The 118338-nt window shown below is 41.9% G+C and overlaps 3 protein-coding genes, 1 long non-coding RNA gene and 1 pseudogene across 6 annotated transcripts; 2 read left to right on the top strand and 3 right to left on the bottom strand.

Annotated features, from left to right (window-relative positions):
• The first annotated feature begins 2282 nt into the window (after positions 1-2282).
• On the top strand, positions 2283-13293 carry LOC114224812 (uncharacterized). Its single transcript, XR_015767762.1, has 3 exons — positions 2283-2546; positions 2854-3363; positions 13030-13293. It is a non-coding gene; the product is annotated as an uncharacterized LOC114224812 (long non-coding RNA).
• HGSNAT (heparan-alpha-glucosaminide N-acetyltransferase) lies at positions 3920-46000 on the bottom strand. Of its 2 annotated transcripts, XM_088020979.1 has the most exons (19): positions 45772-45913; positions 30264-30379; positions 25196-25339; positions 24401-24537; positions 23834-23955; positions 21340-21409; positions 19008-19077; positions 18198-18307; positions 15614-15690; positions 14852-14882; positions 13129-13289; positions 11848-11963; positions 9605-9726; positions 9090-9216; positions 7656-7742; positions 5838-5915; positions 5181-5251; positions 4971-5083; positions 3920-4197 (listed from the first exon to the last, which is right to left on the bottom strand). In XM_088020979.1, exons 1-19 carry the CDS (start codon positions 45896-45898, stop codon positions 4016-4018), a joined length of 2061 nt encoding a protein of 686 aa, XP_087877105.1. In that variant the 5' UTR covers positions 45899-45913; the 3' UTR covers positions 3920-4015. The 2 variants fall into 2 exon arrangements, with proteins under 2 accessions (XP_087877105.1, XP_027979870.1); XM_028124069.2 differs by lacking the exon at positions 25196-25339 and having other exon boundaries at positions 45772-46000.
• Positions 46001-56258: 10258 nt separating this feature from the next.
• Positions 56259-56460, top strand: LOC114224860 (uncharacterized protein C9orf85 homolog pseudogene; annotated as a pseudogene).
• A 5366-nt stretch (positions 56461-61826) lies between these two features.
• Positions 61827-85907, bottom strand: POMK (protein O-mannose kinase). 2 transcript variants are annotated; one of them, XM_028124126.2, is made up of 6 exons: positions 85880-85907; positions 82882-82970; positions 78323-78421; positions 77513-77593; positions 77045-77347; positions 61827-64549 (listed from the first exon to the last, which is right to left on the bottom strand). In XM_028124126.2, exons 4-6 carry the CDS (start codon positions 77519-77521, stop codon positions 63779-63781), a joined length of 1083 nt encoding a protein of 360 aa, XP_027979927.1. In that variant the 5' UTR covers positions 77522-77593; positions 78323-78421; positions 82882-82970; positions 85880-85907; the 3' UTR covers positions 61827-63778. The 2 variants fall into 2 exon arrangements, with proteins under 2 accessions (XP_027979927.1, XP_027979926.1); XM_028124125.2 differs by lacking the exon at positions 85880-85907 and adding an exon at positions 84050-85591.
• Positions 85908-93828: 7921 nt separating this feature from the next.
• FNTA (farnesyltransferase, CAAX box, subunit alpha) lies at positions 93829-117904 on the bottom strand. Its single transcript, XM_028124080.2, has 9 exons — positions 117669-117904; positions 114858-114943; positions 109311-109425; positions 104931-105035; positions 102612-102738; positions 100528-100676; positions 95825-95887; positions 94741-94912; positions 93829-94463 (listed from the first exon to the last, which is right to left on the bottom strand). Exons 1-9 carry the CDS (start codon positions 117866-117868, stop codon positions 94341-94343), a joined length of 1140 nt encoding a protein of 379 aa, XP_027979881.1. The 5' UTR covers positions 117869-117904; the 3' UTR covers positions 93829-94340.
• Positions 117905-118338: the final 434 nt, after the last annotated feature.

Below are 118338 nucleotides of genomic sequence, written 5' to 3'. Positions count from 1 at the left end.
TTACGATATAAGGCAAACATCTAGCATTTCTATCAACTTTGAATTGGAAATGCATGTAGCCTAAAAAAAACAAAAAACACCCATGTTTTCAAAACTAATGCCCAACAAATACTGATTACCAAGAGAAAAATGTTGGCTACACTACACTCTGGTGAAAACAGATTACACAGATATGCAACTAAAGACAAACACTAGCAGTGTGTTTTCCCACCTCATTTCAAAGCTCCAACAAAAGGAGTGTTAAAAATCTCAAAAGCTGAAATTATGCCAGAAGCTGCATTGTTAATAGGGTCATGGATCCTACCGTGTATTGCCTAGTGTTTTTAAAGACCTACCCTTAATTTTTTACAATTGATAGAGATCTCTTCCTGAAAAGCAGTTTGATATGTTGAGAAGCTTTCTCAAAAGTCCATTTTTCTCCCCCATTTATTTGCGAAACAGTTATATTGAAGGAAAAATAAAAACTATTATGTTGGAATTTCATTTAAGCTGACACCCTTTAATACATCCTGGATTATCGCACATTTATAAAAGATGCCCTTTATTGGCCAGAGTGAAAAGACAAAAAGTATAAGAGCAACAATTTATTCACTTAATTATAAATATAAACATATAAATAAATGGAAGTACAAAAAAATGAATAAACGACATCCAAGTACTACATCCCTACTCTAGAACAGTATTTTGGGCTTTATTACTTGATTACTTTAAGAACTCGACCCAGGGGCGCCTGGGTGGCTCAGTTGTTAATTGTAGCATCTGCCTTGGGCTCAGGTCATGGTCCCAGGGTCCTGGGATCGAGTCCCACATCGGGCTCCCTGCTCAGCAGGAAGCCTGCTTCTCCCTCTCCCACTCCCCCTGCTTGTGTTCCTGCTCTCGCTATCTCTGTCTCTGTCAAATAAATAAATAAAATCTTTAAAAAAAAAAAACAAAACAAAACTCGACCCCGACTTCCCTGTAAGACACTCTCCTGACTGTGCCACTCACTCAGGCACACTCGTCCCCTGCCAAAGCAGGTCGTCCATGTAGCCATGCTGTGGGCTCATCAGTCCACAGTCCCTTGTCACAGCTGGTTTCACGAGTCAGATGAGAGGCTCGTAGCCAGTGAGACACAAGGAGGTGGCTACTGAGAGGCTTCTGGGGAGGGTTTTCAGTCTAACGAAGTGATGAGATGCACAAAAGGAGATGCCCTGTCCTTTGGGTGGGTGTCATGGTCCCTGAGTATGTGTGGCTGTCATGGTGCGCTGGCCTCACAGGCAAGTGAGCTGGAGCCAGCCCACCTCAGGCCTTCTTGTATGAGCCAAGTTTTCCTTAAAACCCAGCTGAATCAGGATTTCCTTGTCCCTACCGTTCAATACACCCTGATATATATTCCCCCATTCAAGAAATGCTTCTGGAGGGGCCCCTGGGTGGCTCAGTAGGTTAGGCTTCCGCCTTCGGCTCAGGTCATGATCTCAGGGTCCTGTTATTGAGCCCCAAATTGGGCTCCCTGCTCAATGGGGAGCCTGCTGCTCCCCCTGCTTGCGCTCTCTTGCGCTCTCTGTCATAAAAAAGAAAAAGAGAGAAATGCTTCTGGATAACTCATCCAGAGAGACCCAACTCAGCCTGACTTGCCAGGACTTGGGATGACACAGTGTGACCATCCACGATGACTCACTGCAAGAGAAGGGGGCAGCAGGTTTCCTCACCAACTGTCCCCTTACACATTAACAAAAGGAACATTTTCATGGGGCACTCAGGACACAGTAATTTTATCAGCACTTAAATATTAAAAACAAAAACCACCATTGCTTTGCTTTGATAAATGTTTATTTAGCGCCTAAGTACGAGGCACTGTGTGCGCACCATGAGTCATATACAGATGAACAAGACATAATTCTTGCCCTTAACAAGCTGACCGTCTAGTGCGGGAAATGAGACAGGTACACAAGTGTAACTATGATACCAGGTAGAAAGCGGTAAAACGCCATGAGTAAGGTACTTTGAGAGGAAGAAAATACTACTTTTGGATGAGAATACGAGATTAGAGAAGGTGTTTCAGAAGTAGTGGGTCTAAAGGTCAAGTGTACCCAGGGGAAAATTAAGGGGAAAAAGCAAAGCAGGAAGACTCCAAAGTCAGAAGCAGGAGGTGCTAAGTGCTGGGCGGGGAGGAGCCTGGCTGGCTGGCGGAGGCGGGGCCCGGGGTGCGGGGTGCGGGCTTGGGGGCGGGGCGCGGGCGGGGCGCGGGCGGGGCGCGGGCGGGGCGCGGGCGGGTCAGGCAGCCGGAAGACGTGTCCCGCGTCCCCGAGGGTGGTTGTATATACTATACACACGTCCGGCAAAGCGGTCCCAACTTCGAGGGAAGATTTTGTATGGAGGGGGTCTTACCCGAGCTCTTGCTGCATAAAGCTTAACCTGGAGGCGACGGATAGTGACTTGACAGAGGAAGGACTGAGGGACGGAGGCCCGGACTAGAGCGACAAGGCAGCGGCAGCGAGAAGACAGGAGTTTCAGGTGGAAGACCCGGGAATGGCGGAGCATGGAAAAGGGGGCATAGAGGAGGTAAGGTGAGTGAAAAGTGACGGAGTTTCACAGTTAGAGCCAGAGGAAGAGCCATTCACGGAGCTAGGAAAATGCAGAGGGAAAGTGTGAATTTGGGCAGAGAGGCGGAAAGACGGGGTGCTGGCGTGCCGGCGGGCGTCCGGGCGGAGGGTCCCGCGGGCAGTGACGAGTGGGGCTGAGGGTTCGGGGCAGAGGTCCACACAGGCCAGAGAGTCGTCCGTGCTGTGGTGACGGCTGAAGCCACGTGGAGGTGGCCCCGTCTCACCGCGGAAGGGTGGGCTGACAACCTATTCCGCCTGTTCCTCCGGACAGAATTCTCACAGAAAATTCGTTAAGCATGATGATGCATCATATGAAAAGTGCTGTTTCTCTCTGCGTGGTCTCCTGTCTTCACTCCTGAGAAACTATTTCTTCAGTTTTGTGATGCCCACAGGAAAGTGCCTCCACCGTGGAGGGCCACTCTGAAAAGATTCACTCCAATGAGAGGTGGGGTTTTTTAACCTTTTCATTATCATTTATCTTGAAGAGTTTTCTGTAATAAAATTATTTTCCTAAGGATTTCAGAAAAGCTCTTGATGTATCCCACCTCAATGAGCTTAAGAGCTGGAAGGCACCAGAGAGACATCACTATCTCCCTCATTTCACAGATGAGGGAACAGAGGCCCAGTGAGGCCACGGGACTGGCAGACATCTCACACGGCAAGGATAGCAAAGCTGGCGCCACAAGCAAGACTGTGCTCTTCTCTGCCACACTATAGCCCCGGGTGCCAGCCACCATCTAGACACACAGTGAGAAAGACGAGTGGGGACACAGCCGAACAGGTACGTGAGTATTGTAACTATAAGCAAGAGTGGCTGGGAATAACACATCTATATTTTAACATCTTTTCCAAGTGGGGAAAAGGAGAGAATGCCTGCCAATAGAAAGGCATTTTTGGACCCACCAACGCTTTGCAGATCTGAAAAGGAAATTACTCTTTCTTGAAATATTATACTGCACTTAGCCACAAAAAATATTAGGCTGCATCGCTACACATCCCATTTGATCAGCCACAACAGAAATGATGGTCTTCTTGGTTGGCATGTGTGCACTTGGAAAGGCAGTCTACAGGAAAACAAGATCAATAAAAATTAGACTTTAGGTTGTTTTACCCGTCACACAAGGAAAATGCCCATGGCAGTTTCCTTTTGAAGAATTAAATGAGAAATCCTTAAAATGAAGTTCTAAATATATCCATTTACAGATGGAGAAAAAAGACAATTATATTCCAAACATCTAAGTCTCAAATACACAGAGTTCTGATGAACAGCCGCGTCATAGTACACCAGCCAGAGCGCATCAGCATGTTCCCCAATCATCAGGAAATACACATCCTACTGATTTTATAATTCACGGTTCCCTTTAATAAAGGCTGCTTCAACATTCCCCCCAGGCCCACTAGAGTCTGCCAGCAACACATTTCAGCTGGAGCTGTCAGATTTTCCAAAAAACCTTCTTTTTATAGAGAATGTAGGCAATGAGCACCCAAACAGCAGTGGCAACTATGTTCTGAGTTAGATGTTCTTTGTGTGACTGGTTGTCCTGCAGCTTCCACTGAAAGGGGAAGTAGTTCTCAAACACCTCGTGGCCAACGTACACCAGAATAGAGTTCATTCCTGGAGGAGAGATACAGAAAATAATATTTTCCTGAGTCACATCTGATCTATTTAATTCTTGAAATTTGACTTTAGTCCAATGAAAAATAACAAAAAGCACACACATTATTGGCTACTGCCCAAAATAAGTAATGCATATCTTAAATACTTAAGTATAAGCTAGATCAAAAATCAGAAAATAGGGCGCCTGGGTGGCTCAGTTGGTTAAGCGACTGCCTTCGGCTCAGGTCATGATCCTGGAGTCCGGGGATCGAGTCCCGCATCGGGCTCCCTGCTCGGCGGGGAGTCTGCTTCTCCCTCTGACCCTCTTCCCTCTCGTGCTCTCTATCTCTCATTCTCTCTCTCTCAAATAAAAAAAAAAAAAAAAATCAGAAAATATTTATAATGATGTAATTCTTGATTAGTAAATCTACAAGGAGAGCCAAAATCATGAACTTATCTTTTCTAGACCAGAAATTTGAGGTCAGAAAAATGTAACTGTCACTAGAACTGGAGGGCTGAAGTGAGTCACTGAAATGACTGGGTCTAGGGCGCCTAAGTGGCTCAGTCGGTTAAGCATCCGACTCTTGGTTTTGGCTCAGGTCATGATCACAAGGTCCTGGGATCTGGCCCCGAGGTGGGATCTATGCTCAGTGTGGAGTCTGCTTGAGATTTCCTCTCTCAGTCTCTCTCTCTCTCCTTCTGCCCCTCCCCACCCTGCATGTACATGCTCTCTCTCTCTCTCTTAAATAAATAATCTTTCAAATCAACTCTGAGCTTAGAGGTTTGTTTACCTGGGTAGAAGAATGGGGTTCCCGTCCACAGTCCCTTCACATCTACGATGGGGTACAGGATAAGCAGGATGAAGAAGGCAAAGGAGCTCAGTGTGGTGACATACGAAATGGACCTACAAGGCGAATGAGGTGTTTCAGGGCTCCTGAGGAGTATATCCAGCATCAGCAACATCGACCCAACATTAAAATTACTCTGTTTTCTGTACCTACCACAGATTTTTGTTTATTGGAATAAAGCCTTCATTTTCGGAAATTTTCGTCAAAGCAACAGAAATAAGCCCCTACAAAAGGGGGAGAAGGATATTAGTTTTTTTTATATTATCTCAAAAAACAACTGTGTTTCAAAACTGGAAAATATGTTATTTAATTACTTAGGAAGGGCTGAAAATTGTGTCTTATATTTTATTCTTTTAACTGGAAAACTATTTTCAAGATGCATAACTAAAAATATTCTCCAAAATAAAACTCTCCAAAGCATTCTCTTGAGTCGAAGGTAAACTAGTAAATAAATTAGAGAGGAAACGTGAGGGATAAAATGAACAGCCCAACTTTCAACTCTCCGTCACCGAGAAATCTGGAAGCGGACTTCCGAAAGCTGTTACCCTGCTCTTCCTGGCCTGGCTCCCCACCGGGACCCACACTATTTCGTCACATTCCGGCTGGCCGTTAGGCGGCAAACACTCTTACTTATAAAGACATTTGCCTAAGAAAATAAACCTGAGAGTTCAGGTGTGAAGATGTGTTCCTCTCCTCCGCTGTTCTGGTGGAGAATGTAACTCCTGTGCTGTGGTCACAGCTGCTGTCCAGTGCTGCTGAGCGTTTTCTTTCTTTGAAACATGTATGGACGGAATTTTACCAGTTACTTACTAGAAAACAACACCAGGCAGTGAATCTGATCAGAATGTCTTTGGTCTGATCCTTGTAATACAAGAGTATTTTTCCTGCCTGGAGAAGAAAACACAGATTGACCAAGAGAACTGCTTAAAGTATATTCGCGTTTCGTGTTCATCCACTGTCCTAATCACTCAACAGACAGACTCATCTGCCAGGCAAGCTGCTAGATGCGGGGATTACCGAGAGGAATGGAACGTCACCCCTGCCCTTGACGGCTGGCCATCCTAGGGAGGATGGGAGGAGACGCCAGGGAGGAAGTGCCGTCCGGCTGAGGCTACGGGCAGGAAGGGCATCCTGGGCAGAATGGAACAGCATGCACAGAAACAGGTCAAATGGCTAAAAGACCATGCGTCCCTGAGCTGCAGGTCAGTGAGACAGGCTAAAGGGTTGGGAAGGGCAGGAAGGTGGGAGGCAGGTAGGTTTGTGGGTCTCACTGGTGAGGCATGGGCTTTCTCCCGTGCGTGAGAAGGAGCTGAGGAAAGTCACTTCTCCCCCACCCCAAAAAAACAGTAAGAAGGGACCAGCTCAGACTGGCCTGCTGGACGGCCCGGTCTGGCAGCAGTACAGAAGAGGGACCGGGACAGTACAGAAGAGGGACCGGGACAGAAACAGAAACAGTACAATCTGGACTTTGCCTAAAATCCCTTGAAATTAGGAATTAATTTCTGAAAAACATCAAAGAATAAGAAAATGTTCATAATAATTTCTAACTAAAGCTAAAATTTATGAATGTTTTCTATGTGCCAGTTCTTAGAATTTTACATGAATTAACTCATTCAATCCTCTCCACACCTTCCTGAAGTAGTTGCTATCAGAGCACAGAGGGATAAACATGCCCGAGGCTACCCAGCTGGAAAGTGGTAGAGCAGGGTTCAAGCCCATCCCGTGTGGCCTCAGGTCTGCACTCCTAACCCTACCCCAGGCTGCTCTTGTGGCGCAGATTCACCCCTGCAGATCTGCAGATGCAGGGATTAAATGAATATATGTGAAAGCACCCACTGTGAACTATAAAGTGCTACAGAGGTGAGTATAGAACAGTATTTCTAAATCTGAATCGCCAAAACTTACATGCCTTAGACCTGCACTACCCAATATGGCAGCCACTAGCCACCAGAGACTATTTGAAATTAAATTTAAAATTTCATTCCTTGGTCATACTAGCCACATTTCAGGTACTCAAAAGCCACATGGACATGAATATTTTCATCAGAGCCTTCCATCAGCTGCTTTACATGCTTTTCCCTCCCCCCAATTAGCTCTGCTCAAATAGTAGTTTCAAACACCAATAAGGAGAACTTTAGGGGGGAAAAAAATCTAGACTGCTCAGAATTTTAACAAATTTGCATGTGAGATAAACCAAGAACAACCTGTATTGACTTTGGCATACAATATGCATAACCTGAAACCATACAGAGTGTGCACAAAGAAATAAATGTGACAAGAGGGGACACAGGGACTTCCCAACACCACCAGTACGCAAACATCCTGCACACTCCAGCAGGGAGACCTTTTACCCAGAAACTACTCTGTCTCCATTGCTAAAATAAGCCATATAAACAAGGAGAATTGGGGGGGGCGGGGGGGAGATATAGGAATTATACCTAATTATTTCCATGTGCTGAATTTTAGCAATTTCTAGTTCTGACAATCTGTCACATGTAACAGAATTTATTAGACCATAGAAGGTATGTTTCCAATTACTTGTTTTAATGAAATAGTTTTTGAATTAGTGATGAATGAATAATCATGAACTGTCAGAAAAATGTACACCCTAATGAAATGAACAAATACCTGAATTCCTAAAAATGCCATCACAATGGAGTTGATGGTCCCTAAAATTCCCTCTGGATCATAGGCCACCTCAGTGTGATAAAGCACCTTAACAAAACAGAAAAAGAAGGCAGAACTCACCATGAAATGCATGCAAACAATTTGGAGATCAAATACAAACCTGAATACACTCCAGAATTCAATGTTTTTCATTTTTACTGCAGAAATTCATGGACAACTTGTGGGGATTATAGGCAGAATACTTCTAATCAACAAAGTGTGGGGTGTGTGATACCAGAAGGGAACACAGAGCCCAGGGATGAGCCATGACCCAGAGCAGTCACTTCAACTTCAGGGGCCAGTGACTTGAGGCATCCCTAACCGGTTCCAACACTGCGCATAATACCTTCCTAACTGTCAGGTTTATTCCCTTTGGTCAACCCTACTGTAACATCAAAAAGCTGTTCCTGGGATGCCTGGGTGGCTCAGTTGGTTAAGTGTCTGCTTTCAGCTCAGGTCATGATATCAGGGTCCTGGGATCGAGCCCTATGTTAGGCTCCCTGCTCAGCAGGAGCCTACTTCTCCCTCTCCCTCTGCCCCTCCTCCTGCTTGTGCTCTCTTGATTGCTCTCTCTCTCTTAAATAAATAAAATCTTAAAAACAAAAACAAGAAAAAAGCTGTTCCTTTCTAACTTTCTTTATGGCAAATAACATTTAAAAATATATCTGTATTATTTTGTTATAAAACAAACATTCATGTAGAAACTGCAGACATTTGGCAATGGACAGTGGTGGATCCCACAGTGCATTACTCAGATATCCCCCTGCCCACCCCTCTCAGGACAAAAGTATTCATTCCCTGAGCTGGTAGAAATATTAATGGCCAAAAGCTCTCAGCCAAGTCCCTTTTCTGGATCTGTCCTTGACTAAAGAGAGCTGCCTCTCCAGGAGTCACACTCCCCTGCTGAGGGCAGTCCGCATCCAATGGCCGGATGCCTCACTCCAATTCAGAACAACTCTAAAGCACCAGTCTACCCCCCAGGAGATGAGCTAAGGCCTTGTGTGACTACCAGCCAGTCCAGCTACCCTTTCTGCCCATTCCTGCTTCCTCTGATCCCCAGCAGGGGCTGATCCCAAAAGGACGGCCTGATAAGCTTCCTGCACACGAATCTCGGCCTCAGAGTCTGCGGCCAGGAAGTCTGACCTGAGCCACAGGGAAAAGCACGCCGCCACATGCTTGATCCACTGCATTTGCACTCTCAAATCCAAAGTAATGGATACACACGGCCCCATAATAAACATTACATTTCCTAACTCAGCGAACTTTTCAAATAGAAATTAGTTCCCATCATAGTTTGTTAAATGGACAAAGTCTCCAGTTGGCCAGCCCTTTCTGTTTTCCTTCACTTCAGAGGTCCCACGGGTCTAGCTCAAAGTGCAAGTGAGGCTCACTCACAGCCGAAGAAGGATGCTGGTAAATGTGGTCATCACCCAGAAGCAGGCGGTCAATGTAGCCAGCAGCTCCTCCGGTACAATTTGGATACTTCCCCAAATCTCCAATGCCACCAGGGCCGAGATAACCACTGGGAAAGTGAAAACACGTACTTAATTGACAAGACTTCAGCGGGAATAAGGCTTATCCTGGCAACTGTTGCAGCCCAACAAGGAGCCTCAAACACGGAGACCCCTCGGTGCCATGCACTCCTCACCGATGCTCTTCTGACTTGACTACTCCCCACAAGCTAAGGTGGGCAGCCCAACTTCCCTTCAAACAGACCCGGAAAAAGCCTCACAGAGACATTCCTCTGGACATACACCAAACTCCTCACCCATACACACAATGCCTCAAAGGAGAAGAAAGAGTGAAACCGAGTTCCTCTCCCTCGGGAAATCTGCAAGCTCTCACCCCAGAAGCTCTGACTTGACAGAAAAGGACATGCAAAAAGGGATTACCTCCGTGGGCTCACTTACGTAGGACATCCAGGAACAGGCAAGAAGAATGTCAAGCCCAGCCAAATGCTTTCCAGCATCAGAATGAAGAGCCACTGGGGCCAGCTGAAGATGATGTCTCGAAGGGAAAAGCAGCTTCTCTCCTGAGTGAGGGGTTATAAAAAAAAAAAACATAATATGAACTACATGTAAGTAGAAGAGGAAAAAATATGCAGTAAATGTATTCAGGAAATTCCTGGTGATTCTTCTGTTGGCCTTTATGGGAGTAATACAAAAATAGATGCATGTTTATTTCATATATATTATGTGGTCTACCTGCCCCTCTCCATGAAATATCATAGTAAAACATTAGTTAAAAATATATCACTGGATGGGATGCCTGGATGGCTCAGTCAGTTAAGTGTCCAACTCTTGATTTTGGCTCAGGCGAGATCAAGCCCTGCACCTGGCTCTGTGCTCAGCATGGAGTCTGCTTGGGATTCTCTCTCCCCCCTCCCTCTGCCCCTCCCTCCACTCATGCTCGCCCTCTAAATAAATAAAGAAATAAAATCTTAGGGGAAAAAAAAAAGAAAAAAGAAATCACTGGACAATTCTACTCCTATACCCAAGAGAACTGAAAACAGATGTTCACACAAAAACTTGTACACAAATATACATGGAATCTTTATTCATACTAGCCAAAGAATGGAAATAAGTCAAATGCTCATCAACTGATGAATATATCTAAAAAGTGGTACATTCATAAAATAGAGTATTATTCAGCAGTAAAAGGAATAAAGCACCAATACATGGCCCTTGAAAAATATGCTACGTGAAAGAAACCAAACAGAAAGGCACATATTGTATAATTCCATGTATATGAAACGTCAAAATAGGTAAATCTACAGAGACAGAAAGTAGATGAGGGGTTGCCTGGGGCTGGGGGGGTCGTAGAGAACAGTGAGTGACTGGCAGTGAGTACAGGGTTTCTTGTGGGGTAATGAAAATGTTCTAGAATTGGGTAGTGGTGATGACTGCACAACTCTGTGAATATACTAAATATCATTGAATTGCATGCTTCAAACTTGTGAGTTTTTTGGTATGTGCAATATATCTCAATACAGGTGTCATTAAAAAAGCTAAAATACATTTTAAAACATTGGGGAGGGTATGTACTATGGTGAGCGCTGTGAATTGTGTAAGACTGATGAATCACAGACCTGTACCCCTGAATCGAACAATACGTTATATGTTAATTAAAAAAATACATTTTAAGAAAGGAAAATGAAATTTAAACTTTTGGAGCTGTCGTGACTGAAGGAAGGAGGAGTACAGCCCACCTATTCTTGGTGGCCCACCCAAACCCTCACTCCATTGTGGGGGCGGCAGACGAGTTCTCCACAGATCTTAGGTCCCATGTGACTAACCAAGCCTGCATTCATGTCTAGTCTCACTTCACCTCAAGAACACCCACAGCAGAGGGTACACATACAATGACACAGCGGACAGAGCAGGTAAATGAATAATCCAATGCACTCCAAGGACATATAACCAAGCCATCATTACAGGAAGAGCCAAGAAAATCTGGGGTTCAGTGATGAATCTGCTAGTTACATATACAGAAAGGAGCTAGAAAATAAATTCAGCAATATTAATTTATTAAGGACCCCAAGTGGAAGAATTTAAACATTTCTTCCTGAGTTTTTCTCTCTACTAGGGGGAAAAAGCTCCACCTGCGTTAATTCAACAGAGCAATTTATAGTAAGATAGAAAGCAATTGTGAAAGAAGTGAGGCTCTCACATACTTCCCACAAATAAGAAATATGAAATAGCCAAGGACAGCCACAGACGATACTGTCATTTTCCTCTACCCTACCTTGGCGTTTTTCCTCCAAGTTGAATCTTCACAGCATCTATACAGATACTGAAATGTTTTGTGAGTTTTCTATATATCTTGTACTATAATGCCCCCAAAGACTGAACTAGCAATCTAGATGATTCTGATATTATTTAATGCCATCAAAAAGCATTTGATTACTGGACATTTAAAAATTTATTAAGAGGGGAGATCTCATGTTATGTGTTTTTTTCCCCATAACAGAGAAAAGGATTGGTGTAAAGACTAAAGGAAAATAACTAACTGAAGGAAAAAAGAATGTACTTGACTAACAGAGTTAAGGAGTCTACTGAGATAAAGTACTGTGCTCAGAACTAAAGAGGGTTCTGAAAATCATACAGTGATTCCCACCCACCCTCAACCCTGTGTTTAAAAGCAGATTTCTCACCGAGGCACAACTTTCAGGGACAGGTTTAGCAAAGATGAGCTCTAACACAGCAACCACAAAATAGGTCACCCCCAGCCTCTGGAGCACGCCAGGAATTCGCACCTTATCCCAAGACACTGCAGAAGGCACAAATTAGGTGAAGTGTTAGCCAGCTTTCCTCCTCCTGCCCAAGACAACATTATTGTTTTCTAAGGGGGAAAACATACCTCCATTGCACTTAAGTTGCTTTCTAGGCTCTTGGAGATAGGCATAGGGGACTTGGCTCAAACTCCCAGCAGGAAGTGGCCAGCTGGGACACGGGGCTAAGAACACATGTGTTCCTTGGGTGTGAGGTAAAGCAAGGACTGCCTGGGCCCTGAAGTTCCTCTCCTGGCCCTTTGTTGTTCTGCGTACGGATTCAAGCAACTCTCACATCCACCTGCAACTTGCCTGGCCACCCAGCACAGGCCACCAACGGGACTCTCCCTATCTTACAGGCTACATGGCTACATCACCGGAAGAGTGTGACCATGTAATGAATCCTACAATGTATTCTCCTGGGAGCAGTGGCCCACTTTTTGGAGAGGCATCAAATCAACTATTATGTGACACCTTTCCTTCTGACCCCAACTGGAAGTGACCTCTACCTCCTCCCAATGCCTACTCTTAGTGCTTCTTGTCCAAGGGGACCATCTGGCTATTGTCCAGACAATTGTGTCCTGTTTTGCTAATGCCACTGGAAGCCCCTTGAGTACAGCCAACTACTGCCTTCCCTGACCCTGATGTGGGTTCCAAGCAAGGGGTGTGTGTCCTTCCCTCAGCCTTCCTAGCTCACTCACACTGCTAAAACAATAACAAAGATATTCCTTCCCAGCAACCCAGCAGCATACAGGCGATGACAAAGGTGGATTCTTGAACTACCACACAATCGCCTGATTATGAAAGTCGATGAATCCAAAGTGGCAGGAGGGCAGGGTCTAGAACCAGGTGACCTGATCTGGCTCTACTACTCTGTTGCTGCACTTAGAAGAACCACAGAAAACACTTCAATCTCTCCGGGACTCAGAGTCTTCCTTTGTACAGCAGAAGGGTCTGAATGGTCTTAGACGCTCTTCCCAGGTCTGAAGTCCCAAGACAGTAACAATAATGCCCGAAGTTATACAAGCAGGTATACATTTTTCTAATAACTGTTCTTTTTTGCAGGTACCTGAGATGGAGGAATTATATTTCTTTTAAATTACGACATGTAGCTTCCATATTTCAACCGGAATGTATACTAATAGGGGGGGGAAAAATACTTACATGGACCAAGGCAATAATTGGGGTTCACAATGACCACTCCTATACAGATTAACAGGAAACTCCTCCATGCAATTTTCCTCAGCAATCTGAATTTTGAACATCCTCGCTGCAGTATGGAAGTCATTGATAGAAAAATTGAAGACCCCATAATAAAGACAAACCTAGAAAAAAAGACAGCTATTAAGAGGTGGTCATTTCTAGGGTGGGTTTTTTGGTCTATATATCATTAATATTTTATAATCTACTACATAAAAGAAGCAATACATGATTTTTCTAAAGTAGCCAATTATTGAAATAACACTGAAGGAAGAATCAGAACATAACCCTGTTGGACTATAAGGTTTGTGCACCTTCAAGTCATATCCTAGAAGGAAAATTCTTCAGGGCTGACTGCAATTTCCAAGGACAAGTCTCTCATTTATTATTAAAGAGAAACAATGATAAAGATGCTAGAATCGAAACAACTGGACATTCTGAAGCATGCCCTCAAAGTCCCCGAGAAACAAACAACACATGTCAATCATTTCTAAATTCACTCTTTCTCCTGAAAGAAAAACGAAAGCTAGATTACTTTTTCTAATTTTGTCTGAGCCGCATACCTCTTTTCTTCCCTTTTACTATACTAAATTAACTCTTTTTTAAAAAAAGACAGAATAGCAATCTTTCTGATGATTAAGCGTGGGGTTAATAGAGGTGAGAGTTTGCTCTTGCTACATTCCTTGATGTCCTCTGGCTTCCTTTCTTGGGGTCACCTAATTGGATAAAAGTGTCTAGTAACAGGAACGGGAACACATTTCCCATAGGGAACCTCGTAAAGAATATACATAAATGGGGAGCCTGGGTGGCTCAATCGGTTAAGCGTCTGCCTTCGGCTCAGGTCATGATCCCAGAGTCCTGGGATCAAGCCCCGCGTCGGGCTCCCTGCTCAGCAGGGATTCTGCTTCTCCCTCTGCCTTTGCCCCTTGTTCATGCACGCTCTCACTTCCTAATAAATAAAATCTTTTTAAAAAAAGAATGTACATAATTACCAGGTCTTCAGGCATGTAAAACTTCCTCCTACCCAAAAACCATCTCAAACTAGAACCCCAGCTCCCCAACAAGAAACCCTGAGTTCCTATTAGTGATGAAACACAAGGAACTAAAGACATTAACCAATAGCTAGTACTACCTCCTAAAGATGGACAAAGTCACTCAAAGCATCACAGGCAAAGACACAAATCCCACATTGTACAGGAATCAGGGTCCCTTAACAAGGTGAACAAGCCACAGATGATCAGAGACAGAGCGCATCGCTCCTGTATTACTTTAAATTTTAATTTAATATTATCATTGCCCTGTTACATACTTATCAGAATCTCCTGATGCCAATATACTACACTTCTTTTAGGAAATATGATTTTTATACTTATTTTCAGGATTAGTGGGATTTAACTACATATTCAGAATTTATGGTTTCCTACAAGATCCAGGATCTTGTATAGCATATCTACAATAACAAAATGTTCCCTGTGAAATCACTCATCTTTTATATGCAGGTTTTAGAAAAGCCCTATACCAAGTATAAGAACTATCCAGTAACACAACTTTTGGAAGGACCTGTGAGCAACATAGGCCGCACATAGTTCTGCGGCCCAGAACTCAAGGATGGTTTCAGAGAAAGGCTCCAGCATCAGCTGGACACTTGGATGACCTATGGAAGAGCTGGTGGTAGACTGCAACTCACCATGGGAATACGAGGTCAGCCACTGTCAGTCCTGGAGAATAACACAAGCACAAGAATAAGGAAAACGACTCTAGAATGTAAATACTTCCTAAATCTAGAATGGCTCCATTATATACTAATATATATGGAAAGTAAACTCACATAGAGAGTTCACAGGAAAACACTGTGAAAACACACAGACGCTCCCTGGGGACTCTGGAACCAGTCACCAGGCCTGAGGTATTTCCTAAGAACATGACTGGGCATGGGAGAGCCAGAGTAGAAGTCTGGACAAGTCTCTTATCTTCAAGCTGTGGTATTCAAAATCCATTCTTAAACCAACTACTGAGTCAGATTCACAGCCGTTACTCAGCACCACTCAGACCAACCTGAGTTCAATGGCACCCTGAGGAGGACCATGAGTCTTAGAAGGCAGAACTCCCATGTGGCTGTAATAAAAGGCATATCTAGAATATGACAAGAATCATTTACAACTAAATTCTTAACGGCTCTGCAGAGTCCCACAGCCCTGCAACAGAGACTTGGGCAACCATGTGTTATCACAGTGAAGCATTACAAGGCTACAGCACATGAAAGCAAGAACTAAACAAAAGGGTGAACAGTATCATCTAAAGGTCATTCTGTGGGGGCAGGAGATCAGCACTCAAAGGACGCTGGTGGGGCCTCGTCTCTGAGCTCCTGAGGGGATGCTGAGAGATGCTCTTGTCCACACTTCTCTGAGGGGTCCTACGTAAGCAATACTACTTTTAGGAAATATCTTACCATTCCAACTTGAGTGTTTGAAGTACCAATATTTTCCTCCTCCATAATTAACGAAGACCATGAGGATGAGAGCTATCCTGTAAAGCAGCAAAAAAGCACACTTTCAGGGCTTGCCCATGTGACAGGGAATGGCCCAACGATAAGAGACACACATACTGACGGCAGTCACAACACAGATACACTTAAAGAGCAGGAAACTATCATGTCTAATCACTACAATTAGGGCCCTACACAAAGACCTTCTGTTGCCAACATTTCCAACATGATTTCTTTTTTTTTTTTTTTAACTAGGCTCCACATGGGGCTCGAACTCACCACCATGAGATCAAGACCTGAGCTGAGATCAAGAGTCAGACGTTCAACCGACTGAGCCACCCAGGTGCCCTCCAACATGATTTCTTAAGAGAAATTTACTGACACTGAACTGTGTAACTTGAAAACAAAGCAAAACATTTCCAATCACTCAATTCTGTGCTAATTACTTAGATATTGCAAGTTAAAGAACCGCAGTAGAAGGCATACAGTCATTAGAGCTAAGGGCTCAAATCATGCACCCTCAACTCTTTATTAGGGCAACACTCTCATCAGTTACCTCAGTGTGCTTCTCTGTAAGAGAGGGAACACGCCCACAGGGACCCCCGGGACCAGTGAGGAAAATAATCTATATCATGGCGCCTAACCAGTGCTTGGCACATTTTAGGCACTTAATAAATGTTAGTTCCCATCTATCTGCAAACATCTCATCTCCAAAAGCGGCAATGGGAATAAAAAAAAAAAGAGGAGCAGGGACACCTGGGTGGCTCAGTCGGTTAAGCTTCTGACTCCTGGTTTCGGCTCGGGTCATGATCTCAGGGTTGTGGGATCGAGCCCCGCATCAGGCTCCACAGAGGGTGTGGAGCCTAAGATTCTCTCTCACCCTTTGCCCCTCTCCCCATCACTCTCCTAAAAAAAAAGAAAAAGGAATACGATAAAAAAGACTCTGAATATGCTACTATTTGATGCTAATTCTGTAGGATACTGAAGAATGAAGCCTTGAGTGTGTCATTGTGGTTATCTGTGGGGACTCTGGAGCCCAACTCCTGGAGTCAGATCCCAGCCGTCCCACATAGTCCCCGAGTGACCTCGGGCACATTACTTAACTCTATGGCCCAGTCTCTTCACCTGTACAACAGGCATATTAAAAGTATATGCCTCACAGGATTGTGAAGAGATTGAATAAACTACAACAAGTAAGAACAGTGCCTGGCACAGGGTGAGAATTCAAAAATTCTTAGCAATGGTTATCATTATTGCCTGGTTTCCAATATGCACCCCAGGAGCACTCAGTGTCTGGGAGGCTGGGATAGAATTATAATTATTACTGGAGTTTTAAAGCCCTCCATGAGGGGTGCCTGGGTGGCTCAATCAGTTAAGTGTCTGCCTTCAGCTCAGGTCATGATCCCGGAGTCCTGGGATCAAGCCCCACATGGGGTTCCTCACTCAGTGAGGAGTCTGCTTCTCCTACTCTCTCTCCCCCGTCTGGTACTCTCTCTCTTTCTCAAATAAATAAATAAATAAATAAACTTCATAAAAAAATAAAAAATAAAAGCCCTCCATGGGCAGAAATGGAAGGCCTAACACCAACATGTTTATTTTCAGCTATATGGTTTTATACTTTATTTTCAGAGTTGGTTCCTGGCCCTCACTCTTCTACCTGAACTCTAAAATAACAACTTGCGGGGCGCCTGGGTGGCTCAGTTGGCTAAGCTTCTGCCTCTGGCTCAGATCATGATCCCAGGGTCCTGGGATTGAGCCCCACATTAGGCTCCCTGCTCAGCAGGAAGCCTGCTTCTCCCTCTCCCACTCCCCCTGCTTGTGCTTTCTCTCTCACTGTGTCTCTCTCTGTCAAATAAATAAAATAAAATGTTTTAAAAAATAATAATAAAATAAAATAACAACTTGCTGGAGACGCCTGTATGGCTCAGTCGTTAAGCATCTGCCTTCGGCTCAGGTCATGATCCCAGGGTGCTGGGATCGAGCCCCGAATCGGGCTTCCTGCTCCACAGGAAGCCTGCTTCTCCCTCTCCCACTCCCCCTGCTTGTGTTCCCTCTCCCGCTGTCTCTCTCTATCAAATAAATAAATAGAATCTTTAAAAAAATAAATAAAATAAAATACAACTTGCTGTAGGACTCTGGATTTGCTTCCCAGAGGGCCTGATATTCAAGCTGTTTTGCTAGCAATGGGGAAGGGCCAGGCCTGACGCACGCTGGTGTTTCATTTGTCCGATGGGGGAGCCGGTTTGCAGATGGATGGGGAGGCCCCACCCGTGTGCTGCTGCCTGCCCACATGACCTTAATTCGGCAGAATCTACCTATCAGTGGAAACTGGTTCTGGCCTCAACCCTTGATTCCTCTCTAGCAACTTTATATTTGCTATCATGACAGTTTTCAAGTAAAAAGAGGCCACTGATTTATTTTTTACAGCAAGAAGTCCTGCCTACCCTACAAAATAAAAGATATGTAAAATACCAAAAAATGTGTTTATGTGTAAACATGTAATCCTAGACTACCTGTGCCCACAATGTCCCAAGGGAGCCCCACATACCCCCTGAATGTGTCTACACAGCGGAGGCGCGGCGTTGCAGTGGGCGGACACCATGCTTCCAGTTGAGCATCACCACCGATGGAGCCTGCCCTGCTTGGAGACCCCAGCTCCTTCAGAAAAATGGGGAGAGAAACATGCCAGTTAATAATACTACTGAGTTAATTTCAGTTTTCTGTTTTTTAGGGAAGAAATTAATAGACAGAAGAGCTAAAAATCATTGTCCTGAACAATCTTTTAATTTACTTTTGTAAAGATCCCACCCAGAGGTTTAGTTTTTCACATTTGATTTTTGAGATGTCTGCTGAGCCACGCTGATGAACGACCACAAAGAACTGGTCGATAAGTGCGTCTGGTACAAGAGTATAAGCAAATATGTCCATAAGTGGACATATATATGTCCATAATGAATTTACTAACAGAAGTAGTATGTTTAATCACCATAGGAGGCCATCGATTTGTAGATTTCATACTGATGGCTCTATTCTTTTGTTTTTATCTTGACACTCTCTACTTAACTGGATCGATTCAACAGTGCTGCCTGCAGAGAGAAAAATGTCTCCACACTGTGCATATAATGCAACCCAAAGTTCCAACCTCACCAAGAAAGAGAAGCGGGACGGTACCCTTCACCAGAGCTGAAGAGAATGCTGCCTGCTCTTTACTAAGGATACAGAACACACGACAGACCTGGCCTTCCACAATATAAATAAGATTAATTAAACCAGATAATAAAGATTATTAAATAGGGAATTACAAATTCCAAATCTAGAAAACCACCCAGAGCACACATGATGCATTCTAATAACTCACAGAATTGATAAGACGATCAGTTTCCCGGGAATTAATTGCTTTAGAAATCCAATTATGAAAGTCATCCAAACTGTAAATAAATAAAAAGTTCAGTTAATTTATTTTCTTTGGCAGAATTTTCAAAACGACTGGATACTGTATTGAAAGAAGATTCATTTGAAGTTCATACTCTATACAAGTCAAAGAATTAAACATTTTAAAGTGTCTTTAAGTGTGGTAGATCTTACTTCATCCACACTCCCACCCCGTCCCCTTGCCTGCCCTTAGATTGACTATTTTAAAGAATCCCAAGCATGATATTATTTAATCCATAAATACTGAAGTTTGTAGCTCTAAAAGATAAACAGCCTCCCTTTTTTTTAACACAACTGCAGTTCCATTATTACATTTTAAAATATTATCAATAATTCCTTAGTATCACCAAATAGCCAGTTCAATCTCTGTCTTGTAAGTTTTTTCGCCAGTTTAATTGTTCAAAGCAGTCTCTAAACATCACCCACGTATCTAATGCATATATTCTTATTTCTTCTCTTTATTCCCCACAACTCACTCCTATTTCTACTTTATTCAGCACTGGTAACATCACCATCACATGAAAAATATTAAAATTGAGACATCTAAGGAAGGGCGAAAGGAGAAAATAAGATATTTAAAAATTGAAATTTTAGAAACGCACATAATTTTCTTGAACATGCTTGTCCTCCCAGCAAAAGGAGAGAGATCCTGTATTCTTACTACCGCCTCAGATTTTGTTCCAGTTCCGACATACCCGAACATCCCTGGACTTCTGGAGGCATGCTGGAAAGTGCTGGGGCAAGGGACAAGGGCTCCTGCTTTGCCAGCAGAGCATCCCGCCTGCAAGGCTGCAGAGGCAGAACCTCACACTACAAGGAGTTTCAACTCCACAGTGGAATGAGGTGGGATTTCTTCCCTTTGCAAGAGCTCGAGATCAGCTACCAATTACTTTAGAAAGCAATGCCATAGATCCACTGATATTAAAAGGAGCAAATGAAAACACTGTAATAAACTGGAATAGTATTTGCATCCTATCAAAAGATTGACAAGATAATCTTGATTCAAACAAACTCTTCTGCTGAAATTATACTCTGCCCCTAAAAAGCAGTTCAGTTAAAAATGTGCTTCTGAAGAAGATAACAGGAGAGGAAGAAAAGGGGAGTATGTCAGAGGGGGAGACGAACCATGAGAGATGATGGACTCTGAAAAACAAACTGAGGGTTCTAGAGGGGAGGGGGGTAGGGGGATGGGTTAGCCTGGTGATGGGTATTGAGGAGGGCACGTTCTGCATGGAGCACTGGGTGTTATGAACAAACAATGAATCATGGAACACTGCACCAAAAACTAATGATGTAATATATGGTGATTAACATAACAATAAAAAATTTAAAAAAAAACAAAAAAAACAATGTGCTTCTGAGCAAGAAGTAGTCCTTTTATCCTTACAGACCCTTGTATTTCTAGGATGCACAAAGGGAGAGAGTCAGAGTGCGTGAACTCCCCAAAGCTGCTAGGTTCCTTCAAGGCGGCACACTTAAAAGACTAGGTTTTCTTCCTCCCAGTTTGGAGACGGCTCACCCATAAAATCTTGTGATCCTTCCAGACCCTAACAGGTTGTACATGTAAAAATTCCGTCAATTTTACTTCTTTAAAAACATGAAAGAACTTTCCTTTGAAAGGTGATCTGCCAGGCCTGGATCTATGTGACTTTCTTTTTCTTTCCCCATCTATTCATTCACTTGCTCCAGACTCGTTGTTAACCAGGCAGAGAGACAAGAAAGAATCCCCTCGCCAAGCTGCCAGTCCCAACCAGGGAAAAGCAAGTGCACGCCAAGGTCCAGAGGTCCAGCACCCCATCCTCCATCTCTGCTGCCCGATGCCTGGCTGGCAGGAGCTGGGAAGCTGGGCCAGAGGGGTGGCCTCAGAGCTCAGAGCCGGACAGGAGGAGAGGTAGACAGCAATGCACAGATGCCTCCTGAGATCAGTCCAGGCCACTCCCACTCAACTGCAAAAGCAGGCTGTGAGATCCTTCAGGAAATAAGGACTTCTCAAGCATTTTCTTCTCTGTTTTCAGCCACTGGGGAAGATTGAAGGCAAAGATCCATTCGAACTAGGTGATCATTTCCCTGAAGTCAGGGACCATCTCTTATTCAACATCAATCCCTGATACCCCGGGCTGGAACCAGGCATGGTGGACCCAATAAGTATTTACTTAATCAAAGAATAACAGTCACTGAAAGGATCAAACCAGCCTTCCTGGATATATTTTTTCTATATTCTACTTCCCCCAATTGTGCCCCCCCTAACATCTGCTTACCTCAACAACAACCTCAGAAAGGATACTGCAATGATGAGCGCCACACCAACAAGGAACGCAATACACACAGCTATAAAAATCAAAAGAAAACACCCTATCACCAAAATGTCATCCTAAGCATCAAAGCTGTCACATCACTACATTTAATCTGTAAATGAAAAACGCAAACAAAACAAGTGAGGGAAAACCTTGTATTCTTCTGCTAACTTTCCTATAAACACTTGAGAACATTCATCATTAGGGGAGTGCTCATTTTCATCATGAAAAATATCAAACATGCATAAAAGAACAGAGATTTGCATAATAAGCCCACGTATACCCATCACCCAGATTCTAGAATTATCAAGATATTGTCACTCTTGCTTCTTCTGTTGCTACTCTGCCTCTGTGTCTTTGCCCGAGGTATTTTTAAGCAAATCACAGACGTGTCATTTCCTCCATCCATCTTCAGTATATATCTCTAAAACACAGGCCTCACAGAAGATGTGTTGGCATCGTGCAACCCGTGACATGGCCCACTGAGGAGGCTTCTGGAGTCTTCTACCAAAAATGCATGCCCTCTACCTAGGTGTGAGGAAATAGCGAGCAAGTGCCAATGACAAAATAACTGGCCGGTCCTCTTCAAAAGTGTCAAAGTCACGAAAGACAATGAAAGGCTGCAGGAACCTGACAATTAATTGGGCTGTGGGATCCTGGACTGCATCCTGGACCAAACAACTGGACTTAGAAGGGATAACGGGAGAAATCTGAAAAGCCTATACATCAGTTAATAGCACTATGTCCTGGTTTTGATCATTATATATGGGTAACTGCACTATGATTATATAGTTTAGGGGTTTAGGGGAAACTGGAAGCTCCTTTTTTGCAATGTTTCTTGTAAGTCTAAAATTATTTCAAAATTAAAAGTTTCTTTAAAATGGGTTTTATTATATAATCACCATGTCAGTAATAACTCCTCTCTGGCTAACAGAGTCCATATTCCAATTTTTCTAATTATTTCAAAAATGTTTTTTGTAGTTAGTGTGTTCAGATCAGGATACAAACAAGGTTCACATTTTCTATTTGCTCATTATGTCTCTTTAGTTGCATTCAGACATAGCAGCCACTGACTTGTTTGAAGCAAGTCGTCTATGAGGACGTCTCATGTTCTAGATCTGTCAGTCAGCTTCCTCATGGTGTCACTGAACTTGTTCTATCCTCCAAATGTTCTGCAAATGGGCAATTAGCTGTAGAGGCTTGACTAACAAAGTTCAACTTTTTTGGGCAAGAATGCTTCACAGATGGTGCCGTGTCTTTCCCACTCCCCACATCAGGCTGGGGAAAGTGTGGCCCTCCCATGCCAGGTCTTCTTTCATGTGATGGTTTCATCCACTCATGACTTTTGCCTACATCAGTTCCTTCATTAAGAGTTACGAAATAGTCTGCCATTCTGCCACATGTATTAGCTGGAATCATTCCTTAAAGAATTTACCCTCATCATCTCAGACTACTTAGTTATCCTAAAATACAATTAAAACAAGAAAGGCAGGATAAATGCTTAGATCCTTCCTTTCAATTAACAATTTTAAGTCACTCCAGTTATCAGGTGTCCTTGTTACCTCCTAAGGCAACCAAAGTATTGTCTTTCTTTAGGGAAGGGGTTCTTTCTTTTAAGTTTCATAAGAGACTCATTGGTTTTTATAGATTCAATGTGTTTCCATCAATTACATTCATTATTCTTTTTAATGCTTAAACTGGCCCATGTTGGCCCTTTCAGGTTGGCTCTTCCATTCTTTTGACATGACCCTATGGTCTTCAAAAGCTTCACTGTGAACAGTACTTATTAATGTCACTGGGATTTATTATCTTATCGAATGGGGAGGCTCAGACTGACAGATTTTCTTTTTCTTTTTTAAGATTTTATTTATTTATTTGAAAGCAAGAGACAGCACAAGCAGGGAGAGGGGCAGAGGGAGAGGGAGAAGCAGGCTCCCCACTGACCAGGGAGCCTGATGCAGGGCTTGATCCCAGGACCCTGGGATCATGACCTTAGCTGAAGGCAGACGCTTAACTGACTGAGCCACCCTGGCACCCCTCAGACTGACAGATACTCTTCAGTGGAGTTATTGAAGAATGAACAGTCCTTAATCTAAGGGACTTCTGGGCTGTCCCTGTAAGACCCATACAGGGAATACGATCCTAAAACAAGGAAAGATACTTGACAGTCATTTGCCCTATTTCTAGTTTCTTTCTATTGCATTAACTTTTTTTGGCTTATTTATGCTTCATAATTAAACTAAATAACATCTATGAGAATATGTTGATCATACAATTTTCTTATATATCACATAATTTTCTTGGTATACACCAATGACACAATCATTATAAATATACCATAACTAAGTAAGATAGATAATCCAGGTTTTAAAGTACAGAGAGTGTTATAAACAGTACTCAAAAACTAAAACCTTTAAAACACAAATTTAAAAAAAATCAACAAAGAGCATATACGTACGAAGGTTACTGTCAATTGGATTCTTGTTGATAACGATGTCACAAGCAATTTCATTGACTCCGTTATGGGTGTGCTTTACCAAGAGTGAATAGTTTCCAAATTCTCCAAATTTGTATTTCAGCCTATAAAGACATGGTAAAATTAAGAAAAATGGTTAGATTAGGACATAAGGAGTTGGATTACGGTAATGTCATCAAGGCAGAGTGTGACAGGCATTCCTGAGGGCAGACTGGGAAAGATATTAAAAAATGGTTTTTTTTGTTGTTGTTGTTGTTTTTAAGATTTTATTTATTTATTTGACAGAGAGAGACACAGCAAGAGAGGGAACACAAGCAGGGGAAGTGGCAGAGAGAGAAGCAGGCTTCCCGCCGAGCAAGAAGCCCGATGCGGGGCTCGATCCCAGGACCCCGGGACCATGACCTGAGCCGAAGGCAGACGCTTAACGACTGAGCCACCCGGGCGCCCCTAAAAAAATGTTTTGAAGGAATGAAAAGCTAAAAATCAAATAGGGAACAACCAGACCGAAACTGCAGGCATCAGTAGGGTCACATCAAAGCAGGTACAAACCTACAAACTTCTTTCTCTTCCAAGGTGTCATTAAGCTGCAGGAGAGATCCATGCTGGGTGCTCACTGCCCCCGTGGCAATGCTAGGCTTCCCGGGTTTCCCACTCCAGGAAACATTTACCAGAACCTGAAACAAGCACTGTACAACAGAAACACAAGCAACTGTCAGAGGTGTCTGAAAGGCCGCTGCTTGTTGGTGCACATGAGTTTCCCCCTGAACTCCTGAGATAACTTTTCCATCATCCTTATAAAAAAACTTAAATTCCAATAACTTAGGTAAAATTTGCCTATATCACTATATGTAAATTTTTCACATAATTAACAAATACAGCATATACTGTCTTGCATTCCATTGTTTTATATATTACCTACAAGTAAATTTCCATGATTTCTTCAAAAGCTTCCCTGGGAACAGTACTTATTAATGCCACTGGGATTTATTATCTTATCTAATGGGGAGGCTCAGACTGACAGATTTTCTTTATTTGAATTTTTAATGGTTGCATTATAATCCATTAAATACTAAAATTGTGAGTATTTAGGCTGCTTTCAAAGCTGTTTTATCTTTTTGTGTATCATTTATATAAATTATGTTTTTAAAGACATAATATATATAATTATAAATAAATTATATAATTTATATAAATCATATTATATATAATTATATATAATTTATATAAATTATCTTGTTTTCAAAGATCTACACATGATGTTCTTATTCCTTTAAATTCTTTCCCTAGAATACATTTCCAAAAATGAGGTTACTGGGTAAAAAATAATCATTTTATTAGGGGTACCTGGGTGGTATAGTCTGTTAAGCGTCCAACTCTTGGTTTCGGCTCAGGTCGAGATCTCAGGGTCATGGGATCAAGCCCCGTGTTGGGCTCTGCACTCAGTGCAGTCCGCTTGGGTTTCTCTCTCCCTCTCCCTCTATGCTCCCCCTCAAATAAATAAATAAATCTTTTAAAAAAAATCATTTTAATGGTTCTTGTTACATGTGGCTGAAGAGTACTCAATAAGAAAAATTACAGTACATTTGTTTCTCATTAGACTTACCAGGATTTAAAAATCATTCCTCTTTTTGTTCACATACTAAATATTTATGATATCACAGCATTAAGATTACATTTTAAATTATCAGATTAAATAATTCAATATTCTTTTGTTATTTTATATGTCTTATGGTGTGAACCATCTCTTAGATACAAAATCCCCTTGAACATAATCTTAGAAATATGTGTTCACATATTGCAATATTAAACTTTTAACTATCTCAAATATTTCCCCATTCTAGTGCTTTCCTTTTCATCAAGTAGGCTCAGTTGGTTAAGTATCTGACTCTTAATCTCAGCTCAGGTCTTGACCTCAGGGTCATAAATTCAAGCCCCACACTGGGCTCCACCCTGGGCATGGAGCCTACTTAAAAAAAACAAAACAAAACAAAATCATCTCTTGACTCCTTTTAATTTTTCTATCATTTTCACAGGCAGGAAGTGACAGAGGAAGGATTCGGTCAGGCACTCTGCTCTTAACCAGTCCATTCTACCACTTTCTGGACTGGTTCAGTTTACCAGTTTAATCCTTAAACCCTAATGAGCTTGACCTATCACAGTCTGATGATAGTGAATGCTTATTTCTTACCACAGTTTTGTTTTGTAATTTCTACCATCAGTTTTTTTTTAAGATTTATTTATTTTAAAGATTTATTTATTTATTTTAGAGATACAGAGGAAAAGGAGTGAGAGAATCCACAAGCAGACTCCCCAGCTGAGCAGGGAGCCAGATGTGGGGCTCAATCCCAGGACCCTGAAATCATGACCTAAGCCAAAATCAAGAGTCAGCCACTTAACCAACTGAGCCACCCAGGCACCCTTTTTTATTTATTTTAGAGACAGACAGAGAGCACGAGCGAGAAGGGCAGAGGAAGAGGGAGAGAGAATCTCAAGCCGACTCCACGCTGAGTGCAGAGCCCAACGGAGGGCCCTATCTCACTACCCTGAGATGGTGACCTGAGCCGAAACCTAGTCTCTTGCTTAATGGTCTGTACCACCCAGGTGCCCCCTACCATTACTTTCTATGTATTGTAGGGGCCCATCTTAATTCTGAACCTTTTCATTTGGTGTGCTTCTGTTTTAGTATTAACATTTCATTTATTATTTATGCAAATGCTAATGCCTGACTGGCCCCCTCTATTCCCCACATCTACCTCAGGAAAGAACAATGTATGTCTTTTTGTTTTTAATGTATTCTTTTTAAGTACAACAGTCTCATATTTTAGTATTTAATGTTATTAGTCAATGTATTTATGTATAACTTTTTCCCAAAATTTGAAATTAGTCACAATATTTTAATACAAATGAGTCTTATTTTTATGCAAGTTAATCCATTTGTATTTGTTGCAATTTGATGCTCACCCTGAATTCCTTCCTCTACTTTTATTGTCTTCTTTTGTCATTTATATATTTTCCATAATGTATATTCTTTTTTAATAATATTTTAAAGACACAGTAATATTAACTTATGTTTATCATACTTAGAGCAGGTTTTTACTTTAAAAAATGAAATGGCCTTGTTTATTCTAATTTATGTCTGAAAATAATTAACAGTCAAAAGTCACAGATCACCTTCATAGCAATGAAAGCCCAGGATTCCTGTCTCCCACTCCCTGCTTCTCCCTTCTTCTTGCCACCTCCAGATCCCCTGAGGAATACTGTTCGGGAGGCTAAACAGCAATTTTCTTTTTCTTTTTTTTTTTCTCATTTACATCTTACTTTTATTTAGTCAGTTATAATGATTACTCATAGTTAACATTACAATACTAACCTTCCTCCAATTTCTGACATATTATAGGTACCTCTAGCTGTCTTGAAGCTATGAAATCGACACGTTTTCAATGTTTATGTGTTTTTCACGTGTATGTATCTTTTTTTTTAAAGATTTTATTTATTTGAGAAAGAGAGAGAATGAGAGACAGAGAGCACGAGAGGGAAGAGGGTCAGAGGGGGAAGCAGACCTCTGCTCAGCAGGGTGCCCGATGCAGGACTCGATCCTGGGACTCCAGGATCATGACCTGAGCCGAAGGCAGTCGCTTAACCAACTGAGCCACCCAGGCGCCCTCACGTGTATGTATCTTAAGTGTTTCTACTTTAAGGGAAGAGAGATAAAGAGGAAAGGGAATTCTCAATTTAACCAGATAACTGATTTCCTTCACCTGTAAGTCCACTGTTCTCAGATATTTATTCAGTTTACAAAATACAAATTATTATAATTTGCATTCTTTTGAACGTGTGTCTCTATATTTGCTTAAAGATTTTTAAATTATCATTAATGTTCAGAATTATTAAGAGGTTATGTCTCGACAGCATTTTCAGGTTTTTAACCTTTACAGGCTCATAGTGTCTTTCCAGTTTCCGGGCTAAGGTCTTTTTTGCAATTATGGGACATTTTCTACAACTATGTTTTAAGTGCAAACTCTACCACTCCTTTACTCATTTTCCTAAAACATAATTATCTCCATGCTCTTTTATTTTTTTGGTAAAGATTTATTTATTTATTTATTTATTTATTTATTTGAAAGAGGGAGAAAGAGAGAACATGCACGCAGTGGGGAGGGGCAGAGGGAAAGAATCTCAAGCAGACTCCCCGCTGAGCGTGAAGCCCTATACGGAAGTTCTCATAACCCTGAGATCATGACCTGAGCCAAAATCAAGAGTCCGACGCTTAACCGACTGAGCCATTCAGGTGCCCACATGCTCTTTAAATAAATTAGCACTATTTTTCCTGAACTAGTCTCATGTAGCTAACTCTTCTGTTTTTTGATTCTCTGATCTGTCACCAGCATCACTGTTTTGTACCCATGATTTTACTTTTTTTTATTCTAAAGATGCTTTACTTGACCTATGGCTAACACCCTGGCAATGCACTCTTTTTTCCCCCTCAACTTGTTTTTCCATAAATTTTAGGCCATTATTATCTTTTTAGAAGACATTTTGCTCATTCTCTGAATTATCTGCAGCTTTGAAATTCAGTAATGTTTTCAGGTTTCTTTTTAAGTCCTTCTCATAGGCTGATATATCTTTTGTCTTTGCTATTTTTTTAACATTATAGATTTTCTTGGCTTCACATTACTTTATAGAGCTCTCGATGGGCTTAATGAAATAAAGGAGGGATCACGTATTGCTTCATCACCTCTTCAGTTGGTACCCATACTGGGGATTCTTTTGTTTGCTTTGTAAAGCTATTTACAGTAAACAGGTCCCTATACAGACAGTCCCTGACTGACAGGGATTTGACTTATGGTTTTTCAACTTTATAACCATATGAAAGTGATATGCATTCGGTAGAAATGTACTTGGAATTCTGAATTTTCATCTTTTCCTGGGCTAGATATATGCAGCAGGACCCTCTTTCATGATGGTGGATGGTAGCGGCAAGCCAAAGCTCCCAGCCAGCCATGCAGTCATGAGGGTTAACAACTGATATGCCATAGGCTAGTATAAGTATTCTGAGAGCATTTAAGGTAGGCTAGACTAAGCTATGATATTCAGTAGGTTAGGTGTTTTAAATGCATTTTCATCTTACAGTATTTTCAATTTACAGCGGGATGCAACCCATTGAGGGAAAACCTATATATTAAAATTGCTCCCATGGGGAAGCCTGAGTGGCTCAGCTGGTTGGGCATCTGATTTAGGCTCAGGTCATGATCTCAAGGTTGTGAGATCAAGCCCCGCCTCCAGCTCCATACTGGGTGTGGAGCCTGCTTAAGATTCTCTGCCCCTCCCATTAAAAAAAATTACATAAATAAAAATTTTAAAATAAATAAATTAAATAAAAATTCCTCCTCTGAAAGCAGTACATTCTAATGCTCAATTTGGAAATAGAGAATATTTTATTTTACATAGAGGAGTAGTCTTGTACTTAAAAAGCAACAAGGTCTAGGAGTTGTACCTTCAGATAAAATAAATCCTTTATCAATAAGCAAGCAAAGGAGAAAAAAAAGGAGATGCAAAAACCAGAAAAAGACTCTTAACTATAGAAAACAAACCGATGGTTACCAGAGGGCAGATGAGTGGGCGGATGGGGGAAATAGGCGATGGGGATTAAGAGTACACTTCATGAGCACTGAGTAATGTATAGAATTGTTGAATCAGGGGCGCCTGGGTGGCTCACGGTTAAGCACCTGCCTTCGGCTCAAGTCATGATCCCGAGGTCCTGGGATCGAGCCCCACGTCTGGCTCCCTGCTCAGCGGAGAGCCTGCTTCTCCTTCTCCCTCTGCCTGCCATTCTGCCTACTTGTGCTCTCTCTATCTCTCTGTCAAATAAATAGATGGAATCTTTAGAGAAAAAAAAAAGAATTGTTGAATCTCTACATTGTACACTTAAAACTAATATTAGCACTGTATGTTAACTGTATTGGAATTAAAATTTAAAACTTAATAAAAATAAATACATCCTTTATCATCAGGAGGGCAGATCCCTGGAATAAGTGTCATACCTCAACCTGAGCCTGCCAGTTGTCCTCACTACCTTTGTCCTTGGAGAATACCCAGGTGTCTCACTCCTTCTTTCTCTGGTCCAGCAATGGGGTTATGCATCAGGCAGAGAAGTGAAATAAAACATCGCTTTCACTCATCACCAAGAACTGAGTTTTTAAAAGATGGGGAGGGGAAAAGATAAGAGACTGATGTTGCTCACTGCTAGGTATTCTCCCTGATTATCTGTCTTCTGATTCTTTCTACAGTCTATTTGTTTCCTTACCTATAAAACCGAAGTGAACATGTGAAGGGCTTCAGGTATGAGAGCATTAAGTAACATTTCAAACAGCCCCAAAGCAAACAAAATTGTGAGCATGAACATAATACCTACGTGATAACAGTGTTCGGAATTCCAGAAGACAGTCAGGTTTATTCCGCGTAGTTCATTGTGGATGAGCAGCAAAGCCTGGTCCATCTTCAGGTCTACATGCTTTTTTTTATCTAAGTCTGGTAAGAATTAGAAAAAAAAAGTTTTTAAAAAACAGACAAAGCATCTGAAAGACACGTTAGAAACAAAGTGCACCTGTGTGAACAGCGGCTTCACAGGCGTGCTTCTCAAATGCCTGCACTCAGGGGCTCTGCAGTCTCTCGTCCCTTACTACACAACTGCACGACTATGCACACATGTGCACACGCACACACACACACGTGCCCTTTTGCACACATGCCTCTACTACAGACAAGGATTCTGTTAACACCATTCACATCCTGTGTGTAAACGGACCATGTGGGAGTTTATGTTCATCACATGCTAAAGTGTGAGGGGCATTGAATTTACTAGTTTCACATATCTTCTATTTGACAATATGCCAATCTCATGAGCTGGTATTTTCTCCATTTTGCAGATGAAGAAATTAAGGCTCGAAAAGATTTGATCATTGCGCATGGCCAGAGTTCTGTGAAATCACTGTGTGAACCCAGTTTGTGTGGTTCCAAAGCCCGAACTTTCCTGGACCATGTTACTCCACTCTGAGTGCAGCTCGGGAGATGCCAGGATGCCCGGTCAGCAGGGCTCTGCAGGGATCTGCACACCCTTTAAAGTTGAGAAGCTCTGTCTTATATCACTTGGGTTTGACTTCTGAATCTCCTTCTGGTTTCCACAGCAGATTTCAAGTAAGAAGAGAGGATGAGCTTCAGTCTGAAGGGAGAAAGACCTGCTGCTTTGTATTCCCTAGGCTTAGAGCTCACCACTTTACTAGATGCTCTTTGGATGACCTAAAGACCACGACCATGAACATTCTAAATTTCACCTGTCGACTTGGTAGGCAAACAAAGAGAACTACTATTGGGTAAAGTGAAAGCAAAATGTTTCATTTAGACCAACATCCCCATTTATACTATTATATGAAAGAGAAATTAATTTGCCCTCTAGCTTCTAGGACAGAAAAGAGAGAGGGAAAGAAAGAGATACTATTTAATAACACAATGAGACAGGTAATAATCTAGGCTCTTTTTTTTTAAGAGGGAGAAGCAGATTCCCCACTGAGCAGGAAGCCCGACACGGGGCTCGATCCCAGGATGCTGGGATCATGACCTGAGCCGAAGGCAAACATTTAACCGACTCAGCCACCTAGGCGCCCCTAATCTAGCCTCTTTTATTTTGTAATATGAAAGCTTCCTTCAGGGCTCCCTGGAAAATCATGTGAACAGTTAATTGGTTAATTCAGGAAATTCTTCACTGTGGCCAGTCTAAATCCCTCATTTTATTTTATTTAAAGATTTTATTTATTCATTTGAGATAGAGCATGAGCAGGGAGAGAGGAAATTCCAAGGGGTTTAGCAGTCCTGTGCAAGAAACAGGGATGAAGACCAAATATATATTTCTTCATATAAACCACAGTTTCTCAAATTCTAATAGTGTGTACTTCATAGGACTGTTGGGAAGGCTACGGTTGATAATATATGTAATGTGGTTGGCAGAGAATCTGAAACAAAGCAACAGTTCAACACATGATAATTATAACGTCCAGGCCACATCCAACCAACACAGAGCTTCATCGGGGTTAGGGATACATGGTTAAATATTTTCCACCGTTGTTTCTGCTTTTTTCATGTAACTTCATTTCCAATTCCTTCCCATTGTAAGAAGTGATGCTATATACATCTAAAATTAACATGTTCTCCTTTTGACATAGTTCCTTAACTTCCAGGAGTGAAATTTTATAGCCTTTTAAATAGCTTTTGCTATGCATTGCCAAGTTCCTCTCCAATTCAGTTGTGCTGATTTATAAGGACACTGTGGTGACTTTTGCTCCCAGGTGATACAAATTACACACCTGAATGTGCACCAGGCCCCAACAGCCCTGTGAAATAGCTCCTGATGTCTCCATTTTCTGGATGAGGAATCTGAGGCCTGGAGAGGTCAAACAACTTGCCTCAAGTAACCCACCAGCCACCAGGACTTCACGCTGTGGCCAGTCTGACCAGCACCTGACCTCTGTGATCAGTCTCCTGAGGGTAAACCCTAGAAGCTAGGCCAGTGATTTTTAGCCTTTTTCTCCCTCACTTTTGAGCCTGATGTATAGAAAATATAATTTCCTTACTGCGTTAGGTTAGAAATAATGATTGGCAAGCTTGAAAATGTTTTCCAAATGTTTACCATCAGTACTTTCCTTTCATATTAATTGTTGGAATGTTCATTTAACCACTTAACCCCCATTAAAAAGGAGATAGCAGGCCCAGAATGGAGTCACATATGCTAAACCCCACCCAGACCTAAGACCTACCCTAACTGCTTCTTCAGCTTTGGCCAGTAATGGGGTCTTCAACCAGGCAATATGGAACTTCCTGTCAGCATCAGGAGGTAATCTGCTGATAGACCCTTTCTGTTCCCCCCCAGGAAGGTCACCTTGCTTAAAACAATGCAGTTTGGGGGAATAATTTCCTTTTTCCTCTCCCTCTCTGCCTTTAAAAACCTTTCCTTTTCTGCTGCTCAATGAAGTTCCTTTCTACACTATTTGCTAGATAGGAAGCTGCCCCATTCATGAGTTGTTGAATAAAGCCAATTTGATCTTTAAATGTACTCAGTTGTCTTTTTGTTATTTAACAGACTTGGTGGCAGCGGTGGGATTGAAGGAGACTTCCGATGACTCCAGGGAAAATGAGAAACATGGGCATGGTACCCCACAAACACTCTTGAGTTCACGGTCTCGCTCACCATGGCCAAGTGCCATGGGTAAGTTCTCTCTTGGTTCTGTGCTCTGCTCTCTGTATCAAGCCCTCGAACTAATTGCCTCTTCAGTCCACAATTCCAGGCTTTTTAAGTGGAAAACTCCAGCTCCTAATCTCGTCCCAAGTTCAACGTGGAAACTGTTGGAAGCAGTGCACAGTTCCGCACCATGGGGAGCCCCCAGTCTGCAACCCCCATCTGCTGGGGACTGCTGGTTCAACCCTTTCCCCAGCCCAAGACTTCACAGGGACTGCTGGTGGTGCACACAGGGCCTTCTACTGGCCATTCCACAGAAATTTCCAAACCCGGGATTTCGGTTCTGTTCTCAGATTCCACACTGGCAAGTGCCGGCATTTTAGTCTGCCGTTCTCCACTGGGAATCCTTCCCCAGATTCCATGTCTGTCGGGAGCAGGTGCAGTTCTCATTTGTTTGGAATCAGTCTACAGGCCCCATTCTTTGAGGTTTGCTGGTTCAACACTTTCCCCTGCCCCCAGTTCTTCAGTTACGGCTGACGTCCACAGTTTCAGTTCCTCAGATACTACTACTGGTTGCTGCAAATGTGCACATGATGGAAAGGTTAATTGTTCATGGGAATCAGGGAGGCCAAAAAAGCCACAAAAATTGGTAAGCACAAGTCAAGCATTTAAAAGCTGTTAAGAGTGCTCACCACTTAGCCCAAAGACACCTGAGTTAGGACGAGCTAGTCACAGAACCAGTAGGGTTGACACTAGGTCACCTGCCAACCTCAAGAAAAATTCTGTATGATGAAGTATAGCATGAAACACCACATAACCCCAGCCCCACAGCATATCCCTCTTCGGTATTAATCTGGCTCTGAGAAACTCAAAGGCCAAGCTAAAAAATAAATAATAAATAATAATAAAGATAAAGATAGGATCCTTAATTTCTGAAGAGTGAACTGTGCCACCATCTGGCACACTTGCTTATTTTATGCCTAAGAACTGTTGGTCCCAAAAGCTATAAATATCCACAAAAATGGCAAAATCGTACTAACGACAAGCTAGAATTACAGTGGCCATTTTGAGTAATGTTCCAATTAGATCAGCTCATTTAAGAAGTGCAGTTAAAAGTAAGGATTCCCAAATTAAATAAACAGAATGTGACACATAATTTTAATTGGTATGCAGAAGCCTCCAAAAGGTTTCAAAATGGCAAAAGAGCTCCACTAAAATATTTATTGTAAAAGACTAATGAAAAATTAAAAAACAAAAGAGGTACCTAAAACAAAAGGCTACAGAACTGAGTCAATCCCTTGCTGCTCCCCCATCCTCCTTTATCTGAGTGCTCATTCTAGTTAGCCTCTCTCTGAAGTAACTTTACATGACCATGAACAAAGTCAACCAAGTCTATGATCTTACAGGCATCCCCACATGTACCTTCAAAGGAGGGGCCCCCGTATGAGCTCCTCTCAGAGTTGGCAAGACTCAGGGATTTCCTGATAAACTGCTACATTATTCCCTTAAACAGCCAAGGGAAAACTAAAATTAAAAAACAAAACAAGAGGGATGTCTGGGTAGCTCAGCTAGTTGAGCGCTTGCCTCCGGCTCAGGTCATGATCCCAAGGTCCTGGGATGGACCCCGCATCAGGTGTGGAGGTTGCTTAAGATTCTCTCTCTTCCTCTCCCACTGCTTCACCCCCACGCTTGTGCGCACACACACACACTCTCTCTCTCCCTCAAATAAAAGGAAAAAAAAAGACAAGACTAAACAGAAAACCTTCCCAAATTCCAGTAAATTTCAGAGCTACAAACTCTCTGCTTTAAATCCCGTTCACAGCCTACAGATAGGATCCCGGAAAAACGGATAGAAGCTGGCTAAGTCCTTCTCTAAGCTAAATGTGGGAAAGAGAAGCATTCCCACATAGGTGGGTGGATAGGTCAGTCCTTCCACATCCAGACTATAACCTGAATCTTTGAGGAATTAAGAGCAACTGTCCTTTTCTTAAAAATCTTTACAAAACTAGAAATGCACATGGAGAGGCAATTCAGAGTGAACGGATTCCTTTCACTAATCTCCAAGCCTCCCCTTGTTTATCTCAAAAGGCTTGTAAATTATTGTCCTTAGAAAACCAAAGTTCTTCTTGGAGGAACTTGCATTCTTTCGCTGTGACTTTTGAGATGAAAATATCAAAAGTACAAACTCTGTGAGGTAATTCTTATCAGAAGTATAATGAAAGGAGTAATTTAGATAAATGAAATTTAGATAAATGAAAAATCATGTATCTTCTCCATAAATATTAGTAGAAAAAACTTTAGTCATCTGAGCCAGTAACCTTAACTTATTCCATCTGCCAGAAAAAAGTTAGGAACCAACTGTTCTTTTGTAAACTAGTGAGTTCTGCATTATCCTGTCTCATGGTAAAAATTGTGAAATAAAAACTACCAGGTTTCTGCTTGTATGTTAATGTCTGTCTGTCTGTCTAGCTATCTATATGTGTGTATGTGTAGATGGGTGACATTTTCTACCTCTGGAAAATTGCTAAATTGCTAAAATTAATTTGTAAAATTTAACTGGCTTATAAATTAAGTATTTCTAAATCTCAGAAATCTAACAGAAACTAACTCAAATGCTTTTTCAGGTTCATATGATCTAGGAAGACATTTGGTATTAAAGATAGTTTATGTTTGTTGGTTTAAATAGATATGTCTTTAGAGTTTTCAACATTAAATACGACACTTTTATCCTAGCCAGGTTTCCTCATCAAATATGTTCATATTATCTGTTACTACATTTGTCAACAAGAGACAGTGGCTGTCTAATGTCATATTTGAGTTATGATGTTTTGTGGGTATTCTAACCATAATTGTTAAGAACGAGTAAATTGAATAGATAGAAGTAGGTAAAAAGTTTTTATGTGAACTTTTTAAGTCGTTTCCCCAAATCTTTTTGGTAACCCTGAAACCTTAAAGTTTTGCTAAATTAAGTTGAATTCACTGAATATCCAGATCATTTCCAAATAAGATAAAATGCTGTAACATTAGTTACTGAATATAGGCTTGACCACTTTTTGCTTCCTTTTACCGAAGAACTGAAGATATTTGAGTCTATTAGTAAACATGCTTCATGCCACCCCGAGAAATTTTCTACAAAAAAAGCACATTTCTAGAAGTCATGACATTTATAAGTCTGCCTGAAAGAGGACTTCAGCTGCCTCCATTTTGACCTCAAGCTTTCTGTTGGGTTCTTCTTTCCAGCTTGTCCCTTGGCTCAGGGGGAAGACCCTGACAGCAAAGCATCCTCTGCAACATCCTCCTCAAGCAATAAGGACTGCCCAGAGCCAGCAAGATACCACCCTTGATTGACTCGAAGACAGTGGTCGACCAGAACTTCACTGCCCAGCTGCAAGCACCCACCGACCTTTGCCCCATATTTTCCTTCTATAAACCTGGAAGTATTTTCGGCACTTTGGAGACAGTTTTTTTTTTTTTTTAAGCTTTTATTTATTTGACAGTGAGAGAAAGAGCGCAAGTAGGCAGAGCTGCAGGCAGAGGGTGAGGGAGAAGCAGGCTCCCTGCTGAGCAAGGAGCCCGATGCGAGGCTCAATCCCAGGGTCCTGGGATCATGACCTGAGCCAAACGCCGACGCCCAACCAACTGAGCCACTCAGGCGCCCCACGGAGACAGTCTTTGAGACGCTGGTCTGCTATCGTCCCCGTGCTGGTGTCACTGAAATAAGTCCCTTTCTTGTTTCAACACCACTCCTCTCTCTGCCTGTGGATTCTGTCGACAGCGAGTGGCAGAAGCTGGTCTGTCCGGGACTCCCAGTGCCAGGCCCTCTTGCACCCCCTGCCCTGTTATATGCCAACTCAGAAGGCTAATGTAAAAGATAGTTCATGACTATTTACTTCCTAAAGTTCCTAAAGAACTCTAATTAATATGCAGGATCAAAGCTACGAGAAATAATAAGGGAAATATCTCCATATGCAAGAAAAGTAGGATGTGTGCTTTCACGAAAAGAAGGTATAAGGAATGGAAATGTATTTTTGTTGAAGGAAAAAAAAGGAATCCTGTCCTAAAATCAGGGTGGTTTTTTAAAGAGGGAATACATAGGGCAAAATCTGATGATAAGAAAGAAAGTTGTAGAAGATTTGTGGAAAAGGAATCTTTGAAAAGGAATTTTAATGTGTAATCGGTCTAGCTAAGATTAAAATGAATCTTTAAAAATGAGGGTTTTCTTTTTAATTCAATTAGCCAATATATAGTACATCATTAGTTTCAGATGTAGTGAGGTGTTTTTTTTTTTAAAGTAATCTCTACGCCAACGTGAGGCTCCGACTCATGACCCCGAGATCAAAGAGTCACATGCTTCACCTACTAAGCCAGCCAGGCGCCCCTAAAAATGAGTTGAAATATCAAAAGTACACTGGTGCAATATTAGAGTTTGGTTTTTCTCTCCATTAAAAGGACAAAGTTCTTTTAGGTTACTGGTCTGCTCTTAATATATTATAACCAAAAGTTTTCTTCATCTTTAAAGATGTAATCTGCCTAGAAAACAAAAATTCTGTTTTGTGGGGCACCTGGGTGGCTGAGTCGGTTAAGCGTCTGCCTTCGGCTCAGGTCATGATCCCGGGGTCCTGGGATGGAGCCCCTCGTCGGGCTCCCTGCTCAGTGGGGAGCCTGCCTCTCCCTCTCCCTTTGCCTGCCTCTCTGCCTACTTGTGCTCTGTCAGAAAAATAAATAAAATCTTAAAAAAAAAAACTTAAAAAAAATTGTTTTGTTTTTATCAGGTCTCTAGTTAGAAAAAAAAAAAACCAGAGTCTTTTCAATATTAAAATAGCTACGGCTTTGTGCAACTATTTGACTTTCTGTATTTGCCTATGAAGTCTTTGTTACTTGGTGAAATGGAAAACTAAGCATTGTTTCACAGTGATCTATGATCCTATTTAATGAAGTACCCAAATCTTCTGTTACCTTAACAAACTTCCCCAAAATCAAATTTTTTTAAATGAAGTCTTCTTGACCTTGAACTAGCTTTGGGTTTTCCAGACGATTCCTTGGAATATCTCAAAGGATTTGTTCTCCTTGTAAAAGGGAAGATATTTAACTAAATAGGCTTATCTGGTATGTTAAATTACATAGGAAGCATTGTCAAACAAATGATGCTAAACCTTCTTCGATTATACTTGCAGGGATATATGTTATTAATAAAAGTGTTCCAGAAACTGTATGAAATTCCTGAAGATCCAATAGGTATTGATACAATGTTAACACTTGTAATTCTAGTTACTATATGAAAATGTACTCACAAAAATAACCAAATTGCCTTGTCAATTCCATTGTAATGAACTTTTATCAGATCTTTAACAACAGGCATTTTTAAGTCTTTTGCCATTTACAGTTACTGTTCTACTCAGATGCTTTTACAAAAGCTTCCTGCAAATGTGATTCATCTTCAGAGAAATTCATGGAAAAGAATCTGACAAGTACTCTAGACTACGGGTTTCTGATCACTTTCTGATCATGCAACTGAACTGGGTAAAAATTTCCAGAACTATGGGGCGCCTCGGTGGCTCAGTTAAGCATCAGACTCTTGGTTTCAGCCCACTTCAGGTCATGACCTCATGGGTCATGGGACTGAGCCCTTCCTTGGGCTCCTCACACAGGGGGAGTCCGCTTGAGAATCCTTCCCTCTGCCCCTCCCCCAAGTCACACGCACATGCATGCACTCTCTCTCTCTCTCTCTAAAATAAATTTTTTAAACCAAAGGGGGGCACCTGGGTGGCTAAGTCGGTTGAGCATCTGACTCTTGGTTTCAGCTCAAGTCATGATCTCAGGGTCATGAGACTGAGCCCCACATCAGGCTCCCTGCTCAGTGGGGAGTCAGCTTGGAACTCTCTCCCTCTCCCTACTCAAGCACACACTCACTCTCTAAAATAAATAAATCTTAAAAAAAAAAAATGAATTTCCAGAACGAGTGGAAAAACAGTATTCAAGTAGGACAAGATTTAATAACATGGAACTAAATGAGCCAAGGAGGATGATAATGAATCTTTAGGACTTCTTGTTTAAAATGCTGCTGGTTCTCTAACGTTTTACTTTTCCAGATTTTAAGAAACCTTTTTCTCTTTTCTCTTAAGGTATCAACAAATTGGTAAGATATACCTTTGTGAGCAAAGATGAGACATTTACTTTTTCTCCCTACCTAATTCCTCCAGAATTTGAAAGCTCTTGGGTATTCTTCTCATAGCCATATTGTTATTTACAGAGATTCAGTGAGTCTGATCCTTGTAACCAGACACCACTGGAAACCTTGGCTAAAGCTCTGACCAGTATGTCATATTTGAGAGAGAGATGCATAGACTCAGATATGACCAAACAGCTTTAAAGAACTAAGGCTGAAGTGAAATGTTGGGACCCGGGAGCAAACAGTCAAGAAAGAATTCCTGAGACATCTTCAGTGCAAAAAGAATGGTTTTATTAAAGCATGGGAACAGGACCCATGGGCAGAAAGAGCTACACTGGGTAGTGAGGAGTGACTGATTCTATCCTTTCAAGTTGGGAGTTGGTTAGGGAATAGCCCAAGTCCCGAAGGAATTTGGAAGCAAGGCTTCCAGGACCTTGACGGGCTAGCTGTTGTCAGGATAAGGTCATTTACTACTGTCTAGTAAAACCTTAGTCATGAGACTCTTCAGATGGATTATCAGTGGGCCATATGTTTAGAGGATGATTGCTAACACGTATCTTGGCAGGGCAGGTAGAGCTAAAGTAAGTTTCTAAGGGATTATGTTTAAGATTTACAGGATCCTGGAGGTGGGGCTAATGTCAAGCTAAGGTTGCCTTTTGCCTCTAGCAAAGTATTAACATTGAGGCAGTTGAGTTCCTGGAGGAAGGTCACTCTGCCTGTCCCAAGTACTTGTCAATAAGCTATAAGTTATAGGGAAGTTTAATTTTTTTCCTGTATTTCTTTTGCCTTTGTTCTCTACATCAAGGTTGACTTTGCAGAGCTAATAAAGCCTCTTGGAAAAATTGACCTAACACCTTGCTTACAAGGTTCCAGCAAAGTAGCATTAAAAAGAGCTTATATTGGGGCACCTGAGTGGCTCAGTCAGTTTAGCAGGCCACTCTTGATCTCAGTTCAGGTCTTGATCTCAGGGTCGTGAGTTCAAGTCCCACGGTGGGCTCCACACTGGGTGTGAAGCCTACTTAAAATTTAGAATAAAAAATATTAATTTTAATTTTTTTTAAAAAAAGAGCTTATATGGTCCAAAAATAAATAAATATTTTTTTAAAGAGGGAGGGGGTGTCTGGGTGGTACAGTCAGTTGAGCATCCAACTCCTGGTTCTGCCTTGGGGTGTGATCTCAGGGTCATGGGATCGGGCCCCGTGCTGGGCTCCACACTCAGCGTGGAGTCTACTTGGGACTCTCTGCCCCTCCTCCGTTTCTCTCTCTTATAAATAAATAAATCTTTAAAAAAAATTTAAAAATAAAAGAGGAGAGGGCAACTGGCTGGCTGAGTTGGTAAAGCATGTGGACTCTTGATTTTGGGGTCATGAGCTCAAGCCCCACAGCTTACTTAAAAATAAATATTTTTTTAAAAATAGAAAAAAAACTATAACTAGCTTTTAAAAAGAAAGAGCTTATATGGTCAATCACTATTCTTGGTGCACTTAAGAAAATAATCAGGCAAAGTTTAATGCAAACAAATTAGTTTTGTTATTAAAATGAGGGTAATTATAGAGAGAAGAAATGTTTACCCCTTCGTCTGGATTAGATTCTAATCCTGTTAACTGTCTTTGAGGTTCTGTTATAAGTTGGACTGGATCCTGAATTATTCTAGTTTCCTCAAAAATTTGGCTCTGACTCTCCAAACTAATGTTTCTAATTTTCTCCCAGCCTTCTGATTTGAAATCACCAAGAACAAAGACTGCCCTTGAATCTCCTTGGAAGGGACTCCAGGTCCTCCTCACCACCCAGATGGCAGCCAGACCTCAGGGACTTAAGCCCTGGAAACGCATCTCACTGCTGAAGAAGGCTCTACCTGACATGTGGTCCTACACAAGCACCAGAGACTCCAAATTAAATTGAACAGGAAGAGGAGGAGGGCACATCAAAGTAGAGTGCTTCCTCCCAAGGTGCCAGATCAAGAATGCATAATTTTTTTTTTTAATGATTTTGTTTATTTATTTGACAGAGACAGACACAGCGAGAGAGGGAACACAAGCAGGGGGAGTGGGAGAGGGAAAAGCAGGCCTCCCGAGGAGCAGGGAGCCCCATGCGGGGCTCGATCCCAGGACCCTGGGATCATGACCTGAGCCGAAGGCAGACGCTTAACCAACTGAGCCACCCAGGCGCCCCTGTTTTGTTTTAATCTTTGTGAGATTCATAGGCCACAATTTCAAGGTTTACAGTCTTTAAGCTAGTCATTCTCTTCATTCCTTTCTGATGGTTCATGTATTAAGGAAATCATTTGCACGGTGGTTAGTGGCTGCAAACATGTATTGAGACCTTTTGAGAGAATATAACACACCAGGGAGACTACTATGATTATTACAAGCAGCATAATCCCAAGGTCTGGAGTGCATTTCAGAGACACTTGGGTCCCCAAGACCCAAACCAATCAAAATCAAAATCAACAAAGTCAAAGAAAGACCCTGTTGAAGGAGTCACCTCTGTAAGCCAGGTGGCTTGCTCAGTGATCTTATGTCCGAGTTTCAACTTCCCCAGAAGTATTAATTCAGATGCAGCAGGTTGGTTTGGCCATAGTTCAGATATCTCTTTTTTTGGCTAAAATATAACCAAGGGCTATCCTATTATTAAGAACAACTTTGGACAGAGAGTCGAAGGATCTTTATTGGGCAGCTATTGTCTTAACAATGGATTTTGCAATATCTTTAAGAGTTAAGGAGAGGCCCACAGTTAGATAGACTAAGAAGCATTTATAATGATAACCACCATAGACAAAGACAAACTCTTTGGGGGCACAAATTACTTCCTGCTAAGGTGGCGCGGTTAATGGATTCATTCACAGGGATTGTTTGTATTTGCCTGTTCAAGCCAAAGGGTCAGCTAGGTTTCCTCTTAGCCTAAAATAAAAAGTTGTTCTAAATTCCACAAGTTACCCACCTTAGCAGTGGCCTGGGAGATACAGATGATGGTGTTATCTTTCCAGGCCAGTGCCAGAGTAAAGGACAGAAAAGGAGGAAGAAAGAGTTTCATGTTTAGAGTATGAAGTCTTGGGGCGCCTGGGTGGCTCAGTCGTTAAGCACCTGCCTTCAGCTCAGATCATGATCCTGGGGTCCTGGGATCAAGTCCCGTGTCATCCGGCTCCCTGCTCCACGGGGAGCCTGCTTCTCCCTCTCCCTCTGCCACTCCCCCTGCTTGTGCTCTCTGTCAAATAAATAAATAATCTAAAAAAAAAAGCAAAAACAAATAAAAAAACAAGGTGCCTATGGATACCACACAAAGGATCAATAAAATTTCATGTAAAGCTCCAAGAACCACAGGGCTGAGAGCGGTGTTAGAGCCTTATACTTTGATCACACCTCTCGGTTAAGCTGAGAGTCTGATCAAAAGGTAGAAATTGTTAAAAAGGAAACATATGGCCCCAAATGGAATCACTTATGCTACACCCCACCAAGACTTAATACCTACCCTAACTGCACCTTCACCTCTCAGAAAAGTGACCTTTAAGCAGCCAACAGAACTTCCTCGTCAGCACCAGAAGGTAATCCACTGATGGACCCCTTCCATTACCCCCTAGGAGAGCATCCTGGTCTAAAAATGCATTCTTTGCTAATAATTTCCTTTTCTCCTCTCCCTCTCGGCCTTTTAAAACCTTTCCTTCTCTGCAGCTTGAGGGAGCTCCTTTCTATCTGCTAGATGATACTGGCCGATTCATTAATTATTGAATAAAGCCAATTTGATCTTTACATTTACCCAGATGAGTTTTTGTTCTTTAACACCCCTTCCATCTTGAGGCTCTTCTTAGGATTTGTATCATTTCTTTACATAGCACAGATGTTAAGTCCTCTGTCATACCTGTCACGCCATGTTTTCAAATAGTTCTTTTTAGTTCCCCTTGTTCAGTTTTGATAGTTTTCATTTTCAAATTTATAGTCACTATTTACTGACCTTTTTCCTCTGTAATTGTTTTACATATCATCATCCCTTCATAGTTGGAATAAGTAATGCTTTTATTCATATTCCTAAGTCTTTAGTAGTGGGTTGAGTAAAGTTCTTGATTTATGCTTCAACTTTCATACGAATTTCAGACTTTAACAGGCCTTTTTTTTTTTTTTAAGATTTTATTTATTTGACAGAGAAAGACACAGCAAGAGAAGGAACACAAGCGGGGGGAGTGGGAGAGGGAGAAGCAGGCTTCCCGCGGAGCAGGGAGCCCGATGCGGGGCTCGATGCGGAGCTCGATCCCAGCACCCTGGGATCATGAACTGAGCCGAAGGCAGACGCTTAACCACTGAGCCACCCAGGCGACCCTTTAACAGGCCTTAATAATCATCATAAGGATGCAACTCCCAAGCGATCCACTATGACATCTAAATCGAACTTGATGCTCAGTTTCAAGAAAAAGCTGCCAATTTCTGATACTGATGACCTTAGAAATACCAGGGCAACACTCAAGGAGCATTATATTCAAAACAACGATTCTCTCCTCCTCCCCTGTCTACAGTGTCCTGATGAGGACATAACCCAGATAAAGTCACCTTTCAATAATGCCCGAGTAACTGTGCTGTTTGTATATTAGACTTTTATTTTGTTTCCAAATCTTTAATTTCTGGTTCTACCTCTCTGCTCATGAGTATCTTTGTGTAACAAATTTTCAAAGACATTGTCTTTTTTTTTTTTTTCTAAGTAAACTTGGGTCCTCAAATCAAACGAAAATGGAGTTCTTAGCAGGAAGTTGTCCAGCCCAAACCTGGACTCCAGGTGGCACTAAAAGCCTAGCTGTCCTCTCAGCACAGCCTCATGAAGGTTCTGGAGTAGATCACTTAAGAATATTAATATGTTATTCCTCACTCCACAGAATTACTACTTACAAACCACCTTTTTCTAAAATAAATACCGCTATTAATTGGTGCTAAAATACAAAGAAAAAGCATTGCACGAGATCTGTCCCTGACAACTTATGATTGGCCTGATTACGTAACCTCTTAGGGTCCGTTTCCTCCAATACAAAAGGGGAGTAGAGGGGACAGAGTCAGGGGTGGGGGAGGCAGTAATACAAAATGTAATCTGCTAAGATGGTTTTTCAAAATTCATTTTGTCCTTGCCCTACAAGACTCTGTTTGGGAACAGGAGCATTCTGAACTACACGCACTGACGCCCAAACCCCCCTATTCTGATACAGAAAAGGGGATGGGGGCGGGGAGAGAGGCAGGGGATAGGCAGACCTTTCCCCAAACCCTGACCAAATAGTGTTTGGTTTGTTACAGTTGACTGATCCCACAATCCTTGAACAAAGCGTCCCCTGGGGAGGAGCGGGGGACTATCATCTCCTGGGGCCCTGGAATTCCCGTTTCGGGGGCTCTAGGGGAGTATTTTTCACCATTTCCCCCGGGGTGTTGGGGGACCAGGCAAATGAGGAAAACGCCAGAGGAGCTGAGTGCCCACACTCCCAGCCCCGCAGTAGAATCACCCGCAGCAAAGACACCCCGCACCGCCCCTCCCAGGCCAACAACCGTGTGCCGTGGCTTCCCAGCAAACCGCAGGGCGCCAGCAAACCCAGGCCTCAACTGTCCCTCGCATCACCTTAGCCGTAAAACGTGCCGAAGGGCGCTCGAGACTGGGCTTCGAGTTTCGACAACCAGCTCCTGCGATCAACACCCTCCCCGCGCCCCGCTAGCTGAGTTTTTATTCTACGTCGGACGTTTACTCGGGAGTTACGTGCCGGCGCGGCGGGAGCCTTTCCCCCGCGCAGCTGCGGGTCGGGGTTGCGGCGCTGCGTGCCCCGCCACCACGGCCGCCTGGCAGAGCAGCGGCCGGGGCTCCAGCTTCCCAGCTTCCCCCCCCCGCGCACCAGGCCACAAGCCAAGTCCTCTGTCCTCTTCGCGGAACGGACTTCGTTTGCGCACAAGTCCCCGCAAACAGTAAGCTCGGGGAGGACTGGACATCGGATACACCCCTCTCTTGGCCAGCCCGTCTCTTATTTAGCTTTGCATTGGGGGAGTAACAGGTCTCCCCACCGAAGGCATTCTACTGTAAGACAGAAGTCGCCTGGAGACCTAGGTGCCCTGCTCGGGGCGTGCGGGCGGCCGGGGGAAGCGGGGAGGCGCGGGGCGGCCCCTAGGTGCCCTGCTCGGCGGCTCTCCCGGCGGCTCGCGGCCCTCCCGCGTTTCCCGTCGGGGGGGCGCTTTTTGGACGTGGGGGTCGGGCCCCTCCACGGCACCAGTCCCCCAAGGCCGCGAGGCTAACCCGCGCGGTGTCTGCGCCAACACCGAGAGACTCCCGGCCCGGGGGCGCACACTACAACGCAAAGGAAACAGAAACTAGTTCCGGAGACGGGCTTTTTCCCGAGCGCTCGCCCGCGGCACTGCCCCGGCCGGGAGGGGGCGGTGCGTCGCCCCGGGGGAGGGCACAGTCGCGCGGCCCGCAGCTGGCCGCGCCCCCCAGCGGAACCCGCGCGGCGGGAGCGGGGCGCAGCGGCGCGGTGTCCGCCGAGCCGCCCCGGCCGGAGCCGCGGCCCGCACTCACCTCGCGGCGGGGCGGTCTCGGCGTCGCGCTCCGGGGAGCCTCCGGGGGCCAGCAGCGCGGCGCTCAGCACCGACGCCGCCAGCAGCAGCGCGGCCAGCGCCCGGCCCGCGCCCCGCGGCCCGGTCATGCCGCCCGCCGCCGCCTCGGCCGCCGCTCCTCTGCCGCCGCCGCCGCCGCCGTGCTCCCGGGCCCTGCGCTTCTCTGCGGCGCACGGCCGCGCGCCCGTCATCGCCTCCCTCCCGGCCGCCGTCACCGCCGCCGCCTGACTCACCCGCGGGGGCGGGGCCGCCAGCGCTGGAGGGCCGGGGGGCGGGGGGGGGGCTGCCCCGGCGTCGGGCCGGGGGACGCGGGCACGGTGAAGAGCCGGATCCGCTCCCAGCGCGCCGTGTTCTTTGTCCCGCGGGGAGCGGCCGTCTGCGGCCCACGAGCCACGGCTCCCCGGTCTCTGGCCACTGCCCTGAGCCACAGTCTGCTCAGTTCCTGGGTCCAGTCACTCACCGTACAAACGGGCGTTCGTGTCCTCTGCCCCCAGTTCTGGAAATGCCATGGTAAGCAAGACAGGCGGAATCCCAGCCCCCAAGGCGTTCACCCTCCAGAGGGAGAGATGCGCCGCCAAAGCCACCATGGGGTACCACCACTCTGAAGCTCGTCAGTCTCTGATACAAAGTTAGAGGCACTCCTGTATACCCGGGGAAACTGTCGTACGTATGAGACACGTTCAGTAATGCTTGCAGCAGGGTGCTGGGGAATTTCAAAAACCTGTAAACACTCTAAACGTCTATCAGTGGAGAAAATGGGTAAATTGTGGCATAGTATATACAGCTGTAGAAATGATCTAGGGTTACCTGTATCAACATGGATGAGTCACAAAAACAAGGTTGAGGGCAAAATGCAAGTTGGCACAAATAACCTTTGTAATAACTGATATGTAAAGGGTAAAGCCAAGAAAAACAATACTGTATGTTGTTTAGGTATATATGCACACGTAATAAAAGTATAGAGACATACATGGAAAGATAAACACTAAATTCAAGTAATGGTTTGGAGTAGGGAGGGAACAAAATGTCATCACAGTGGACTTCAGGGGGCAATGTTTCATTGCTTAACTGGGGTGATAGGCATATGGGTGATCCCTATATATATATATATATATATATATATATATATATTTTAAAGATTTTATTTATTTGTCAGAGAGAGAGAGCACAAGCAGGGGGAGCGGTAGGCTGAGGGAGAAGGAGAAGGAGGCTCCCAGTGGATGCTTAGCCAACTGAGCCACCCAGGCGCCGGCCCCCCATATTATTTTTTTTTTTAAGATTTTATTTATTTGAGAGATAGAGAGCATGAGAGGGGAGAGGGTCAGAGGGAGAAGCAGACTCCCTGCCGAGCAGGGAGCCCGATGCGGGACTCGATCCCGGGACTCCAGGATCATGACCTGAGCCGACGGCAGTCGCTTAACCAACTGAGCCACCCAGGCGCCCCCCCCATATTATTTTTTTTATACTTCTCTGTATGTCTGAATTACCAATTTTTTAAAGCTACAATACAGTGCTTTGTACAATGAGTGCTATGTTGGTAGAAGAACAATATGCTAAGATAGTGTTTGACAGAAGCACCTAAGCTAGTCTGGGAAGACTCCCAGGAAGACTGACATTTAAAGCAAGTTTGAGGGATGTTAACCAGGACAAAGGAGGAAGTGTTCCCAACAGAAAGAACACCCTTTGCACAGGCTCAGAGAAAGCAGGGCCCAGTGCAGGAACCCAGTGTGACTGAAGCAGAATTCTGTGACAGAGCTAGTCAACAGAATTGAGTTTGGGTGGGCACCTGGGTGGCTCAGTCGTTAAGCGTCTGCCTTCAGCTCAGGTCAGGATCCCAGGGTCCTGGGATCGAGCCCCACATCAGGCTCCCTGCTCAGCGGGGAGCCTGCTTCTCCCTCTGCCCCTTCCCCTTCCCCTGGTTGTTCTCTCTCTTTCTCTCTCTCTTGCAAAAGTAAATAAATAAAATCTAAAAAAAAAAAAAAAAAGAGTTTGGGCTTCTTCCTAAGGACCCTAGCAAGCTGTTGATGAGCTTTAAGGTGGAGAATAACTTTCAGGAAAATAATGGTCATGGACTGTCTCACAAAGGTCAGTCACATTATTTTTCTCAGAGAAAACATGCCTCTATGCCTGAATGTCAGAAAAAAAAATCAGTTACTCCCTCTTTCTTCTTTGCCCCACTGTTCAGAATCTCAAGACTCAAGGGACAGTGCTTTCTAAGCCGTCTGGCAAGACCTTTGCCAACAAGTTGTCTACTGTCCAGCTGCTGCTTATGGTCCCCACAGAACCAGAATGGGCCACAGGGGCCACTGGATATATGTATCCTTCTCTCTCCTCGCCTTGTGGACAGCTTTTTCAGCTTTGTCCCAATCCTCCATGGCCAGGAGAGTCTGGAGTTCCTGTCTTAGAGCAGCACTTGGCTGTCTAACTGGAGCACCCTTCCACCAGATACCTCATGGCTCCCTCCCTCACTTTATTCGGGTCTCAGCTCAACTGTTAGCTTTTCAAGGAGGCCTTCCCTATTACCTTTATCTAAAGCTAAAACTTCCTCTATCCCTGTATCTCATTGTATCTGCTTTGTTTTCTTTGTTGTACTCATCTCTACCTGACATTATAATGTATATTTGTTTATCTGTTTCTCTTGCACTAGAATGAAGTCAAGAAGTTTGTCCTGAAGGCAAGATCTTCTCTGTTAGGCTATGATGCACTAATGAAAAACCCCTAAATCTCTTGGCTTATCTCAACAGAAGTTCATTTCTTGCTCACATTTATGCCCAGTGCTTCATTCCAACAGGAGCTTCTACCAGTCCTGCAAGCAGTGGAAACATAATGTACCAGATCCCACACTGGCTCTTAAAAATCCTTCCCTGTGACTTGCATTCACATTTTACTGTCCAAAGCAAGTCATATGGCCACAGACAATGAACATGTGCAGGAAAAAAAAAAAACAAAAAACAACCCACAGGAGGAAATTCAATACCTATCCAACTCTCAGCAAACTAGGAATAGAAGGGAATTTCTTCAATCTGATAAAGGGCATCTATGAAAAACAGCACTAACATGACACTTGGAGGACTGAATGCCTTCCTCCTATGGTCAGGAACAAGGCAAGATTGTCTGCCCTTACCATTTCTACTCAACATTGTCCTGGAGGTCTTAATCACTGCAAGAAGGCAAGAAAATGAAATTAAAAGCTTACACATTGTATTTATTCAGAGATGGCATGATTGTATATGTGGAAAATCTTAAGGAATCTACAAAAAAAAAAAAGCACTACTAGAAATCCTAAGTGAATTCAGCAAGGTCACAGAACTCAAAGTCAATATACAAAACTCTATTTTTATATTCCAGACATAAACAATTGGAACTTGACATTTTTAAGTAGCATTTACAATAGAGTTTTTTAAATGAATACATAGCAGTAAATTTAATAAAACTTAAGACTTGAACATAGAAAACTATAAAACACTGATGAGGAAAGTTAAAGAAGACCTAACTAGTTGGAGAGAAATACCATCTTCATACATTAAAAGAATCATTGCTGTTAGGATGCCAATTCTCTCCAAATCAATCAGTCCCAATCAAAATTCCAGCAGGTTGTTTTCATTTTTTTTTGTTTTTGCATGTGTGAAGAAACTGACAAATGATTCCAAAATGTATATGGAAATGCAAAGGGCCTAGAATAGCCAGAATTATTCTGAAAAAGAACAAACTTGCAGGAATTGAATGAACTGTTGAGATAAGCCATTTTCTGATTTCAAGATTTATTATAAAGCTATAGTAATCAAGATAGTGTGCTTTTTTGGGGGGGATGCCTGGGTGGCTCAGCTGGTTAAGCGTCTGCCTTGGGCTCAGGTCATGATCCCAGGGTCCTGGGATCAGGCCCCGCATCGGGCTCCCTGCTCCGCGGGAAGCCTGCTTCTCCCTCTCCCACTCCCCCTGCTTGTGTTCCCTCTCTCGCTGTGTCTCTCTGTCAAATAAATAAGTAAAATCTTTTAAAAATAAAAATAAATAAAATAAATAAAAATTTAAAAAAATAAAAAAGATAGTGTGTTTTTGGTGTAAGGATAATACAGATCAGTGGAATGGGATAGAGAGCCTAGAAATAAACACACAACTGGCTTTTCACCAGGTGCCAAAGGAATTTAATAGGGGAAAGGATATTCTTTTCAACAAATGATGCTACAGTTAAATGATTCACCCTGACCCTTACCTCATACCACATACCAAAACAAAACAAACCCCCACAAAACAAACAAACAAATAGATTAAAGACCTAAACATACATGCTGAAACTATAAAACTTCTGGAAGAAAATATAGAGAAAATATTTATGACCATGGATTAGGCAAAGATTTCTTTTTCTTTTCTTTTTAATCCCCTCTGTATAGTGTTTATTAAAAGAAGAACCAGTTAGATATTGGGTGAAAGATTTCTTAAATAGTACATAAACCATTTTTAAAAAATTAAAGACCCTAAAAAACACACAAAAACTAAAGACACTGTCAAGAAAAAGAAAAGGAGGGGCGCCTGGATGGCTCAGTCAGTTAAGCATCTGCCTTCAACTCCGGTCATGATCTCACGATCCTCCGATCGAGCCCAGCATCAGGCCACAGGTCCGGCTCCCTGCTCAGCAGGCAGTCTGCTTCTCCCTTTGCCCCTCTCCCCCACTCCTGATTTCTCTCTCAAGTAAATAAATAAAATCTTAAAATAAAATCTTTTAAAAAAAGGTATATACTATATTGTATGGTTCCATTTATATGAAACTCTGGAAAATAAATTCTAATCTTTCTAGGAAAAAAGCAGAGTTCTATCCTGGAGCCAGCAGAGGGGGAAGGGCTGAACATGATGGGACACATAGGAAATTCCAGGAGATAGAAATGTTTTGTGTTTCATCTGTAGGGGTGGTGACATGAGTACATAAATGTATCAAAACTCATTGAGGTGTGCCTGGGTGGCTCAGTCGGTTATTTGTCTGCCTTTGGCTCAGGTCATGATCCCAGGGTCCTGGGATTGAGCCCCCCGTTGGGCTCCCTGCTCCACAGGGAGCCTGCTTCTCCCTTTCCCTCTGCCTGCTCCTCCCCCTGCTTGTGCTCTCTCTCTCTGTCAAATAAATAAATAAAATCTTTATTTAAAAAAAGTCACTTTTCGGGCACCTGGGTGGCTCAGATGGTTAAGCGTCTGCCTTCGGCTCAGGTCATGATCCCAGGGTCCTGGGATCGAGTCCCACATCAGGCTCCCTGCTCCTCGGGAGCCTGCTTCTCCCTCTGCCTCTCTCTCTCTCTCTGTCTCTCATGAATAAATAAATAAAATCTTTAAAAAAAAAAAAGTCACTTTTCAAGAAAATAAAAAGACAACCAATTAAATGTGAGAAAATATTTGCAAATAATATATCTGATAAGGTACTTGTATACAAAATATATGAAGAACTACAACTCAACAACAAGAACAACAAAACAACCTGAGTTTAAAATGGGCAAAGAAAAAAATGAGGGAAAGGGTCTGAAGAGATATTTCTTTGAGAAAGATACACAAATAGCCAGTGAGCACAGGAAAAATAATGCTCAATATCATTAGTCATCAGGAAAATGCAAATCAAAGCTACAATGAGCCCTGTTCATAGATTGGAAGGCAATATTATTAAGATGTCAATGCTACCCAAAGTCATCTACAGATTCAACACAATATCTATCAAAATCCCAATGGCATTTTTTGCAGAAATAGTAAACGCCATCAAAAATTTAGGTGGAATCATAAGGGACACCAAAGAGCCAAAATAATATTGAAAAAAAGAACAAAGCTGGCGGTTCCACATTTCTGGATGTCAAAACTACAAAGCTATGGTAATCAAAACAGTGTGGTACTGGCAGAAAGAAAAGAGATATAGACCAATGAAATGGAATAGAAATCCCAAAATCAACTTACATATTTGGTCAAATAATTTTCAACATGGGAAAGAGCAACGTTTTCAACAAATGATGTTGGGGAAATTGGATATCTACATGCAAAAAGCCTAGAAATTGGACCCTGTCTTACACTGTCTACAAAATTAACTCAAAATGGATCCAAGACCTAAATGTAAGAGCTAAAACTATAAAATTCTTAGAAGAAAATATAGGGGAATAGCTTCATGACATTAAATTTAGCAGTGAATTCTTAGGGATGACACCAAGAGCAAAGACAACAAAAGAAAAGATAAATTGGTCTTCACCAAAATTAAAACTTGTGCATCAGGGGACATGATCAGTAGTGAAAAGGCAACCATGGAATGGGAGAAAATATTTGCAAATCATATATCTGATAAGGGATTAATATCCAGTGTATATAAAGAACTCCTACAACTCAACAACAACAAAACAAGCAATCCAATTTTAAAATGGGCTAAGAACTTGGATAGGCATTTCTCCAAAGAAGACATACAAATAGCCAATAAATACATGAAAAGATGTTCAACATTACTAATCATTAGGGAAATGCAAATGAAAACCACAAGATACCACTTCATATGCATTATGATGGCTAATAAAACAAACAACAACAACAACAATAAGCCCAGGAAATAACAAGTATTGACAAAGATGTGGAGAAATTGGAATCCTTGTGTATACTGCTTGCAGGAATGTAAGATGGAGTAGCTCTATGGAATATAGTATGGCAGTTCCTAAAAAACTAAACCTAGAATTACCATATGATCCAGAATTCCACTTTTGGGTAAATACCCAAAAGAAATAAAAGCAGGGACTCAAAACAAATATCTGTACACTCATGTTTATAATTGCATTATGTTGGTGCAGGGACTCATGGAGGTGGAGAGGGAGTTGATGAGTTAGTGTTTGTTGAGTACAGAGTTTCAGTTGAGGAAGATGAAAGCAGGTTCTGAAGATGGATGGTGGTGAGGGCTGAACAACAATGTGAATATATTTAATTCTACAAAACTATATATTTAAAAATGGCTAAAATGATAATTTTTTTGTACATTTTACTATAAAAAGGGAGGGGTAAACCATCCTAGAAGAAAGCTATTTCTATTTTACATAGAAGAATTGAAGATCTGGGAGTGCCTGGGTGGCTCAGTCAGTTAAGCAACTGCCTTTGGCTCAGGTCATGATCCCAGGGTCCTGGGACTGAGTCCCACATCCAGCTCCTTGCTCAGCAGAGAGCCTGCTTCTCCCCCTACCCCCCACTCATGCTCTCTCTCTTTCTCTCTCCCTCTCTAAAGTGAATAAAATCTTAAGAAAAAAAAAAAGAAATGAAGATCTGTGAGATAATTTTCACAGTTAAGGACATTCAAATTGCAAGTTTGAGAGACCACCTCTAAAAATATATTAAATTAAACCCACCCCAAAGAAAGACCACAATAAGATGCCCATGTCATACCCATTAGGGATGGCTATAATCAAAAAGTCAGCTAATGTAGAGAACTCTGAATTCCCACATGTTGCTGAAGGGAATGTAAAGTGGTGTAGCTTCTTTGGAAAATAGTCTGTTTAATGGCAGTTCCTCAGATGATTAAACAGAGAATTACTATATGACCCAGTAATTCCACTCCTGGATGTATAGCAAGAGAAATAAAAACAAAAAATTTGAATGCAAATACTTTACCAGCATTATTCATAACAGGCCAAAATGGAAACAACCCTATCTATCAATGGTTTAAGGATAAACAATATGTGGTCTATCCATGCAATAGAATATTACTTGACCATAGAAAAGAATGAAATAATGATACATGCCACAATTTGGATAAACCTTGAAAACATGCTGAGTGAAAAAAGCCAGGCACAAAACTCCACATAGTGTATGAGTCCAATCATATGAAGTCTAGAATAAAGGAACTCATAGACATGGAAAATAGATTAGTGGTCACTTAAGGGTAGAGGTTGGGAGGAATGGGAGGATAGGGGATTATAGCTAACGGGTGTAGGGTTTCTTTTTGAGGTGAGGAAAATGTTCTGATTCTTTTTCAGCTTTATTGAGGTAAACTGACAAATAATTGAAAATAAAAGAGTATATGTTTAAAGTGCACAACATGATGATTGGACATATGTATACTTTGTGAAGTGATATCATAATCAGGTTAATTAATATATCCATCACCTCACATGGGTACTTTTTTCCCCCCCTTTGTAGTGACAACATTTAAGGTCTACTCTCTTATAAAGCTTCAAGTATGGGGCGCCTGGGTGGCTCAGTCGGTTAAGCATCTGCCTTCAGCTCAGGTCGTGATCCCAGGGTCCTGGGACTGAGTCCCACATCGGGCTCGAATCTGCTTCTCCCTCTACCCCTTCCCCTTGCTTGTGATCTCTCAAATAAATAAACAAAATCTTAAAAAAAAAAAAAGCTTCAAGTACAGTATAGTCACCATGCCTTATATCACATCCCCAGGGCTTATTCATCTTGTAACTGAGGCTTGTACCCTTTGACCAGCATCTCCCCATCTCCTCCCCCCCAACCCCCCCAGCTCTTGGTAATCACTACTCTACTCTCTGTGAATTTGATTTCTTTAAAATCAATATTCCACATACAAGTGAGATCATGCAGTATTTGTCTTTCACTGCTGGCTAATTTCACTTGGCATAATGTCCTCTAGATTCATCCCTGTTGTTGCTGATTGTAGGATTTCCTTCTTTCTCATGGTTGAAGATGTTACATTATATGTAATATATATGTTACATGTAGTTTGTTATGGTTACAGTTATAGTTATATATAGTTATTAATGGTTATACACACACACACACACACACACACACACACAATCTTCTTTATCCATTAATCTGTCCATGGATGGACAGCTAGATTGTTTCCATATCTTGGCTATCATGAATAACATTGCAATAAACAGGGGAGTACAAATATCTCTTTTGAGATACTGTTCTTGTTTCCTTCAGCTATATACCCAGAAGTGGGCTCCCTGGGTCATACAGTATTTCTGTTTTGAAAAAAATTTTTTGAGAGATAGAGTTAAGCAGGGGTGGGGGGCAGAGAGAATCTTAAGCAGGCTCTATGCTCAGCGCAGAGACCAATGCAGGGCTCAATCTCATGACCCTGAGATCTGCACCTGAGCAGAAATCAAAAGAGTCTGACACTTAACCTACTGAGCCACCCAGGCGCCCCTCTATTTTTAATTTTCTGAAGAGCCCCCACACTGTTTTCCATAGTGGCTTCACCAATTTACATTCCCACCAACAGTGCACAAGAGTTCTCTTTTCTCCACATCCTCACCAACACATTTTATCTATTTCTATTGTCTGTTTTATAAAAACCATCCTAACAGTATGAAGTGATATCTCACTGTGGTTTTGATTTGCATTTCCCTGATGATGAGTGATGTTGAGCACCTTTTTATGTATCTCTTGGTCATTTGTAGATCTTCTTTGGAGAAATGTCTTTCAAGTCCTTTGCCCATTTAAAAATCTGATTATTTGATTTTTTTATTTATGTATTTTGGATATTAACGCTTTATCAAATACATGGTTTGCAAATATTTTTGTCCATTCTGTAGGTTGCCTTTACATCTTCTCAATGGTTTCCTTTGCTGTGCAGAAACTTTTCAGTTTGTTGTAGTTCCACTTGTTTGTTTTTGCTTTTGCTGCCTGGGCTTTTGACATCATATTAAAAAAATCACTGCCAAGACCAATGTCAAGGAGCTTTTCCCCTGTTTTCTCCTAGGAGTCTTATGATTTCAAGTCTTACATTTAAGTCTTAAATTCATGCTGAGTTCATTTTCATGAGTGATGTAAGACAGGGGGCCATTTCCATTCTTCTGCATGTGCTGGTCCAGTCTTCCCAACACCATTTATTGAAGAGACTCTCCTTTCCCCACTGTGTGTTCTTGGTGCCCTTGTCAAAGCTTAGTTGACCATATATGCCTTGGTTTATATCTGGGCTCTCTATTCTGCTCCACTGGTCTGTATGTCTGTTTTTATGCCTGTTCTGTACTGTTTTATACAAGTTTTACAACATAGTTCGAAATCAGGAGTTGTGATGCCTCCACCTTTATTTCTCAAGATTGCTTTAGCTATTTGGGGTCCTTTGTGATCCCATACAAATTTCAGGATTTTTTTCTATTTCTCTGAAGACTGCCATTGGAATTTTTATAAGAATTGCATTGAATCTGCGGATCACTTTGGACATTTTAACAATATTAATTCTTTTACCCCATGAACACAGGGTATCTTTCATCCACTCATGTCCTCAATTTCTTTCATCAGTGTCTCATTATTTTCAGTGTACAGGCCTTTCACCTCCTTGGTTAAATTTATTTAAGTATCTCATTGGTTTTGATGCTATCGTAAATGGATTGTTTTCTTAATTTTCCCTTCTGAGTTTGTTAGTGTATAGAAATGCAACTGAGAGTAACGGAAGCATCAACTCTGTGAAGGATAGTTGCTGGTGTCTTGGTCTTCCTGGCATCTTTACTGCCCTCTGGTGAGGCTACTGTGGTTTCTGCAATGAGCTCCCATAAAGAGAACATAGTCTGTTCCAGGCCTCAGGCACCAGGACATGCTTAGCTTCAAAAACGACAAGTTGGATAAGAGTGTCCAGACCAAGAAAATTAAGGCAAACCTTCATAATGGAGTATGTCAGCACTGTAAAGAAGTTCTTGAATGATGTGCAAAACACAGCAAATACAAACCATTTTCAAAGCCTTAAAAATGTGTTAAATGTTTACAAAATGAAGTATTCTTATAACGTGCAGACCATGTGTCTGTGAATGTGAAGTTCGCGCAAAATGTGTAAAAAAAGAAGATACCATTATTCTGTTTAATAAAGAAACAGAAAAGGGGCATCTGGCTGGCTCAGTTGGCAGAGCATGCGACTCGATCTCAGGTTCATGTGTTCAAGGCCTATGTTGGGTGTAGAGCTTACAGAAAAGAAAGAGAAAGAGAGAGAGAAAGAAAAAGACAAAACATATTGAAAATAATCTAAATTCCAACCATAGAAGAAACTGCAGAAGAAATGAAGATGATTTACATTTTGAAATGGAGCTATACAGACACAGATGACAATAAACTGATTAATATAACTATATTAAAATTTGAAAAATGAAATTCTGACCAACTTTTGATTTTAAGGGTTTTACAAAAAACAAAAACAGCAAAAAAACACAACACAACACTGCTAAACCCTAATGAGGAAATTGGAATAGCCTATAGAAAATAGGCAAAATTTATACATGGACAGTATAAATTGTGTATGATATTTGAATAATTATAAAACTTTCATCCAGAGTTTACTTATAATAAAGTTCAAAGTAGCATATGTTAGAATGAAATGAACATTGAATGCCAAAACGAATATGAAGCATTGTATTGTAGTTCGTGGGAATTATTTAGAAGAATAGACTACCTAACAGCAAACTAAGCCAGAAAAGCAAAATGGAAAATGTGGGTGTACTTGCAAGAAGGGGTCCTGTTGACTCGGGGGTTTTGGGTGCAGAGCCAGAAATTTCAGTGGGAGGTAAACCTCTTACTTGGGATACAGTTTCTCTAGACAGAAATCTTCCAGTCCCCTAACTGGTGTCACAGTAATACACCTGGCTGTGAGCATGGCAGGGGAGGAGTTTGTGGAGTGGAGTGGAAAATGCCAGTGAGGGGTCTTACCATCCTTTCTGTAGAGTCTCAGGCAGTCCCTCCATTTTCATGATCGAATCTTAGATATGTTACATCTGGGGTTCCCATTTAGCTCTTTAGTGTGCTTTTCCCCTAGAAATTGTCTTTTCTTCCCATGAAGCATAGAGAGGTGGTATCCTGTCTATACGTCAGGTTTGTGAAGGCAGTCTGGAGTCTAACTCTTCTGTATAGGAACTTTCAACCAATTCTTGTGGCTTTCAGCCCACTCCTTACTCTCACCTTCCAAGGAAGTTGGCCTCTCCAATTTTAGAGCCTTTCCAGAATTCTGAGGCACAAATGGTCTTGCTTCATGTTTGGCCTTATGTGGCTTATACCTGTTTATTTCTTTACTATCATTCTGACTTGGTTTCAGAAGGAAGCAGAGATAAATGTGTGTGATCCATCTATAGTTAAACACATGATAAACATGATAAAAACCAATGGTCTCCTTTTTTTTTTTTTAAGATTTTATTTTTAAGTAATCTCAACACCTGACATGGAGCTCAAACTCACAACCCCAAGATCAAGAGTTGCATGCTCTAACAACTGAGCCAGCCAGGCACCTCCCCCAATGGTCTGCTTTTATTTATTTTTTTAAGATTTTATTTAGGGCACCTGGGTGGCTCACTCAGTTAAGCCTCTGCCTTCGGCTCAGGTCATGATCTCAGGGTTCTGGGATTGAGCCCTCGTCAGGCTCCCTGCTTAGTGGGGAGCCTGCTTCTCCCTCTGCTCTTCACTCAGGCTCTCTCTCCCTATCTCTGTCTCTGTCTCTCTCTCTCAAGTAGATGGATAAAATCTTTAAAAAAAATACAGGATTTTGTTTATTTATTTGAGACAGAGAGAAAGGCAGAGCGCAAGCGGGGTTAGGGAGAGGGACAAGCAGACTCTGTGCTGAGCATGGAGCCCAACATAGGGCTCAGTCTCACAACCCTGAGATCATGACCTGAGCCAAAATCAAGAGTCAGATGCTTAACGAAATGAGCCACCCAGGCGCCCCTTAAATTAAGAGAGAACATAGCTGTGCCTACCCCCCTGGAAATTTTAAATGATAATCTGCAAGAAAAAATCAATTTACTTGGTTTTACAGGAATATACCATTATTTAATGTGAACTATACACACATACTATATGCCTGTGTTTTATGATCCATGTAATATATGGTCACTTTACATAATTGAACTATATTAACTAGTAGTGATGGAGTGAATCCTGACATAATTATGCAAATACTAGTCCTTAAATAATCCAAATAGTCCTGGGGAAAAAATTATGAAATCCCTATTGGAGGGACGTGGTGAGAGCCTTATAAAAGCCTAAGCTGCGGGCGCCTGGGTGGCTCAGTCGGTTAAGCGACTGCCTTCGGCTCAGGTCATGATCCTGGAGTCCCGGGATCAAGTCCCGCATCGGGCTCCCTGTTCGGCAGGGAGTCTGCTTCTCCCTCTGACCCTCCCCCCCTCATGTGCTCTCTCTCTCTTTCTCATTCTCTCTCAAATAAATAAATAAAATCTTTAAAAAAAAAAAGCCTAAGCTGCCTAATCTGAAAACAAAATAAGTAAAAATTAACCCTCAAAAATTTACTCATAAGAAAATTCTAGCACCTGGAACAGTTTGAATTGATTTTTGACAATTTATGACTTCCTTCCGTTTCTAAGAACCCATTTAAAAGATTAATAACAATTGTCAGGCTAAAGAAAAAAAAAGAACACAGTCTAGCATAGGCTATAGTTTACATATTACACATATAGTTTACCCTTTATTTTTTTTTTTTTAAGATTTTTTATTTATTTGACAGAGAGAGAGACAGCCAGAGAGGGAACACAGCAGGGGGAGCAGGAGAGGGAGAAGCAGGCTTCCCGCCAAGCAGGGAGCCCGATGCAGGGCTCGATCCCAGGACCCTGGGATCATGACCTGAGCCAAAGGCAGACACTTAACGACTGAGCCACCCAGGTGCCCCAGTTTTTTACCCTTTAAGGAAAAAAATAAACCCAAGGTGAAGGGGGTACTCTGTGAGCTTCAGATTTGAGGTCCAGAGTTCCTGTCCTCTTTAGCTATCTGCCTATTTCCAAATTTCTGAATATAACCTTTGGCAATGATCCTGCTGCCTTTAGCCACCCTGTGGCTACAAGAACTTCTGGTCGTCAGAACTGCCTTTAGGGAGGAAAAAAAAAAAAAAGAACTGCCCTTAGAAACTTCGAGGGTCAGAGGTGATCCTGGAGCCCAAGAACACTCTAAAGGGCTCTCCACAGTCACAAACTAGTCCTGTCCATATATTATACAACAACAACAACAAAACTCCAGAAAAACTGTGCTCTTTTCATAGGCACTAGGTCCTTTGCAGAGGTAAAAATACAGTACTGTGCCTTATCCATGTGAAATACTCCATAACCAATCACTTGGAATTGGGAGTGAATGAATCAGATTTTCTTTCCAGAGGATTTAATTCCAGGTAGTAAAACTCTGATTCGTGCTTAAGGTATAAATAAAACACTACACTTGGATGCAGTGCTCTTGCTGACTTCCTTTCTCAGAGTTCCGATCCCAAACTGCATTGTCGAGCTCCAAAGAATCTAAGTTATTTCCTTCACTTTGTTTATCCTCACAAAACATTACAAAGGGGTAGGAAAGCATGATTCCACATTTTAAATTACCCTTAAATGATCAAAACTCAGGCGAGAATAGTGATTACTGAAATTGAGTGATGTTTATCACTCGGCATCAGGGAAATACAAATCAAAACCTCAATGAGATACCACCTCACACCAGTCAGAATGGCTAAAATTAACAAGTCAGCAAACAACAGATGTTGGCAGGGATGCGAAAGGAGAACCCTCCTAAACTGTTGGTGGGAATGCAAGCTGGTGCAGCCACTCTGGAAAACAGTATGGAAGTTCCTCAAAAAGTTGAAAATAGAGCTACCCTATGACCCAGCAATGGCACTACTGGGTATTTACCCCAAAGATATAAATGTAGTGATCCAAAGGGGCACGTGCACTCCAATGTTTATAGCAGCAATGTCCACAATTGCCAAACCATGGAAAGATCCTGGATGTCCATCAACAGATGAATGGATAAAGAAGATGAGGTGTATATATACAACGGAATATTACGTAGCCATCAAAAAAAAAAAGAAATCTTGCCATTTGCAATGACATGGATGGAACTAGAGGGTATTATGCTAAGTGAAATAAGTCAATCAGAGAAAGACAAGTATCATATGATCTCACTCATATGAGGAATTTGAGAAACAAGACAGAGGATCATAGGGAAGGGAGGGAAAAATGAAACAAGACAAAACCAGAGAGGGAGACAAACCATAAGACTCTTAATCCCAGGAAACAAACCGAGGGTTGCTGGAGTGGTGGGGGGTGGGAGGGATGGGGTGGCTGGGTGATGGACATTGGGGAGGGTATATGCTATGGTGAGCGCTGTGAATTGTGTAAGACTGATGAATCACAGACCTGTACCTCTGAAACAAATAATACATTATATGTTAATTAAAAAAAAAGAAATTGAGTGATGTTTATTTTTAAAATAAATAAAGGCGGGGGGGGGGTACAAAGAGGACCTTTCTGCAGAGAGCTGTGGCAGATGAGCTCTCTACCTCGCTCCCATCTGCACGCGTCTCCTTTGGAAACAGCCCTGTGTTCTGTCTCTGCTGAATCATTAACAATCACTGGATGCCCCCAGAGGCTTGGAGTGTTTGTAGCATCACATGAGATAATGAGAAAGCCCATTATAAACCTATAGGTCGGTGGTTTGTTTTTTTAACATTTGGAATAGGTAAGCAGGGAGAGAGCCCTGAAGACTGGCTATGCTTTGAGAATGGCTCACCTCATTGGTCTCCCCTCCTGATAACGCGTCTGCGGAGTGCCAGGCAGCTAATTGGGCAATGAACTCCCCATCTCGGCTTTAGCTAGGCTATAACTTGCTCTTAGGATTTTGCAGTTCTTTGGGTACTGAATTATGTCTGAGCACAAGCTAATGACTGAACCCTGACAGGCCAGATCCTGGTTGGCATCTGGGACTGGCATGATGAAGCATCGGAGAGAACTTAAGAGAAGCACAGTGGAGGAAATGGCTCCCACTGACGCTCTCATTTTAGAAATCAGTTAGTCTGAGGCCACACAATGAATCAGAGGAGGGGCTGGTATTAGAACTCCAGTCTTCTGGCCCTAACACAGTGCCCCTTCCCCCACACCATGCTGTTTATTTTAGCTCTACTGTCAATATTTCAAAACAAATTTGTTTAGCCTGATGATTTCGCTCCAATGCAAAGTCCAAAAGCAAAGAAAAACCCTCATACAAGATTTACATCATGAATAGGGTAATACGACCAACAACTCCACACAATAACCACCTACACCAAGTGAAGAGTGTCATAAGGGATACACAGCCTTGGCACAGAGGTGGGTTTTTTTCCCTCAGCTTTATTGAGATATAATTCACATACCATAAAATTTGTCCTTTTATACAATTCAGTTACTTAATACATTCAGAGTTCTACATCCATCACTATATAATTTCAAAACATTTTCATCACCCCAAAAAAGAAACTCTGTACTCACTAGCAAGAGTACTCCCCATTCTTCAGCCCTGACCCCCTGCCAGCCACTAATCTACTTTCTATTTGTATGCATTTGTCTGTTCCGGACATTTCATATAAATGGAAGCATATATACAATGTGGGGCCTTTTGTGACTGGCTTCTTTCAATTAGAATGTTTCCAAGGTTCATCTATGTTGGAATATATATCAGTACTTCATTCCTTTTCATGGCTGAGTAATATCTTATTGTATGGATATACCACATTTTCTTTATCCATTTATCTATTTACCGGTTGATGAACATTTGGGTTATTTCCATCTTTTGTCTATTATGAATGTCACTATGACTATTCATGTGCAAGATTTTTCGTAGACAGACAGGTTTTCAATTGTCTTGGGTAAATACTTGGAGCAGAATTGCTGGGTCATGGCAACTCTATTTTTAACTTTTTGGGCAACTGCCAGACTGTTTTCCAAAGCAGCTGCACCATATGACATTTCTACCAGAGCGTTCCAATTGCCCACATCCTCGACAACACTTGTTGTTGCCCACCCTCTTGATCACAGGCATCCTGGCTGGCTGCGGCAGAGTTTTTATAACAAAAAGTGACAGTTAAAATACTCTAGGGAAGCATATTCTCTGATCAACCATATGACCCAATCAGCCCCACAAGTGGTAAAATAGGACATAATACTAGTTATACTGCCCTATCCTACTGCTTGTAGTACCCTCCCTAACAGTTAAGGACGGTGGCTCTCAAAATGTAGTCCCAAGACCAGCAGCACCAGTTAGAAATGCAAAGTCCCAGACTCTGCACCAGACCTACTGAGTCAGAGACTCTGCAGTGGGACCCAGTTCCCTATGGTTCTGGTGATTCTGACACCTGCTCAAGTTCAAGGGAAGGCAACATCTGTTGCAGGGCATCTTTGCCCCCCAATGTCAGCTTTAACCACCTTATTAGTGGTGATTAATACACACCAAATCTACAAATGAGGATGACAGTGACCAAGAAAGAACTTTCTAAAGGATTCCAACATGCAACTCAAGTGGAAGGGTTTGACATTTTCCAGTAATGAGTGATATTGATATAAATTGTTCACAATAATTAATTCTGGACACAGAAAACCTAGCTGGAAGGTAAACAGGAATTTCATAAGCACCATCCAAGGCAGTAACATAGATATAATTTCCCTCATACTTGCTGTCCTAAATATTCCTTGTCCATTCAAAACTTCAAATAGCATGCTCTCATAGTTCTTTAGGTTTTTGGAAAGAGGATGGCATAAGAATTTCACATTCGTTAAAATAAACATTTAAACAATCATTTAAAATACTAAAGATGGCCTCAACAATGCCGTGTGAAACAGATTGCAAATACTCCTGTGGCCCTGGTCATGTTGATTACCACCTTAAAAAATGAGAAAAACAGTTCTTTGGAAAGCTACTGCATGTTTCTTTCATATCCTGCCATTTAGAAACCTTTTCTATATACATATCCTATGAGCTTACAGACTCAGTAATTAGGGCAAGAAAAGCGTCTTTGTCGCTACATTTTTGTTACTTCCTTCAGCTATGGCTAGATTCACTGATTCTCTCCTCTGCAGCCAGGAGTGATCAGCGTGAGAGCGTGAGGCCGGACTTCAGCCAAACCCAGTGTGCCCTCAGCAGCTTCCACCCCAGTCCCCGGGGGGGGGGAACACCACTCACGTGTGCATGTGGATGCAGAGGAAGGACCTCTCCGTCAGAGCAAGAATTGCTATAACTCTTCCATTTGTTCCCTAAAACCTGTCCTTCACTGAGAAGGACACTGGTTTCTATAGCATTTCTCTTGTCTGGGACATCACGGTATCTCTGAGTAAATTCAAAACCTTCTTGTAAGTGTCTAGAATATCCTGTGCCGTGGGTCGCTCTGCAGGAGTCTGGCTCTTACAGGCTTTATGAATATCAAACAAATGAAACCGGACCATATCGCTCCCTTCAACGTGCCCCAAAAGGAAACTAGAGATGTCTGGAATCTTCCAGATGTCAATCTTCTCATCATAGGAGGGCATGAGGTCATCGTCAAAAGGCATGTCTTCCCCATAGGGCCACAGCTGCTCTGGAGCCACAAAGTCCCCGTGCAGCTCCCGGTGGCCACACTTGACCAACGTCCTGGAGCTGCGGTTCACCAGGGGCAAGGCGTCCAGGTCGTTCACCACGAGGCTGAAGTTACTGGTCAGCAGATACTGCGACAGCGTCTTGGGCAGGTCGCTGGAGTCACACATGACCCGCGTGCCCAGGGGGCTGTGGTGCAAGTAGTGGATGATGCTGACATAGTCCACGGCCATCTGCAGCCTGCGCTGCCACGTGTTCACGTTCTGGTACTTGGAAAGGTTTAGCGTTGCTTCCAGATTGCTCAAGGAGCCCAAGGGGTGATACTCGGTCAGGACGGTGTTGTCATCCTCACAGTAGCCGAGCAGGGTGACTACGTGTTTACTCTGCAGACCTTTCAGCATCTGCAGCCCATGCAGGAAGTCGTCTTTCATCTCCAGACTCGTGAGCCGCGAGAGCGCCACTTTGCGCTCCTTCCACTCAGACAGAAAGACCTGAGACAAAGCCACAGAGAACATCAGCCCCGAAACCGTCCCCTGTGTCAGTGAGCCCCAAGCCCCCCAAGTGCCGGGGGTGGGATGGAGAATGCAGAAACGAGGGTGACACAGACCAGTCCCGGAGAGGCGCTCGGTCTGGTTCCAAAGGCTCACTGATGAGCAAACACAGGCACCCAGTGCAGAAGGCAGGGCAGGCCCGGGATGGAGGCAGGTGAGGGTGCCGACGGCCATCGGCAGAGGGTGCTGGAAGGCTCCTGGGAGCTGGTCTAGCGGATGACTAGGGCTGGCAGGGTGAATGTGGAGAATGGGAAGTACATCCCCAGGAGAGGGGCCTGCAGGATAAAGGCATGGACTGGCAAACTGACCAAAAGCTCCAAACACCTGCAGCACAAACGGATGGTGTGGGGGCAGTGGGAGGGGAGATGACTGGGAAAGTGGCGCGTTGAGCCCAGCCAGCCCATCATCATACATCACACTATTACCTCCTCATCTTTCAAGGTAGCACAGTAAACCACAAACAGGAATCATTTTAGGTCACCACAACAGTTTTACGTGGGGTGTGGTTCTGTAAGAGCAGAAGCCAAAGCACCCCGCAGACTCTAGACCCGCCCCTCCTGAGCACCTGAACGGGACTGCCTTGGACTCCCCATTTCTACTAGCTAGGAAAGGCTTGCAGGAAGGACTGTAATTAAGAACATCAGACCTTTTGCTTAAAGCTCCAAAGAGAAGGTGGAAGCCTGCAGAAGAGAAGACAGGATCAGAAGCGGGGGGCTGGCTGCCCAAGCTGCATCTGCCACCCGAGGGCTGTTTTTCTGCGCTTCTACTTACAGTGAGTAATCAAGTGCCTATAACATCAAATCTAAAATCTATCAAGGCAGTAATCTGAAATAGATAAAAAGCTCTAGGAATAAAAATCTGGCACTACTTATAAAAGCATAAACTGGAACTTATCCATCCATCAAAAAATGGGGGCTAGTTCAGGAATGGCAGGATCACTCAAAGAGTAGGATGTGGTCAGCAAAATGCATAACTGACAGTTTTCACAGATAACAGTAATGTCACAAATGAAAAAGGATACACAAAATTCCCTTTATGTTATTGTTCTAACTGCATTAAAACAAGACAAAATTACATGGAAATCAAAGGAAATAGGCTAATGTTTCTCTCCATATGTTTTCTTCATATGATAAGATTCTGGGTGATTATTTTTTTCCTTTATGCCTTTTGGTATTTTCCAACTTTTCCAGAATGAACGTATATGATTTCCACATTTAAAAACACTTTTTAAGGGGCGCCTGGGTGGCTCAGTCACTGGGCATCTGCCTTCGGCTCTGGTCACAATCCCAGGGTCCCAGGATCGAGCCCCACATCGGGCTCCCTGCTCGGCAGGAAGCCTGCTTCTCCCTCTCCCACTCCCCCTGCTTGTGTTCCCGCTCTCGCTGTGTGTGTGTCTCTCTGTCAAATAAATAAATAAAATCTTAAAAAAGTAAATAAATAAAAATACTTTTTAAAAGAACTCAAAAGTATATCAAATGGAGGTAAGTTAAAGACCTGTGAAGATTTCTGAGAGGGGAGGTTCATTAATAGAAAAACCCAGGTACCCACAGCTGATCTTTAATATTTAAAAGAGAAATCTTTCAAGACCTTTTCAAAAACCCAAAATTGAGAAATTTCACTAGGATCATAATTTTTTTTTAATTTTTAAAAATATTTTATTTGAGAGAAAGAGAAAGCGAGAGACAGAGCACGAGCAGAGGGGGCAGGGCACAGGGAGAGGGAGAAGCAGACTCCCCATGAGCAGGGAGCCCGACGTGTGACATGTGATGACCTGCGGCATGTGGCTCAATCCCAGGACCCTGGGATCATGACCTGAGCCAAAGGCAGATGGTTGACCCGCTGAGCCACCCAGGTGCCCCTGGATCATAACTTCTATTAAAAAGTCATTTTGCTTGTATGCCTAAAACTAATATAACACTCTGTGTTAATTATATTTGAAATTTTTTAAAAGCCATTTTGCTCTGGCTACTACATTCACTGAAAGTTTCATGAATATATACATTTATTTTTCTATGGAACACTTGTCCTCATAGACCTGAGTCAACACTGATTTTGACACTTTAACACAAAAATCGTATTTTTTGTTGAGACCCATCACTTCCTTAGACCCACCTCCTCATGGTGCCCACCAGCACTGGCAGGTGGTTTCGGTATCATAGGCCCATTTTTCACATAAAAATAGTGATCACTCTAGGGAAGCAGCTACAATTTATTGATACATACATTAATTCAACAATAAATGGTGGGAGAAACTCAACCACAGGCTTCATGACTTCCTCCTAAACTCCTGTTTATGTCGATTTTTTGTGCCTCAGATAAATGAAAGATTATTAGATACTATTTATTATTAAATAGTATCAGTGTTTGGGATCACTCTCAAATACCTGAAACCTTCAAAGTCAAATATTTGCAAGTCAGGGATTGCCTAAGAATCATTTCTCAGCAATCTCTAATTCAGTTGCTTTATAACACTTTCTGAAACTCTTACTTAGAACAGTTTTACCTTTTTTAAAAAATTATAAAATTAATCAAGAATACTCTTCTTGGCAAAAATTGAAATACGGGAGATTTCCTTCCCCTGCTTTTACCCCCCAACCCAAAGGAAAGCTGTTAAGTGGTGGGTAACCTCCCAGACATTTCTGTGTGCTCCCATACGTGTTCACGTATGCTTTACAAATAGCATTTGAGGTTGGGGTGACATAAAATGAGATTATAACATACATACCATACTGCAACTTGCTTTTGTCATTTAGCTGATACCTCAGGCTTTCCTGTCTGTGTAAATATATAGATCTAAGTCATTCTTTTTAAAGCTGTGCAACATTTCACAGTTTGGGTATACCACCTATGCCAGGGAGGTTTTGCAGATGATCATTTCTTTCTTTAAGACTAAAGTATAATATAATAAAGATTCATTAAATTTGTCATGGATGCAGTCAGATGCATCAGGTTCTTTCTCCCAAGCAGCTCTATAATGTGATCTATTTTTAAAGACCTGACGGACACTTAAATTATTTCCCATTTTTTTTTATTAACAACTATGCTACAATAAATAGCCTTATATTCCCAACTCTGCAGGCCTGCAAGCATTTCTACAAGCTGGATAAGGAGATGAGCGACTGAAGACTAACCACGACCCTCCCAAGTCTGTACTGCATGCACTCGTTCCACTCTTGCATGAGCGGATCTTAGGTTCTACAACCTGAATCACACTAGATGTTATCAGTCTTTCTACTCTGTACCAATCTGACGAGTGAAAAACATTTTACCATTCCAACTAATTTGTATGTCCCTGAGACTGAGCACTTTTCATCTTTGTTGGCATTTCTGTAGGTCTTCTGTGGAAAGTATGTTCATTGCCCTTTATCCAATTTTCTATGGGGTTGTTTTATGCTTATTAATTTCTAGGAGCTCTTTATGTATTATCCATGTGATCCTTTATTACAAATGTAAAGGATACATTTTAGAAAATAGTTTGTGGTCTTCTGTAGTAAAAAAAATTAACTGTTATGTAGTCAAGTCTTCATAAATTTAACAAGTATTTATGATAATAAAAAAAAACTGAAATTGGGGCACCTGGCTGGCTCAGTTGGTGGAGTGTGCAGCTCTTGATCTAGGGGTTGTGGGTTCAAGTCCCATCTTGGGTGTAAAGATTATTTAAATATAAAGTCTTCAAAAAAAAAAACAAAACAGAGGGGCACCTGGGTGGCTCAGTAGGTTAAACGTTTGCCTTTGGCTTGGGTCATGATCCCAGGGTCCTGGGATTGAGTCCCACATTGGGCTCTCTGCTCAGCTGGGAGTCTGTCTCTCCCTCTCCCTCCTCCTCATGGTCTCTCTCACACTCTCTTTCTCAAATAAATAAATAAAATCTTAAAAAAATACAACAAATAAATCCCTGCCACTATGAAATTTACATTCTAGTGCAGGAGGCAGACAATAAAGAAAATAAACAGGGTATGTATAAAGTATACATAAATGTGCTTTGAAGAAAAATTAAGCAGGGAAGGGTTTAAATATTAAATAGGGTTAGAGAAGCTCTCACTGGGGTGACATTTGAGCAAGACCCTGCAGGAGGTAGAGGAATGAGCCACGTGCTACCTGGGAGGAACTACATCCCAGGCAGAAAGAACAGCAAGGGCAAAGGCAAAGGCCCTGGGGCGGCAGCATGCCCACAGACTGCCACATCAGTAAGGCCAGGGTGGCTGGAGTGGAATGAGCAAAGGGGAATGGAGTAGGAATAAGGATGCTATTTGACTTAGAATTTAATAGCAGTATTCTGGCTGTTGTGCTGTGAACAGACTGAAGAGATGGGAGGGGGGCAAGTGCGGAAGCAGAGAGCCCACTTGGGAGGCTACCAAAATAATCCAGGTACAGGATGATGGTGGCTTGGATGGAAGGAGGGGAAATGGGTAGAAGTCTGAGGAGTGGTCAAATTCTAGATTTCTTCTAAGTGCAGAGACAACAGAACTTGCTTATGGATTCAACATGGATGTGAGAAAAAGAGAGAAGTCAGGATGCTTCTTCCCACGTTGGTGGCCTGAGCAACTGGGCCAAGCTGTCATTAACCGCAATGCGGAAGAGAAAAGGAAAAGCAGGCAGAGGGGATGGTCTGGGACTCAGTCAGTGTGAGAAGCCTTTCTGACATCCAAGTGGAGATGTGGGGTAGGCAGCTATATAGAAGAGTCTAGAGAGTTCAGAACAGAGGTCTTAGCTGCAGATAAAGGCAAGAGGCTGAAAACCTCCAGGGAGTGATCATACAAGAATGACCCAAGGTTAAGAGGGATGAGGAGGTGGACCTTGCAAAAGGAACTGAGAAGTGGGCACTGTTATTTCATACTTTAAATATACAATTCAGGGGCGCCTGGGTGGCTCAGTTGGTTGAGGGTCTGACTCTTGATTTTGACTCAGGTTTGCGAGATTGAGCCCCGTGTGGGTCAGTGAGGAGCCTGCTTAAGATTCTCTCTCTCTGCCCTGCCCCCCACCTCGCTTGCGGGCACACCTGCATGTGCTCTTTCTAAAAATAAATAAATAAACAATTCATGTAACATCTGTTTTCCAGACAGCCTGAAGCATTAAAAATAGATCACATGAGGGCGCCTGGGTGGCTCAGTCGTTAAGCGTCTGCCTTCAGCGCAGGTCATGATCCCAGGGTCCTGGGATCGAGCCCCGCATCGGGCTCCCTGCTCAGGGGGAAGCCTGCTTCTCCCTCTCGCACTCCCCCTGCTTGTGTTCCCTCTCTTGCTGTGTCTCTCTCTGTCAAATAAATAAATAAAATCCTTAAAAAAAAAAAAGTTAAAAAAAATAGATCGCATGAGATCCTTCTAAATGTTACATAAAACTAGAGGGCTACAGAGTAATGTAAGATAAACAATCAAATCCATTCTTCTGACAGGATCCAACCCAAATTTTATGGCTTTTTAATGTACTATATTTTAATTTTAGAGGGAAAAACATGCAGTTATAAAAACACTAAAGTTACCTGTGATCTCTTAAAGTCATCACCATAGGCCATGGACATGGAATGACACATGAGGCCACACAGGGCGTGACCTGAACCATGCTTGGGTTGTCCACAGCAATATGGCTGGACCTTCTGCCTTCTGGAAGAATTGGTTCTACTGGAATCTTTCTTCTTCCTCAATAGTACTGTTGTCCCAATCCTCTCAGAAAATGGGCAGCCCCTTGAGATGTGGGTATTTCTGTCTTTGAGATGGCCGACGGAGTATGTACCTGGTTTTTGTTTTTTGTTTTTTTGAGAGAGAGAGAGACTGTGCAAGTGAGGCAGATGGAGAGGGAGAGAGAGAATCTTAAGCAGGCTCCATCTCACAACCCTGAGATCATGACCTGAGCCGAAATCAAGAGTCAGACGCTTAACTGACTGAGCTGCCCAGGCGCCACTGTACCTGATCTTTTTTTTTGAATTTAATTTAATTTATTTATTTGAGAGAGAGAGAATGAGAGATAGAGAACACGAGAGGGAAGAGGGTCAGAGGGAGAAGCAGACTCCCCGCTGAGCAGGGAGCCCGATGCGGGACTCGATCCCAGGACTCCAGGATCATGACCTGAGCCGAAGGCAGTCGCTTAACCAACTGAGCCACCCAGGCACCCACTGTACCTGATCTTTTAATGTAATCTTGGATTTAAAAATCTAAAAGGGGGGGACCTGGGTGGGTCAGTCGGTTAAGCGCCTGCCTTGGCTTAGGTCATGATTCTCAGGCTCCCTCCTCCCCACTGAGGAGCCTGCTTCTCCCTCACCTCGCCCCCCCGCTTGTGCTCGCTCACTCTCTCTCTCTCTCTCAAATAAATAAAATCTTTTAAAAAATAAAATAAAAATCTAAAAGGGATTATATGTTAACAATACTGAAATTAAAATTAAAAACTTAGTAATACCTTAAAGTCTGGCATTATGATGCCCCCAGCTTTAGCTTTCTTTTTCAACATTCCCCTGGCGATTAAGGGGTCTTTTCCAGAGCTGGTTTGTTCCAGCTCTGTGAAAAATGTCAATGGTATTTTGATAGGGATGATTCAGGGTCTTTTCTGGTTCTAAAATTTTAGGACTTTGTTCCAGCTCTGTGAAAAATGTGAATGGTTTCTGATAGGGATTGCACTGAAAGTGTAGACTGCTCTGAGCACCAGAGACATTTTCACAATGTTTATCCTTCCAATCCAGGATGGAATGCTTTTCCATCTTTTTGTGTCTTCCTCAATTTCTTTCATAAGTGTTCTGTAGTTTCTAGAGTATAGATCCTTTACCTCTTTGGTTAGGTTTATTCCTAGGAATCTTATGGTTTTTGGAGCTACTGTAAATAGAATTGATTCCTTAATTTCTCTTTCTTCAGTTACATTGTTAGTATACAGAAATGCAACTGATTTATGTGCATTGATTTTGTATCCTGCTGTGTTGCTGAATTGTTGTATGAGTTCTAATAACTTGGGGGTGGAGTCTTTTGAGTTTTCCACATAAAGTATCATGTCATCTGCGAAGAGAGAGAGTTTGACTTCTTCTTTGCCAATTTGAATACCTTTTATTTCTTTTTGTTAGTTGATTGCTGAGGCTAGGACTTCTAGTACTGTGTTGAATAATAGTGGTGAGAGTGGGCATCCCTGACGTGTTTCTGACCTTAAGGGAAAAGCTCTCAGTTTTTCCCCATTGAGAATGGTATTCACTGTGGGCTTTTGATAGATGGCTTTTATGATATTGAGGTATATTCCCTCTATCCCTGTACTTTGAAGAGTTTTAATCAAGAAAGGATGCTGTATTTTGTCAAATGCTTTCTCTGGATCATATGGCTCTTGTCTTCTCTTTTATTAATGTGCTCTATCACACTGATTGATTTGCGAACGTTCAAGTTATATTACAAAGCCATAGCCACCAAGACAGTATGGTACTGGCACAAAAACAGACACATAGATCAATGGGACAGAATCGAGACCCCAGAAACAGACCCTCAACTCTATGGTCAACTAATCTTCGACAAAGCAGGAAAGAGCATCCAATGGAAAAAAGACAGTCTCTTCAATAAATGGTGCTGGGAAAACTGAACAGCCACATGCAGAAGAATGAAACTAGACCATTATCTAACACCATACACAAAGATAAACTCAAAATGGATGAAAGACCTCAATGTGAGACAGGAATCCATCAAAATTCTAGAGGTTCTCCTAGGCAGGAACCTCTGTGACATCGGCCACAGCAACTTCTTTCAAGACAAGTCTCTAAAGGCAAGGGAAACAAAAACAAAAATGAACTTTTGGGACTTCATCAAGATAAAAAGTTTTTGCAAAGCAAAGGAAACAGTCAAGCAAACTAAGAGGCAATCCACGGAATGGGAGAAGGTATTTGCAAATGACATTTTGGATAAAGGGCTGATATCCAAGCTCTATAAAGAACTTATCAAACTCAACACCCAAAAAACAAATAATCCAGTCAAGAAATGGGCAGAAGATGTGAACAGACATTTCTCCAAAGAAGATATACAAATGTCTAACAGACACATGAAAAAATGTTCAACATCACTAGCCATCAGGGAAATACAAATCAAAACCACAATGAGATACCAACTTACACCAGTTAGAAGAGCCAAAATTAACAAGACAGGAAGTAAGTGTTGGCGGGGTTGTGGAGAAAGGGGAACCCTCTTACACTCTTGGTGGGAATGCAAGCTGGTATAGCCACTCTGGAAAACAGTATGGAGTTTCCTCAAGACGTTAAAAATAGAGCTACCCTATGACCCAGCAACCGAACTACTAGGTATTTACCCCCAAAAATACAGATGTAGTAAAAAGAAGGGGCACATGCACCCCAATGTTCATAGCAGCAATGTCCACAATAGCCAAAATGTGGAAGAGGCTGAGATGCCCTTCAACATGAATGGATAAAGAAGATGTGGTTCATATATACAACGGAGTATCACTCAGCCAGCAGAAAGGATGAAAATGCACCATTTGCATCCACATGGATGGAACTGAAGGGGACTATGCTAAGTGAAATAAGTCAAGCACAGAAAGACAATTATCATATGGTTTCACTCATATGTGGAACATAAGCAATAGCACAGAGGATCACAGGGGAAGGGAGGGAAAACTGAATGGGAAGAAATCAGAGAAGGAGACAAACCATGAAAGACTCTGAACTCCGGGAAACAAACTGAGGGTTACAGAAGAGAGGGGTGGGGGGATGGGGTAACCGGGTGATGGGTATTAAGGAGGGCACGTGTTGGGATGAGCACTGGGTGTTATACGCAACTAATGAATCATTGAACACTACAACAAAAACTTAAGATGTACTATATGCTGGCTAACTGAACATAATTTAAAAAAAAGTAACTGATAGGGGCGCCTGGGTGGCTCAGTTGGTTAAGCGACTGCCTTCGGCTCAGGCCATGATCCCAGGGTCCTGGGATCAAGCCCTGCATCGGGCTCCCTGCTCAGCGGGAAGCCTGCTTCTCCCTTTCCCACTCCCCCTGCTTGTGTTCCCTCTCTCACTGTCTCTCTCTCTCTGTCAATTAAATAAAATCTTTAAAAAAAAGTAACTGATAAAATATTTCAACAATTTAAAAATGAATAAATAAATAAATAATAAAAAGATACACATGAAATAAAATTTACCAAAAAAAAAAAAAATCTGGGGCGCCTGGGTGGCTCAGTTGGTTAAGTGACTGCCTTCAGCTCAGGTCATGATCCCAGGGTCCTGGGATCAAGTCCCGCATCGGGTTCCCTGCTCAGCGGGAAGCCTGCTTCTCCCCTCTCCCACTCCCCCTGCTTGTATTCCCTCTCTTGCTGTGTCTCTCCCTCTCTGTCAATTAAATAAATAAATAAAATCTTTTAGAAAAAAAAATCTAAAAGAGATAAATCTCCCACTGTTATCCTCAGAGAATAAGATCAGAGATGGAGAGTACAAGAGGTAGAAGGGAACTTTTTACTTTGCACTTCACCTCCTTCTGCATATTTGAATTGAATATAGTGCTTTTATAAATAAAGAAAATAAGAAAAAGCAACGGGTCAATCTGCCTTTCAGGGGCAGAGCTGCACACTGCTCCAGGAAATCCCAAACACAAACCAAAAATATACAGTCTGGGGAAAGAAGCGGGTGGCTGCATGCTCCCCTGAGGAGCAAAATCACTTCTGGTTGAGAACCGCTGACTTGAGAACCTGACTGAGGGTACAGGAGAGAGTGGACAGCTTCAGGGAGAGACAGCATGAGAAGTCATGACACCTGAGCTGGAGGGCTTACAGGTCTGATGGCCGAGGATGAAGAAATTCCGTTTGAGCGGCTCCTGTTTCCATAACAGCTTATGCAACAAGACCAATAGCTAAGGCAAGGGGGAAGGAAAAGTCGCGGAGGGACCAGAGTAGGACCACTGGGCTGTGCTAAGGGCACAGCTGAGGTTTGTGGTCCCACATGACACCGCAGGGCTATGGGACTTCTCTCTACCTCCAGGGCAACTGCTCAAACACAGATGCATAGCGGGGGTCAACCGGGTTTGGGGCTCTCCAGCCAGGCACGATGGAGAGAGATGGAAAGGAGCCACTGCATCCGTTTGCACTCTCCATCAAGTAAATAAATAAATCTTTAAAAAAAAAAAAAAAAGCTACCTACCCAAAAATATATCCTTCAAGGTAAAGAGCAATTCTGAAAATGAAATCCAAAAATGATCTGAGCAGTAACACAGAAACAAGTGGGCGGCCAACCCATCAAGGTCATCTCTTTGAAGGAGAAAGAAATCACCTGGGTGTAAGCCCTCTTCTCTATCCACATCCCTCCCTGGTGTTTTCTTCACATCCTAATGCTTTCAACATCATCCCAGATGTGTATTCCCACCCACCGCCCCGGACCCAAATGCTAGACTTGTACATCCAACCATCTGTATCTCCACGTTCATGTTCATTCAAAGCCTTAACATGTTCACCTCACGCACACACAAAATCTGTTCTTCTGGTCTTCCCTGCTCAGGTAATGACAACCCTATTCTTCTTGTTGCCTGGACCAAGAACCTTGTGGTTACCCTCTCCCTCTCTTACACCCCACAATGGATCTATTGGGAAATCCTACTGGCTCTGCCTTTAAAACATGAGCAGAATCCATTGATTTCTCACTAGGTTCACAGCTAACACCCTTGTCAAGCTGTGACCATCTCTCCCCTGCAAGGCCTAGCTAATCTTCCACCCTTACCAACGTCTTGATCTCCTCTCCACACATAAAACACCTTCTCTCTCTACTCAAATTGCTCCAACGGCTCTCCTGGTGTACCAAGCCCTGCGTGCCCTGGCCACCACTTGGCCCTTCTCTGACCTTGTGTGCTACCTCCCTTCTCATCCTGCCGTCTGGTCACACTGGCTCATTCCTGGTCCCCGAACAACCAGGCATGTTCCATCTTGGGGCCTCTGCTGGTACCCATCTTTCTTACTGGAACATATTTTCCCCAAATATCCACAGGGCTCACGTTCAGATCACCCTGACCACCTAGAATAGCAAGCCGTGCCTCTTTCCTTGCCCTGCTGTCTTCCCAGCACATGTCATTAACATATTTTATTGCATATCTATTTCTTTCCTTTTTAGTTAAGATTTTATTTATTTATTTGAGAGAGAGAGAACAGAGGGAGAGTAGGAGGGAGAAGTAGACTCCTGCTGAGCAGGGAGCCCGATGCAGGACTCGATCCCAGGACCCTGAGATCATGACCTGAGCCGAAGGCAGATGCTTAACCGACTGAGCCCCCCAGGCGCCCCTTGCATATCTATTTCTTATTCATTGTCTCATCCCCCAACTAGAAAGCTTCAACAGTCTTTGTTTAATTCACTGCCACAGCTCTAGCCCCTAAAATGAATGAATAAATCTTTAAAAAAAAGTTACCTTGTCCTATGGTTTTACTTTGCATAAAAATTCCTTTCCCTTCTCCCTGACTTCTTCATTTCCAGGGTGCCTGGGTGGCTCAGTCAGTTAAGCGTCTGCCTTCTGGTCAGGTCACGATCCCAGGGTCCTGGGATCGAGTCCTGCATCGGGCTCCTTGCTCAGCAGGGAGCCTGCTTCTCCCTCTCCTCCCCACTCATGATGTCTCTCGCTATCTCTTGTCTCTCTCTTCCAGGTAAATAAATAAAATCTTAAAAAAAAAAAAACATAAATAAGATGTCTTCTTTCCACATTCATGGTACCCTAGTCTCCCAAAACAAAAGCCAGCCGTTCATCAAGCTGCAGGCCCGTGGATGCATTTTCTGCTCCTTCCCTCTTGCCAATCACTGAATACGTCTGCACAAAGGGACTTTGTGCAACAGTCCTTAACTGGCCCCTAGAGGACACTGCTGCATCGGTGGGCCTCAGCTACCACAGAACCGACACTGCACAAAGTGCAGCCAGCAGACACCGGCTGCCTAGAAGACAAGGGCTCGTGAAGCTTCTATCAGAATTCACCCCTTCGGTTTCTCTTTTTAAAATAAAAAGCTTTTAAAAAAGTCAATATAATACCATGATAGGGTTTGAAAAATAAGAATGAAAAAAACTGCCCATTATCTTTCACCATAGCACAATTTCTATTGTTTCTATATTTTTCTACATAAATTGCATTAATTTTGCAGTTGAAAATCGTGTATTGTACAATTTTGCGTTTTGCTTTTTTCACTCATCCTCGTAAAATTTTTTTCATGTTGCTACACAGGGCTCCTAAACACACTTAATGGCTACAGAAGAATATTCTATCAAGTGGCCGGACCATAATTAACCATTCCCTTACAGTAATTATTACTGGCTTTCTATTGCTGTAAATAACAAAGTACTCCTTGATGCACTTAGCTTTTTACCTTCCATTGGATTAGGATAAAGTCCCAGATGTGAGATCACTGGGCTCAAGGGTAGAAATATTTTGAGGAGCCGTAACCCATAATGCCAAGTTGCCACCTTGAAAGGCCACCCCATTAACACTCAGATGTTACCCGGCACTCACTCTCTTCACGGCTCCTTCCCCGACACGCTTCAGCGGCCTCACTTCGGTCCTCAGCTCCTCGCAGGACAGCCACGGTGAACAGTTTTTCATCTGTCCCATTCTGAAGTGTCCGCGGGGACAGTGAGTGGAGGCCGGCGCAGAGGGGGTAGGGGCGATGAAAACCCAGGCCAGGAAGAGGTAGAGGAGCGCGTTCAGGAGGGCCATGGGCAGCAGCAGCCCCAGGGCAGGGGGCAGCACTCTGCGGGGGGCGCCTCGGCTGCCGTCCTGGGCTTTCCTGCCCATGCCGCTGTGCTCAGCAGGTTCCTGCCACGTAACAGCAAACACGAAGTAACCACAGCCAGCTTTCACATCCGTGAAGGGGTTTGGGTGACAAGGGGTTAAAAGAAGGTACAGCCTCTCGGGCCTCTCTTGCCCAAGGATCCTGCATGCATTGGGGTCCTTATGAGGATTAAAGAAGGTATTGCTTACCAGGTTCATTCTAAATGCTCGGGTGTCGGCGTTCCCACAATCGGTGTCTTTTTATTCTCAGCCAGTCTGGGCTCATCCACTCTGGATTTGATCAGAAGGAAGGGGTATGTGTGTGTCTGACTTTGTGTCTCTCCCACAGCAGTTCATCAAAATGACAAATGAAAAATGAAAGCAAGCTGCATCTGTAGTCCCGTGGGGCCAGGACAGATGGGACAAAGGAGAGCAGTGGAGATAGGGTGGGGGGTGGGGGGTCGGGGGTGGGGGCGAGAACATGGACGGCCTCCTGAACCCAGCTAAGGAGTTCGGATATTCCTTGGAAGTACGTTTTTAAGAAGCAAGGCTACTCTTCAGCAGGTGTGAAAGATGTATTGGGGTGGAAGAGACGGGGTGAGGGCTCCGGCAGTAGGGTGGGGTAAGAGCTGAGAAGCACAGGAGCTGGAGAAATGGTGGTGAGAACGAAGAGAGGATGATCCGCAGGTGATCCTCGCAGCCAGGCACCACCGAGAAGGCTGACACAGTTCAGCTCCAGCACTGCAGGGCATGAGGCTCATGGGGGAGGTGGGCATTACTGCCTAGCTGTGGGGTGGCCGAGGGGCCTGGAGGGGAGAGAGGGCTGGAAGGACCCCGGACGTCAGGTGCTTGGCACTCAGGGTGCCTGAGGCAGGAGCTATGTGTGAACCAGAATGGACAAGGGAGATGGGCATACCAGTGTGTTCACTTAGTGTCAGTACTGGGACGGGTTGGGGACACTAGTGACAGAACTGACCCTGTGCTTCCTGTGTCTGAAACGACTGTCACATGAAGGGTTACCTTCCAGGAGCGTCTTCGTTCTCCCAGCTCAGGTCTCCACCCAGACACCTGGGTCACTCACGTGTCCTGGCTGGCCCCGGGCACTGGTTTGAAGATACTCTGCCACAAAGTACCAAAAAGGAGGTTTGCTGAATGAAAATTGCAACTGTGCACATAGACAAATGGCAATAGTTGCAATGGCCTTGCCTAGGGGCCCTGGCAGAGTCTGGGCGTGCCGGCAACCTGGAGCCCCAGGATGGAGCAGAAGCTGCCTGAAGTCCTCCGACTGCCTGGCTGCCATTGTGGAGCCCGGCCCGCTGGTCCGAGCTCAGAGTCCTGCATCCCCCCTCCGCGCTCCCCAGCCTCCCAGCCCCGCTCCCCCAACCTCCATCACTGAATGCCTGCCACTCATTCACTCAACATGCATGAAGTTGTTTCCACATGCTCAACCCTGCTCCAGGTCCTGGGGATCTGTGAGGAAATAAACAGATATGGCTCCTGTCCTCTTGGACCTTAGGGAGAAACCAGTGGAGGAGAGAGACAACAAGTAAACAAAAAAGCTCCTGCTTGTATATTGTGCTGAGCTTTCAAGGACAGAGACTAACAGAGAGGAGATGCCCTGGATGAAGCCAGCCCAGACCTCTCTGAGGATTCACGCTGAGACCAGAGGCCCGAGAGGAGACAGCCACGAAGAGAATCAGAAGACAGCTCTTTCATGCCTTCTCCTGGACACAGTAAACCCACCTGCCATTCATAGCGCTGGGACAACAGAGCGCGATCAAGCCAGCTGCAAAGCTCATAGAAAACAGCGTTTCTCCTAAGTTCACACTGCGGCTATAAAGTATCAGCAACTCCCTTCTCTGAAAGATGACCGCTTTCTTACTCACTGAGAAACTCTGCTCTCTGAAGCCCCAGGCTATCAGAAATTTTGCCACTCTAAGTCCTACCAGAATTAGGGAAGCATCCTGCTCCTGCCGGGGGTGGGGGGTGGGGGGGGGGCTGTCCCTCTGACACAGGGAAGCCACCTCCACTTCCAACTGGGTGCAGAGCTGCAGAGAAGCAGGCTCCAGAGACAACACACATCTACGTGAACTGCATGGTCTCCCGGGAACCAGACCCTGGGGTCCACTTGGCAGTCCAGATCAGATCTTGACCTCTTTCCAGGCCGCCCTGCTTCACTTTGAGCCCATCAAAACATCACTTTCTTTAAATTTTGCCTAAACTCCACCTATCCTGCAAATTCTGTACTCTTTTCCTCTGAGAGGCCACGTCCCACCGCTGTGTGGTCTCACTCACTGCAATGGGTCAATAAACCTGATAGGTTCGTTCCAGTGGCCTAGGCCCCCTTCTCTCCAAACTCATGTCCCATCCTTCCCAAACCTGTCAGCTGATGACCTCGTTTCCTGTTTTCCTGAAAAAAACAGAAGCAATCACAGAGCCACAAGCCCCCAACACCTCACGGCAGGTTCCTGCCCCCCTCCCTTCTCTGCTGCAATGACAAGCTGACCTGAGCTCCCAGCCCTGTGCCCACGCAAACAAGACCCCTCCCTGCCTCCCACCTGCTCAGGATGCTGCCTCCGCCCTGCTCCCCAATCACTACCAGTGCACCCTAACTTCTCCCGCCATGGAAACACCCTTGTCACCCCACTGTCCCCTCCAGTTACTGCCCTATTTCTCTCTTCCCTTTTTGGTCAACTCCTTTAAAGACCATCTATGCTCACTATCTTCATCCTCTTTCTCTAGAACCCGCTGCTACTCCACCCACACTGACCAAATCGCCGTGACCTCGCTATTGCTGAACACAGCAGTCAGTTCAGTCCGCCCGGTGGCATCTGGCATGGCTGATCACTCCCTCCTTCTTGAAACGCCTTTGTTAGGAAGATGCACTCTGGCGGCTCCTCTTGCCTTTGACTCTAAGCTGCTGGAGTGTCCGAGGCTTGGACAGACCTCCGCACTCACACCCTGGACGATCTCGTCCAGGCTCGGGCTCGCTGTCCCCACCGGCTGACAGCTCCCGGCATAAAGCCCCAGTCCCAGCTTCCCCAGAATGCCACGCTTGCTAACTTGACGTCTCTACTTGGATGTCCAATGGACAATTCAAAAATAATATTTCTTCTCAACAGTAAGGGGCACCTGGGTGGCTCAGTTGTTAAGCATCTGCCTTCGGCTCAGGTTATAGTCCCAGGGTCCTGGGATCGAGCCCCGCATCGGGCTCCCTGCTCAGCGGGAAGCCTGCTTCTCCCTCTCCCACTCCCCCTGCTTGTGTTCCCTCTCTTGCTGTCTCTCTCTCTCTGTCAAATAAATAAATATCTTTAAGAAAAAATAATATTTCTTCTCAACAGTAAAACGACAAATAATTCAATCTGGAAATGGGCAAAGGACTTGAACAGACATTTATCCAGAGAAGATATGCAGATAGCCAAAAGGCACATGAAGGGATGCTCCACTTCATTAGTCATCAGGAAAATGCAAATCAAAACCACAACGAGAGCCCACCTCATACCCACTAGGATAGCTGTCATCAAAGAGTCAGGAAAGAATGAGTGGTGACAAAGATGTAAGGAAATAGGAATGCGTATACATTGCTGGTAGAAAACAGTCTGCAAGTTCCTTGAAAAGTTAAACATAAGTTACCCATGCAAATCCATTGCTCGGTACATGCCTAAGGGAACTGAAAACGTACATTCACATGAACCTACACGAATGTTCACAGCAGCATTATCCGTAACAGCCAAATAGTGGAAATAACCCAAAGTCCATCAACTGATACATGGACAAATAAAATCTAATACAGCCATACATGGAATATTAATCACCCATAAAAAGAAATAAAGCACTAGTACATGCCATAACGTGGATGAAACTCGAAAACTTGATGCTAAGTGAAATAAGGCAGACACAAGAGGTCACATATCGTAGGATTCCGTTTGTATGAAACGTCCAGAACATGCACACCCAGAGAGACAGAAAGTGGGTTAGTGATTGCCAGGGGCTGAGTGAAAGGAGGAATGGAGAGTGGCTGCTAATGGGCGCAGGATTTCTTTTTGGATGAAAATGTTCTGGAACTGTTCGTGGTGATGATTGCACAACATTGTGAATATACTAAAAATCACTGCACTGTACACTTTAAAAAGCAAACTTAATGGTATGTGAATTATATCTCAACTTAAACAGATAACAAAAATGCTTCCCAAACGCAACGTCTGCAAACCCTGGCTCTACTGAATCACTCCAGCCTCACCCAAGTCTCCCCCTTTCTTGACGCAGTGGCGTCTGCTCACCTGCCCCTCCGTCTTTCCAGCTACGCCCGTCGGGGTCATGATGGTGTTCGCTCACCTTTCCCACAGACTCCAGGCCCGTGTCTTTCTCTTTGGCCCATTCCCGCCTGTCTTCGGGGACTTCGACTAAAACTATGGTGACTTTTCCCACTCGGCCCTCACAGTCTCGTGGGCTTCCTCCAGCGGTACCTGATTCTTAGAAGGTGCCCTGGAGGAAATGGATAAAACCACTGCCTCTCCTACAACATTCAAAATGGCCAAGTATGTCTCAACTTAGACCTTAGGTCAAGAAACAGCACTTTTTTCTGTAAAGGGCCAGACAGTAAATATTCAGGTTTAGGAGCCAAAAGTTGAAATCCAGTGACGAGTGCATCACGGGACTTGTGGGGCACCAAGCGGCAGTGTAAAGCGATGACAGGCCACAAGCTCTCTGTCACTGTCATTCAACTCTGTCACCAGGGTGTGAAAGCAGCCCCCCACATTACAGAAACCATGAATAAAACTTTACTTATGGACAATGAAATCTGAATTTCATATAGTTTTCATGTGTCACAAAAGATTACTCCTCTTTTGATCTTCCCCCCAGCGTTTATTTATTTCTTTAAAGATTTTACTTATTTATTTGACAGAGAGACACAGTGAGAGAGGGAACACAAGCAGAAGGAGTGGGAGAGGGAGAAGCGGGCTTCCCGCCGAGCAGGGAGCCTGATGCGGGGCTCGATCCCAGGACCCTGGGACCACGACCTGAGCCGAAGGCAGACGCTCCACGACTGAGCCACCCAGGCGCCCCCCCACCACCCGCCACCCCCAGCATTTAAAAAGGTAAAAAGCATTCTTAGCTCACAGGTCATACAAACACAAGTCACGGGCAGAAGCTGGCCGACCCCCGCGCTGGGTGACGCCATCCCTCTGGGCCTGTTGCAGACCATCCTTCCGTCCTGCGCATTCCCTCCACGTGATCTCCCTCATGCACGTGGCGATGGCATCGGTTTCTAAGTCTCCACTGTGGCCCGGATCTTCCTCCCACACTTCACTCAGCTGGCTCACCGAGGCCAGGGATGTCCATAACTGAGCTCTGTCCTGCCACCAGCATACCCCTCCTCCAGCGTTCCCTCACTGTGACAGGCATACAACCTGCCCACTTGCTCAAGTCACAAAACAGGTGACTTGGTTCCGCCCTCCCCCAACCTCTAAACCCACCAATCACCACGTACAGTCAATTCTATCACCCAAACCTCTCTGAAATCTCACTTCTCCCTTTCTCGCTACCACCCTCTGGTCTGAACCTCCAGAATCTCTTACCTGGGCTTCGGCAACAGTTTCCTGCATGGACTCCCACTTCTTTCTCTTTTCCAGTCCATTCTCCACACAGCAAATAGAATTTTTCTTTCCTGAAATGTTTCAAGCATGGAAAAAAACTAAAAAGTAAGATCATGAACACCCCTCCAGCTTTGTCAAGTAACAGCGCATCATAGCTTTTTGAAGATCTTCTTTAAAGAAATAAAATATTACCTATATAGTTGAAGCCCCTGGGGACCCCTCCCAGTCCTATTCTGCTCCCTCCCAAGAAGTAACCACCGCCCACAAGCTGATGTACATCAGCAGTTCTCAAACTGCGGTCCCAGGACCTGCAGCAGCAGCATCTCCTAGGAACTTGTGAGAAATGTGAGTTCCTAAGTCCTCACTCCAGATCTGAATCAGAAACTCTCAGGTGAGGCCCAGAAATCTGTTTTAACAAGTCTTCCAGGGGATTCGGATGCATGCTAAAGCCCAAGAACCACTGGTATACAGAATTTCCACACAAACTTTTTATTTTCACCACCAGTATGTGTCTATAAATAACAGCACATAATACATGGATGTTTACAAGCTGTATACAAGTAGTACTGTATACATCCTTTGCAACTTGCTTTTTTAAAATCCCAACATGAGGTTTATGAGGTTTATCCATGCAGATACATCCAACTGGGTTTGCCATCTTCACATGTTTAGCTTTACCACCACCAGCAAAGTGAGTTTTGTACACACCTCCTTCTGCACATGTGGGAAGTGTCTTGCTGGCATACACAGGGTGATCTTTCTAAAGCACAAATCTGATCACTCCTTGCTTAAAACCAACTAACCGTCCTCCTCTGTCCTCAGGACAAAGTCCAAACTCCTATAAGGCCCCCTGAGCTCCAGCCTCTGTCCACCTCTCCAGACAACTCCCTGCACCCCACCCTCTAGGCCCGGAGCTTCCCTCCGTTCTCGAAGTTGCTCCTCTGACATGCCCAGGCTCTGGCATGTGCGTCCCTTCTTCCTCAACTGTGAGTTCCCAGGGGATTGCCTGCCTGCTTCGAGCACCCCTGTATCCTCAGCAGCTGGCGTACAGCAGGGGCTCAGTAAGAATGCACTGACTGCCTGATCACTCAGGACTCCTCTCTGCTGCTTTCGCACTTCCACTGAATCTGCTCTTTCTCTCTTCACGTACCTGTCCCCTGATACTCTCATCCAGCACCGCCTCCGATCTGAGTTCACCATCTTTTTACTTCTCAAATCCCCTTGCTGTGACCTTCCACAATCCTATCTCGCCACAGGTAGTAGAGTCAGTTTTCTATAGGGCCTGAAGCCTATAAATTTTTTTTTCTTTTGGAGGGATAGCACTTTCTTCATTTCCACACAAAGGCTGCCAACATCAGGTAGGAAATTCTGTAGAACTCTAGAAATTCATTATTTTCTAATCCACATTAGATCATTACTCAGTTACCCAGTTTTGTTTTGTTTTTTTTTGAAGATTTTATTTATTTGACAGAGGGAGAGAGAGCACAAGCAGGGGGAGCAAGAGAGGGAGAAGTAGGCTCCCCGCTGAGCAGGGAGCCCAACACAGGGGTGTGGGAGTAGATCCCAGGATCCCGGGATCACGACCTGAGCCGAAAGCAGACCCTTAACCGACGGGTGCCACCCAGGTGCCCCACACTACTCCAAAGGGTAGTCCTTAGACCCATAACCGACGGAGCCACCCAGGCACACCATTTAATGCCTTTCTTGGGGATCCAGAAGTTATATTCCTCAATAATCTTTCAATTATCCCTAAGCCCTCAGATCTACTTTTGAATCCTCAGAAAAAAAAAACCTCACCCAAAAAGTCAACTAACTTCGACAGTGTCAACCTCACACCAATTCTGTGAGGCATATATAATTGTTATTATTCCCAATTAACACATAAGAGAATGAGGTGAAGTGACTCAGCCAAGGTCACTAAACTGTACATGGAGAAGCCAAGTTTTCTGGCCGTAAACTCACCTTCTTTCTCTAAAGCCCGCAACCCCTCAGGTGTTGGACCGAATTGAACATAGCATGGTCACTGCATGGGGTGGGAGAGAGATCTGAGACTGCCGTTTCTTAAAGAAATCTTTAGCCCACCCCAACACCTTGATGGGCCTTTTTCTTTTAAAGGCGTATTTCTGGAGTAGGCTGCCCAGGGCTCCGGATAGGCTGTATGGCTGAAGGAACTCTGCTGTCCAGAAATAAGAAAATGACACTGACAGTTGCTGGTTTGCAAGGAATAAAGATTGTGGGGCCAGTTGGGTAGGAGAAATTCAGGCACTATTTAGACACAAAGGACTTCTGACATTGATAGTTAAAAGTTGGTAATGGAAAAAACTGGAAACCACTGCTCTACGCTCACAGCTCATTTAGAAGAAAGAAAAGCAATAGCACAAAATTAGTTTTTACCGATTTACAGAATATTCAATTCAACCAGAGAAGAAACGAACTGGTGCCACCCAATATAATTTGGAATAGAATCCCATCTTGCCAACAGAACACAAGGCACATTAAAATAATTATTTTAAATATTTCGGAGGCTTACTTAGCCTTAAGGTGCTACAGTCGAGGTAAAAAGGCCGGAGAAGACAAGACTACTAAGCACACGGCTAGGCCAGCCTTTAAAAAGAGCGGCTCAGGATCACCCCGAGCACCGAGCCCCGCGCCTGGAGGCGGCTGGCAGCCGTGACCCGGCCCGGCACGAAGGATCTCGAGCAGGACAGACGCCGGCAGGAGGGAGCCGAAGCCCGAGCCGGGCCGGGTCGTCCGTCACTTCAAGCTGCAGCTGGGCCGGGGCGGGGGGCGGGGGGGACGCTCGCTGCCGGGGCCGGGGCGGCCGCCCGACAAGGGCAGGCCCCACAGGAAACCCAGTCGCCCTCCCGCCCCGCGGCCCCCTGCTCTCGCGGGTCCGGCTGGGACGCTGCGCTCCCGCCCGCCGCTTCCCCGCGCTCCTCCGCCCGCCAGCCGCCCCCCACCTCCTCCCCCCCGCGCCTACCTGCGGCCCCGGGTCGGGCACGCGGCCTCCTGCGCCTGCGCGGCCGGAAACCAGCCCCCGCAGGGCGAACACTAGGCCGCCCCCTGGCGTCCGCCTCCCGCCGCGCTTCTGGAGGCCGGCGCGGGCGGGATTCCAGCCCAGGTGCGCCCACCGCTCTCCTATTCTGGCTTCTCTCCGAGCCGGTGAGGACAACGAGGTGTTGACCTATTATTGTTTTAGTTCGGACGCCAGCCTGGTGCTGGCTACGGTGGGGAGGAGCTAGAAGATCTAGACCTTTCAAAAATCTCCCGATCGTTGCAAAGCGGTGGTCTCCAAAGGGTAGTCCTCAGACGAGATGCGGATGCTTCACATCTCCAGGGAAATTGTTAGAAGGGCAAATTCTCGGCTCCATCCCAGACCTGGAGGCAGGTGGGGTCCAGCAACTTGTGCTTTAACCAGGCCTCCGGGTGATGCTGAAGCTGCTGAAGCGCCCCAAGGCCCTTGGTTTTTATTCATGATTTTGCATATGTATCCTGTTCTAGCAGAACTTGACTGTACAAGGGCTTTAGGTGGGTTTCGGGTGGAAGAAAACATCATTACCAGAACAGGTAGCATAAGGAGAAGACATTTTGAATTTGAAATGGAATGGTAGTCCAAGCTAATATCCAGTAGGACCTTACATCTCTGGGGAGGGGTGCAATAATAAAGATTCCCCCCATTTGTAGGAATTTCCTGCCTCAGAGGATCCTGTGATGCTTTAGAAGGGATGATCTCTCCAAGACAGAGAACATACAGAGAAAAGAAGAGAGCCAAATCTGAGCTCAAGGAAACTTAGATTTCAGGATTAGAAGAAGTGTAAAGAACAAACAAGCTATGAAAGCCAGTAAGGAGAGATTTCAAGAATAGGAAGGGCTGATTCCTGGTAAGATGGAGAAAACACATGAAAACTTTTCTCTCCCACCAAACACCACTATAAAACCTGAACAGAACTCATGGCACAGGGCACCTGGGTGGCTCAGTCGTTAAGCATCTGCCTTCGGCTAGGGTCATGATCCCAGGGTCCTGGGATCGAGCCCTGCATCAGGCTCTCTGCTCCGTAAGAAGCCTGCTTCTCCCTCTCCCACTCCGCCTGCTTGTGTTCCCTCTCTCACTATGTCTCTGTCAAATAAATAAATAAATAAATAAATAAATAAATAAATATCTTAAAAAAAAAGAACTCATGGCACAACTATCTGGGGTCTCTGAAAAGCAAATATCTCCAGCTAGATCAAAGAAGAATGCCAGAATTGGAAGCCCCACTGACTGGTCATGATGTTATGGTCTTTCCTCTGGTACCCTTGGACCTGGCTCAACACAGCCCCAAACCTGGAAGTGAGCACTGATGGGCAGAGAGAGACCCTGGAGAAACTGTCTGGTCTGGCTCATAAAGCAGAAAAAGAAACTCTAAAAACTCAGAGACAGTGGAGAAAATTCTGGGTTTTTTTCCTTCTCCTTTTACTTCATTCCCTTGCACCCCAGCCTCCGGTCAATCCTGTGTCAGGAGCAGTGGCAGAATTAAAAATGGTGGGCAGCAGAAACCTGTAGGAGCCAAAACTCTGAAGCAGAGTCATCCTTTCCATTCCGTGGAGCTGCAGCTCCAAAAGGGCAGAGACAAACTTCGTTGCTTTTTGTTTGTTTTTCTGCTGCTCTGACACAATTATGAGAGTGGGTAGTTGCGCACCAAAAGTGGAAAGTTTCTGGTCAGAGGACTGAAATGAGAAGCCCCAGAGAACTGGAAAATAAAGGGAAAACAGTGCAAAGGGAGAAATTCAGGAAAGCAATCCCATAAAATTGTTTATGAACTCTAGAGCTCACCCGTGACCTGCACATCATAGATCAGATTCTAACTGGCATACCAAAGACTTTGAGAACTATGCTAACGGATAGCTTTCTGCCCAGGTCCCACACTAGCCACTGGGTGATGCACTCATGAGACAGATCCAAAGAGCACTGCAAAAGATTTGAAAACTGAACTGACTTTGGAACATAGCCACAGAAGGAGTGTTTGGAATGTATGACCCATACCAAACTATAGCAAGGGCTTGTTAAAATAAGAATATTGCCATTCTCCATAGGATTTAAACAAGAATCAGAGTCTCATGACATTCAAAATGCCCAGAAATACAATAGAAAATTACTAGGCATCTATGAAGGATCCAAAAACCTCAACTTGCATGGGAAAAGACCATTGACAGTCACCACTGATGAGATGAAGCAGGTTGGGATTATCTGACAAAGACATTAAAACAGTTATACAAATGCTCAAACAATCATGAACACTCTAGAAACAGAAGTTAGAAGGTACTGGTAAGGAAATAGAACTTAAGAAGAATTAAACATTTTAGAATTGAAAAATATATAACTAAACAAACTGACTTTATAGATCCAAGGGCAGAATGGAGATGACAGAGGAAAGTCATTAAATTTAAAGACAGATTAATAGAAATCATTTAATGTGACTAACAGAGAGAAAAAGAGGGGAAAAAATGAGCAAGACCTCAGGCACCTGTGGGGCAAGAATAAAAGGTCTAACATTCTTGTCATCAGAGTCCTACAGGAAAACAGGAAGTGCTAAAAAATATTTGAAGAAGCCATGGCTGAAAATGTACTGGTGAAAAAGTCAAGATTCAAGAAACTTATTCAAGAAGCTGAACAAGAAAGATAAATCCAGACACCCATACCCAGACACATCAAAATCAAATTGCTGAAAACTAAAGACATTAAAAATTCTGAAAGCAGCCAGAGAGAAACCTATAGGCAAACAACCATTCTAATGACAGATTTCTCATCTGAAATCATGCAGGCCAGAGGAAGTGGCACATTTTTCAAGTGCTGCAAGAATTATACACCCAGAATTCTATATCCAGTGAAAATGTCCTTCAGGAATGAAGATGAAATAAAGATATTCTCAGACTAAGAAAAAAATAACAAAATTGGCAACCAGAAGACTTACTCTAAAAGAATTGCTTAAAGAAGTTTCGTCACACAAAAGGGAAATGATACCAGAAGAAAACTTGGAGCATCAGGAATGAAAGAAGAATAAAAGAAATGGTAAATAGCTGGGTAAATATTTTTAAAGATTTATTTATAAATAATAATTTTAATAATAATTTAATAAAAATTTAAAAATAATTTTAAATAAAAATAATTTTTTTAAGATTTATTTATTTGAGGGGCACCTGGGTGGCTCAGTTGGTTGGGTGTCTGACTCCTAATTTTGGCTCAGGTCATGGTCTTGGGGTGGTGGGATTGAGCCCCATGTGGGGATTCCAACTAGGGGTTGGGGGTGGGGAGAGTCTGCTGGAGATTCTCCCTCTCCCTCTGCCTCTGCCCCTCCCCCCTGCGCGCACTCACTCCAGAGAGAGTGCAAAGGGAGAAATTCAGGAAAGCAATCCCATAAAATTGTTTATGAACTCTAGAGCTCACCCGTGACCTGCACATCATAGATCAGATTCTAACTGGCATACCAAAGACTTTGAGAACTATGCTAACGGATAGCTTTCTGCCCAGCTTTCTGCCCACTCTCTGGAGTGAGTGCGCGCACACAGAGTGGGGGGAGGAGCAGAGGAAAGAATCTTCAAGCAGACTCCCCACTGAGTGAAGAGCCCCATGTGGGGCTTAATGCAGGGCTTGATGTCACCGCCCATAAGATCGTGATCTGTGTCAAAACCAAGAGTCACATGCGTAATCAACTGAACCACTAATTTTTTTTTTTGAGCTCCTAAAATGTTTGGCCGTTGAATGCAAAAAGTATAAAATTATCTGATGGGGTTTTTAACGTAAAAAAGTGTAACATTTAAGACGACAGCATAAATGGTAGAGGGTAAGGAAACCTATATGGTGATAAAGTTTCTAGAGTAACCACTAAAAACAAAATAAAACCAAACAAATCAGGGTGCCTGGGTGGCTCAGTCGTTGGGTGTCTGCCTTCGGCTGGGGTCATGATCCCAGGGTCCTGGGATCGAGCCCCACGTCGGACTCCCTGCTCCGCAGGGAGCCTGCTTCTCCCTCTGCCTGCCACTTCCCCTACTTGTGCTCTGTCAAAGAAATAAATAAAATCTTTAAAAAAAAAAATCAATTAGTAACAGAAGATAACAGGAAAATCTCCTAACATTTTGCAATTAAACAATACACTTCTGAATAATCCATGGGTCAAAGATGCTGTCTCAAGAAGGGAAATCAGAAAATACTTGAGCTGAATGAAAGTACAAAATATCAAAATTTCTGAGAACAGTTAAAGCAGTTGCTTGAGGAAAATGTATAGCAATTGCTACAGGTGAAAAGACAGAGCTGACATGTTAATTGGAAAAGGCAAACAAAAACACTGCATGTCACACATTCATGTAAAAAAAGAAAAGAAAAAGAAAATGTCTCTTGCTGATGTGTACGATATTCTGCACGATTAAAAAATACTGTCAAGTGTTTACCTCTGAGAACTAAGGGAGATGGTTGTGAATGAATGCAGGGAGAGACTTGTATATCTTTCTTTAGTGTTTGTCTTTTTTTAAACATGCATATGTTCCTCTACAATTAAAAAATACTAACATGAAAAAATGTATATCACTAAAGGCTTAGACTATGAAAGAAGGGTTTTGTATCAATCATATAACCTTTTTCCTTAAAAACCTAGAGAAATTTGCTAAGAGTAGTAGATCTTCAATGTTCTCACCACAAAAAAAGTGAACTATGTGAGGTGATGGGTGTGTTAACTAACCTTAAATGTGGCAGTCATCTCTCTATACACCTATATCAAATCATCATGTTGTATACCTTAAGCTTACACAATATTACTTGTTAATAATATCCTGATAGTGCTGGGAAAAATATTAGAATAAACCAGATCAAGTAGGAAGAAAGAAATAATCGGAGAACTCAGTGAAATTAAACATTTTCTATTATATATCTTAAAAAAAAATAAAACGCTGGTTCAGGGGCGCCTGGGTGGCTCACTCGTTAAGCGTCTGCCTTCAGCTCAGGTCATGATCCCAGGGTCCTGGGATCGAGCCCCGCATCAGGCTCCCTGCTCAGCGGGAAGCCTGCTTCTCCCTCTCCCACTCCCCCTGCTTATGTTCCCTCTCTCGCTGTCTCTCTGTCAAATGAATAAATAAAATCTTTTACAAAAATAAATAAAATAGAAAATAAATAAAAAGCTAGTTCAGACCCACTGACTTGATGTAATTGCCCATTAATGGGTTACAACCCAGGTTGGAAAACACGGATTTTTATAATGTAACTTCCAGAGGGAAATGTTCTGGACTCTCTTGTCAATTTAAAAGTTAATATTTGGGATATAACCAACCATAAAATTGAGTTTAAGGTCTTATTAAAGCATGTAACTAGCCAAATTTGTTCTGCTTTGTGAAACTTTCCTGGCTCCATCAGGCAGATAATCCCTTCTGCTTCTTTGTTCCCAAAGAGTATTTCTTCAGTAGCCAATGAACATTTTCAAGGTACCAAAGTGCATAGCATGCTGTTGGCCTCTCTCAAAATTGAGGTGCCTGAGGACAGACGTGGTGGTGTCTTAGTATTTTCTAAATCCAGCTTTTATTAATGTGGGTAGTATCTATTGACATTTACCATATTTGAAATTTAAAAATTTTATTAATTTATTAATAAAACAATAAACCTATTACATGTTAAGAAAAATAACATCTTTTATAAAACCTACATTTTCCAAATTAAACAGAAAAATGGCAGTTCGCATTTTTGCAAATCTCTTTAGTCTAACTTAATAGAAGATATCTATACTTCTAAAATCTGTTGCAATATATGGTATGTTGAAGGATATGAAGAAAATCCAGACTCGTACACACAAATATATAGTTGGAAAAGGAGTATTTTAATAGCTTTTTCAGAAATTGTGATACTTCTGATACTCTGACAGACACCCAAATCTGACGAGTGGTCATTTCTCAAAGGTTAGTTGCAATGCAGAACCTGCAAATTTATCTATGAACTTTTTGTGCTGATAGGCCTTATAATCTGAATGGAATGTTTATCTGTGTATGATAACATCACAGATTGGTCATTTGGAAAATATTCTTTCAGTTATTCAGTTCTCCCAAGTGTTGACACATTTAAACAGTATCAACATTTTAAAAAATTATTCACTTTAATTAATACCATGTTGATTTCATTAGAAAGGTCTGTAGTAGGTATTAGGAAGCTGCCAGGCTTACCATGGTAGATTAAAAATTTCACTTGAAGGCTCAAATTTTATCATTGGCAACAAACATTCAGTTGTTTCCTATGGCAACCTGAAGTGACAAACTCTCTTCATTTATTTTTGAGAAAATGTATGCCAGCCATCCAAGCATGAATAACCAGTTTATCAATTGTTCTTAAAGTGGTGTTCCATGGAAAGTGACCTGTTTGGCCCCCTTCACAATTACACAAATGCTTTTCTTCAAGACGACCAAAAAGGTATGCTTTATGCACAAACCCATTCAATCACACAGAGTACTGAAAAGACAGAGTATTGTGAATAAAATATATAGTTACTGACCCATCAAAGACATTCTTCAGGGAATATATGGCAGTGAAGAGTACAGCAGCTACTAAACACCACTGCCTTGTCTTTGTGGTAAGGCACCAGCAGTTTCACCCACCATTGTTTTGCACCAGCAGTGCAAATAGCAACAGTGTTATTAGGCAAGTAGTTTTGAACTAGTAGACCCCTCCATGGACCACATGTTAATTAACACGCATTATGTGGGAAGGGAAGCAGATATGCTTTCATGTCCAGTGAAAGGAGTGTGCTGCCAGGTCCATGTGTCCAGTTGCCCATTAGGAGATGGTCCTCACTAGGATTAGTAGCATCTAAAATCATTATACATTTAAATCCTAGAGCCTCCTCACCTGATTCCATACCCACTGAGCAATCTTTTGATAAATGAATTGCCACTTCAGGCAGAAAATGCCAAGTGACTAGGCTGATGTAACTGGTCTGCTTCAGTTACATTTCTCAATGTAAATTACACTTATTAAACAGTCTTGATGAGCTTTGAGTCAGCAATTCTGAATCCAATCAATTCTGGGACACTGATGAGGTAGTTTCTGAGAGTAAATGCAATTTCGTAACTTCTCTATTCAGTTTTTGTTCCTAATGACACCTTTGAGATTGTCTACATAGGAATGATACTTCATGACAATTTTAAATAGAAAATCAGTTTTTTGTCTAAAAACAGCAAAAACATGTAAAATGTTAAAAATATTATTTCCTAAATTCTTGAGAAGCCTATTCTACTCTATATAAATTTCTTTAGTTGTAGTTTGATGCTTTGAACACTGAACAAAACTTCTTTGTTGATAAGGTGAGATTATGTGCAGGTACAGAGAACTAACTTGTTCAACACGTCAACTCCATTCTAGCATGTCTTCCTGAATTGTAGAGGCCGAAAAGCTATCAACTACATTTTCCAGATTCCTTTGCAGTTAAGAGTTTTAAATGACATTTAGGTTCCTTCCAATCCAATGTACTAAAGTGAGCAAGGCTTTAATTTGGAGCTGCATTACGTGGGAAGGGAAGCAGATGTGCTCACATGGAATGTGGCAGAGGTGGACAGTCCTAGAGACCTAGAGTCCTAGATGACAGCCTCATTCAGCAGCTTCCTGATCCCAGAACAGGCAACAGCAATTTGATGGCCTAGTTCTATAGCGTGGTTTAGGGATATATTTCAGGAAGATCGGGCAATTATTCTGTGAGCTATCTATATACCTTAATAAACCGTGTAGGTCTAAACTATCTTGAGTAGATTTTGTTGAAGTCAGGAACTGACCAACTCACATTCTGGTAACACTTCCTTTCACATGATCATGTTTGTGGTTTCTGTAGTTTTATGGCAATATTTTCTTTCTCAGTGGCTTTTCTAAGCTGAGACAATGTCCCTTGTACATAGTTAAACGCTATTTTAAAAAACCAAACTACTATGTCAAGTTTTAGGATACATCTGTAATTTTATTACAAAACCATTCTTTTGGCATTAGTTGGTTACAGTGATAGCAAGATACTGTGAGTGTGGCAGAGCAGCTCTAATGTAACACTGCATTCCCTGCTTCCTGAACCCAAATTTGTTACCTTATACCCATTACATACAAGTTACCAGCGTTCATTAATGCTGCAAATCCTGATGCATATTCCCTTTAGGGAGGAGCTGATGCTAAGGGATTAGAGTAAATGTTGATAAGTCTACAAAAGTTCCTTCATGGGACTTTGTTTCTTCACCCTCCCCCCAAATTACTTCGCTTTAAAAGAATCAAATTACTAGTCTGAATAGCAGCAGCACCCAAGGAGCATCACACTTAGTTCTTGTTAAAAAGCAGTTTACCTGTGCAATGCACGTTTTACACCACAGGCAAAGGGAACGATCGCTTTAGTTTTAAACTCCTGCATTAGAGTCTCTTAAAAAAATAAAAGCATTCCATCGAGTTCTTCCAGATGGTGTTATTGCTGTACATTTGTTGGTGGGTCACTCTCTGTGCTGTGTTTGCTTTGAAGGGATCTTCCAATATATCTCCAATATTCTTTTCTTATAGTGTCCTTTTCTTTAGCTAGAATTTCACACAACTGAAAATGAAAAACAAAAATTCTTTGAAGATAATGTGTAAATCAATCTCTAGGGCAAATGCTTTTGAGCCAACACAGTTAAACTCAGATCATGTTCAAATGAGATACATCATTATAATCATACACTGTGTTCACTAGTGATGTGGGTTTTGCCCTAAACAGTGGAAACAGTCCTGCACTGAACTCTTGAGTGAACATGCTGAAAAGGGTATGAATATAGTGGCACTGGGCAGACCAAATTCTGAGATACCAAGAACAGCGAGTTCTACTGACTTACCTCTAATGCTTTATTAAGAATGTCCTCCTTGTTGTCACATTGGTTTTCTAGCATGTCTTCATAGATATCCACGAGAAAGGCAATTAGGTAGGGGGAACTGTGACTTGGTTGTAAATCAAGTAACTGATTTAACAGATTTGGATATTTGGAAAGACCACGATCCTGTAAAATCCTAAAAAAAATTATTCTCAATTTTGAGAAGGAAGAATAATAGAAAGATCATAAGAAAATGATCTTTGTAACACGAGCAAGAGAGGAGACTTATTTTGAATGAATGAAGTTGAAACTAAATGAAAATTTTAAATTATGTGTGAGTTTTATTATGGATAATTATGAGCTGAGTATAATTAGTTAAAAAGAATAATGAAACTTAAAAGTGATCATTTATAACTCAAACTGCAATACACAATTAAATCAGAAAATAAACCATCTTCTTAAAATTAAAAAAGTGAAGGAAGAAAACAAGCAAGACGTTTGTTTCTTCTTGAGATGGTTCCTTATTCTTTTAGCTCTCCAGATGTTATAGGCCCCAACCCTGGATATATCTCCAAATGTGACTGGGCTCCATACTTTATGTTCTTTGGGCCTAGTTTCCAGGGAGACCTCTAAGCTCGAAAAGGAGCCTGGTTGTGTCAGTAGCCAGGCAAGTGAAACTTTGTCAATTTAAGGAATGAGACTTTTAACAGGAGATCTCTAGAAATGAAAACCGAAAGGTTGGCTATGCATCTGTGCAATCTGCTTGTAAATAGTTTGCTTTGTCTTTACTATGTCCCTGGGCCAAACAGAAACTGTGTATATCCCATTCTTTGAGATAAAGACTATAGGATTCATAAATACAGTTATAACTCTATTACTGTTTAGTCATGGACTATTCCAAAAACTGTGCTGGTATGTGCTTGGGGGCTGAATAGAAGGCTAGAAGGCACCGTTCCTGGGTGTCACCATCTAACACTGGTACACTTAGATCCAGAAAAAATGGATAATTCTTTAGTATCCTTTTGGAATCTGATTAATGGAATATATTCCATGATACATCATATTAGCAGGTGGTTTTTATATAAAACAATCCAAAACAACCTCTTACCCTTTCAAATAGTTCCATGCACTTTCATTATGTGGTACTAATTTGATCATTTCTAGAGTGTACCTATAAGAAAAAGACCACAAAGAAATATGTGTAATTTTAAGAGCAGTGCAATAGTTAGAAACAGTTTTAATAAGATTGTGGCACAGCTTGGATATGTGCTTTCATTTATCTTAGTGGGCTATGACTACTAGGTCTAGGTCATATCTAAATTACAGAGAATCCTTCAAGTCAGCAGTTTTCAATTCATAGTTACATAGTTCCTCCCTCCTGTAAATTTGTAACCAATTCTGGCAAAGGACACCTAACTAATATAAAGGCTCAATTCACAACAGGAAAATAAACTGATGTGGAGGATTTCCTTTAATTTAGGCTTTCCCTTTGACGAAAATGTCAGCTAAAACAGGTTTTCCTTTTACTGGTAAAACAATCTTGAGAAAAAGTCTAAGATCTACTTATGCCCAATTTAAATCATTCAAAAAGGAGAACTATATAATCTTAGGAGCTGTAATAAAAAATAGCATGGAAATTCTATAGACAAAGAATAAAAATGAGAAATCAACACAAATGTATATTTCTTATATTCTGAAACAAGATTACTAGTTAACTGTGATGTGATCACCAGTCAAAATGGACACTCCCTTTCTTTTCCCTTTAACCAGATTATTAAGTACAATTTAGATCCAATTACAACAAATTCCAAGGCAGTGACAGAATTTAGCTTCACTACATACTTGCTCAAATGAGTAAGTCACTCACTGACTAAAATTTAGTAATCTTGGTTTTATTGCTGTTTTATTTATTTTTATTTATTGTTTCATTACTGTTACGATGGCATTTTTTTTCCCCAGAGAGTACAGTAGTCCACCTTTCTCCATAGGATAGGTTCCCAAACGCCCAGTAGACGCCTGAAACCAGAGTATCAAATCCTAATATATACCATGTTTTCTCCTATACCTCCATACCTATGATAAAGCTTAATTTATAGGCACACTAAGAGATTAACAATTAATAAATAGATCATAATATACTCATTGTAATAGAAGTTATATGAATGTAATCTCTCTCAAAATACCTTATTAGACTGTACTCACCCTTCTTGTGATGATTTAAGACAATGCCTACATGATAAGATGAGGTGAGGTGAATGACAGGCATCGTGATGTAGCGTTAGGCTCTACTACCTAATGTCTCACCACACATATGTCCTCAGGAGGATCATATGCTTCTGGACTAAAGCTGCCATGAGTAACTGAAACTGCGGAAGACAAGACTGCAGGTAAGGGAGGAATACTAAAACGATAAACTCAACCAGCACTATGAAAAAGTTTTTTCCAACTAATTTTACATAAACTAGTATTTCCAGTTATTTTTCAAACCATGTCCCTGCATGTTTTCACTAGGCATTGTAGAAGATTCTTATTTCATTTTGGCAATACCTAAAGAATTTTATTCATATACCTATGCACTAAAGCATGATCTATTTTAATGGTTAAAATATGCACTTTGAGGTCAGAGTGCCTAGCTTCTTTGTTTTTTCTGTTGTTGTTGTTTTTGTTGTTTTAAGTAATCTCTATACCCAACGTAGTACTTGAACTCACAACTCCTCGGACTCACGACCCCAAGATCAAGAGTTGCATGCTCTACCCACTGAACTGGTTGGGTGCCCCAGACTGCTTAGATTCTAATCTTAGCCCCACCAATTATTATCTGTGTGCTCTTAGGCACACTATAGAACTACTCTGAACCTCAAGTTCCTTACCAAGTATCCCAGTGTTATGAAAATTAAATAAGAATTCCTGGCATGTAGTAAATGCTTAATAAAATGGTAATTGTTGAGGCCCCTGGGTGGCTCAATCGTTTGAGCATCGGACTCTTAATTTCGGCTCGGGTCATGATCTCAGTGTTGTGGAATTGAGCCCTGTGTTGGGCTCCACGCTCAGTGCAGAGTCTGCAGGAGATTCTCTCTCTCTCCCTCTAAATAAAATAAAATCTTTAAAAAATAGATAAATAAAATAAAATAAACGGTAACTATTATTAATAGTATGGCCATGATATATAAAATGAAAAAAGCAATGTGTATAATACCACTGCCTACGTTGCAGTGCATACATGTTTGCAAATGTACTTTAATAAGGTTTGGAAGGATCCACACTAATTGTAGCTCACTCTAAAGAATGGGGTATGGGAAGAGAGAGAATAAGAGATTTTGATGTTTTACTTTACACAATTCAGAAGTTTCCCCCTACAACTAGACTGTATTACTTTTATAATAAAAGGAAAAAAACAGAAAATAATCAGAAAAATCTATATTATTTAGAGTTAAAATAATCTGGTTAAACTAAATTCTAGATAACTACAGCTATTCTTAGCATTTTAAATATTTCTTTTACCTATCTTAATGGTATGATAAGCCTTAAGTATGGAAAATTCTTAGATTTCTTTTTTTTTTAAACAATTTTTTAAAGATTTTCTTTTTAAGTAATCTCTATACCCAACATGGGGCTCAAACTCACAACCCCCGAGATCAAGAGTTGCATGCTCCACCGACTGAGCCAGCCAGGTGCCCGTGGAAAACTCTTAGATTCTTGACTGATTGTTTCTATTTGGTAATAAAAAACCAGTGATCTGCCTTAGAAAACTATGAGAAGTTTCCATTTTTCATTCTTCATACTCAACTTTCAAGTACCTTATTACACCTAACCTAATGAAGTATGCTACAGTAAATAAGGAATATGTAGTATTTGAAATCCCTAATTATTAACTGGGTTAATTCAAGGAAGAATAACCTGAAGCACTCTACCTTTTAGCAAGAAAGCTATTGAAATCTCTAAAGGATGACACTTTACTGTCCTTCAGAGTGCTTTTGTCCTAATTTTCGTAATAGAATACCAACTCTGAAATAAAAAAAAGTAGTATATAGAGGGCTGGATGATGAGTCTGAATTTTCTCTACTCAAGCCCCAGTATTTAGGTTTGAGAGTAGTAAAATTATGTCAGTAAGTTCACTGTTACCCCTCAGATCAATACTACTCAACAGAACTTGCTATGATGATGAAAATGTTCTTTATCTGTGCTGCCCAATATGGTAGTCATTAGCCACATGTGGGTACGGAATCCCTGAGAAGTAATTCATATAACTGAGGAACGGAATTATGTGATTTTAATTAATTTGAACTTAAGTAGCCATATGTGGCTAGTGACTACCATATTAGACAGCGTAGCTTTGAAGAGTCGAAGAGTAAAAAGAAAGCATGAGACATGCTTGAGGGGAATGTGTCTGCTCCAGAAAGAAGCCTACAGCAGACAGAGAGTTAATGCAGGACACTGGATGACAGACCTCTTTTCCTTTTAATTTCAATCACCAGAACCCTATATAGAACAGAGAAAAGCTAGCTGCCCTGACCCAAACCGAAGTAATAAAAAGGGAGATGGGGGCACCTGGGTGGCTCAGGTCATGATCCCGGACTCCCGGGATCGAGTCCCGCATCAGGATCCCTGCTCAGCAGGGAGTCTGCTCCTCTCTCTGACCCTACCCCCTCTTGTACTTTCTCTCACTCTCTCTCAAATAAATAAAAAAAATAAATAAATAAAACATAAAATAAAATCTTTAAAAAAAAAAGGGAGATGAAGGCAGATGGTCATAAACATCAGCTCTTCCCAGGAGCTGTTAAAACAACTTTTATTTTTTTATTTTTAATTTTTTTTTAAGTAAGCTCTAGGCCCAACATGGGGCTTAAAACTCATGACCCTGAGATCAAGAGTCACATGTTCTACTGATTGAGCCGGCCAGGAGCCCCTAAGACAACTTTTATGATTAAAATTATAAGTATGTTCTCATCAGGCTATAAAAACAATAAATAATATTCAAATCTAAAACAGACACTGAGACAAAATAGACAAAGTCAGAAAAGAGGTGGCTATTAATGTTTATGGATATTAATATTCATTCTAATTCAAAAAATTCTAGCACTTATAACAGCTTTTTGCATGCTAAAGCAGTAGTTTTCAACTAGGGATAGTTTTAACCCCACAGTGGACATTTGGCCATGTCTGCGGACATTTTGTTTGTCACAACATGGGGGGAAGTGGGTTACTGCTGATATATAGGGTGTAAAGGCTAGCAATGCCACTGCACACCCTATAATGTACAAGACAGCCTCCTACAGCAAAGACGTCCTGCTCCAAACCCTGCACAGTAGAGTAACATGGCTCCTGAGGACTATTATCTAAAGGACACCAGAATTTAATGAGATAGTTTTAAAATAAAACTTCCTAGACACTATGTGATCTGATTTCTTCTCAATCTGTGGTAGCAACAGTATTTCAAGAAACTTAAGACACTACAATGTAGAGGTATACCACAGTAGCTGTCCTTACAGACTTCACCTAAGCATTTTGTCCTGTGAGTTCAATGAGGGCAGGATCCGGGGCAGTCTTGGTCTTTGCTGGATCCCCCATGCCCGAGATGTGACAGGCACACAAATACTCTTTTAATGAGTGAACAAGTGAAGGGGCGCCTGGGTGGGTCGGTTGGTTAAGCAGCTGCCTTCAGCTCAGGTCATGATCCCAGGTCCTGGGATCAAGTCCCACACTCTCCCTCTGACTGCCACTCCTCCTGCTTGTGCTCTCTCTCTCTGACAAATAAATAAATAAAATCTTAAAAAAAAAAAAATGAGTGAACAAGTGAAGGAGATTACTAACTGGACTTCTCTCTCCAATAGAGCACGATCATTGTAGCCAGTGGTGTTAGAAATTACGAAGTATCTTTGGTTCCAGACAGAGTTATTTCTCACATCCTCTTTAAGAAGTTGGTCTACATACTGCAGCTCATTATCCCAAAGTTTAAATTCCTAAGAGAAAAGAAAAAATATCCAATTAGAAATGTCCCATTACTTTTTTTTTTAAGAACAACCCCAAGATCAAGAGTCACATGCTCCACTGACTGAGCTAGCCAGGGGCGCCTAGAAATGTCCCATTATTAATAAAAAAAATAAAAATAAATAGGGGCGCCTGGGTGGCTCAGTTGGTCAAATGTCTGCCTTCAGCTCAGGTCACCATCCCAGGGTTCTGGGATCAAACCCCGCACTGGGCTCCCTGCTCAGTGGGGAGCCTATTTCTCCCTTCCCCTCTGCTGCTCCCCGCTGCTTATGCTCTGTCAAATAAACAAAATCTTAAAAAAATAAATAAAAATAAATGAAATTTCAGCAAAGCTAGTGAAGCTAGTGAAGATGTGGGACTCATCATATATTTGGAGGGAAATGATAGTTGCAGGTCAAGGAAATGGAAGGGGAAAGAAAAGTCATCAAAGACAAGGGAATGGTCACAAAGAAAGAGAAAAATAAGGAAGAGAGAGCAAAGTGGCCTGTGATTTGGTATTATCTTCTTGAGAACAGTTTATATACCAAGAAACATGTTTATACTTAAACGGACCCAAGAAGTACTCTCTTGGGGACTAAATCACAGGCAAAAAAGGTATATGTAACTAAATGCTTATGCATTAAGGTGAAAATTTAGAGGGAGAAAACACCAAACTCAGAAAATGATTAACTATAGTATAGTATATTAACAGGATGGATTTGATATGAATACATAATATTAAGTAAAAGGGAAGTATTAAAAATGCACATATGATAAAATTACATTAAAATACATGTGGAGAAATATATACAATTGCACTTAGATACAAATTTTTACGTTATAAAGCTGTTTTAGTAAAAAAAATTATGGGCAGGAGAAAACCAATAAAGACAATTTAAAAAAGGAATGAAAAGTCAAAACTTACAAATGCTGCAAAAGTTGGGGATGCTAATTATGAAAAAGCTAATGGAGTTATGTATCTTTTTTTTTTTTTTAAGATTTTATTTATTGGACAGAGAGAGACACAGTGAGAGAGGAAACACAAGCAGGGGGAGTGGGAGAGGGAGAAGCAGGCTTCCCGTGGAGCAGGGAGCCCGACGCGGGGCTCGATCCCAGGACCCTGGGATCATAACCTGAGCCAAAGGCAGATGCCTAATGACTGAGTCACCCAGGCGCCCCTGGAGTTCTATTTTTTATCTGATAATGGCAAAAGGGTAGAATTTCATATAAAAAACAAAAATACCGAATATCTTTAGAAAATGTATCCGTTTAATCAAATTTAGAAAAGCTTAAATTTTTAAGTAAAAAAAAATTTTGTTAACTGCTCTTGGTATAATGAATAGTGCACAAAGTAGCAATCACTGGAAAAAATTCACAGGAAACAACACTAGAATTGTTTGCTGGAATAAATAAATGCCCAGAGTGGGAGTTAGAATTTTATGCTAAACCCTGAATAACTGTTTTCTTCTATTCAGGGTTTAGCATAAAATTCTAACAAGTGGGCAGAAATAAAATACTATCTATTACTGTAAAATCATATTCCAAAGTTTATGTATGTAAAAAACCCCTGTAGGTGCCATGCCCTTGTTAATTAAAATAACACAGCTGTATTAGAAAATTACAACTACCTTTTCTATTCAATTTGCTAGTAAATATGTGATGCAAATTCAATCTAAAAAATACAAAAGTTACTATTCTTCTTCTTTAATATGAAACTACTTACCAACAGATCTTGAGAGATTACAAGATTAATCAGCATGAAGGATGTCAGGTTTTAATTAAGTATCTTAATAATTCTTAGTCATTATATTTTGTAATGATCTATATGTGTGTTTTCGTTCAGGAGTATACTTACAATTCAACAGTAATTTTAATTATTTAATTCAGTTAAAACAATCTGAAAAACATTTTAACAAGAAAGGCAATACCTGAATAACCCACTGTCGATGTTGCCAGGCATGATAATTCTTTGCATCCTGATTAAGAATATCAGCAATAAATTCAAGCTCCTGAGATGGATCTTTTAGCCATTCCACTAATACTCGCCTATGATGCCTAAAGCAGGGAGAAGAAAAAAGTTTTGTGTTAATGTATCCAAGAACTGAAGTATCAACTGCCTGTGTTGTACTATGTGATGTGGAGGGACACTCAAAAAACAGAAATTCACCTCTAATTCTCAAGATTATACTGGAAAGAAAAGATAACAAAGAAGAAACACTCAGAGGGAAAAATTCCAGAACACTAAGTAAGAGTTGAGAAACATAAAACAGTGATTTGTGTGTAAAATGAAATCAGATACTTACTTAGGGTTTAAAGAAGGTTTATTTCAATCTAAATCTGGAAGTAATCTTTTGACAACCACAAAATCCTGTCAAAGAATTTTGAAACATTCCCAGATGGCATAATCAGACTATAGGAAATGTGATACTATTTAATCAAGTATAGAAGCTCCTCTGGTTATAAATAGGCTTTTAACTTTTCTTAAGTCCACAGCATCACATACAAGCAACTGCTCATTCCACCAATTCGTGGGCAGAACTGAATTTGCTTCTACTCTGGCAAGTAGCTATGACAAGTTGCAAGTTTGTCAAGAGTTGTTTCTGTACTAGGAAAATGCTTCTAAGAGTTTTCTGTTGGGTTCTATTTTTATAATTTTTCTTAGCTGAAATATTTATAAAAATCTATTAGTGAAAATGTTTTAAAAGTCACTGTAGTGATGGCTGTACATATTTGTAAATATACTAAAACCACTGAACCATACACTTCAAATGGGTAAATAGACTAATGATGTACTATATGTTGGCTAATCGAATTTAAATTTTAAAAAATGGGTAAACAGTAGGGGTGCCTGGCTGGCTCAGTTGGTAGATCATGGGACTCTTGAACTTGGGGTCATGAGTTCAAGCCCCACATTGGGTGTAGAGCTTACTTTAAAAATAAATAAATAAACAAATAAATAAATAGGTAAATAGTATAATATGTGAGTTATACTTCAAAAAAGCTGTTTTTTTAAAAAAATCATTAATATTCAATATACTAAAAGTGAATAGGAGTGATGGGAAAAGGGGAAAGATTTGATGCTTAATGAATGAGTGAATGAATGAATGAATGAATGGAAAATTTAAAAATTCATCTTACAGAATATTAAGAAGGCAAGATACTACCAAGAGGAAGATCCTAGCGGGAAAGGCTTCTAAATTTATTTCAGAAATCTCCCAAGTTAGTGAACACTAGTAATAATTTACTTTTCTAGGTTCCTGGTAAATTCTGTAATTTAGGTAAAACTTAAGAATTAGGTCCTTCAGCATGTCAAGTTGACCCTCTTCACGACCACCAGCAGTACCTCCTCCTCCATCTCTAAAATAACAGCAACCACAGTAGCTTCCATTCAAGGGGTGCTCACTATATGCCGGGTACTGTTCAAACTCTATTTCTTTCCTATTTGTTCTCTGTCCTGCTCCATAACACCTCTTTTTTTCCTCCACTGTGTTCTGTTCACCTCATCCATAACAATCCCTACAGTTTTGTCTATGCTAACTTAGGGCTTAGTTTCTAGAAAAAATAGACTCTGTAAAACACTGCACCATTGTGGTTTTCACACTGCACTGTAAGATAACTGGCTTTGTTATGTGCTTTCCCTGTTAGACTGTGTGGTTCATCTTTGTATCCCCGGCATCCCCCATAAAAAAATTTTGAATAAACAAATGAATGAAAGATCAAATACCAGAAAGTCATTTTTTAACACACTGGATAGAAAACATTTTTTCAGATTCCTTACTCAAAACTTTTCCAACCGTATTATATGCTAATGTCAAATTTTTAAATAATAATAGCAGTACACATATTTGAGTGTTAACTCGAGGTTAGGCACCACTTTAAGCACTAAACATAAAATCATATCATTTAGGAGCACCTGGGTGGCTCAGCTGGTTAAACATCCAACTCTAGATTTCAGCTCAGGTCATGATCTCAGGGTCGTGAAATCGAGGGGCTCCTTGCTGGATGTGGAGACTGCTTAAGATTCTCTTTCTCTCCCTTTCCCTCTGCTCCCCGACCCTACTCTCCTCTCTCTTAAAAAAAAAAAAAAATCTCATTTAATCCTAACAACCCTATGAGACACGTAACATTAGCTCCAATGCAAAGTACTAAAATTATAAAAAAAAACCAAACAATTCCCTATAATCTCATCACCCACTAGGCAGGTAATATTAACATAATGACATATTTCCTTCCTATTTTCATCTTACCAAACTTGATAGTTTTTGGGCTGTTCCTCAATTATTGCAGTGATGTAGTTCATTTCCTCATGTAGATCCTTTTGAAGTGACTTTAAGAGAACTCTCCGAAAATGCCTATAGCAAACACCAAGCATTGTTTCATTACTCTACATAAACTGCCTAGCCACAGTATCTGATGAAGGTAAAACAACATAGTTAGACACACTTCTTTTTTTGGTAGATATTCTATATAACCAATAATTTAGCAATGTAACTGCATTTGGTTTTCCAAACTCATACAACTATCTGGTGATTGGAAGAATCAAGCATTTTGAAGTGAAACAGTGAAAGGCAACAAATGTTGAGAGAGGAGAAAAAGACAACTAACTAATGATTATTTTTAGGTAACACTCTGGTTACGAGTATTCTATTACAGGAGAATCAAAGACATCTCTTTCCCTATAATATTTCCCTATATGGTACAGCTTGTTCGTTCAGATATATCACTGATATAATAAATTAATTCCATTACAAACATTATCAAATATTTTGTTTTCAGAGCCACCACAAATATGCTATTTATATATGAAACAAGTTTCTCTTAGTTTCCTCATAGGCAGAATCGAATCATTAAAAAAACCTTTTCTCTAATATATGGTGATTAACATAACAATAAAAAATTTTTTAAAAAGACTAAAAAAACCTTTTCTCTAAAAACATGATTATTAGTTCTGGTCTATTTTTACTTCAAAGTTTCCAACTCAATGTATAATAAAAGACAAACAGCTGCTTTAAAAGTATCCTTTAAAATTAAATGCTAAATAGGACAGATAACAGTATTTCTCTATTTTATTAGTTTAAGGAAAACTAGGCTTCATAAAGCATGGCCATAAATAAGCAGCTTATTTACATGAGTAATGTTATTCAGTATATTGCCTTTAAAAAAAACAGCAAATAAACTTAGGAAATTTTAAAATACATTCTAAGTTACTTTGCGTTATGTATGGTCAGGAATTTCTTAAAAGATAAGAAAGTGCATATCAGAGATATAAAATGATGGAATATCATACTAAGAATTCCAGTGAAACATGGTAGATTAAATGAATAAGTTTACCCTGACACCCTAATAAAACCCCACAAAAATAATAGTAAGGGAATAAATAACAGTATAAACCACAAAGACAAAGAGAATTAGGAACAAATGGATATCAGAGCATTTGGAAGAGGTCAACAAAATTATGGAAAATGGTAAGCTGACAGACAAGTTTTAACTGACTTTGAAAAAGAAAGTGCTAAAAACCTGTCAACAGAGGAAGAAAGGTTCAGAAATCAGGTGTCAGGTATCCTCAAAATTGGGAATCAAATATGGGGTTAAAAACAGTACAAAATCTAGGGGTGCCTGGGTGGCTCAGTTGGTCAAGCGGCTGCCTTCGGCTCAGGTCATGATCCCAGGGTCCTGGGATCGAGCCCCGCGTTGGGCTCCCTGCTCAGTGGAGAGTCTGCTTCTCCCTCTCCCTCTGCCTGCCTCTCTGCCTACATGTGCTCTCTCTCTCTCTGTCAAATAAAATCTTTAATAAAAAAACAAAACTGCTGCACCGTTCAAAAAAAAAAACAAACCAGTATAAAAATCTAGAAAGAGCTCTTAACAGCCATGATCCCTCCCCCAACCTTAAGCAGAGAGGTGATGGCATCACTGGCCTGGTGTGAGATAACAGAAAAAATATATATAGGTCTCTGCCCCTGGTTCCTGGCACAGAGCTCCTGGAGCACTTAGAAATTCCTAAGTGATAAGAGCACTAGAAGCAGGGCACCTGGACGACTCAGTCAGTTAAGTGTCTGCCTTTAGCTCAGGTCATGATCTCAGGGTTCTGGGATCGAGGCCCACATCGGGCTCCCTGCTCAGCGGGGAATCTGCTTCTCTCTCTCCCTCTGCCCCTCACCCTGCTCATGTGCCTGCTCTCTAATATATAAATAAAATCTTAAAAAAAAAAAAAAAAGCATTAGAAGCATTCTATTGAGGCAACTCTAGATGGGCTCCTTAGGTGGCTCCTGGTCACTAGGAAGACCAAACCTTGATCAGAAGCTTGGAATTATCAGTTCCACCTCCAGCTGCCTAGATAGAGGCTAGAAACAGAGTTAATAACTGATCGTGCCTACATGAGGGAACCTCCAAAGTATCCCAATACTAGGAGGGTTGGAGTTTCTAGGTGGGTGAACCTATCCATGTTCTGGGAGAGGACATATCCTCCACGAGGACAAAAGATCCTGAGCTTGGGACCCTGCCAGACCTTGCCCTATATATCTCTTCATCTGTAGCCTTTTATCACATCCTTTAATAAACTGGTAAACAAACATTCTAGCAAATTAACTGAACCCTAGAAAGGGGTCATGGGAACCTCTGATTTATAGCCCATTGGTTAGAAGCATAGGTGACAAGTGATTTGCAATTAGCCTCTGAAATAGGGGGCAGTCTTGTGGAACTGAGCCTTTAACCAGTGGGATCTGACGTTATTTCAAAGTCAGGTAGTTAGACAATGTCAGAACTGAGTTCAATTGCAGGACACACAGCTAGTATCAGAGAGAACTGCTTGGTAGGGGAAAAGCCCACAGCCATTTGGTGATCAGAAATGTCAGAAGTGAAGTGTTTTGTGTGAAAGTAAAGGAGACACACAGAAGGATTAACTGTGGTTCTTTCTAAAAACCTGGCAAGACACAAGTGGCTTTATTCTCTGGAAAAATCTGAAGCAGAAAGGGATACCAGACACAAGAGAAATACAGGGCAAGGAAAGAGACTAGAAACTGGGCAATTTAAAACACTCATATACTAAACAGCTGAGAACCCCCACCCCAACCAATCTTCCCCTGCCTGACCGCCCTAACTGTGGCAGCCAAACACATACTCCTCAGGCAATAATCAGATGACTCTTCTTTGGAGAAACAAACCAACCACAAGAAAAGATCTAGAATTGCTGACATGTGAAGATTTCGCACAAAACAGCCACATCTCCACTCACTAACCTCACAGTGAAGCCCGCCAGCTGACAAGTCCTGCCACATACAGAGCTTCCAATCAGGGTTTTTCCTACCTCTTCAGAGTTTGAAAGGAGAGTCAAGGATGTGAGAAAAATACTTACATGAAAGAAAGAAACCAAAACAAACACAAAGAGAAATGAAAATATATCACACATCTATGAAATAAAAGACAAGATGCTATTAAAAAAATATTCAGAAAATAATAAAGAGCTTTAGAAATTAGTAATTTTTTTAAAAAGATTTTATTTATTTATTTGACAGAGAGAGATACAGCGAGAGAAGGAACACAAGCAGGGGGAGTGGGAGAGGGAGAAGCACGCTTCCTGCAGAGCAGGGAGCCCGATGTGGGGCTTTGATCCCAGGACTCTGGGATCATGACCTGAGCCGAAGGCAGGTGCTTAATGACTGAGCCACCCAGGCGCCACTGGAAATTATAAATTTTTGAGTGCAGATAGAAATCAGAAGATAAAGTTGAGGAAATATTTCAAACGTAAATGAAAAGACAAAGAAATGAAAATAAGAAAAAGCAATCAAAAACATACCACATATGACTAAAAAGAAGCATTCCAGAAAGAGAAAAAATAGGCAAAGAGAAAAGGAATTATCAAAAGAACATAAAAAAATTCTCTGGACCTACTAAAAAGGTTTAAACGAAATAACGGGAGTGTTCTCAACAGAAGCTAAAGGAAATAGAAAACCAGTTTTAAAATTCTGAAGGAAAACAATTTCTACTATAGAATTCTACTAATAAAGTCGAGAAGAGACTAAAGAAACTTTTCAATATATCAAATCTCACAAATGATTTCGTACACATCCTTTTGAAAGTTCTCTTCTACTCAAGGATGTGGTCGATAAAATGAGAGAATAAATCAAGAAAGAGACGCAGGTCAGGTCTGGAGACGGGGGATCGAACGCATGAGCGAGCTTGAGACTAGATATGCAGCGCCTACACTGGTGAAAAAGAAAAAAAAGGAGCTGAAGGATTACCTGTTGTGTTCAGCAGTAATGACACATTTTACACATTAGCAGAGAGCTTGGGAGACAAATTACTTACTGGCACAAAGAAAACGAAACTAAACAAAAAAGGCAATCTGTTAAAAGGAATGTACTCTGAAATACTATAAAATGTGGGTCAGCATATTTAGAATATATAGGTTAACTTAAGAAAAAAATAGCAAAGAGTTCTTACCTCTGAGGAGGGGACACTGGTAGAGAAAAGGAAGGGAATAGAGGATGCCGTTTTTCACTCAGTCTCTGACTTTTAAACTCACAGTGTGAATTATGATTATGATAACAAAGTTTAGTTATGAAAAAGAGCCATCTGAACTAAAACATGAGACATTTAAATGGGGACTATTAATGATGAGTAGTACTTACCACACTGTATAATTGGCTGCATTTAACTCAATAGCATCCCTGGTTAGTTTAAAAGCTCGTTCACTTCTTTCATCACGCTGCAGGACAGCCCGGAAATAATCATAAACATCTCTAACTGGGGACAGAGCATACAACTGCATTAGGACTATCTTCCTTGTTTAAACTCAGCACTATAATACAAAATGCTGTTATATCTTATGAGGAAAAATACTGAATTTATATCATTTATAACAATAAGCAAAAGAAAGTCAAATGACTGTGTGAATGCCACCCTGAGAATGCTTTAGTGTCATAGCCATAATATATGTGCAACTATGCTTCCCGCTCATGTATGTACCGGGGGCTAGTGCCAGACTCCAAATCTCTGAAAGACATTATGCATTAAAGTAAAATTAAGAGTGCATATATTCAAATATATTCACTTACCTGGTTTTCCCACATTGTATTTTATCAGTTTCATAACTGAAAAAGCAATGTACACAATGGTAGAAAATTCAAACCGTACAAAAAGGTTCACACTAAACTGCCATTCAACTAAATTCCCAGTCTTTCTCCAAAGAAGCAACCACTGTTAACTGATTCTACTGTATTCTTCCAAATATATGTTCTAAATACATCATCCCATTTTTTACACAAATGAGATCACATTGGGGGCCTGGCTGCCTCAGTCAGTAGACCATGCAACTCTTGATCTTGGGGTTTTAAGTTCAACCCTCACGTTGGGTGTAGAGATTACTTAAAATAAAATCTTCACAAAGATAAAAAAATAAATGAGATCACATCACACTCTATGTTCTGGGCCTTGCTTTTTAACTCACACATTATTAAAGGTAGTGCAAAACTTACATACTCATTGACTCAACAATTCCAGTTCCAGGAAGTTTTCTTACAAATATACTTCCGTATGTATCCAAAGCATCCAAAGAAATTTACTGGAGTATTTGGTCACATAAAAAATTTTTAAAAGGCTGGTCTGATGGTAATGGGCTAATCAGAACTTACTAACATTAGTGTCACTAAAGTTGGTATACAACCCTCCACTGCTAAATTTGACTGGCTTAAAAAAAAAAGGAAATGAAAATTGGAAACAAATGATAAAGAATGAGCTAAGTCCATTATGGTACACCCTTACAATGACATACTACCCAGTTGTTAGTATTGAGACTGCTCTGTTATGTACAACTTTGGAATAATTGCTAAGATTGTTAAGTGAAAAAACTCAGGTGCAGAGCAGCATGCTATTCATTTAGTTAAAAATATATGCTTATCTATGAATATACTGAGGAACAGGGATAAGAAGACATAATTTTCAACATTATTCCCTGTTACAAAGTGTACCATATTTCTTCAATAGCTGCAGAGCATTTCACTGCATGGTATTCAAATTTTATCTAACTCGTCCCCTATAAATGAATGTTTCATTCTTTTGCTGTCCTGAATATAAACTGTATACTATCCTGAGTATCAGTGTATACACATGTACAAATTCAGTGTCTCTACAGAATAAATTCCTACAAGTAGAATTACTGCATCAAGGTGATGTGCACTGTTGATGCTGACAGGTTTTGTCAAATTAAAGATCTGATCAATATATATACTGCCTCCCAGAATGTATGAATAACCTACTTTTTCCACATCCTCACTGACAATATCAAAATTTCTCATCTTTGCCAATCTCTTAACTGAAGAAACTTAGACTTTGGCAAATATTAACCTGTTGTATTCCCATTTTCCACAAGACAAACTGAGGCTGAGAGAGATCAACAAGTTCACATTGGGTCAGTGTTCCTTGCAGACAGAAGTTAAACCCAAATCTAGGGGTGCCTGGTTGGCTCAGTCAATAAAGCATGTGATTCTTGATGTTGGGGTTGTGAGTTCGAGCCTCACGTTGGGTGTAGAGATTGCTTAAAATTAAATTAAATTAAAAAAAAAGTTAAACCCAAATCTAGTCTGACATCAAAGCCCATGCCACTAATCACGATGAGCTAGTATATAACTGCAGCTGAAATGCCCTCATAACACAGTATAGTTTAAGGCAGAGAACAGATTATGCCCCAAGACAGACTATGAAAAAAAACATGTGTTAAAACACTCAATACTTTTTTCCACAATTAAAAATGTATGTGGACATACTATGCTATTTTTCTTACAGTATACAACTTTTCAGCTACTGACAGTTTAAAAACTTTTAACGGGGATGTATGGAAACTACGTCAAAATATCCCTGTTTGCTTAACCATTCTGTTACTATCACATCTACATCACTCTTTTTCCACTATTCTATATAAAGAACATGGTATAACTTACACGTGAATGCTATTTTTTATTTCAGAACAGAATTCTGTAAGTGGGAAGAGAATACACAGCCTTATGGCTTTATATGTCAAGCTGATAGGCTCATAAATGAATCTGGGGTTACATAAATAGAATTTTATATTCATTAGATTTTTTTCTGTAGTTTTCAATATTAAAATATTCTTTTAACTAAATATTACACATTTGATATACTGTCATACTCAAAGTTTCTAAAACGTATTTGGCTTTTTTCACTCAACATTGTTTCTGAGGTCTGTCCATGTTATAAAAGATCTAGATCCTCTTAACGGTTACCTAGTATTCAACTGTATGATAATGTATACTTTATCCATTTTCCAAAACATAAATATGTAAGTGGCTTCCAACATTTTGCTTTTTCAAAAAATGCTGCAAATTATAATAGTTAATACATATAGTGCTTACTCTGAGCCAGACAGTTTTATTATTTTATATATACAATTTACTCACTCTATAAAGTACTGGCCCTTGAATGACACGGGTTTGAACTGCACAGGTCCACATACATGCAGATTTTTTTCAATACAGTATAGCATTATATTTTTCTTAGGAATTTTATAAGAGCTTTTTTTTAAAAAAATTTTTTGAGAGAGAGAGAATAAGCTGGGGGAGCAGGGAGGGAGAGGGAGAAAGCAGGCTCCCCATTGAGCAGAGAGCCTGATGCGGGACTCGATCTCAGAACCCGGGGATCATGACCCGAGCTGAAGGCAGACGCTTAACCAACTGAGCCACCCAAGTGCCCCGATTTTTTTTTTAAACTAAACTCTACCCCCATATGGGGCTTGAACTCATGACCCCTAGTTTAAGAGTCTTATGCTCTACTGACTGAACCAGCCAGGCACCCTTCCTTATGATTTTCTTAATATCATTTTCTTTTTCTCTAGCATAGTTTAAGAGTACAGTATATTATACATTTAACTACAAAATATGTGTTAATTGACTATTTATGTTATTATAGTAAGACTTCCAGCAACAGTAGGCTATTAGTAATTAAACTTCTGAGGAGTCAAAAGTTATACATGGATTTTCAACTGAGCAGGGAGGAGTGAGGTCAGCACCCCTAACCCTCATGTTATTCAAAGGTCAAGTATAGCTACTATTATTATCCTCATTTTACATAGGAGAAATAAAGGTATAGGTTAAATAATTTGTCCAAGGTTATAGAGCTAGTAAAATGGTGAAGTTAGAATTTAAACCAGTTGATCTGTCTCTGAAGTGTGTGTTCTTAACCTCCTAGTACATGTCTTCTGATGTCATATGCCAGAGCGCACCCAGAATGTATCACTGGAAGCAGTATTTGAAGGTTATATGATAGAAGTATTTTCCAATTTTACTAGATTAAACCAAACCCCAAAATGGCTAAACATGAAAATTACCATCTGAAATGTATGTATCTGTTCATATGCCCTAAGATCTGATATCGTACAATAGTTTTAATTTTTACCATTTAATGCATGGTTGGGGAATAACATTCCCATTTTATTTGTATAGTTTTCATTCCTAATGGTAATGGACATCCCCCATTAATATTAATAATGGACATTAAAAGCCAATGGAATTTTCTCTTCTGTAAACTATCAGCTCAAATACCCTTTGTCTATTTTATGTTTGCCTGTTTCCTTAACCTTTTGTAGGAATTTCTTGTAAAGTTCTGAACATCAATCCTGTATCACACGCTGTATCTTTTCCCATACTATTGCTTCCCTTTTAACTTGCTCATGGATGTCTTCTGTTGTACAGATTTTAAATTTTGATATATTAATCTATCAATTTTTGATTGACAGGTCATATTTATCCATCTTTTTCCTTTGTGGTTTCTAATCATGATATATTAAGAATTTTTGTTTAATCTTTTTCACCCTGCAAAAAAAGCTTTTTTAAATTATTTAAGCCCAAGAGAAATGTATGATTGTATCGGTTTCTCCAACATCTTTGTTATAGGTACGTAATGAATCTGAAAGTGGTTTTCATCTCTCTGAGGTTAACATCTCTTCACAGATATTTCCATTTCTTCTAATGAATTATCTCTCCATATCATCTCTCTTCATGGTGTGAAAGCTTTGCATTTTAATGCAGTTATATCTTCTGATCTTTTCCTTAATTCTGAATTTTACATCTTGCCTAATAATACCTTCTTCACCAAAAGAAAGAGAGATTATTCTTTTGTTCCTTGTATATTTACAGTTGTGTTTTAGAACTTTAATTCATCCGTAATTTATTTTCACGTAAGACATGAGATAAGGATATAATTTTACTTCTATCCAAATGCACAGACAACTGTTACAAAACCAATTTCATTAATCCATCTTTTCATACAACTATAAGATGTCCTTTTTATCACATATTAGGTTCCCATCTATACTGATCTATTTTTAGATTTCTTATTAATCTATTTATTTCTGCACCAGTTCCACATGTTATTTTTAGTAGTACATTTTTATACTCGATAAGTCAAACCTTCATACCATATTTCCTTTTCAAACATTCCTTGGCATTACTTCATAATCAAAAGAATACAACAGACGCTTTTTGTAAAAAAGGAATGATCGTGGATAACAAAGCCTTAACTGAAATGTGTACACACACACACATACACACACCACAGAGATTTGAGGATTATGAGGCCACCACAACCAACAGAAATCAGAATATATACACACACACATATAAATACAAAGCTAGCATTCCATTTTATTCATGTACCCTTTCTTAGAACAACTAACATTTGCATGACCTTCAATTTACAAGGCATTTTCATTCACATTCATTATGAAAGAATGATACTTTGTCAAAGAAAATAATCCACTCATTTTAATATCAGTATATGTATTCCAACTGAGCCTGACACTTCACTGCTGAAATATATTTCAAAACACCCAAGTTCCAGCAACCAAAGTTTATTCTACATAAAACAGTAACTCATTTATGTTGTATCTTGTGTGCAGATTAAACAGTAAATGGAAAGCACAATCACAAGTACCTATTACATACTATACTGTAGCATTCATTACTTATACTTAGAATATGTCCATTTTTTGGACAAAATAAAAGTTTTAACCATGAAAATGAATTATTAAAAAACGAGTATTGGCTTAAGTCATTTAGCTCTTTATTAGACAAAAATCTGTCATCTACCTAACCAGATAATTGTCAATTTCAACTCTGCTACTAAGTTTGACTTGTAGACCTTTTCCCAATAAAAAATAAACTTACATTTTTCACTATAAATGATCTGGACCACTGGGTTGGGGCCATCATTCTGTGGCACTGGATCTATATCAGCCCATTCTGCTCTGTCCCTGAAATACATATATTTTTTCAGTGATTGTATTCAAAAACATAAGAAAAAGAACTCTGGTGTTTTTAAAAATAGTGGTGGGGGGTGGGAGGGATGGGGTGGCTGGGTGATAGATATTGGGGAGGATATGTGCTATGGTGAGCACTGTGAATTGTATAAGACTATTGAATCACAGACCCGTACCTCTGAAACAAATAATACATTGTATGTTTAAAAAAAAAAAAAAAAGAAGAAGAAGATAGCAGGAGGGGAAAAATGAAGGGGGGGAAATCGGACTGGGAGACGAATCGTGAGAGACTATGGACTGTGAAAAACAAACTTGAGGGTTCTAGAGGGGAAGGGGGTGGGGGGATGGGTTAGCCTGGTGATAGGTATTAAAGAGGGCAAGTTCTGCATGGAGCACTGGGTGTTATACGCAATGAATCATATGGTGATTAACATAATAATAAAAAATAGCAACAACCACACTTCCATTAATATTAGTAACTTATAAATATTTTAATGTAATCATGGTTGGATTTTTTTTCATGACCAAGTTTTGCCGTTTTGCTTTACATATTAAAACTTTTTTTTTTTTAGATTTTATTTATTCATTTGAGAGAGAGAGAGAGAGCACAGACAGGGGAGAGAGAGAAGCAGACTCCCCAATGAGCAGGGAGCCCAACATGGGGCTCGATCCCAGGACCGGGGGTGATGACCTGAGCCAAAGGCAGACACTTAACTGACTGAGCCACACAGGCGTGCCAACATATTAAACTTTTACAGTAACATAAATTGAATAATCTGCCCATTAAAATAAGTTAATAAATCAATAGTTCTCAAATTTAAAGTTTTTATGTAAGTGGAGAAACATGTTTGCAGTAAGTACACAATAGTTTTAAATTAGAAATCAATTTAAATCATTGGTCTAATAAGACTTTTTGGAATTAGCATTTTAGAAAACTGAGTAACAATTTACTAAGAACTGACATTTTTAAAATCAAAGCAAGCACTATTAGTTTACTATACTGAGAGGTAGTCCAGGTGGTCTTTAGAGAGCAGGTTCTGAAATCTAATAACTGTCTGAGCTGGAACTAGGCTCTACCCCTTATCAGCTGTGTGACCTTGAGAAAGTTACTTAATCTCTCTGGGCCTCAGTTTCTCCATTTATAAAATGGAGATGATATTACTAACCAACTTTAGAAGGCTGTTTGGAGGATTAAGTGAGATAATATGTTAAGCACTTAAATATGTGTAATAGTAAGCACACAGTAAGTATATTACACATATATACTGTTAGTATATAGTATATAATCAATAAAAGAAATACACATTACCATGTTATAAATATAGCATATAATAAATGTATATAGTAAGCATTCGATGAATACGATTTCTCATTATCAATGCTAAAATAACATGGTGGCACCAAGAGGTGCCTATAGACATTTCTGTGCAAAATGCCCAGTATGACTAAATTTGCTTTAGCCACTCTTATTTATATTATTTTCCTTTCACCCATCTTTTAGTTCTCTATACTGATCAGCTATTGACAGCAAAGATTCTGTGGCATCCAGACAATCTTGAAGTTGTGTCCACTATATCAGAAGAAATACAAGGGAAACAATTACCTGAGGTGTGAGACTTAGAGCCTGGGGAAGTAGCATGAGAAAGGTAAGGCTGTCATTTAGTCACTGAAAAATCAGACAGAGCCAAGTGAAGCAGCTGAGTATTTTACAATTCAGAGAGGAGGTGTGAGGATTATGGGGCTACCACAGCCAAATTAAATGTGTAAAACAACTCCAGTAACAGAATCTGGATAGTGGCTTTCACTCATTCATAAAATCAAGGAAGGCAAATAAGCTAGCGAATGGGTTTACCTAGAACTACAGAAGAAAAAATAAGACAAAAGAAAAATAAGATACAAGGATTTCTCAAGTGTCTTTGCAAGTGCAATTGGAGGTAAGGAACTGGCATTACCAGAAAGCAAAGAACTTCTAGGGATGGGACCGGGGAGAAAAAGCAAGAAAGTTACAAAGTACCCAACTCTGCCTACTATATTGCACTTGTATTATGTACGAGGTGAGATAGGGATGTATTACAGAGTTTAAGAACAAATAACCTTTTCGGTCTTACAGCTTAAACTCGGTGCCTGTCTGATGGTAGATGCTAAAATATTTAAAGAAAATGCTGAATGAAAATGTCCCAGTCCTTAAAGATCTTATACTAGCTCTCTCCACTTTAACAGAACCACGGGAAGCCCTTACACCTTGTTTTTAAAGCGAGCAAATCGGGACCTTATTTATATTTAAATCTTATTTCCTGCCAGGCTATTAAACAGCACCCAAACCTTCGGTATTCAGTCAGATTATCAGGGTTAGCGCTGTGGGAGCATGAAAGAGAGCGGGAGATTTCTTAAATTCCTGAATCACACCTAAACAGCCTAAGAAAGAGTGCTGTCCAGCGTGTAGCAGGTTCTACGCTCTCTGATGTCTGGCCTCCCCTCTGTCTCTCGGTGACAGCGTTGGCCCCGGGAACAGCAACCCCGAAAAGAGCGCTAGGGCCCCAAGTGGGCCCGGACCCCGCCGAGTGCGCCCCCTCCACCCCGGCTGGCCGGACAAGGAAGCCGCGGAAACTTCGGCCGAACAAGCCGAGGCCAAAAGAACCGACCCGGAACCGCCGGCCGGGTGGAGCACCCGCCTTCGGGGGAAGGGCCTCGGGTGCCGCGGCCCTGCTGTGGGCGTTACCTGTACAGGACATAGGTGGGCGAGTCCAGGCTCAGGAACCCGTCGTCCATAGGGGACGCCACCGCTTCTCCGGGCTCGGCCGCCATAGCTTCTTCCTGCTGCTGCTGGGGCGGCGGAGGGTGCGGCTGGGGCGGTGGCGGCTCCGGCTGACCGGACTCGCTGCCCTGCGCAGCCTCTCCGACCCCCTCAGTGGCCGCCATCTCGCCTCGGTCCGCAACGGAGGTGGCGGCAGCGGCGGCGGCCCCGCCCCCTGGGCCCCGCCCCTCGCTCCCTCCCCACACCCCCGCGGCGACCCACTTCCGGTTTTCTTGCTTCCTACCATAGAGATGCAGACCAGAGAGACCCGGGCGGTGCCCCAGCCCTGGAGGTCTGAGATGGGCTCCTGGCCGTACGTGAGGGAACGGCACTCTCTCTAAGGACTCCAGATTTCCCGTACGTCGTTCCGTGTGTGGACCTTTCCGAATGCTTGTAGTTGATACTTCGGAGCGTGTTGGTTTTTAGATCCCCTCGCTATGGAGATGGTTCTCTCTTCTCTCGGACAGTGTCTTAGAAGCAGTGGTAAGGGCAGGTGGCCCACAGCTGAAGACCCAGGTCCTCTCGCTCGCCCCTATCTAGGGAACTGGCCTCCAGTGCTCCATATTAACCTTTTAAGAGCCTTTATGTTTCTTGT

The sequence above is a fragment of the Eumetopias jubatus genome, unplaced genomic scaffold (assembly GCF_037043125.1).
Source record: "Eumetopias jubatus isolate StellerSeaLion01/CBP00866 unplaced genomic scaffold, mEumJub1_p1.0 scaffold_2, whole genome shotgun sequence".
Classification (NCBI taxonomy): domain Eukaryota; kingdom Metazoa; phylum Chordata; class Mammalia; order Carnivora; family Otariidae; genus Eumetopias; species Eumetopias jubatus.
Note: the sequence above shows the minus strand (reverse complement) of the source record. Positions and strands in the feature narration are given on the sequence as shown.

Bases quoted from the DNA above. Each gene is read 5' to 3' on its own strand.
- HGSNAT (XM_088020979.1), bottom strand. From the start codon at position 45,898: ATGACCGGGCCGCGGGGCGCGGGCCGGGCGCTGGCCGCGCTGCTGCTG. The intron at 24,538-25,195 runs GTACCCCTAATA...TCTGTTGTACAG, and splicing joins TAACAGACTATACCACCCAG to TGCTTGTTTCAGGTTCTGGT. The intron at 11,964-13,128 runs GTAAGTATTTTT...TGCCTTCTGCAG, and splicing joins CAATTATTGCCTTGGTCCAT to TGTCTTGGGATAAGGTGCGA.
- POMK (XM_028124126.2), bottom strand. The intron at 64,550-77,044 runs GTGAGTGCCGGG...GCTTTGTCTCAG, and splicing joins GGGAAGGAGCCGTGAAGAGA to GTCTTTCTGTCTGAGTGGAA.
- FNTA (XM_028124080.2), bottom strand. From the start codon at position 117,868: ATGGCGGCCACTGAGGGGGTCGGAGAGGCTGCGCAGGGCAGCGAGTCC. The intron at 109,426-114,857 runs GTAAGTTTATTT...CTCTGTCCCCAG, and splicing joins GATCATTTATAGTGAAAAAT to TTAGAGATGTTTATGATTAT. The intron at 94,464-94,740 runs GTAAGTCAGTAG...TTTCATTTTCAG, and splicing joins TTCTTAATAAAGCATTAGAG to TTGTGTGAAATTCTAGCTAA.